The sequence below is a fragment of the Peromyscus leucopus genome, unplaced genomic scaffold (assembly GCF_004664715.2).
Source record: "Peromyscus leucopus breed LL Stock unplaced genomic scaffold, UCI_PerLeu_2.1 scaffold_132, whole genome shotgun sequence".
Classification (NCBI taxonomy): domain Eukaryota; kingdom Metazoa; phylum Chordata; class Mammalia; order Rodentia; family Cricetidae; genus Peromyscus; species Peromyscus leucopus.
In genome coordinates, this window is record NW_023504468.1 from 1 (window position 1) to 144,179 (window position 144,179).

Genomic DNA, 144,179 nt, shown 5'->3' on the forward strand with positions numbered 1-144,179 from the left:
CTCAGCATGTGGACACTTCTGTACTTTGGCCTTCACAGCTCTCATTCGAATGCTGTTACTATAACAACTGAGATCTGTCTCCACAGCTCCATCTGAGCCATGCCCTGAACTCAGGGTTTATTGCAGCCGCTGCAGGTGCCACACATGCTTTGAGAGCGGCCCCTCCTGCCAAGGTCTCCCTTCCTGCCAGGCTCTTTCGTGTGTTCACATCAAAAAGGTTGGAAATGAGTTTGAGACAAGCAGTATTATCCAACTTCAGGGCTACCTGCACCTATCGGTGAAGCTTCTGCCCTGTTCTTGCTAACAGCCAGCATCTTTTTACTACCACCACCCCCCCCTCTCTCTCTCTCTCTCTCTCTCTCTGTGTGTGTGTGTGTGTGTGTGTGTGTGTGTGTTTATACCCATGCACCACAGTGTTCACGTGGAAGTAGAGGACAACCAATGGGGTCTACATCCTTCAAACAGATGGGTCCCAGGAATCAAACTCAGATCATCAAGCTAGGCAGCAAGCATCTTTACCCACTGAGACATCTTACTGGCCCAGACAACCAACACCTTCCCTGGAGTTTGATGCACACTCAGCTCAGGCACCGCCACAGACATTTAGCTCCTGCACCACCACTTCTGGACAAGAGACCTGCTAGAAGTCCTCATTCTATACCCTGCTCTGTACCAGAAGTCTTTGCTAAGCCTAAAGAAAGGTAGAAATCATTGCCTCCCTAAGATGGTAAATGTTTTACCAAATAAAGCTCTGTATCTGGGAGAGGAGCAGCTATCCTGAAGAAAGTTGAGGAGGAACCAGCTACCAGATGGCTTGATTTGCCTTTTCTGCCTCTGTTGAATAATGCATCATCTCCCATCAGTTTGTGTTGGCTTAACATATATGTAACTCACATACATGGAATTGGATACAAACACAATGCATCACATGCTTGCACAGGGCTAAGTGTCCTCTCAGGCAACTTGTTTTTTAACCTAATTTTGCTCCAAACACTGTGGTGCCTAACAATAGCTCAAACTGCTTTTCAGTTTCTCTCACATCAGGTGCCTCTTCACTCTTTCTTTTCCAAGAAGTTTTTCGTCTTTTACTCTCATTTAGTTAGTCTTCAAGCTGAAATTTTTTAACCATTTGGTCATATTCCAAATAACATATCTGTGTCAAATGTATAAATAGACTTTGCAGGAAGATTTTCTTGAGGAAAAAAATGCAAATTAAAAAAAAAAAACAGAAAAAGAAAAAACTGTTTGAAAGACTCCTGGAAGAAAATGATCATTTTCTTTCTAACAAACCCTGTTATGGGCTATTTCTCCATCACAAAACTCCTTTCCTCATTATGTTAAGATAAAGTAGAAAGTTTTTGTCTGATCTGAAGAATGGTACCCCTCAAAACTTCTACTGAAACTTAGTCATCAATTCAACAGAACTAAGAGAGTGGCCTTGGGGGGAGAGGGGTTGACCAAAGGATGATTTGGTATGATGAGTACTTTTATAGACAGGCTCAACACTGAATGGGCGATGCTATGGCTCTGGCCATAGGAGGACACAGTGCTCCTTAGTCCCTTCAAAGAGATGCCTATCTTACTGAGGCCTCCATCTTAGACTTCCCAGTTTCCAGATCTGTGGGACATGTTTCTGTTTATCAATGACCTAGTCTATAGCATTTTGTTATAGCAGCACAAATTAACTAAGACAATTTTAAACAGTTTGATTACTATACAGTCGGTAAAAGCTCCATGAGAAAGGAACTCCTCTACATCAATAAAAGGAAACATGCCATGGGCACTATTGACACCATTTAACCAAGGTTGGGAGTGTAGCTCACTAGTTTAACATGCACTTTACCACAGGCAAGGTATGGGGTTTGATTCCTGCTGGGAAAGCAAAGGGAAATGGGTAATGGAGAGAAGTTTTCTAACGTTTAATCATTATTGCTGGGAATATATTTTTTTAAATCATAGATAGCTCAGTATGAATATACATGATGTTCAGTATTGTTTAAGTAAAAATAACTCAAATCTATGACAATCAGAAGGAAATTAGGATTTATTTAATATGACAAGTTATCCAGCTGGTGAAAGACAATGTGATCAAGACCTATAAACAACAGATAAAATGCTCCTTACAGTAAGGGGAAACAGTAAGATTTAAAATGTTCTATCTAGAGGCTAGAGAAGTTGGCTTAGTGGTTGATGCATGTACTGCTCTCCCAGAGAACCCAAGTTCATTTTCCAGCACCCAAGTTAGGTGGCTTAGAACAACCTGTATGTAATTCCAGCTCTGGGGACCTAACTTCCTCTTCTAGCCTCTGTGGACACCTGCACATACCCACACAGGGACATATAACTAAAAATAAAAAATTTAAAATATCCTATCCAATGTGATTGAAATGCAATATATAAAAACATATATGATTCATATATACCAGAGATACACATGCTGGTAAATAGGGTAGTTAAGGGCCGGGCGTTGGTGGCGCACGCCTTTAATCCCAGCACTCGGGAGGCAGAGCCAGGTGGATCGCTGTGAGTTCGAGGCCAGCCTGGGCTACCAAGTGAGCTCCAGGAAAGGCGCAAAGCTACACAGAGAAACCCTGTCTCGAAAAACCAAAAAAAAAAAAAAAAAAAAAAAAAAAAAAAAAAAAATAGGGTAGTTAAGATCATAGGCTTTGAGAACAAGCCAGCTGATTCAAATCCGCTCAGCCACTTCCCAGCTGTATAACCTTGAGTGAGACAGTTGCTATCTCTGTGCCTCAGAAAGTCACTTGGAAGACAGGGACACAGTACCTACCTTAAAGAGTTAAATGTTAATTAACACATTACTAATGACAAGATCCTGCATGGTGATGGAGCACTAGGTCTGGCACACTGCAAAGCTGGTGCCACAATCCCCATTAATGCCTATGATGAGTGCAAGGGCAGGGCCAAAATGCTAACAGGGATAACCTGGGGGAAGAATTCCAAGGTCAGTTTCCTTTCTCCTCTGCCCTGGTAGTCTTTCTCTAAATCTCCCATAGTCCTGCATAATACAGTCAGAGAGAAAATGCATCCTAAAAGAAACATCTGGTGACTTCTAGCATTGGCCACTCTTGAGGGTCGATAATGTAGTGAGAACAGTGTCAGCTAGAACATCCAGTGATGTCTTTCACTTTTTTTTTTTTTTTTTTTTTTGAGGGTGGTTTGTGTTTTTTGCTTCTGTTTTAACTCTGTGTATGTGTGTGTGTGTATATGTGTGTGTGTGTGTGTGGTGTGTGTGTGCATACATGCATACATGCACACACACACACACACAAGGTATTTGTACATGCTCATGGCACAGTGTGTGTGTGGAAACCAAGAGACAACTTTTAAGCGTCTGCTCTCTCCTCCCACTATAAGGGTTCTAGGTGGTGAAGACTCAGGTCACCACACTTGCCAGCAAGTACCTCTACCAACTGAGGAATTTCCCTTGCACTGCTTTTGTGTTCTTAACATGGGGTCTCATATAATTCGAGCTAGCCTAGACCTCACTATGTAGCTAACTTGAACTTCTGATCTTCCTGCCTCAGTCTCCAACTGCTGGTATTAGAGGCATGTGGTGGCAACACCTGGTTCTTTTCATCCCATTTCTACAGTGCCTCGATTCCCAGGACACTCACTGCCCTTCTCTAGAAAGAAGCCTGGCTTGTTGTGGAATATTAGTTTAAGATGTGTTACATTCATTTATGCTGTGGAATATCTGTTTAATGATGCGAAGATGTGTTTCATTCTTTTATGTTGCATTTGTTTAACTCTATGAAGCTGTGTTACTTTGCCTGCCTAAAACACCTGATTGGTCTAATAAAGAGTTGAACAGCCAACAGCTAGACAGGAGAGAGAAATAGGCATGGCAGCCTGTAGATTTTAGTTTATAATACAAATTTAAAGTTTATTTCATTATACTTTATATAGCTGCCAGGCACAGAGAATAAGTAGGAGGAGAAATCTAGGCTTGAGAAAGAGAGCGAGGAGCTAGAAAAGAAGGAAAAGGAGGATGCCAGGGCTAGCCACAGCACCAGCCACAGAGTAAGAAGGGAAGACAGTCATACAGAATAAGAAAGGTAAAAAGCCGAGAGGCAAAATGCAGTTAAAGAGAAATGGGGTAATTTAAGTAGGAAAGCTGGCTAGAAACAGCCAAGCTAAGGCCAGGCATTCAAAAGTAAGAATAACTCACCATGTATTTATTTGGGAGGTGTGTGGCAAGGCCCCCAAAGAGTTAAAAAAAAAAAAAACAAAAAAAAAACTACACTGGCTACTCACGGGCGCAGTTCCTTGAAGCCATCTCCCCGGTGTTGGTCACAGGAAACTCGCCCTGCAAAATGTTGGCATAGTGCTGGCCTTTGGGCTTCAGCTTTTGCCCCAGGGGAAAAGCTAGCAGGAGAGACACAGGCATCAACACGGTGCACAAGCTTCTGGACTGCAGTCAAGAGAAAGGATGCAATAGAGGAGAACAAACAATGCACATGTGTTCTGAGGAACTTTTCCTTTAGAAGACATACTCACACATACAGCTGCCAATCAGTTTTCTCAACATTTCCTTATAACAACTCACGTCAAGAACACAACAACTGCGGTCTCTCCTCACTAGTGAAAGGGCTGAGATTAAATGACCTGACTGAAAGAAGCCTTCTAGAAATCTGAGAAACGAGGCATCATTCTGGACTTATATGGTAGCATGAGCAGGCACAGCACACCACACTTTAAAAAAAAAATCTGTCTATTTTAAGGAGCTTTTCCTAGAAGATGTGACCCACACATGAGTTTTCTGTCTTATGGCTGTAGAAGCAGAGAAATAGCACTGCTTCAGAAGACAGCTAAAATAAGAAAATAATAAAAGCAGGGCGGCCTGCAAGCGGGCTCTGAAGAGGGATACACAAGAGGGGATGGGACGCCTAGAACTACTTGGGGCTGCAGAGAGCCCACGTGGCCCATACCTGGCTTTAGGGACTGTAAAGAGTTGTTGACTCACTCACTATGTCACCAAAAGGCCTCACAAGGAAGAAGAAAGCCAGCAAGAATAAGAGCTGTTATTAATCAACTTTCTGACCGCAGCAAGTTCCACAGAGCTGAAGAGAAGAGGAAAGAGGAGGGTGGGGAGGGAGAGGGGGTGGAAGAGAATGTCAGCATACTGCTGGACAATACAAGGCCTTCTGATATGAGTACCTGTTGTGCAGGCCTCCTCTACAGCTGTACTCCCACTCTGCCTCCGTGGGCAACCTCTTCCCTGCCCACGTGCAGTAGGCAATGGCATCATTCCAGGAGACATGGAGAACTGGTGATTTGGCCTAAGGAGGAGCAAGCACAGTTAAAAGAGACAGGGACCTGAACAGAAACAGGAACTAGATTCAGAAAGTGATCGTAGTCCCCTCCATCTGGTCATGACTTCAAAGCCTAGCCGTGACACAGCTGTACTGTCCACTGGGGACTTTTGAGGTCTTAGACCCCCTAATGGGTCACAGCTCGTCTTGACACTGCACTCAAGCATTTCTCAGCTCTGCAAGCCTTGGATGCTCACAGATTCCATGGGGATGGTGGACACAGGGAAGCTCCACCCCACTGGTTTAGCACTGGAAGTGCCATCTGAAGATGCTTCTGGCTCCCTTAGCATTCCGCAGAACAGTCAGGGGCATCTTAGGGGCATTCTCCCATCTCAATAGGGCCCACAGAGACTCAGCTCCATAGGCTGTACACACCTCAGCGCTCCATGAGAATTGGGCCAGAACTTTGTTGGATGTAGTTTTGGCATCCACTCCCTTGCTCAAGTGTGGGTTGCTAACAGACATTCTACATGACAAACTCTTACCTCAGCCTGTTTCCAGACACCTGACTTTAAACTTCGCATCTTTCTGCTATCCTACTAAGTAAGGATCAACCCAGCACGATTAGCCTCACTCTAACACAGTGGTTCTCAACCTGTGTGTCCCAACCCCTTGAGAGTCAAACAACCCTTTCACAGGGGTTGCATATCAGATATCTGGCATATCAGATATTTATACTTAAGTTCATAACAGTAACAAAATTACAATTATGAAGCATCAATGAAAATAATTTTATGGCTGGGGGTCATCAAAACATGAAGACTGTATATAGGGTCACAGCATTAGTAAGGTTGAGAACCACTGTTCTAGCAGATCCCAAGTCAGCCTTTCCTGAGAGGATAGGGGAAGTCAATGGAACTGAAATCACCGGTCACTTTTTTTTTCTTTCTTTTTTTTTTTTTTTTTTTTTGGTTTTTCTTGAGACAGGGTTTCTCTGTGTAGCTTTGCGCCTCTCCTGGAACTCACTTGGTAGCCCAGGTTGGCCTTGAACTCACAGAGATCCGCCTGGTTCTGCCTCCCAAGTGCTGGGATTAAAGGCGTGCGCCACCACCGCCGCCGGCCCGGTCACTTTTTTTTAAGTGAACTAGACTGGCCCACTCCACTCCTCATGAGTATCTGAATTCCTACCAGGACATTCATTAATTTTCTCAACAAATGTGCCTAAGTAGCTCAGCATCTAGTATATAAATTTAAAAATACATTCCAGTATGGGGGTGCAGCACAATAGTAGAACTCAAGGCCTTGGGTTCAATTCTCAGCACCACAACTGAAAATGCATCCTCCTTCAGGTTTTCTTCTATTAGCTTGATGATCAACTTTGGATTTGGGAAAGAAGATACAAATTGGGAGAAGTCCAGTTCTCCCCAGGTCCCAAGGATCCTACAGCTTTCTACCTCAGTGTCTATTTCTAGAGGAAGCCAGCTCAGACTGAAAAGTTTGCTATCTGTCAAGGGGCTGTCACTGAAGTTGAACTTCATATACTCCCCACCTCCTGACTATAAGGGCAAATAACCCGGAATGTGGTTGAAAATTAAGGCTAAAACGCCATGTGAAGAATGGGGTTAGGAGGGCACAGTTCCCGGGACTGTTGGGAAAGCTGAGACATAATCGAAACCCCTCTTCATCTCCAGGGTTTAACATGCGTTTCTATTTTTGCTTAAGAAATTACCTCCTTGTCACCCTAGAGACCTGCTGACCGACTTGCCACTCTGTTTTTTTTTTTTTTTAGTCAGATTGTGGCTTCTAAGTATGTCATTGCAGGACTAAAGAGCACACAGATCCTATACCCAAGGCCTCCTGGCAGGACACAACTACTTATCCATAAGACAGTTCTTCTCCCACATAAAGACTCATTCATGGATAGACTGTTTTGAGTAAACATGTCATGAGATTTGTGATGGCCTGTACAAAGGGAAGAAATCTGTGACAAGACACTCTGTCAAGACAAATGAAGCAAGAAAGAGGCCATTTATTCAAAGCCTTCTGTAACTAGACACAGCGGCCAGGTCTTTACATACAGTATCTCCTACCAACCACTTTTCCTCCCCAGGAGCGGTTGGCCACTCTTACATTCACTTACGTGTGAAGACAGCTGCTGAGTTTTGCAAGAGCACAAGGATTTTTTTTTTTTTTAAATGAACCACATCAACTGGGCATGACCAGACTCACCTGTGCAGAATACTGGAGTCTGGGCCCTCTGGGTGCCTCCAGTTAGCGCCTTTTGACAGGTAACCACCATGGAGCAGCTGCAACCTCAAAGCAACCGAGAACAGGCCCTGTCAGCTACTGTAACTCCAGAAAAACACTGAACTTACATACATAGCCTAAAAATCTCACTTAAAGTCATGATGTCTATTTGGGTTCAAAAACATAGCCTTTACAGAATATCAGGACAATAATCTTACATGTAAATACATCTTTAAAACAAAAAAAACTATTAATTCATACCATAAGGCACAAGTGACTCAACAGATGCATGTGTAGGTTAAGTGTTGCATAGCTCCAGGAATTTAAGGTTGCCCTGCCAATAATCCTCTATAATCTGTGACAAGTGGGAGATAGAAGCATGGTACATCTCCCTCTTAAAAGACGGGGAGGTTCTGGGCCACCACCTGGGGCTGTGTTGGTGTCTGAAGGCCACACTGTCACTGGAGCATACCAATCAGAGCGGTCTGGCCAAGGCAACATCCAAGCCCGGGAAGCTGATGAGGACCATGTCTGCGGTCCATGGTGCCACCAAAGGCCACACGGATGCCCAGAGTCTAGTTCACAACTTGTGGCCATGTTGGCACTGGAGGGCCCATGCTGGCACGAGGGCCACACCAATGAGTGATCCCTGCTGCCAACTGGGAACACAGGTGTCGTCTGGGCCATGGCTGCTGCCAAGGGCCATTTCTGGGTCCATGGACCTACCACAGCCCAGGGTCTCTGATGTTTTGCCCATGGTGCCACCAAGGCTGTCACATGGATGCCCAGGGTCTAGGCCACCTCCTGTGGCCATGTTGGTGTCTGGGGGCTGTGCTATAGCTGGGGCCTGGTGTCACCTGGGCCTGGGCTGCTGCCAAGGACCATGTCTGGGTCTGTAGCCTTACTGCAGCCGGGGTCTGTGTTGACGTCTGGGCTCCTGATACCATCGAAGGCAATGCCAATGCCAGGGTCTGGGCCACCATCTGGGCCATGTTGGTGTCTGAGGGCCTTGCTGCCACCAGGGCCATGCCAATCTGAGTAGCCTATGCTGCCACCTGGGGCCATGGTGACATCCAAGCCCAAGCAGCTGATAAGGACCATGTCTGGGTTTCTGGTCCTACCATATCCAGGATCTATGTTGATGTCCATGGCCCATGGCACCACCAAAGGCCACACGGATACCCTAGGATCTGAGCCACAACCTGTGGCTATGTTGCAGCCAGGACCATACCAATCTGAGTGGCCCCTGCTGCCACCTGGGCCATGGGTGTCACCATGGGGCTGGGCTTGGGCTACTGCCATGGGCCATGTCTAGGTCCATGGCCCAACAGCAGCCAGGGTCTGGGCTGATGTCCATAGCTCATGTTACCACAGGGGGTCATAGGAACCATGTGTGTTGAAATCCAAGGGCCTTGCTGAGCCCGCCCTGTCCCTCACGGGCCCTAAGACAGCTGACTCTGCCCTTGCTGGACACTGCAGCAGGAGAGCTGGTCCCTCCCCGCATGATAGAGTTGATGCCTGCACTCAGGAGAGATGACCCTACTCCTTACCCAGGCATAGGAGAGCTGGCCCTAATGGCATGGGCCTAGGAGAGCTAGCTCCGCCCCTCACCTGGGGGAGCAGTCCCAGTGGCCCAGACTGACCAGCTCAGCTCCACTCAGACCCACATCCTAGGTCTTGGGCTGACCTACCCTAAAAACTGTCCTATCTATGACCTGCTGGAGTGCACGAAGGGACTGGTCCTGCAGAAGGATAGCCTCCGGATCTCCATGTCTCAGGCAGGATACCCGAGAGGGTTTCAGTGAGGGCTCAGTGGTGTGCCAGAGGCCTTGAACAGACCAATGACTCATTGCAATGAACATTTCGCAGGTTGAGCTGATTGGATAAAAGGGTACTCTGAGTGACACACTGCAGCTCCCGATGCCACTAGGATGAATGAAGAGGTGTTGGAAAAGATGGAGGAATGAGGTGGGTTTTGTTTTGTTTTTAATTAACTTTGGGGGAGGCATGATACAGGGGTGCAGGGCAAATATGGAAAGGACTGAGAGGTGAGTGGGATTACAGTGCATGATGTTGAATTTCCAAAGAGTTCAAGAAAGATATCTTTATATATATATAAAGAAAGATGGGGAAAGAGTTAATCTTCACGTTAAACATGAGGTTGAAGGTAATCCAAAATGACCAAAAGATCAAGTGGAAACACACAGGGAAAAACAATGAAACTATGTTTAAAAGATCATGGTTCAACCTGCAGCCTGACATCAGCTGGGTAAGTTCATGATGATTCCTGACAGCCTTCATCTGTGAACCGGGATCAAGATCCAGCCTCAACTAATGCAGACAGCAAAGGAGGACAAATCAGGCAAGATTGCAAAGCACTGAGGAAATCGTTTACTAGAACCTTAACAACCTTTTTACTGTTCTATTAATCGTGTTCACCAGAGTAAATGAAAGTGAGGAGGGGTCCCCACTGAGTGACTAGTTAGGACCCAAAGCTTTAATGCCAATCAAAATTAGCTTTGGATTATGGCTCTGCTATTTACAGTATTTAACCTCTCCAGGCCCGCTTGCTTATTTGTAAATAGAGTCAGTATCTCTTTTTAGAGTAAAGAATTATGGCAAAATGGGCTTAAGGCTCTGCGCTTAGCAACTTAGGGTAATGAGTGAGCAAGCAGTGGGGAAAGGGATCCAGTCTCACTGGGCACAGCCCATGACAAGCAGTTACAAGGAGAGCCATATAAGTCAATCACTACTGCTAACAGTGAAGACCAGAAACTTAGGAATGATTCTTCTAACAAACTAGAGCAGACTCATGTTTAGCCCCATGACAATCCTATTCTCAACATCCTGCATCCCTGTGAGCTTGGTGCGGTGGAAGTGACAGGAACTGTGTCCCTGCTGACAGTGAAAGCTGTCACTGTGAACATCAAGATTACTCTCATTCATTTTTTTTTTCACATTAGCACAATCAAAACATTTACGGTATCTCCACAACAATCTGATGAAAAAAGACATTTACTTTAAACACTGTAAAAGAAAAGTTATTTTGTCCTTCAACATACTGCAAGGCATTCAATTTTGCAGCACGCAGGAGCTGAAAGCATGGCTTCCTTCTGCTTCATCTGCAGCTAACCTGGGATTGTTCTGTGTGGTGCCAGTGACAGGCAATTCACTTCGCATCAAGGGATGATGTGCACAGAAAGCTCAGGTCATCCCACTCTTGGATTTCAGGAAGATAATCACATGACTCAACCTGCCAACTCTACTCCGAGCACAAAGCTCTGCTAATAGAAGCCTCCAACCTTAAATTAGAAAAAGAAAAAAACAAAATATATCAAAATCTGGGTGGTGGATACTGGGACAACCTTTGTTTTTTCTCATGCCATTTTTATTTTGAAATATTTCTTCACCTTTAGCAATGAAAAAGAATACAGTATCTGTTTTTATCCATTCTGCCTACTAATGGGCATTTCGGCATTTCCAGTTTGGAGCTACAATAAACAATCATTGGAATATTCTTCAAAGAGCTTGTGCTTTGGGTAATACCCACTTCTGCGCACTGTACATTGTGGAAAGGGCTGCAGGTTACACATACCCCAGCTTTAGAAGAGACAGCAAATGCAATGTTAGGAGAAGAAGCTCCCCAAGGTCCCCAACCATTCTTCCAAGGAGACTATCCATGGAGTTGGGTTCTCCACAGGATTCTCAAGGGCTGCAGCAGCAGTGGCCTGCCTGTCCTTTCATTAGCCCTAGCTTTTCCTGGAATTCAACTGGCTACAGATACTTACAGAGGACCCACTAAGTGACAGGCACCAAGCCTAATTCCCAGAGAGGATCTCCAAGTTCCAGTGAGGCAAGACAGAACAACCGGAAAGAGTAAAAAGATGTGAGAAAGCAAAGAAGCCTCCTTGCCTTGGAATCGACTTTGCCTTCTTACTGAGTCAAAAACAAAAGACAAACAAAACAAAAAACCCACAACCGATATTGCCAAAACTGCCTCGAGGGCCAACGCAGGTTCTAAAGATATGGCAAAGATGCTAAAAGCTACCAATGAACCCTGCTTACCTAGGACCAGAACCATTGTAACCTTGAGTTATACCATATTAGCACTCCTTTCTCATGCCTGCATCTATGCTGTAAACCTGATAAAAACCACCCTACATTTTCAAAAGAAAAGTCTTTAAGAAAAAATGAGTAAACCAACTCATACGTTTTTATTTGGATTTTGAGTTTTGCTTAAACTTTGTTATAAATTACTTCTGCTGTGGAATGTAACTTAGAAAACACCTCAGGCTGGTGGCGGTGTTGGGACACTACTGTCACCAGGAATTTTCAGAGTACAGTTTAAGATAGTTGGTATATTGACAGGTTTTTTAAATTATTTATTTTAGCCAGGCAGTGGTGGCAGAAGCAGGCAGATCTCTGTGAGTTCAAGGCCAGCCTGGTCTACACAGTGAGACAGGCTCCAAAGCTACACAGAGAAACCCTGTCTTGAAAAACAAAAAGAAAAAAGAAAACAAAAACAAAAAATATTTATTTTATACATAATAATTATTTCATTAAAAAATGAGGGGCAAAGTACAAACTGAGTCACTCACCTTCTCTCCAGTATGCTTCTGAAACTCAAACTCACATCCAGATATACACACAATCAGTAGCACAGTTCCTGACTTCCCTTCCCATTCTCTTTCTCTGCTTTTGACTTTTTTCTTTTCTTCAGTTTCACAATACTCTAGCACACCACCCCAAATGAACAAGTTTCAAGGTCCTGGAGCTATACAATGATCAGCTTCACTGATGTCCACAGAGAAACAAAAGAACCTTATGCAGGGCGTAAGGAAGGGGACACTGTGACCACAAGTCTTTGATCAAAGACCACAGACTCCTGTTTAACCCAAAACCACAAGATCTGAATGCAAAGATATTTGCAGACTATACAGAACACAAGCAAAAAATGCACAGATACATGTGGACTCACAGAACCCTGCTTCTAAATAAAAAAACTACACAACTACCCAGCTGTCCTACACTTAGTTATCAAAACTTACCTAAACATGGAAATAGATTATGTATTGTTATAAAAGGAACCTATAGAGTGTAGGTCTGACTTTGTTTCCATAAAATATTTGCATAAAAATGTATGTTGGCATAGCTAGAAGTAATAAAAAAAAAAAAAAACTCCAGGAAAATATACATACACTTAACAGGGTGAAGGACTGGAAGAGTTGTACACTGTTTTAGAATGAGCATGCATTATAAAACATGCTTTATCAGCCTCGGCACTCTGGACATTCTCTAGGCCATATAATTAATTCCATCTTGGTTAGGGCCTCCTGTATGAGGTAGAATGTGTGGCAGCATATCTGTCCTCTACCTACTACACACCAGCTACATATCAACTGTAGCAAACAAAAAAAAAAAAAAAAAGAATCAAGACATTGCACATGTTCCCGCAAAGAGCAAACTGTCCACTGTAGCGACAATCAGGAAAAGCATTATTGAAGTGTTAATATATACTTCACACTGGCACAGTGATAGGAGCACCTGACTCTATCTAGCAGGAACAAGCTACCTGAGTTTGAAAACAGCACTACATACTATGAGACATAAGTGCTCAAACTCTCTACCTCTCTCTAGGCCCTGGTTTACTCATTTGTGAAGTGGAGATAAAAATCCCCTGTGTTCCCCACAGTTGGCAGAAGGATTATATAACAAAATACATAGACAAGCACTAGGATAAGGAGTAAAAAATCACCCACGTGTCAATTACTAGTCTTACTATTATTTATTCATGTTAATGCATGTTACAAAATCATCTTAAATCACCTTCCATAGAACACATATTCCAATTAGTAAAAACCTACTCTCCAGTCTGGGCCTCATCCACCTATCAGATCACCTCTCAGAATACTCACAGGCTGTGAGAAGTGCCCAAGGGCTATAAAGTCAAGGAACAGCATGTGTCGAATGGAAATATTCTCAAGAAGAGTATGTAATGACATTCTTTCATCACAGGCTTGCTTCGAGAACCATCTACACATAAGCCAGCCTGTTTCCTTTGCAGCAAGATGCACCATGGATGTGATAAACAGGAGGATGACCTCCAAACCAGACAAAGCCTCAGCACTGATAAGGACACTAATGGCATGCCAGCCTGTGAGACCGACTATGGTCACCACTGTGATCAGTCAGATGCAGAGTCAAAATCTCCAAATGACACAAGAAACTGAAGTCACCCCACGATAATTATGAAATCAGGTGTGGCCTTGTCATCCTGGCCAACTTGTTCTGGATGAGCCAAGATATTTTCTGACTAAACTCATGGCACACTCCACCCAATTTCATGGATACCTTCTTCTTGCAAATGACAGTATTTTTTTAAGATTTTTAAAATACATTTTTATATGTATGTTTTAAAAAAAATCACATCATGCACCCCAATCACACTTACCTCCCAGTCCTCCTAGGTCTGCCCCATTGCCCACCCCTTTGGCCGCCCCCCACAAGAAGAAGAGGAGAAGGAGAAGAAGAAACAAGTCCAATTTGTGTTGCCCACAGAACCACTAGAGCATGTTCAAACTCCCAGTGGCCAGTCCTTTAAAGAAAACTGAGTCCAGCCGGGCGGTGGTGGTGCACGCCTTTAATCCCAGCACTGGGGAGGCAGAGCCAGGCGGATCTCTGTGAGTTCAAGGCCAGCCTGGGCTACCAAGTGAGTTCCAGGAAAGGTGCAAAGCTACACAGAGAAACTCTGTCTTGAAAAAAAAAAAAAAGAAAGAAAGAAAGAAAAAAGAAAACTGAGTCCTTCCCCACCCCTATCTACCTCTCGATTTATTGTGGAGAACTACACTTCAGCATCCTTATCACAATTTTTAAAAGTTCTCTTCAATGGCTTCCTATCTAGGCTGTTTACTTTTTTGGAGATGGGGGAGGGGGGTTGTCACAGAATCCTTCTATGCCCCTCTTTCTCAACTGTGAGTCTGCAGTCATCCATACCACCGCAAAGGCAGCTTCCTTGCCCTTTACAGTCAGCAGGTATTGCACCAATCTTATAATAAAAACCCAGAGCCAGATACTGGGGTAAATGCTGAAAGATCAGAGGCAACAAGCCACAGCCACTTCTCACCCCATCAACTCCTCAGCCAAAAGGGGAAGAGCCTAGCTCCACAAATCCTCAGACTGAATGTCCCTGGGTCCTCAGTGGAAAGGGTGCCGAATTCCTGTCTCCTTCTACCTTAAATTCCTTTCTCTATCCAGCCATATCACTTCCTGTCTCAACCTTCCTAGTGCTGAGGTTAAAGGTATGTGACTCCCAAGCACTGGGATTAAAAAATGTGTGCCACCACTGCCTGACTCTTTCTCTTTTAGACTGAATTAATTTCCTGTAGTCTAGAGTGCTTTGAACTCCAGACGGATCTCTGCCTCCGAGTGCTAGGATTAAAGGTGTGTGCCATCATTGCCTGGCCTCTAAATTTAATCTAGTGGCTGGCTCAGTCCTCTGATCTGTAGGCAAATTTTATTTGTTAGAGTACAAACAAAATATCACCACAAGCAGAAGCATGGATCATGGACTTCCAGATAGTTTCTGGTGACAGAGTGGACCATGGACATCAATACAAGCCCTGCCTGCATTAGGACCATGGACCCAGACATGGCCTCAGTGGCAGCATGGGCCACGGACATCAACATAGCTTCAGGTGTCAGCCAAGACCATGCATCATGGCCTTTGGTGGTAACATGAGCCACGGACATCATCAACATGTCGATTTTTTTTTTTAATCTGTATGAGTGTGTTTCCTGCATGTATGTCTATACACATGTGTGTGTCTGGTACCTGAGGAGGCCAGAGTGAGTGAGCATCATATCCCTGAGACCGATGTTACAGATAGTTGTGAGCCCATGTGGGTGCTAGGAATCAAACGTGGGGCCTCTGGAAGAGAAACCAGTGCTCTTAAACACTAAGCCATCTCTTCAGTCCCAAACGTCAGGGTTACTAATTCAATGTTTTAAAAAAATTTGTCCTTGAACTTCTGGCTCTGCCTTGAAAATAAATGCTATTTATCACATCTAGGAGCCTTTATGAAATAAAAACAACACTTTTATGAACAAACACACTTGGGGAGTTATCCAGGATTATATGCAAATGATCCTACCTTAGCACAGTTCTTTACTGGGTGTTTTGTTTACTGAGTAAAAACAGCAATGTGGAGAGGCTGGCATAAAAAACATAAAAACCACCTCATCCTAAGACAAGAAAGTCTCAGTTGGATGTGGTTGTCCACCTACACATTCTCTGCTCAACCAAGACAACCTGAAGTTTTAGCACTGCTTTATATTCGAGAGAAAGGACTTTAAACATGACCTATTTCTACTCAGCCATCTCCATAGCAACTGCCTTGGGTTTAAGTTGAAACAGCTGTACCAGCCTGCCAGTGGCCAATGGCAATGTAAACAGAATCCATGTGAGTCTCATGTCCCCTTGAGAAATGGACTTCAGAAAGCAAAGACATGGTTTCCCACCTCTCCCGTGGGACATAGCCAGAACTGTAGTAAGAACTTGAAAAGAAAAGGAGGGGAAAACAGCAAAAGTGCCTTTCTTCTTGCCAGAGGTGGTAAATTATGCTTCTTATACACACACCGCAGCCCAGAATAAAACCCACACAGAAAAAGATGGAATACTGTGTAATTAAGCATATTCAAGTCTAAAGATGTCAAGTTCACAATTTTACAACTTCTCTCTCAAAAACTAAATGCATTTAGACAAGCAGATTAAAAAGACAGAGGTTTCTTGAGATGTAGTATAAACATGACAGCTATCCTTACAAAAACAGCCAGGGAGAATTTTTTCAACTGGCACCAGTGAACAATGAGAAATTGCAGCTCTATTCAAATTCACAAAGTATAAATAAAACTGAAAGAGAATCTAACAACTGGAAGAATCAAATGGAAGAGAGATCACGGTGACTGAAATGTCTCTAGATTCAGCAACATGTACAAATTCATCAGAACAGGCTCTAGTAATGGGTGGAAACAAAATCATCATCACAACAGAAAGGTAGTCAGGTCAGATGGATGACTTCTAATTAAATCCTGAGTCAGGTACCTTGATGACTTAATAGGCTGAATGCAAGAGAACAATGCTTGCTTTTTCAAACAGGACACAAATTTTTGAAACGTAGGGTGAAACTAAAAAATTTTCAAGACATTTTGCTTCAGTTCTTAGTGAAATTTCCTGTCCTGGAACATTATACTCACAATTAGCATACACAACATTTCAGGTCTTCCCAGAAGACTGGAAACAGTTGCAGGTTGGACATTCTAGGCAATCAGTAAGAATGGCCCAAGGGATACACACATCCAATGAAAGCTGAAACTTGATCAATTTTACTCATTTTCAGTTGAACATAGATAGACATAGGGAATGATACTGATTTGGGTATTTTCTTAAAAGGAATAAGAAAAAAGACATACTGTTAAAAAAAAACTTCAACTTTGACAGAGGGTGCAATATGTCCCATCTTTACATAATGTGATAGTACTCAGCAAAATCCTATATCACATTACACATACAGCAAGTAGATTTAATCACTTACTGTATGCCTACATATGGTAGTTTGAATGAGAATGACCCCACAAGCATATATATTTGAATTTCTGCTCCCCACTTGGTGGAACTATTTAGGAAGAATTGGGTGGTGTGGCCTGGTTGGAGGAAGTGTGTGTCACTGGGGGTGGGCTTTGAGGTTTCAAAAGTCAATGCCATTCACAGTTAGAGTTCCCCACCACCACCAACTCATTCTCTCGCTCTCTGCCTCCTACTTGCAAATGACAAGCTCTCAGCTACTGTTCCAGTGCCCTGCCTGCCTGCATTCCTGCCAGCTGCCATGCTCCCTACTATGATGATCATGAACTCACCCTCTGAAACTATAAGCCCCAATAAACTCTTTCTTCTCTAAGTAGCATCAGTCATTGGGTCTTACCACAGCAATAGACAAGTAATTAAGACATCGTATGACCATAACACAGAAATTAATTCTATTGGAGGGCTGTGGGTGCAGCTCCATGGTAGAGAACTTGTATAGTGTGTATATGACTCTGGCTTCAAACATCAACCCTGGAAAATAATCATCTTCAGAAAAGATGCTTGAAGGATATTTTGAAAATTCTATCTACTGAAATATCAGCTCTCACACTCTTGTAATTGCTTTTGTTCTTTTACAGTGCTGAGATCAAATTCAGTGACATATTGCACTACCACTGAGTTATATCTTCAACTCATGTTTTTAGATAGGGCCTTGCTATATAGCTCAGGCTGGCCTTGAACTTGTGATCCTTCCTCTGCCTCCTGAATGCTGACATTACAGGTGTGCAACAGCCCATTGTAATTTCTTATTTGTACATATTGATCTCTCTCTCTTTTTTTTTTTTCTGAGATAAGGTTTCTCTGTGTAGCCTTGGCTGTCCTGGAACTCGCTCTGTAGACCAGGCTGGTCTCAAACTCAGAGATCCACTCACCTCTGCCTCCCAAATATTGGGATTAAAGGCATGCACCACCACCACCTGGTACATATGGATTTCTTAAAGCTGGGTATCCCTGGGCATGAGTAATCTACTGTATGTAATCTACCTTGTTTCTATAAGGGGGTTGATGATATAAAGACCAACATTCAATTGGGGAAAGGAAGCTAGACTCATTCTTTTCCTTGATCCAAGTTGAACCTTAACAGACCCATGTCAGGGCTGGAGATGGCACAAGAGGACCCAGATTCAATTCCCAGAACACACATGGCAGTTCATAACTGCCTGTAACTACAGTGTCAGGGGATCTAACACCTTCACACATACATACATGCAGGCAAAACACAAATGCACATGAAATAAAAATAAACAAATTATTTTTTAAAAAGATCTATGCCTTGAAAGTAAATGGAAGTGCATGTTAACAGGATTGTGTGACCCCAGCTTACCTCATACATCCTCATACTGATCAAGTGTCTTGGAACAGGTTGGAGGAAAGCAACTGTGCCCTGTTATCCTATTATATTAAGTTCTCCCCTTCCAAGGTTATCACAGTTTACTTCCTGAGCCCACGCCACACACTGACTCCTAAGACAAGCAAACAACTCTTCTTTTCAATGAAAGCACAAACGACAGAAGCACTTTATCTTATCCAATCATCCAGCCCTAGACTGCCCTTTCCAAATAACTGCAGCTCTAAACTCACTTCAAACCTTAAGGACCAGGCCAGCATCTCTCACCAAGGAAGAGCTGCCTTTGCACCCAGAGAGAGAGGTCATACTAAGTCTGAACTCTGCTCTTTCAAAAACTAAGTGCTCCAACACAATACATAAATGATAAGCTTTCATTCTGCCAGATATGTATTAAGTACTTATTAAGTGACAGTCACTGAACTAGGAATACAGCAGTAAATACACAATGCAAAGCCAGGCATGGTGGTGCACACCTTTAACCCCAACACTCAGAAGGCAGAGCCAGGCAGATCTCTGAGTTTGAAGCTAGCCTGGCCTACAGAGTGAGTTCCCAGGAGAGTCGGGGATATACAGAGAGACCCTATCTCAAAAAAGGAGAAAACAAAACAAACAAAAGAAAAACCACAAGACATTTGACCCACCTTAAAATGAAATCTAGCAAAGGGAAACAATCCTGAAATACCTATACAATCATGATGATAAGTGAGGTGAACAGTTGTTGTGCAATATTATTTTCAGGTGTGTTACATTTGTTTCTGCTGTTTTAATGATGCAAAGATGTGTTGCATTCTTTTATGTTGCATTTGTTTAACTCTGTGAAGCTGTGTTACTTTGCCTGTCTAAAACACCCGATTGGTCTAACAAAGAGCTGAACGGCCAATAGCAAGGCAGAAGAAAGGATAGGTGGGCTGGCAGGCAGAGAATAAATAGGAGAAGTCTGGGAAGAAAGGACCAAGGAATGAGAGAAGGAGCAAGAAAAGAAGGGCCAGCCACCTAGCTACACAGTCAGACACGGAATAAGAAGGAAAGAAAAGATATACAGAAATATAGAAAGGTAAAAGCCCAGAGGCAAAAGATAGATAGGATAATTTAAGTTAAGAAGAGCTGGCTAGAAATAAACCAAGCTAAGGCCGGGCATTCATAAGTAAGAATAAGATTTCATGTGTGATTTTCTTTTGGGGGTGGGGAGCTGAGTGGTCAGCTGCCAAAAGAGCAAAGAGTAAAGAGTAAAAACAACCAACCACAAGCAGTACAGAGGAAGGGCACAAGAAGTCACAAGAACACCTAACAGACAGGGAGCACGTCAGCATGGAATGTGGATGAGAGAGGGTGGTGTCCAATGAACCTCCCAGAGGGAGCACTGCCGAGAGCTGACCACAGAGATGAAGGTGGGCAGTCAAAGCAGGTGGGCACAGCAGCCCCTCGCTAAGTGCACTGCCTGAGCTGTTCCCGAAATCAGTTCCCCTCAACCTGCAGGGGTCCCCTGAAACATTCTCTCACCCAGACTTTCCAGGATCAACAACTGTGGGGAAAATCCCTCAAAATCCGGCAGGCATTGCTGGAAAAGCACAGAAGGCAATCTGAGAAAAGCAGCCAGAACTGGAAGGAACTGTGCCCACTACAGCGACCTGTGAGTGTGAGCAACCCACAATCAGAGTGTGGACGGACTGGAACGCCTACCCACAAATGTGACACTGACACACCACGGTGCCCTTCCAGCACAGAATCTCTAAGGAGAACTCCTACAGGGCAAAAATCACCTGACCAAAACAAAATGACAAGAGGGAGAAAGGTCAAGAAGGATGTGAGCAAAGTCACAAACTACTCTAGACCAGTTGATAATGAACAACAAAATGACTCAAGTTCTAATCCAACCCAATGTTACTGTAAGGAAAAAGAAGAGATGAAGAAACAGGACAGAAATAAATGCAGCCTGGAAGACGTGTACAACCTTTTCCATGATTCTAACAAAATACTGGCTGCTGGGTAATGCTAAAGAAAACTAGTTTGGATTGGGAGTGTAGTTCAGCGTCCACAGTATAGAAAAGCTCACTCCCCATCCTCACAAAGGAGAAAGGGATGTTTACAGAGTGACGACTCCATTCATGCATGTAATCACACAGGCCAGGCCAGGGACTTTCCCACCTGCTCAACATCTTCTTTCGGATCAAGTTTCTCACTGGCTTACCAATTCAGCCAGACGGGCTGGCTAGCAAGCCCAAGAATCCTTCTGCCCGTTTCCCCAGTTCTGGAATTACAGGTATGTACCCCTGAAGCCAGCTTTTTCACATGGGGTCTGGGGACCGAACTCAGGCCTTTGTGCTCACAGGCAAACATTTTACTGACTGGGCCATCTCTCCAGCCCAGGCTTGCTCCTTTATAGCAACTCTTATAAGAAGTCCATCATTCCCTTTGGTAGGCAGTATCCACAGTGACCTAATTACCTCCTAATTTTAAAGGTTAAAGTTTACCTTAATAGTCTACTTAAATTCTACCACTTCTCCACACTACCACATTGCAACTAATCTTCTAGTACAACCACATCTAAACCATAGGAGAATAGCTCTCATGTGCACTCTGGCACATGCTCTAACGCTCTCGCTCTTGCTCTCAAAAAGTCCTAATTCATAAACACACACAAGTGCCAAAGTCAATAAAGCACTAGAAATTAAACAAAAAGTCATTTCACAAATATTACCTCAGAGACCCAACAGGCAAAATGAAGAAAATGTTTAACTTAAGGGAAAATAAGGACAAAGGCAATTCAAAAAATAAGTAATAAACATGGTCAGAAGGTATGGCTCAATAGTACAGTGCCTGCTTAACATGCATAAGAGACTAGGTTTGACCTCATTACCACCCCCAAAAAGTAAAATGATCTTACAAATAAAGGCTCCAAAAGTAGGGCGGGGTGAGTGAAAGCACAGAAAACACAGTAAAAATTTAAAAAAAAAAAGTTCTTATATTTAAACCCTAATCCTGAAAATACAAATTGAAAAGGCAAACTTGTACCTGACAATACTGACCCACAATGATTAGCACCACACATACTTTTAGAGCAAACACACACACACTAAAGAGGAAAAAACACTTGAACACTCAGGCAAAAACAATAAGCAGCTTTCAAGGAAAAAAACTTAAGACTTTCAACAGCAAGGCTTTATTCCAAAAGAAAACAAAATAAAGTGTGTAAGAAGACAGTCAAGAAAAACAAATGTGAACCAGCTCTTTCCTCTCCAGCAAAGCTGACCTGGGAGTTGAAAAGTGCCTTGACAAGAAGCTGCTGTCGACAAACAGATAGGAAGGAATACTGTTCCCACAGCCACTTCCTGAAGGACCTAGCAGGGACTGAGTCTCAGCACTCAGAAGACTGAACACAAACGTAGTTTCAGAACTCAGTCTAAGGAGTTGAAAAGTGGACCATGCTCCATGCAGTGGCTCTAGGCTTCGTAATAAAATGAAGTAGTCTGACTATCTGGGGGGGGGGGGCGCACAAGTGAGTGTCTTGCCCCTGTCCTGAGAAACAGGATTCCTGGTGTAGAAATAAAAGAATGTAAAATAGGACAGGCTAAGTTAGAAACCAGAAATGAAAATATCAACATGAAACTGGGGGTATCCTATTTAAGCCCTGCCCACTAAAGAGGTAGGTGATACAGTGGCACTGAACACACACAGAAAAAAAAAGAAGAAGAAGAAAACACAGCACTCATCTATTGAGATGCAGCTGTGATCTGAACAAAGAGCATTCTTCTAGCCTCAGAAGCACTGTTTGGGAAAGTTACTGAAGCTTCAGGAGGTGGAGGCCTGCTGGAGGACGTGCAGGATGGAGGGAGTGGGGGAGAGAGGGGCAGGCTTTGAGGTTTCTAGCCTGGTCCCACTTATTTTCTGTTTCCTGAGTGCGGATGCAGTGTGATCAGCCAGTTCCCTGCTCCCATCGCCATGCCACAATGGACTCCTCCCTCTGAAACTTTAAGCTAAAATAAAGTCTTTCTCCCCTAAGTTGCCTTTTGTTTGGGCATTCTATCTCAGCAACAAAAAAGAAACTAGAACAGAAACCAGGGCTTCTTCCAGCAAAACTAACACTGGACTGCAGTGGGACAGATACTATCATCAGAAAAAGCAAAGAAGCCATAAAGGACTCCTAGGCACAATTCAAAAGGATCCAGAACAAGATTCCTTTATGGGCCAATGAAAACAACTTAAAATTAGACTGTGGGGATGGTTGCACAATTCTAAAAATATACCAAACCAACACTGAATCGTACACTTAAAAAGGTGAATTGTACAATATATAAACTACATCTCAATGCAACTGTTTAAAGCAAGAGGAGGGGACAAAACAGGGCCTGCATAAACTTGAAAAGGCATCCTGTGCTCAAAAATAGCAAAGCGTGGCCTTCAAAAAAAGATCATGATTCCAAGTGAATGAAATACAGAGCATGTTTAAATCCATGAATTCTTCAAAATTTGTTTAAATAAAGTACTTACATATACCTATAGTTGCATCAAAATTATATAGAACTAAATACATATATACACAATGAATACACATTAAAACTGGTGCAATCAGCCAAGAGGGAGGTTGTATCACCTGTCATTTCTGGCTGAGAACGACAGTTAAACAAGATACTATTACCACAGGAAACTCAGTGAGGACACACCCTCTCATACAACTCCCTGGGAAAATATAACTATCTTTAAAGGAAATTTGGTTTGGGGAGTCTTCTGTTTATTTGTTTGAGGTGGAGTCTTAAGCAAAAAGGCTAGTCTTGAATTTACTACGTAGCCAAGATTAGCCCTGGTCTTCTAATGGTCCTGCCTCAACTTCCTAAGTGCAGAGACCACAAATGTGTGCTAACATGTCCAACTTAAAAATAAAATTTCTAGGATGGGTGGCAGTGGTGCACGCCTTTAATCCAGCACTTGGGAGGCAGAGCCAGGCAGATCTCTGAGAGTTCGAGGCCAGCCAAAAAGTGAAATGAAATAAAATTTCTAATTAACGAGAAAAGTACTTTTCTTTTTATCCTATACTAGGGGCAACAGAAGCTGGGAAATGACAACTGAATATGATAATTTGAACACCATGTGTAGTGAGGTGACTCTTGTAAAAAAGAAAGATAGACACTGAATAAATTAATTTGCATAGGATACTCCTGAAAACAGATACCCTGGAAAAAATAGTAAAATAAAATTAAAAGGAAGAAGTAAAATAAAACTTCTATTTTATTTTAGTAAAAAAAAAAAGAAATTCTTGTATTTAAACATGTTACGAATTTCATTCACTTGGAATCAGAAGACTGAAGGCCATACTTTGCTATTTTTGAGCACAGGGTGCCTTTTCAAGTTCATGATCTGGTGATATAGGTCAATAGTAGAGTGCTTATCCAGCATGCCTGAGGCCCTCAGTTCCATCCCAGGCACACAATCTCTCTCTCTCTCTCTCTCTCTCTCTCTCTTCTCTCTCTCTCTCTCTCTCACTCACCACAACACGCGCACAACCTGAGCACACACCTAATTGGTGGTATGTGGGAGGTAGATCTAGCTGGCTACCTTTGAAGAGTAAGAAGTAACCAGTTCACTTCTTTCCATGTTTAGTTTATGTGTATGAGTATTTTGCCTCCATGTATGTTCACTCACTGTGTGCATACAGTGCTCTACAGAAGCCAGAAGAAGGTATCAGATCCCCTTCAACTGGAGTTATAGACAAATATGCGGTGCTGAGAATTAATTAAACCTCGTTCCTCTGGAAGAGCAGCCAGTGTTCTTAACCACTGAGCCACTTCCAAAGTATGCTAATTCTTTGTTTTTGTTTTTTTATTTGTTGTTTTTTTGAGACAGAGTCTCTGTGTAGCCCTGGCTGTCCTGGAACTCTTGTAGACCAAGGTGGCCTCAAACTTATAGACATCTGCCTGCCTCCGCCTCCCAAGTGCTGGGATTAAAGGCATGCGCCACCATGTCTGGCTTTCTTTCTTTCTTTTTTAAGTGGTAAAGAACTGAGCATTTACCTACCATTCTAGTGTAACCTGTACCAATGGTTAAGAAAACAGTTAAGTGGAGGGAACTACTTTATGAAAGTATCTTCATCAATAAATTAAAAAGAATTAGGCTCCCATCATCTACAATCTCAATAAGTTCGTGGACATGGCTACTAAGCATCAGCTGGTATGACAAAAGGATGAAGCAGCAGACATTAGCTGCTTCATGCTAGAGCAGTGGTTCTCAACGTTGCTACTGCTGCAACCCTCTCAAACAGTCCCTCATGTTGTAACTCCCACCACAAAATTATTTCATTGCTACTCATAACTGAATTTTTCTATTGTTACAAATCATTATTATCTGATATGCAGGATATGGGATACATGACCCACAGGTTGAGAACCCCTGTGCTAGGGAAGATACCACCATGAGATTCATGACACAGGTACACAACCTGACCACACTTCAGAACGCAGCTACCGTCTGCAGGAAACACAGACCAGAGACAAGAGGTGAACTGTACTACAGCTGTCCATCAGCAAGATTCAGACTGGGAAAGTCACACGCTGAATGTTCTACGGTCTTCAGAGGGAAAAATTAAAGAGAAGACAAATGCAGGACATGATGGAAAGCATATTAGTAATGCCTTTGACAAACACGTCTGTAAATGAGCAAAATTCAACTTAAGGTATACCCCAGGTGATGCTGCTGGAATGAAAGGCAAGGGAGAACTCACTTTACAAGCAGACCAGGGGTTACTCTGGGAACAGAACGGGTGTGATTAGTGTGACACACAGGGGCTGCTGGGGCAGGTAGCATCGCTAATCCCTCAGCTGGGTGACGGGCAAGTGTGCTCCATCTTAGGATAATGTAGTAACACATTTGAATCAGGTGGCACCTGTATTTGTGTTTTATGGACACCAAAAAAGAATAGGAAAATTCATACCACTAGGGCAAACTGGAATAAACAGAATACACATCCTGAAAACAACCACATAAAAAAAACACAGTTACTCATTACCGGTTAATACAGCTTCGGCAAGCCCCCTACACCTGTTTTTTACACTAAAAGCAAACTACTGCCAGGTGTTAAGGACATTCCAGAACTCAAATGAGCCCTTCTTTTGACTGAACGCCTAAAGATGCATGAGAGGGGAGGGTACTGTGATTCCAGGTGACCTTCCACTGTCTCATCTACCTCCTAAAGTCAACCTAATTCATCTCATGGACATCCCACATCCTGCCTTATGGAAATGTGAGGTTACTAAAGGTCTAGTGAGTAGAGATAAGTCAGGCTAATAAAGGAGATGGGACAAAGCTCTCCCGGACCATCAACAAACTTACTTTACTCATTCAACCCTTTCAAAACAGCCTTAAAAGGTTTATTTTTCCATTATAAGCATTTAAGCAAGAGGCCAACCCCGTAGCCAGGTGAGAGGTGCTTGTCCTCATCCTGGCTACGAGCACGCACACTTCACTATCACTCAGGGCACCTCAGGAGCCTGGCAATGCTCCATGTCTGTCTTCACACCTAATACATTAGTAGCCCCTAAGAGACACGGGGCCCTGCATCGGAAAGGCAAATTACAGAAACAGCAGGTAGACAAACTCCTTCATCTGAACCCCGTATCTTAAAACAGGAGCAGGTGGACGGACTCCTTCATCTGAACCCCATGTCTTAAAATAGAAGCAGGTGCACTCCTTCATCTGAACTCCTATCTTAAAACAGGAGCTGCACCCTGAGCTGTTTGCTGGGTCATCACCACTGCCCTGAGCTGAACTCAATCCCTTTAAAACAAAACAAAACAAAGTAGAAGTGGGGGATCAGATTATATAAGAGACGATATTAACTGGCAATGAGCAAACTGGAATTCAAAAGGACAATCATATCTTTTAAACATTTACTAAAAACAAATATAAAAAAATGGCCTGACTCGCCAGAATACAATTTTACAATTTGAGACCAAGTCAACTTCATCTCCCCCTACTCCACACTGTTCTACATTGGTTGGAACAGAAAGAGAAAGCAAGAAACCAGAAGGGGTCCATTTCCTGATGCTGCTACTTCCAGGAAAGGACACAGTGATGCCAACACTTTAGGATGAAGTTCAGAAAGGACTTTTTAATTTTATTTTATGTGTGGGGATGTTAGCTTGCCTGCATGTCTGTGTACCATAAGCATACAGTGCTTGCGGAAGCCAGAAGAGGGCATCATATTCCCTAGAACTGAAGTTATGGATGGCTGTGAGCCCCCATGTGGGTATGGGAATAGAACATGGGTCCTCTCTAAGAGTAGCCAGTGCTCTTCACCACTGAGCTATCTCTCCGGTCCCCAGGCTCGAATTATTTAAGGGGAACTTGTAGAAAAGAAGAACGAGCTTCTTCATCTTCACCCTGAGCATCTGTCTTCCTTGATTGTGAGACCCCCCAGGCCCACTCCCTCTCATTACTCCTCCTCTTCAGTCTCTGCTCTCACTATGTCGTAAGAATTCTCAACTTCCCAGCTAACCTCACTCGCTCTCTTGTTTTTACATATTCATGAGACATACATACAAACAAATATTTCTAGACCTGCTGAACTGGTTGACACAGGAATCCCAAGCTCTTTCTGACACAGAGTACTTATAGAAGCCTAGCCAATAGTCTCCGTGTCTGAGAAAAACAGACTTAATTCACACCCCCTACATTCTCTCTGTACAAGATGGCATACCCCTTCTCCAGGAACTAGTTCCCAGCCCTGTTTTGTATGAAACATCCCCAGCAAGAGGACTCCTGCCATGGACGAGTTGGCCCAGGGGTTCATGAATGCTAACACCACTCCAGCTTCACACCAGCCACTGCTAAGATCAAGACTGTGAAAACAGTCTGTAACACTCATTTATCCTCCACTGTAAAAATGGCTACAAGTAAAACACATCCAAAGTACAGAACTGGGATTACACACGGTAGGAGCACAGTGCCACTCCAAGGCACAAGCAGAAACTCAAAGCAGGACCGGAAGTTTCAGCAGACGCCATCCTGGGCTTGTGTATTTTCAGCCAGACAAGGCATCCATGGGCCTGTGACTCAGGGCAAATATACAGCGGAGGATGGTTAGGCACCAGCAGGGAGAGGAAGGTGGTATTTGTAGTTTCTGATGAGTCCAAAGAAATAAAAGAGCCTGTTTAAGCACTACTTACTGCCTGGTGGATGTGCGCCTTCACTTGCTCACTCAACATGGCCTTCAAAGACAAAGGAGTCGCCAAACTTCTCTGCCTGAAGGAGAGTAACCAGAAAAGGTTAGAGTCACAGGTTTCAAGGGTGCCATTTTTTTTTTTTCCACAGTGCTACTATGGTGATTTTTCCATCCAAGTGGACTCAGGTTTTCCCTATTGACTTCGCCAACTACTCAGAAATGACTTGAAAGCATCCAATTTCCTCTTAAAACAGGTTCATTTCACTCATGAGATGCTTTCATATGAGACCTGATTTAGCAGATAAGACTGCAAGCTAGAAAGAGATTGGATTCTGAGAAAAATGATGCCCTGCGGAAGAAACACATTCTCCGGATATTTACATATGTGATATTGCATAAGCAAGCCGTTTGTCCTCTGCCTGCTCCTAGGATCTACCTAAAAGAACTAAATGGCACTGCTTGCTGATTCGCTGACACGGTCCATGAGTTTACAAGGGACCAAGCTAAGCATCAGATGGAAATCTGTATTTGGATCACTTTTTTGACAGTACTGTCACAAATCGTCATCAATATCTGCTCTGGAAGTGGGACCCTTTGACCTCTAGGACCTGTGGTTCCACTGCTCTAGTCTTCCTCCTACATTGCCAACTGCTCTGACACATCCATGAAACATGAGGACTCACTTTACTGGGGCTCCCCAGAGCTCTGTGCCTGCCTGTGTGAACAACTTCTACTAGGCCAGCAGCTCCCCAGCTTGTGCAGTGGGGCTCACACAGGCAGCTTGTTCAAACTCAGACTGCTGCTCTCCAGCCCAGAGACTCTAATGATGGGGCTGAAAGGAGGCCAGGAACAAGCTGCCCCTGTCAAATCTGGGGTTCTAGCACAGCGAGCTCAGGAGAAATGAAATGACTGAGTGTGGACAGCCCCCTAGTCTCCTCATTTTACATGACCAGTTTTGGAATACCCCTAGTCTTCCCCTCTAGGCCTGGCCTATCCTCACCAGGTGAGGTTAACTGAGTCCTAATCCTGTACATCAGGCCTTACAAGAGGCCCCAGCCTGTTTTTATTGACTAGACTTGAATGTTTTTCTTCACCTCTGACAGAATTCATAAGATCGTAGCAATACCACGATGCCTAACAACCCAGGCCACTCATTCATTCAACATATACACTACTGTCAATGCTGGTCTAGGGCTAAATCAGGGATTACCATTGTCAGTAGTTTCATAGGCATGGACTCTGTCCTTTTTGACATTTTTTACCAGCATATATTAATTATATGTAATAAAGGATTGATTTTATTATGACATTTTCATACAGGTAGAGAAAACACTTTGATTATATGCACTATTTATCCTCTCTTGGTCTTTTCCTACTTTCTATAACCATCCTCTTCTTCCAGTAGAGCCCTTTCTCCACTCCCTCCATGTGGTGGGGGGGAGGAGTATGTGTATTCTGATGAGTTTAATTATGGTTGCTTACAGGAACATGGGTAAAGGGTTATTTACAGGAGCATAGGCATTGTCCATGGCTATACCATTGAAGAAAATGGCTCTCCCTCCCCAGCAACATTAACTGACTATAAATCCCCAGGAAGGGATGGTCTCTGTTCTTAAGGGACTTCAATGTGAGGGCAGAGAGAAAAATCAAGCTGAAAAAATCATAAAAGTCATTACTACTTAATTTTGCTTTATAAAGTAAAACCCTAATAATGGCCTCCTGCAGAGTGAGTAGACGGCTCTGAAGAAAGGGACGATCCAGCCAAGCAGACTGACGCAGCAGGAAGCCATGCCGGAAGAGACAAGCAGGGCGCTCCAGTTCCAAGCAGAGGGAACTAAAGGCACTCAAAGGGGAGGGTGCACCATCCCTAGAACAGAAGCAGAGCCACTGGTAGACTGTGGTGACGAGTGGGGATACGTACAACCAAGTTAGAGACATTGGGGGAAGTGTGTGAAATGCCACGAGAACAGGAAACACTGTGTCCAAGGCAGGGATTCTTCAACTTTGTTGTGCCCTACACCTTCCTGGCAGCATGAAGCTGAGACCTCATCAGAATGAGAGGTTCATTAAACTATAAACCAATAGGATTACCAAGACAATTACTTTAAAATTAGTGCTGCAATGGTATGTGTTGCTTATATAATAAACATCAAGTCAGGTTCTTATAATTCTCATATTTCAAGGTGGAGATGAATGCAAACAGCATTTTCAACAGCAACAACGTGATAAACAAAGTCTGGCTGTGACTTTTCTTGGTGATAAAGTCCTCTGTGTGCTATTATCATGGCTTGCAGTCTATGTCTTCAGTGAAGTAAAGATTATAAGTATGGAGATGCAGTAATTTCTCATCCAGCCTGGCCAGGCCTGGTCTACAGAGAAAGACCAAAACTACACAGAGAAACCCTGTCTCAAAAAATAAAAATAAAAATAAAAATAAAAACAGTAATATAGAGAAGCCACTGAAGAAGATATCCCAATATTAACTTCTGGCTTCTGTACATACCCCCATGGGAGAATGCACCCACATCCTCATGTACAAACATACATATACACACACATGCACACACACAATTTTCTAATAGATTATGAATTGAGCTGAGAATATGAAACAAAAGGAATAAAAACTTTTGCTTGCTACAAATATCTATAAACAAGATTTACAACCACTTCGTATATTTTAGGAAATTCCAAAGACATGAGACAGTGCAGAACTGAACCCAAATGTTGTTTTGCTTTTGGCATTCATCCAAATGAATTTTTTTTAACTAAAAAAAAAAAAAAAAAGCTTAAAGTAGGGACTCCACAAACTGAATAAAAAGGCAAAGGTTTTTTTTTTTTTTATGAGATTTTAAAAAAGGACAGGATTAGGAAGATGTACATTGATATTCTCACCAAAACAGTCATAAACTAGAAGATCAACACCCCAGTTCCATTTGGGACAAACATTCTCTTGCCTTGCACTGTGATTCAGTGACCCCTGGAAAATGCCTAAAACCTGCCCCCAGAAAAGAGCTTTGAGTCACTGAGATACTAAAATAAAGCCATGACAATGAAAAGCTGCACTTAGACACTTGACCACTTATGAAATGTGTGTGCTTGTGGGACCGGCAGTCTGTGATGCATTGAGAAGAATTACAGGCCAGCTGTGTTCTCAGAAGGCCTAGTGAACAGCAGCTCTCCAGTGGATTAAAATGCTGTACCACAATACAGCATATTATACATACAGGGTTTAGCAACACAGGTTCTGTGGTCCACAATGCCACACCTGATTACAATCATTGACCAGGAGTGTTGATTAGGATGAATCAGTTTTGATTCTCAGCTTGTTACATCATGGAGCTGCTGTGAGAAATTAGATGAAAGACAGACAGGAAGTGTTCGTCACAGTGCCGGGCACAAAGGAAAAGCATTCAGAGTTCAGTTTTTGTTGTAGCTATAGAACCTTCTTGAATGTTCTGGATAACGGCAAGTTCTCCCTCACATCCTCAAGCCCATTCAATTACTCTGTCAAATAGCCAGTTGAGTTCACGAACTTCTCAAAATCAGCATTACTGACTTCATAGGCATCCATGTAAAAGGCATCAACAGTGACTCTCCTGGCAGGTGCTTCTCCATCCTGCTTGATCTGAGGATCATCGGTGCCCATTGTAAATACTCCAGCAGGGATGGGGACCATCTGCAGTCAAGGGGGAACACAGAGGCATCACGCATCAAAAGCAAAGTGTATCTGTGTAGACTGTAAAGTTCTCAGCACACATCAAGCCCCCAGTGCTTAAAACCCACCACAGAAATCTCTGCCAAACCAGTCAAATCAAGGGCTGGGGGAGATGGCTGGTGGGGGGGGGTGCCTGCTGCACAGACACAGGGACCTGAGTTCGGAAGCCCAGCAGCCCATCAAAGCTGGACATGGTGGCTCAGATCTGTAACCCAGTGGTGGCGGTAACAGGGTCAGAGACAGGAGGATCCCAGGGCTCAAGTCAGCAAGGCTGGCTGAATCAGCGATCTCCAGGTTCAGTGAAAGACTCTACCTCAAAAACAAAGTGAGAAGCAATTGAGAAAGACATCTAATGTCAACCTCTGGCCTCCACATGTGCATGTATTTATGAGTGTACACACACACACACACATACACACACACACACACACACACTACTCCATACATCAATGATAGTGAATTACAAGTCATAGAAAGGATGGAAATTTTTTTTTTTTTTTTTTTGGGAAAGTGATCTTTCTAGTTGAACCTCATAACAGATTTGTACATGCAAGGTAGACAGTTCTGGAAAAACTGAGGCTAACAATGAACTGGGGTAAGGGAAACACTGAACTTCTTTTTTTTTTTAGGTTTATGCCTTTTTAATGTATGTGTAGGTGTCTGTGTCTCTGTGCCTATGTGTGTATGTTTCTGTGTGGGGCACTTGTCAGGACCAGAAGAGGGTGCTGGATTCCCTGGAGCTGGAATTACAGGTCGTTGTGAGCAAAGCAGCCCACTGTCATTCCAGGCCCCAGAGAATGCTTGCTAGTAAGACTAGACATATCAGAGAGCTCTGAGTTTGACTAAGATGCTCGGCCAGCATCAATGAATGCAGTGGGAGAGCAATAATGTTGATTCTTAACATCAACCTCTGGCCTCCATACAACATGAACATGCACTCACACAACGTAAACATAAATACCTAGACACGCACAACACACACGTACATTAAAGTTTAAAAACAATAAAATATCCAAAACAGGACAATCCAAAGAAAGTAGGTCTATGGTAGCCAGAGGCTATGAGGTGGCAGGAATGGGGAATGAATGCTTAATGGATGTGTGTGTGTCCTCTGGAGATACTAAAGTACTCTGGACTAAGATAGAAATAATAGTTTGACTTCACTGAAAAACAAAATCACTGAGTTATATACTTCAAGAGAATGAATTATATATGAGTTATAGCTTAATTAAAAATAGGCCCTCAGCTGGGCAGTAGTGGCACAAGCCATTAATTCCAACACTCAGGAGGCAGAAACAGGAGGACTCTGAGTTCAAAGCCAGCCTAGTCCTACAGAGTGAGTTCCAGGACAGTCAGGGAGACAGAGAGAAACCCTGTCTTGAAATAAACAGATAAATAGATAAATAAATAAATAAATAAATAATAAATAAATAAATAATAAATAAGCTCTCAGCTAGACCATCTGTCAGAACACTCTCTATAGACATAAGGTATAGCTTTAAAATCATGAGAACAAAAAGTGAATTTACAGGCCTCCCAAATCTCATGAACTGTCAAGTATCTGTCTAGAAACAAGAGTTCAAGTCAAAGAGAAAATAAACTCAAAGAGGTTATTAGTTGGAGAGGGAGCACTTCACAATAAGCACAGAAGCATTGAAATAGAGGTTGAGAGTCAAGCATTACAGATTCGCTCAGCCACAGGTTACTTCAATCATATGCAGATATTTTCCAGTCACAATAGTGCTATTTTTTTTTTTAATTTATATGTACGAGTGTTTTGCCTGCATGTATGTCTGGGTACACACCACATGCACGAAGTGCCAGGGCCAGAAAAGGGTGTCAGGTCCTCTGTAACAGAGTTGTTCAGCAGGCATGTGGCTGCATGGAATTAAACCTGTGTTCTCTGCAAGAACAGCAAGTGCTCTTAACCATGAGCCTTCTCGAAATTCTGGTACTGTTTTCAGTGATTTGTATCAAATGTGATATTTATCTAGAGTATCAATCCTGTTCCAAGAAATAAACCTTGACTTCCTCTATTTCCAAATCCCAACATCCATAGGTCACCGTAGCCTGGCTGGTCCTCCTATACACCCATCTCTTCCAGTATCGCCCCTTCTCCATTGCCAGGCAACTTCAGTACCTTACTGGGGGCTCCTGGATCCAGTCTCACCCATTTTATCCCACCCAGCCATTCACTTATCAAGGATTTAGATCTCAGTTGAGCTTTTTCTGAAAATGCCAGTATTCTGTATCCAACACAGCACCACAGCTCAGTCACAGAGAAAAACAGGAAAACGAAAACAAAAAAACTAAATCATCAGCAGTGTGTTGTTGAAGCTTATGGTAGGCCATGCAGAAACAGAAAGCAAAGCAGACCTAAGAAGTAAAAGAGGAACGTTTAATATGGTGGCATGGAGCAGTCTCACCAGTACAGAAATAAGGGAGGAAGTCGTGGTGCACACAGAGGATGGGATGTTGCCCATGTGTGAGAGAGAGGACGTTAGGTACAGGTGACTTCAGGATTGTGGATTTCACTCTACACCCAATTCTTTTTAAAATTTTGGAACCATATAAACGTAGATCTATTAATAATTCACGGTGGCCCACGCTTTAATTCCAGCACTGAGGAGGCAGAGGCATATAGCTGTCTGTGAATCCAAGACCAGCTGGGTCTATACAGCAAGTTTCAGCAAGGCCAGAGCTACACAGTGAGACCTTGTCTCCAAATAAATACATAAAGAAACTAATTAATCACAAATTGAAGTGTCAGCCTGATCAAATCTACTTTCTATTTAAAACTGTGCAAGAAATTCCTATCACATTTTAGGATGCAATTTCAAAACATCAGAATCTAATATGTATCATCCTTACTTGTACTTGATGCACAAGTACCATGAGTCACCTTGTCTCTTTATTAATTATGTCACTGTTCAAGAACTGCCTCCTCTCAGGCCTCTCTTACCTCACATCCTCCTTAGCTGTGTTACAGCACGTCACTCTGCTTCCTCTCATGCATCTCTATCTATTGTAGCATCTCCTCTCTCTTCTCTCTGACTCACACAAATCATCTTAGGTCTTAATGTTTTCCTTTTTAATGTTTTATTTATGTGTATGATTGTGTGTAATTTGTGTGGGGATGTGTGTGTGTGTGTGTGTGTGTGTGTGTGTGTGTGTGTGCATAGGTGGGCACACACATGTAGATGTGCTTGTGGAAATCAAAGAACCACCTTGGGTGTTCATCTTTATTAACACAATTCAACTCCATTAAGAAAGGGCCTCTCATTACCTGGAGCTCACCAGTTTGGCTAGACCGGCAGTCAGCAAGCCTCTGGCCTCTTACTATCTGTCTCCCCGTGCTGGAACCAAAAACACATGTCACCACACCTGCTCTGTATGTGGGCAATGGGGATCAAACCATAGAACACGCTTGCAGGGCAAGTGCTTTACCAACTGAGCATCTTTACAGCCTCTTCAGTTACATAGTTTCTCCTTCCTGGTATCTTAGGCTTCTTATGAACCCAAACAAACTTCATCTCTAAACTCCAGCACATCACAGAGCACAAATCCACAGTCAAGGTGCAAATGATCTTCACAGACTGAACACGTAAGACCACGAATATGAGGAGTAAGTTACTATTTGAATTATTCATAGGCAAAATGACCAAAAGTCATGTTATTTATAAGACAGTTCTCAGCCATGAGCTACATGTGTGTGTGTCATAATGAAACCTGTAATAGCCTTGGCTCAGGGACTGAGCTGGATTTTCCATTATTCTTAATATTCTATAACACCTGGGCACAGACTCTACAGTCTTACGAGCAAAGTGGGATTTTTAAAAACACCTTGCAAAGAAGTAAAAAAAAAAAAAAAAAAAAAAAACAAGATTTGAACAAAAGTTTCAGGAGTAGTCTTAAAAGAGGAGCTGAAAACATGGCTTGCAGTTAAGAGCATACACTGCTCTCAGAGTTCAATTCCAGGCCCACCACATCAAGTGGCTCACACTGTAATCCAGCTCAGGGATCTAACACCCTCTTCCTGCTCCTGTTGTGTTGCGGTTTCCTCCTAGATTAAAACTTCCATCTTGAAGGAGGCTCCTTACAATAAGGATGCTTACAGAGAGGAGGTGAAGCATTCCTTCCTGCAAGGAAACTCATTAAGCCCAGGAAGCAAAAAAAAAAGTTGATGGAAGTCCCTGAAACTAACCAGATTCACAAGGTCCCTCTCTCCCTTGCATATTTAAGCAGGAAGAATCTCAAAGAAGATACTCTCAGACTAGCTGAACTGCTGGATGGGGCAGAGACCAGCCAACGCTCTCCAAGCTCTTGAGCTACCTGCAGGCTGTGCAGTGGGCTCCAGGTTTCCCAGCTTTTGGGAGCTGTTACCCATGCTGCGGTGGACTTTGGTGATGCAGCTGTCTGTGAGTCATTTCTGCTCCTGTAAATAACCCCTGACCCATGTTTCCTATGAATAAGCCTACGTTGGAATTTGGTGGCATCCTTGCTTTGGGGTGCATCAGTTCTCTATCTAGAGTGAGTAAACATTTGTTTATGTCCCCTGGGGACAGTGTCACACAGCACTTCCATGGGTAACTTGCGCTCACATGCACATAATTTAAAATAATGTCAAAATAGTCTTAAATAAGTCTTGTTTTTTTTTGTTTGTTTTTTTGGGTTTGTTTGTTTTTCCAAGACAGGGTTTCTATGTGTTGTTTTGGTGCCTGTCCTGGATCTCACTCTGTAGACCAAACTGGCCTTGAACTCACAGAGATCCACCTGGCTCTGCCTCTGAGTGCTGGATCAAAGATGTGCACCACACCACCGACTAAAATGAGTCTTAAGATCCATAAAGGTTTCATAAAAGAGCCATATTTGGTGCTGTTATCACAGCACTTGAAAAGGCAAAAGTATCATGAATTCAAGGCAAAGCCTAGGCTACACAGTCACCTTCCCCCCCCCCCCAACAAGAAAAGGTTTCATAAAGGAGTAACAGAAAGTGGGGAAAGGGGAAAAAAATCAAGTCCACAGAAGACAAGGTCTTACTATGAGGATTAGCTTCACGTCCTTCAGCTCAAAGCCACAGCCCAAGGAAGCTGTGCCGGCACACTGTACCCAACAGACTTCTGCAATTACTAATTATTTCTCAAAACTCTTCTCCCCCAAGGTGAATACCAGCAATGCTAACACCGTCACAGCTTGCACTGTGGACTCCTGGCCTAATTTCTTTTCCCTCTTTGATTAACCAACGAAGATAGCGAGTACTGAATAGGCCAGGTTTCCTTTCTGAAGAATACAGATAAAAATAGCTCTAGACTGCTCTAAGTGGATCATAATTTCTAACTTATACTAATCAGGCTTTTCGTCCTACAAATGTAAAATGCCCATTCTAGTGAAATTCCATACATCCAGGTATTTCACTCTTCAGGACCTGAGGACTAAATTAAAGAAGTCCAATAATCCATTCTTCCCATTCACCACATCTTCTGCCACTGCCACTCAAGACAGACCCATAGGGGCTAGTGCGACAGTTCAGAGTATGAGGCCACTTATTGTACAAGCCTGGAAACCTGAATACGATCCCCAGAACCCATGTAAAGGTAGATAGAGAGAGGTGACTCCTTAAAGTTGTCCCTTGACCTTCATGGGAGTGCATGCACAAACACACACACACACACACACACACACACACACACACACACAGAGTAAACATTTCCTTAAAGACTGAAGCATAAGGTAGTGAAGAATCACTCCATTATCACAGAACTATGCTTAGGCTGCACACCACTATGAAGGGCCGTGAGCAGCTGCTAGTGTGGCCTACCCAGCATCTATACCTCTACATGCAGAAGCATCTGAAGTCTCCTTTGAAAAATCCCTTCTCAAAACCTCACACATAAACATGTGTGCCCCAATGTGAATATGGGTGACTCAACTACACGCCCTGTGGCAAAGGCCTGTGTTTCTGCATGCATGATCTGTCGTGATCCATGACAGCCATGCTTTGGGTCTCTAATGGGTGAGTTTATTTAGGCAAACAGCAAGCTTGTAGAGCATCAGATCAGCAGAGACTGACTGGGATAGTCCAAGGCACCAAAGAGCCAGCTGAGCCTATGATCCCCAAAAAAGGGCCCAAGGCAGAACGACTTCTCCTGGGCGAGCCTTCCCATTAGCCATTCCCTCCACAGGCTTTGTTGTATCACGAGATAAGTAGTAGCTGAGTCTCCGTTTTGGAAAACAGACCGCAGGTGAGTTTCTCAGCAGTGTTCAAGGATACAATTTTCATCCATCCTGGGATAAAGGATCTTAAAGGACACTTTTGAGATAAGCAATTTAGTAATTGTATATATTACAACCTAGCCAATCCTGCCTTTATTCTGAGCACAGAGATTCAACTAGGAACAGGACCATGGCTCGAAGCTCACTTTTCCTGGACCTACCAAAAAAACGAACTTTTCCTCTTCCAACTGGTTTGGGAGACAGGATGTTATCTAGAAACAGAGCCTAACTAAAATAAGATAATCCAAGGGGCAGTCAGTGATGGTCCTGGAGATGCTGCCTGATGCCCTGGATCCAGCTGTGTACACAGCCACGTCCATTCTTGAACTTCCCCAGTATAGAAAATCCATAACTCTCTCCCTCCTCACTTTAAGCTACTGTAAGAATTGTTTTGTGCATAAAAATGAAATAAACTCATATACAACTCTTTTGGAAGGCTCTTTTTCCATTTCCTTCGTTCCACTTTTTAAACTTAACATAAAAGGCTCAGGCAAAAGAAATTGATATGTCAACAGCTATGTTGGCTACGTAAGAACTATGTAGCCATACCATATACACAGACATTACTCATAGGAGGAATGGCACCCTGATTTCGTCCAGCACTGAGATTTGATTTATGATGATTCAGTTGCCTCACCTATGAACTAGAAGACAATACACTGCACAGGATTCTTGGGAGGGTGGCTACAGTAGAAGTATATGTTTACAAAGGCTTCTTTGAAAAGTACCTGACAGCTTTTACCTCCCAAAGTAGCTTCTCAATATTGTACTACCAAAAAGACAAAACATCACTCAAGGGATTGTTACAAAATACCTAAAATAGGTTAGGCCTGGGGTAGGGTAGTCCATAGAGAATAAAACAGGTCTAAACCTGTTCCCATCATCAAGTAAGTAACGGGAAAACAACACTACAGTAAGTAAAACAGACAAGTCGCCATTGGGCACCACCACCCCAAAAAAATGATAGGAGCATTTATAGAACAGGAGAAAGTAGTCATAGGTCTAAGTGCACCATCCCAACAGCTTGGCTGGAACAGGAAATCTGCAGACAAGCATCTTTAGTCGTTGCAATGCCAACTACCACTGTGTCACTCTATGGAAATATTGAGGGCAGGGGAAGAAAGGGTCAGGCAAGACCCACATAGAATGTTATCCCCTCATCAAGTCCTGAACATTAGTGCCAATTAACATAGAGGAAAGAAAAGTGAGGAGGGAAACAAGGATAGACTGTATAGGAATACAGAAAAAAAGAGTGTTATTCTGAGGACCTGGGGTGAATTCCCTTAAGTTTATTCCACAAATGCACACATAGACAAGCAGCTAGCAGGAAGAATGAAGAACCATTTCTTTTATTCACTGTTTTCATCTGTATATGCCAACATCTAACACACCTAGGCACTGTGCAAAAGACATAAATAAAAGCAATAAAAGCAAGTACCCTTGGCCTGGTCCTTCCTTGGGCTCAAGTGTAAGCAACAGGATAACTTACACAAGCCTGCCTCATCAAGCATATGCCACCGAAGTAGACTGCAGGTGAGTTTAAGGCAGGGCTGGAGACTCAGTCTCCCCAGGAACTAAAACAAAACTCAACCAGAACCAACTGAGAACTTAAATCCGAATCCATCCAACTTTAAATTCTTAGCTCTTCACCAGGAGAGCAGGGTGGAGGAAGGGAGACGTGGGCAAGAAGACATAAAAAATAATGGACAACACTCTTCGAGCTAAACTCTTGAAAACTTCAGTAATAAACACTGCCACAAAACCAGCCCACTCCCGGTAGGGAGGAGCAGGAAGCGGGGAGGGGGGGGACCTCCTGTCAAATGGGATCATGAGCTGAGTGACTTGGGGTGTGGTTAGACCCTTACCAGGCCTCCCTGATCACCCTAGCCTGGCTCCTCCCGGCCTCGTGCCCGAGACCGGAGGCACCCACAAGCCCCGAAGAAAGAATGGAAGGCGCACCTTGGTGAGTGCGAGCGGTCGCGGGCCCGAGGCCAGGCCCGGGGCGTTCGACTCCCGGGAGTAGAGCTGCGCGGCCGCTGGGCTGCCGTGGGCCCCGGCCGCTGGGGCGATCCGCATCCGCACGAGCCCGCGAGGGACGCCGTGCCTTCCCCAGCCCGGCCTCTTCGCTCTCTGCGCCCCGAACGCCAGCACCAGCAGCCAGAAGACGCGAGGTAGCCCGGTGCAGCAAGCCGAGAGCGGGCCCTCGCGCGGGCGCAGCCATGTTGTTTCCGCGAGTCATGTGATCCCGTGGATCTCGTGACCTGCCCACTTCAAGAAGTGGATTTTGGCTGATTTAAGGAGCAGGCTGAGAATGCTCCCAGGTGAATCTGGGCTCTTCAGCTAATGTAAAAAGTATGCAAAACACAACAAAACCCGACGACATTCAAGGCCTTCCGCAGACAATGCAGCCCTCTCTAATTTCCTGGTGGAAAAATATTTAAATTTGTGCAATATTGTTAAGCACCAGCACTATATTAAATAAGCACTTCATTAAACAACAATTTTGTTAAGCACCAGTACTATATTAAATAAGCACTTCATTCAACAACAACAACAAAAGATTTATTTAATCCTCAGAGTGATTCTGCAATATTGTGTTGACAGAAAAATTAACTGACCTGCCCAATCATGTCAAAACTAAATTCTAAACCCAAAGAATGTAATCATAAATTCTGAATTTTAATTATTATAAGCAATTCATTAAATGGACCCAAAAAGGAAAATGAACATGGTGAAGGACACCACTTTTCAAAGTTTGGACCACACCAACAGCAAGAGCATCACCTGGTAATTTACTAGAAATGCAACACTTTTATCAGATCTATGGAAATAGGACACAGAAATCTGTATTCTCTCTTCTCTCTCTCTCTCTCCTCTCTCTCTCTCTCTCTCTCTCTCTCTCTCTCTCTCTCTCGGGGTGGGGGTGTTTCCAGGTGTATGCCAAGGCCAGAAGAGGACATCAAGTGTTCTGCCCTACCACTCTATGCCTTTGAGACAGCATCTTTACCAAACTTGGAGCTAAACTGGAAACCAGGACACCCAGATGATCCTCCAGTCTCTATTATCTCTTCTCAAAGCAATGGTATTTCAGGCTCAGGCAGGACCCAGATCTCTAGCACATGCAGGACATTGCCCAGCTCTCTCTTTTCACCCTTCTACTGCTTATTTTAAAGGCACTGTGTATGTCCTGACTAACCTGAAACTTACTGTGTAGACAAGCTGGACGCAAACTTCTGAAATCCTTATTCTGTTGCCACCCAAGTGATAGGATTACTACTCACCATGCCCAATTGAACCTTGTGGGCTTAACAGGTTCTTTAATATTTGAAGATGTCCATGAGGTTTTGTTGTTTGTTTTGACAAAGTCATGCTACATAGTCCAGGACGGCTTTGAACTCCTGATCCTGCTGCCTCAGCCTGCAGAGGGCTGGTATTACAAACCTGTGCAACCATACCTAGCTCATATTAAAGTTTAGTAATGATTATTCTATAGTTCCATCAGCAAATAGATTGTAAGACAAAAGCAAAAGTGAGATGAAAGGTGGAATCCTCAGATTCTTAGACTAGACACAACAATGGTCTGAGGTGATGGTAACTGCTCTTACTATAAGATATTCTACAGGTTGACGCCAGAGTTAGTGAAGCCTAAGAGCTTGATACCAACCTGGAAAAAAAAAGAGCCAGAGGTATAGTATTATACTAATAAAATCCAATACTTGAGCCTGCTGTGGATTATGCTCATTGTTAATAAAAAAAAAAAAAAACTGATTGACCAATAGCAGGGCAAGAAGAGATTGGGCGAGACAGCATGACTCAGAAAGAATGATGGGAAGATGAAGGGTGAAGTCAGGAGAGTCTGGAAGACATCAGCCAGCCGCCACTGGCAAGCAGGATGTGTAGAAAATGAGGTAACAAGCCGTAAGCCATGTGGCAGAGCATAAATAGAAGTATGGGTTAATTTAAGGGTAAGAGTTAGCTATCAGCCTGAACTATCAGAAAGCATTTATAATTCACATTCAGCCTTTGAGTGTGTTTATTTGGGAGCAGGCAGTAAGGACAGTAAAACTCTGCCTACATGATGAGCCTTATATAAACAACAATGAGATATATTTTTAATTATTTATTTACTTTTATGTGTCTGGGTGTTTTGCCTGAATGTATGATTGTGCACCATGTGTGGACAGGGCCTGTGGAAGCCAAAAGAAGAAATCATATCCCCTGGAACTGGAGTCACAGATAATTGTGAGCTACTATGTGGGTGCTGGGAATCAAACTTAGGTCCTCTAGAAGAGCAACAAGTGCTCTTAACCACCGAGACATCTCTCCAGACCCTGCTTCTGGTTGTTAGAAGTGATAATGGTATTTGTGACTGTTTGGGTTTTTACTGTCTTTTTTAAATGAATTAATTTATTTGAGAGCTAGAAAGATGGCACAGTTGTTCCGATCACTGTCTCCTCTTACAATGGATTAGGGTTCAGTTTCCTGCATACACATGTCAGCTTGCAACCATCCGTAACTCCAGTTACAAAGGACCTAGTGCCTCTGAGGGTACCAGCCATACACATGGAACAGACTTTACACTGAGGCAGATAAAACTCTCATGTATTAATGAGACAGTTGTGTAGCTTGATCTGCTTAAGGGAGCCTCTGGCAGTAGGATCAGAATCCATCCCCTGTGCATGAGCAGGCTTTTTGGAGCCCACTACCTATGATGGGACACCTCGCACAGCCTTGAGGCAGGGGGAGGGGGGTTGGACTTGCCTCTATTAAATGTTCCTCCCCATGGGAGGCCTTACCTTCTTGGAGGGAATGGGCAGGTGGGTTGGGAGGGGGAGGCTGGAGAGGCAAGAGGAGAGAAGAAGGGGCTCTTTGGTATGTAAAATGAATAAAAAAATTTCTTAATCAAAAAAACTCTCATGCAATATGAAATAAAAATTTATTTTAAAAAATGAATTCTTTTTCTGATTAATACATATTGAAACTATGTGTGTGTGTGTGAGATGTTGATGATTTGCTTCCTTAACCCCCCTCCAAAACAACAAGGGCCACATAGGACAAAATGTGTCAGTACTTGTGGTAACTAGTTGATAAGTATGTGAACACATACTGAGCTATTCTAATGTACTTTTAAATTTTTTTATTATAAAGCCCTTTCCTCCATGTTGGCTGTTTTTTACAGAAGTTTGTCAAAAGCTTTTACACATTTTTTTCTTTGATATAATGAACAGTTGGCAAGAAACCTATTACTATTCTCATTTTATGAATCAGTGAGGCTAAAAGGTCACCGCACAAACCAAAGCTATTTGTGTATACTCTACATTGTATATATTCCAGATCAAGGATAATCTTTGTTTTTTCCCTTTCAAAAGGTCAGTGCTGGCATGTGTTTGTGGCTCAAAGACCTCCTTTGATTCATGGCTTCGACTTCTAGTGCTGTGCTGAAACGTTATGACCAAAAGCATCTTGGGGAGGAAAGGGTTTATTTCAGTTTACAGTTAGTTCCACATCCCAGTCCATCTCTGAGGACACTTAAAGCAGGAACTCAAATAGGGTGTGCATTTAAAGGCAGGAACTGATGCAGAGGTCATAATGGAGTGCTGCTTACTGGCTTGCTCACTTATGATCTGCTAAGCCTGATTTCTTAGAACCCAGGACCACCAGCCCAGGGAGAAACTGCTTAAAGTGAGCTCCTCTCCCATCTTTCATCGATCAAGAAAAGTGCCCTACAGACTTGCCTACAAGCCAATCCTATGGAGGCATTTTTCTTCAGTAAGATTTCTTCTTCCCAGATGACCTGTATCAAGTTGATATAAAAACTAGCCAGTGCAATAGTCTTGTCACACCATTAAACTGTAAGCTCTGTGAAGGCTAAGAATCTTGCATGTTTGTTTTCTGGTTGTATCAGAAAAATCTATTAATGGATATATGAGTAAAACCATAATAAAAACATTGTTTAATAAAAAAAATAGCTGAATATTATTAGCTATGGTTATTACTATCATAAATTTATTTTATATCAAAAATAAGTATTTCAATTTACTTAAAACAAGCAAGACATTTTTCTCAATATCTTGAACAAAAGAAAGAGGAAGGAATACTTAAACTTAAAGGCAGGAAACTTAGGCCATGTGGTGGTGGTGCACTCCTTTAATCCCAGCACATGGGGGGAAGAGGCAGGAGAATCTCCGTGAGTTCGAGGCCAGTCCGGTCTACAGAGTGAGATCAGGACAGGCACCAAAGCTACACAGAGAAACCCTGTCTCAAGAAAAAACAAAACAAAAAAATTCTGCTATGCAGGTATCTGATCAGGTTCTCCTTAAAGTCTTATGTGGTTAGAAAAACCTATTAACAATTTAGGTCAGATTATGCTATTTGAGACACAGTCCCACTATGTTGTCTCAGATTTCTGGGCTCAAGCAAGGCTCTGCCTCAGCCTCCCAAAGTAGCTTGAATAATAAGAGTCCAGCATCATGCTTAGCATTAAGCTTTCTAGTTTTGCCAACTTGTGCTGTAGGTAATGTGAGAAAGTTGAGTGGAGAGCTTCATTTGTGTTCATCTGCTCTTATTCAAATACTTTAGGTCTTTTCTTCTTCCTTGAAAGTGAACACACACACACACACACACACACACACACACACACACACAGAGAGAGAGAGAGAGAGAGGAGAGAGAGAGAAGAGAGAGAGAGAGAGAGAGGCTTCTTTAAAATATAAAGAAAGATTAACTTCATTCTGTCTTTAAGACTCATTTAATTTTTATTTTTGTGTGTATGAGTGTTTTGCCTGCATGTATGTATGTGTACCATGTGTGTGCCTCATACTCTCAAAAGCTAGAACAGGGCATCAAATCCCCTGGAATTGGATTATAGATGTAGCTGCTCATGTGAGTGGAAGAAACTGAACCCAGGTCATCTGTGAGAGCAGTAAGTGCTCTGAACTGCAGAGCCATCTCTCTGGCCCTTACCCTTTTTGAGACAGTCTCGCCATGTAGCATGGCTGGACTAGAACTCCCTATATATACCAGGCTGGTCTTAAACTCAGAGATTCTCTTGCCTCTATTTCCCAAGTGCTTGGATTAAAGGTGCAGGACACCACACCTGTCTTCTTTTTTCTTTTCTTTTTTTTTTTTTTTTTTTTTGGTTTTTTCGAGACAGGGTTTCTCTGTGTAGCTTTGCGCCTTTCCTGAACTCACTTGGTAGCCCAGGCTGGCCTCGAACTCACAGAGATCCACCTGGCTCTGCCTCCAAGTGTTGGGATTAAAGGCGTGCGCCACCACCGCCCGGCTTCTTTTTTATTTTCTAATAATATTTTTATTAATTCTTTGAGAATTCCTTCCATACAACACATTTTTGATCATATTCACCCCTCCCCTGACTCTTCCTAGATCTACCCCACCTTTCTACCTGCCACCTAAATGTTCTCTTTCTCTCTCATTTTTGTTGTTGTATATTGTTTATTTTGTTTTGTGTGTAATCTATCAAGTCCAGTTTGTATTGCCCAACTACTCCTGGGATCCACACTGATGTGTGTTCACAAACTGGATGCCACACTACTAAATAAAATAGACTCCAGAAACCATCAAATGACTGTAGTGCCTCAGTTGAGGGGGACTTCCTGATCAACTTCCACCTTATGCTGGTACTTTGTCTGACTCGAGCTTGCACATGTCTTCTGCATGCTGTCACGGTTGCTGTGAGTTCATATTTGCACCCAGAAAGCACAGTTTTTCTTGAATTCACGCCCCACCTCTGGCTTTTATAATCTTTTCACCCCCTCTTCCATAAAGATCCCTCAGTGATTACGGGGGTCTGATATATAGACCTCCCATTTGGAGATGAGCATGTCAAGCTCTTTTACTCTCTGTACAATGATCAGTTGTGAGTCACTGTGTTAATTGGCATCTACCACAAGAAGCTTCTCTGGTCAGGGTTGGAAGATACATTGACCTACGGGGTATAACAATAATTCATTGGGGAATATTTTAATATTGGATCTATTTGGTAGAATAATAGTAGTAAGTTTTCCCTAGGGCCTATGACCTATCTAGCCACTGGTTCTTGGCCTGGTTAACAATGCCAGGTATGAATTTCATTTAATGGAACAGACCTTAAATCCAAACAGAAAGTGGTTGGTTATCCCCAAAACATTTATGTCACTGTTTCTTTGGAGGGCATATCTTACTGTGCAGATTGTTATTATAGCTCATAATGTTCAGAGTTTGGTGAGATTTTTCTCCCTACAGCAGTGTGCATAGTACTTTCCAATGCTATAAAACTGGACAGATAATATCTCTATGTTTATATCTCAGTAAATAAAAGATGTCTTCAGCAATATGGCCTTTGGCATTAATTTCTGGAGGGTAACCAAGATCAATGGCAATAGCTGGTGATCTTTGGAGATCTATGTGACCTCATTAGCCAACAACTCAGAGAGAGGTAACTCATTTCTGGTACTGGCAGTTTTATTTGATAGTGTGTGCTATCTGGGGTATTGTTCTTCCACTGTATGGTAACTCCATATAAACTCTTTTTATATACATATATATTTCAGGAAATGTCTTATAGTAGTAGGTTTCCACATGGGTTTTTCCAAAGGCCTTCAGTGTTAGGCCTTCCATAGTCTTTCTACCCTGTCCACAGATCCTATTCCATTTAATCCTTCCTGTTCCTTTGTTCCCCTCCCCCTTTATAATTCTATATCCTAAGGACTCTTTTTTAATTTTTGAAACTGTGTCTCTTAGACCCTACTATGTAGCCAAGGCTGGCCTGGAAATGTGTGGCATTGTGTTCCCCAAAATATTGTGTACCCTAATAAACTTATCTGGGGTCAGAGACAGAACAAGCCACTAGATACAAAGGCTAGAAAATGGTGGCACTCACACCTTTAATCCTAGCATTCCAGAGGCAGAAATCCATCTGGGATCTCTGTGAGTTCAAGGCCACATTGGAAACAGCCAAGTATGGTGACACAGGCCTTTAATCCAGAAAGCGGGCCTTTAATTCCAGGGAGTGATGATAGAAGGCAGAAAGATATATAAGGCGTGAAGACCAGGAACTAGAAGCATTTGGCTGGTTAAGCATTTGGCCTGGTTAAGCATTCAGGCTTTTGAGCAGCAGTTTAGCTGAGACCTCCTAACTCTTTCTGTCTCAATCTCCCAAATGCTGGCCAATGAGAGCAAATTCATAAGCGTAGATGAAGAGATAGAGATTCTGTTACTTGGAATGATTAGATTTCAGGGCAGACAGTATGATTGGTACTAGGATGCTCACCCAGCACATTTAGGATGCTCACCCAGCACGTTCAAGGCCCTGGGTTCAAGTCTCAACACCACAAGCAAACAAACCGAGAATGTTTTGCATAGGGCACTTAGCATACTGTAAAGAACAGAACTTTGAGCACGGGCTGGTTTAGTGTGTACCAGCTCCATAGATCTTCACAACAGGCGCTCTTCAGCTCCACATGGCTGCTTCCCTGCTTCACTCCCCATGTCACCAAGCTCTGCATCTCCCTGCACACTTGTTGTCTTCTTTTCCTGTTAGCTTGCCTTCTTCAACTTCCCCTTCTTTTGCATTAAAGATTTATTTATCTTTCATAGCTTTCTACTTGCAGTTCCTGTTTCTAACACGCTCATGACCTTTCTGCGGCCCCACGCAGCCTCTCCTCCTTTTAGTACAGTGACATTCAAGGTATCAGTTTCCCTATTTAAGCAGCTTGTTAAGGGGAAACCTGGTTTGGCTTCTCTTCCTCACACCACAGCACACCGAAAGCCCAAAGGGGAGCCTGTGGTTTGGCTGCACTTGAGTGGGGAAGCCATTCTCGGTCCAGTCTTCTGTAATTAGGTGAAGAGAATGTGTAGCTTGCATTAGAACCACTTAGAGATTGTTTTCAATCCTTGGTCTGTAAATCTGAAGTGGGTCCCAAGAAGCCACATTTTGTCACAAATTCTCCTGTATCACTGATGCTGCTGATTCAGATGTTTTATAAACACCTTTCATAGAATTGGTTCGTAGAGCTAGTCCCCAGAGCCTGTGCTGGAGAGGCATTTTTTTTTTCTTTTACAATGATTGGAGGCAATGGCAGGTGCATATGTGACAACTCCAGTGCAACCGAGAATTATCCTTGTCTGGAACTTTCCATCTTTTTATCTTCCGGTGTTTCTGGACAGTGGTGACTGAAGAGAAGAATGAGAAGCAGGATGGCACCAAAAGAAATGAAGAACAGGGAAAAGATGTTTTATGTGCCTTTGGAAAAGGAGAGAAGGGATAGCATCAGAAATCATCATAGTGGGTCTCTTTAAGGCCTTAGCTTTGATAAGAAAGGGGCCCAACTCTTTCAAGAGTGAGCGCTCAATAAGGAAGAGACAGATGGCTACCCCAGATGCTCCCACAACAGCAGTTTGACTTTTGGTACTCATTTATTTAGAAAATGAAATGTCAAGATACTGCTATGAAAGCTATGCATCAACCAAAGACATTTTCATGTGCACTATTAGAAGCATCTTTGAGAGTTGCTATTGCACATAACCTCCCCAAGCTTCAGCCAATGCCAAACATCAGTGAACTCCAAGCTCTTACAATCCTTTGATTTACTAGTGTGTGTGACCACAGCTTATAGGCTCACAGCTTTGCTTGAAGCTGTCTTACCTTGTGAAACAGAAAGCGATGGAGGCAAAGATGAGATTTAGATTTAAGTTAACTCATTAAACTTGTGTAGTCTGTTTCCTGTCTTTGCCTGCTTCCTTGCACTGCTTTATTGAGGTCAACTATGCAAGCATAAAAAGAGAAATAAACACTAGCTGAGCTAGGCTTAGGGTTGCAAACCCATAATCCCAGAGACCATGAGATGGAGGCTGTAATTCGGCATTGGGTTGTGGAAGCAGGAGGAGGATCAGAGTTCAAAGTCATCCTCAGTTATATAATAAACTTAAGTAGCCTGGGATACATGAGACCTGTCTTGGGTTTTTATTGCTGTAAAAATACACCATGACAAATGCAACTTGGGAAGGAAATGTTTTACATGACTTACACATCACACTCACAGTTCATCATGAGTGGAAGTAAGGGAAGAAATTCAAGACAAGAACCTGGAGGCAGGAATTGAAGAAGGAGGCCATTGAGAAATGTGGCTTACTGGCTTGCTCCCATGGTGTGCTCAGCCTCATCTGATGGAGACATTTTCCCAATGGAGGTCATTCTTCCCAGATGACTCTAGCCTGTGTCAAGTTGGCCAAAACAAAAACAAAACAAACTACCCAAGACAAGACCCTATACCAAATAAGTCAATGGGGGAGAGGCGGGGGCTAGTGAGATGGTTTCAGCAGTTTAAAAGCAAGTGCTCCTCTTCCAGGAGAACCAAGTTCAGTTTGCTAGACCCATTGGAGTGGCTCACAGTCACTGTAACTACAGTTCCTGGGAAATCTAGCACCCTCTTCTGGTCTTATCAGACACTACATTCACATTCACATTCCTGGATTTGTTTTGAGATATATTAGGATTTCTGTAATCTTTCAATATGGATACCTATGCTTTGCTAGCACTTCTTCTACTCTAAAAACTATTTTAAATATCGATATTGTGTTTTTTAAATAAAAATGGATCCCATAAGCTCATATATTTGAAATGCTTAGTCACCAGGGAGTGGCACTATTTGAAAGGATTATAGGGATTGGGAGGTGTGGTCTTGTTGAAGGAACTGTGTCATTAAGGGTGGGTTTTGAGGTTTCAGAGGACTATGGCAAGTCCAGAATCAATCAATATCTCTCTCTCTCTCTCTCTCTCTCTCCTTCTCTCTCTCTCTCTTCTCTCTCTCTCTTCTCTTCTCTCAGCCTGGAGATCAGGGTTGTAGTTTTCAACTGCTGTTTCACCACCATGTATGCTACCATGCTCCCCATCATAATGAAAATGGACTAAAACCTCTGAAGCTGTAATCAAACCCCCAATTAAGTGCTTTATTTCATAAGATTTGCCTTGGTCAGGGTGTCTCTTCACAGCACATACAAATATAGACATTTATTTTAGTAATTGATCTTTTTTTAAAGATTTTTATTTATTTATTAAGTATACAGTGTTCTGTCTGCACATATCCCTGCAGACCAGAAGAGGGCACCAGATCTCATTACAGATGGTTGTGAGCCACCATGTGTTGCTGGGAATTGAACCTTTTGGAAGAGCAAGCAGTGCTCTGAATCTCTGAGCCATCTCTCCAGCCCCCATAATTGATCTTATAAAAATGAAAAATGGCTTTCTAAATTTCTTTTGTTGACAAAGGTTATATGAACTCAGTTTTTTTCTTGCTATGATGCCTTATAATTTGTAAATATAGTTCCCCAAATAAAAAGTTGCCTATAGCTAAAGAAAAGATTCTGGTAAGCCGGGCAACATCCCTCTTTGGTGATGTCCACATTCTGTTCTCTAGAGCCTGTAAGTGCATGACTTTGACTGCAAAAGGAACTTTGCAGATGTGCTTAGGTTAAACATCTGAAACAAATTGGATTCTCAAATATTTGTCACAAGTGTCCAAGCTGTGTCCAGAGAGATTAATGACAATGGAAGAATAGTCAGCAACATTGTTGGTTTTTAAAAAGAGCCAAGAGCAAAGAATGTGGCTGTTATAAGCTGGAAATGGGAAAAAAACCAAACAAACAAAAAGCAGATTCTGCTCAAGAGCTGCAAAAAGAAAAACAGTCTTGCTAATGCTTTTGAATTTATCCTAATAAAACCCATGTTGGACTTCTGTCCCATGGAACTGTAAAATAGTACATTTTTTTAAATTGTGAATACTACTAGGTTTATGATCCCTTGTACAAGAAGAGGAAATTAGGCCAAATGTACATTTTAGTTCTAGCATTTTAGTTCTTATGAGGTAATGATTAAATTCACAGGCAAAGGGATCAGCAGGTGCACAGATCACCATTTTCACTAAATCCTTGGAAGAATGAGGCAACTTATATACATTGAGAGGGATTCTGGCTCCCATCCTCTCTCCCTACTCTCCTTGCCACCCCCCACCCCCCAAATGTGAGAGTGATATTGCATGGAGTGCTAGTGGTAACAATCATTTAGGAACCAGATAGAATCTGAGCTCAGATGCCAGCTATTTGGGGGAATTTAGAAGAACATCAGCTGCCCAGTTCCTGGAAACTTCAGGTGAGGATCTCATAAACCGTGGGATATTTCAGGTATCCTGCTGAGAAACAGAAAGCTGTTGGCAGAAGTTTTCTGTCCCACCAGCCATTCCCAAATACACACAGAGGCTTAATAGTAACTATAAATGTTCAACTGATAGCTCAGGCTTATTACTAGTTAGTTCTTACAACTTAAATTAACCCATTTCTATTCATCTACATTTTGCCATGTGGCTTTTACTTTTACCCCATTTTGTGTGTGTGACTCTTTCTGCGTCTGGCTGGCAATTCCTCTGACTCTGCCCTTCCTCATCCCAGCATCCTTAGTTTGGTTGTCCCATCTGTACTTCATGCCTGGCTACTGGCCAATCAGCTTTTTATTAAACCAATTTGAGTGACATATCTTTACAGTGTATAAGAGGATTGTTCCACAGCAGAAAGTCACAGGCTCCCCCCAGTTTCTGGCTAAGCAAATGAAACTTCTGGAGTCATTTCCCAGATGGTCTTCATAGTTTCCTAATTACAAATGTGATGCCTTTGTACATAGAAAGCAAAGCACAGCTGAGTCTTCAAATGTTAGCATCCATCAGAGGCACCTGTGGGGCTGGTTAAAATGCAGATTGCTTCCCACCTGCCACCCCTGACTTGGGACTTCTGATTCCATCCATCTGAAATGCAGTTGAGAATTTGCATTTCTAGCAATTTTCTGGGTAACAGGTAATGCTGATGCTGCTAATCTGAGGGCAACACTGTGAGAACCCCGGGTAGTCCTCGGAGTGAAGCAACCTTCACTACTTGCAATTGGATGAATCTAAAGCAATTGTCCTGAATTTTAGAATTTCAGTTCTTCATCTACCAAACAGGGTAATAAAACCCATCTCTGAGGATGATGATAAGATTCAGCAGGGTGATGTATGTGAAGTGCTGAGCGTAGTACAGTGAGACCTTAATAAATGGTTTCCATGGCTGGCAAGATGGCTCGGCAGGTTAAACGCACTTACTGTAAAAGCATGATGGTTTGAGTTAGATCTCTAGAACCCACATAATAGTGGACAACTCCACAAAGTTGTGCCTTCACTCACCTATTGTGGCATGTGCACACACACACCACACACACACACAGAGAGAGAGAGAGAGAGATGGAGAGAGAGAGAGAGAGAGAGAGAGAGAAAATATAAAATTTAAAATAAATGGTCTCTAGTGCAATGTGTAGATATGATGAGTGAAAGGTTAGTGTAAGAACCCTAACAGGCCTCAACTGCACTGCCATCAGGCATGCCAACGACATACAGTAAACGTGCCCTCCCCAGCCCTCTCCTCCCACAGGTCAGAAGGCTCTGCCAGGAATACATTGTCATTGACCTTCCTCAGGAAGGCTCCCAGAGGAAAGAGCCTGAAGAAAAATGCTCCACACAGGCCACTGAATGAAGAGGAAGCAGAAAGTTTCAACTATTTTGTGAAAACTTGTCGAACAATGGAAAGAGGAAACTCATTTGGGGTGTGATGCAATGGTTACAGCAATGAATAGAAGTCGGCTGGGCCAGGAGCAAATTAATTTGAACATAATTGCAAAGAAGAAAAGGGAACTATGCTATACTCCTTTGGGAAATTTACCAAAAAAGTCCAGGTTTGGGTTCTTTTTTTCTTCCTGTTCTGGAATAAATAATTGGTATCACCATCATGTGAACAAAAAAGAAGTCACCCCTGGGAAAGACTCCATTTTCTTGTGACTGTGAGGAATTCTTTGTCTGGGTCACAGCGACAGAGCAGATTAGGTCATTGGGAAAGGAGAATGTCCCCGTGATTCCTCATGGAAAGTTTTCATGGGGAGGACTGGCCCTATTGATGGACGAGCAAATAGCTTAGTGGGATAAAATGCTGCAATAATAAAAAGTAGATTTATTACAGTGTGATAATAGTGATGTGATGATACGCACAGCCTTGGAACATTAATCACATCTTATATTTCAGGGGAAAATAACCAAGAGCCGATTGACAGCACAGGAAGGCTTGGGGAGACAGTTTAGTAGTTTAGATTTCCAGTGATCTGAGAGCTGATGGACTGAGGGCAAGCTTGACTTCTCATTTCAAGTGTGTGTGTGTGTGTGTGTGTGTGTGTGTGTGTGTACGTGCACGCATATGTGTGTGACTGCATGTTCAAGTGTGCAGTTTTTATATGGATGGTTCCTGTGTGAAAGTAGTGGGGCAGGGCAGAGCATAACCTCAGGTGTCTTTCCTCAGGCTCTGTAACAGGGTGTGTCATTGTCCTGAAAAACCTAAACAGTTGACTATGCTGACTGGCCACCTGGCCCCAGGGATCCTCTTGACTTTACCTCCTTAAAACTGGTATTATGCATACATGCTACCTCAACTGGCTTTTTTAAAATGGGGATTCTGGGGATACAATTAAAATCTGAGCTTATCAGATCAGCACTTTACCCAATGAGCTACCTCTCCAGCCCCTTCCTACATGCTAGTTTTCTACATTTTTTGAAAAGGGGGGCTACAGTAGAATCACTGAAATTTCTAACATTTTTATTATTGGCTTTTTTTTTTTTTAAATTCTTTTGAGACAGTATTGTAGGGAAAACTGGCCTAATCCTCTTTGAGTTCTGGGATTAGAGCTACTTTCAAACCAGACCTGACTCAAATATCCATTTAATGAAAATTACTTTTCAGCCTGACATGGTGGGGTACACCTTTAGCTCCAGCACCTGGGAGGCAGAGGCAGGTAAATCTCTATGACTTTGAGGCCAGCCTGGTCTACAGAGTGATTTCCACTCCAGTCATGACTACACAGTCATACCCTGTCTGGAATAAGAAATTACTTTTCAATCACCGATCATCAAGGTAATCCAAATCTGAAGACTTGAGGGAGATGTCACTCATAGCAGTCAGATCAAATAACTGCTGTGGAAAGACAGGACGGTAACAAATGCTGGCCAGGCTGGGAAGAGAAAGGGACTCCTAGCCTCTGTTTTTGGCAATGTAACTTAGTACAGCTATATGGAAGCCATTAGAATTTTCTTCAAAAACAACTCTTGAAGTATTAACACAAACGTTTTATATATATATATATATGTATATAAATATAAATAACATATATATATAAATATATAAAGAACAAGGAGCTAAAAATGACTCAGGGTTTAGGAGTACTGGTTGCTTTTCCAGGGGGAAATACAACACCCTCTTCTCGCCTCTGTGGGCCCTGTATGCACACCATGTACAGACATACATGTAGAAAAACATCCATACACATAAAACAAAATTAAAAAACATTCAAAACCCAGACTACAATTATTATATAATTAAGCAATCTAAGAACCAGTCATATAGCCAAAAGAAATGAAATCAGTTTATTGAAAACAGACCTGCATGGGCCAGCGGGATGGCTGAGGAAATAAGCATGCTTGCTGCTGATGTGCCTAACAAACTAAATTTGATCCATAGGACTTATGCGGTAGAAGGAGAGAACCAACTACCGAAAGGTTGTCTTCTGATCTCTACATGTGCTCTGTGTCTGGAATGCAACAAACACACACACAAAAATGAAATGAAAAAAGTAAAAAGACGATATCTGCACCCTATGTTTATTGTAGCATTAATCACAATAGGCAAGATTTGGAATCATACTAAATACCCTACAATAGAAAAATGGAGAGAGAAAATGTGGTACATATTTGCAATGGAATATTACTTAGCCATTAAAAAGGATGCAATTGCTACATTGCAATGTAGCAATGCCAGTTGCTACAACATGACTAGATCAGGAAGACATTCTGTTAGGTAAAATAATCCAGACACAGAAAGACCAAATACCAAGTGATCTCACTCATATGCACTGTTTGTGGAAGGTGGCTGGGCAGAAGCAGTGTGTTGGATGATGACTGCCAGAGATTGGGAAGAAAAGGCAGGAATAGTTTAGTCAAAAGAGTGTAAGGTGGACATGTCTAGAACCTCAACCTCAAACCCATGGAGAAATGCAATGCCTTCTCCCTGGGGTGAGGCTCAGAGGCATGCATGGTAAAGCCTTCCTCTGGTCCAAGTGTGAATGTTGACAGTGTGCAGAAAATGTCCACCCTAGCTTTCTCCTTCTGGATGTTTATGGCCTTGAAGACTGTGTCTACTGAGATTAGCCAAGCCTGTCCTTTTGATCCAGCTGTTATGCCATAAACCTTCCTCCTCATTGACCTGTATGTAATAACCCCATATATTTGCTCAGCTGTATGCAATAACCCTACCAGTCTGTTCAACTCTATTAATAACCTGCTGACCTTCCAGAGTGCTGAGGCATCTCCAGCTGAGAGCCCAGAGCACACAATCCCAGGTTCCATATCTGTGTCTTCTGTCTGTTATTTCTTTATCCCCTTTACTATCCTAGTCAGGTGCATCCCTGGAGCCTTGCTAGATACAGCAAAGAGACGGGAAAGATAGAATACGTGGAGGAGAGATGTGGAGAAAAAGAGAAAAGGACAGTTTGTGTGCTGTAGAGAGAGGTAGAATGGGAGATGTGATGGCGGTGAAGAATCGGTCGATATGAGGAGTCTGCACTGCCACCTGAAGCCATGTTAATACCCTGGGTCATGTTGCCATGGGGGGGGAGAGCATACTAATCTGCATTGCCTGTGTGGCAGCCACCTGAGGCCATGGGGATTGTGTGGGCCCCCAGCTGCCACTGAGGGACATGACTGGTTCGCACGGCCGTGTCACATTTGGGATCTGTGTTGATGTCCATGGTCCATGTTGCCACCAAGGACCACTTGGATATCTGTTGTCAGGTATCTGTTTGGATACCTGAGGCCATGAGTATGTTGCCAGTATGCTGCCTACGTGAGCCAAACTGATCTGAGTATCCTGTGCTGCCACCTGGGGCCATGGTGATGTCCACGGTCCTACTGCAGCAGGAGTGTGTGTTGATATTCATGGGCCAGAGTTACCACCAGAGGCCAAGTAGATGTCTGTGGTCTGGGCTGCTGCCTGAAGCCATTTTCATGTCTGAGTGCCCTATTTAGTGGGCCTCCCCTTCATAGTGTGGGTGCAGGAGACCTGGTCCTGTCCCTCACCGGCTGCTGAACTTGGAGAGCAGCGCCTCACACCTCTCCTGGGCAATACAATAAACAGCTGCCCCTGGTGGTGTGGGTGTGGGAGAGCAACTCCAGAGGGCATGAACTCAGGAGAGCTGGCCCCATCCCTCGCCTGGGCACTGTGGGAGAGCTGGCCCAGGAGGCAGGAAAGCAGGAGGGCTGGCTCTGGTGATGTGGGGGAAGGAGAGCGGGAGGGCTGTCCAACTCAGGCCCAGATCCAGGCTTTTGAGTTGGCCCAACCAGCACCTACCCCATCTGCAAACTGCTGCAAGCTGCTGGAGCACAGGAAGGGACTGGTCCGGCCTAACCAAAGCTAACACATCTCCCATGACACAGGGCAACAACAGGATATCAGAGAGGAGTCCGGGCATGGATCCAGGATCGAGAGTGTTAGCAGAAGCCAGAGGCCTAGAACCAGTGCACTGACTCAATGCAATGAATATTTGCAAGTAAAGCTGTTTGGGCAACAAGGTAGACTGTGTGACACACTGTGACATACCACAGCTTCCATGGTGAGATTTTTGTTTGTTTGTTCTCTTTTGGGGGGAGGTTGCAAGGGTCGGGAGCAGATATGATAGGACGGGGAGATGAGTGGGATTGGGGTGCATGATGTGAAATTCACAAAGAAATCAATAAAAGTTTTTTAAAAAGAATAATTTTCAGTAAAAGGTTTATTAATCTGATTTGATTATTACATAATGTATAGTGTATATCGAACTATCACACTGTATTTCATAAATATAGATCTTTATGACATGCTAGTTATAAAATAAGACAATCTTTTAAAATTAATTTTAAACCTAAGGACTGCACAATGTGAATACATCCGTAGAATGAGCTACTTTTGTTAATTAAATGACTTTGCTTGAATGGAGTAAACTTAAGTTCACAAAAAGAGACTGCAGGGCTAGGGATGTAGTTCAGCTGGTTGTTGTGGGATAAACCTTTTGTACACTGTAAGATGTGTTTCTACTTACAGCACCTTCTGATTGGTTTAATAAAGAGCTGAATGGTCAATAACTAGGCAGGAGAGAATAGGCGGGACTTCCAGAGAGAGAGAGGAACTGGAGAAGAATCTGAGGAGCCCCGCGAAACATCATCAAGATGCAGAGCAAGTCGGACATGCAGAATGAAGGAGAGGTAAAAAAGCCATGTGACAGAATGTAGATTAATAGAAACAGGTTAATTTGAATTGTAAGAGCTAGTTGGAAAACAAGTCTAAGCCAAAGGCCAAACTTTCATAATTAATAATAAGTCTCCGTATTATTATTTGTGAGCAGGCAGCTGAAAAGAAAGTTCAACTGCAGTTGGTAGAGTGTTTGACCAGCATGGAAAAAAAAAGGCCAGGGGTTCTGTCCCCACCACTGCATAAAATGGCATGGTGGGCTTATCTGTAATTCCAGCACTTGAGAGATGGAGGCAGGAAGACCAAGAGTTCTAGGAAGGGAAATCTTATGACCCTGGGTGGATAGGTAAGGGATGCAGGCTGGTGGGAGAGGATGGAAGCAGGTAAGAATGCTTTACTGCTCTCAAAAAGGCCCTGAGTTCAGTTCCCAGCACCCACAAGATGGCTCACAAAGCCTGTAACTCCAGATTCAGGGGATTCAATGCCTCTTCTGGCTTTGTGTGCACATAAAATCATGCACATGCACACATACACATAAATTAAAAAATACGAGAGAGAGAGAGAGAGAGAGAGAGAGAGAGAGAGAGAGAGAGAGAGAGAGAGAATGAAGACTGAGATGGACATTGGGATTGTTCCCACTTTTTGCCTATTCTGACTACTGTTGCTGTGAACATTCATTTACAAGCTTTTATGAAGTTGCTATGCTGCTTTGCTTTCGTTTTTCTTGGGTAGACATCTAGAAAGACCCAGGCATTCCGGCTCCCTTTAATTCTGTGTGTGAGGCTTCTTAGTTCTGACCTGTCTAGGACACAAATGACTTAGTACTATAGACTGTATCTTAATTAAATAATTACTTGAAATGAATGAATTTGTCTTAACAAACAGTTCAGTGTTAAAGAACCATAACTAACTAGTTGATTTAAAATCCATCAGGAATCTACATTATCACCTTGTCTGACCTTTAGAGACACAGATATTCCATGCAGATAAATGGTGCTAAGAAATCTGTTGACTCTATGAGTTTAAAAAATACATATGCACCAAGGATCCCCTACATACCAGACAGTGTTAGGAACAAGGGACTTAAAGAGCAAAAAGATCTAGGATCAGAAATCATTTGAAGTTCTACTTGTCCATGCATTCTAAGCTCTACTTGCTCATGCATCCCAGGTTCTACTCAGATCTCTTTATTGTATACTTTGTGGGTGTTACTATTTGCCAAATAAAAGTGTATCCTATCCTATGAACATGAAGTTTTCAGTACCTCCCAAACAAGCTTCAGCTTTTCTGGAGAATTCTAGAAGACTATGAGCCTCTCCACCAATAATCCTTTAAAACACATTCTACTTTTGTCCCACCTCAAGATTTTTCTGCTTCTACTTCATTTATAAAAGAAATAAAACATAAAATGAGACTTGTTTTTTAATGACTGACGTTAATCAAATTTACTTGTGGATTGGGAATTTTCCATAAACATATGGAAAGTGTTTTATTTCCTTTACTTTATAGCATGGATTAACATGTCACCAGACTTATTATTGGTTCAAAACGTAGTTTGAAAATAGGTTAGCAGGCCCCAACCCCCTTTCCTTTCAATATTGGTGCCTCTTCCCTTGTGATATGCTCTGAAAATAAGTGAATCAGAGGAGAAATAAAGGCTAATTTAATGTGAGAACCTACTTTCTAATACTGATTTGGGGTCAGGTTGAGCACAGTCTAAAAAAATAAAAAGTCAGAAGCAAGGACAGACGGCTAATGGAAGAGCAAGATTTTTTTATTCTAACGAACCGTTCCTCCTTCTTCCTAAACCCAAACCAGATACACAAGGCCAAACAACCATTCAACAACACACGAGTTAAGAGTTAAAAATAATCAGAAACGTCTTTCCAAAATCGTTCTTCTCAAAGACCAAATACATTTACTTACTACTAAATGGAATCTTTTATTCTTTTCATTCTGTCATGTAATGTTTTCTCTCTCATGGACAAAAGAGAGAACTTTGGGGGAAAGGGTTTTGTTTTTTCTAGGAGTAGAATTCTTTTGAAAACGATCATTATTTTCTTATAAGTAGCCTTTTCGTGATAGAGTATCATAGGCTTGTTTAAAGCTTTTTTCTTTATAGAATGACTACTCCTTTGGTTAAGGATAGATGATATATTCTGGTCTTAAAGTTTACCAAATATTGAGTAAGGCTTAGACTGTCTTTAAAGAGATTCACTTTCCTCCTTGTCGTGTCTGCTTCCTCTTCTCCTGCCTCCTTTTTCTCTTCCTCCTCCTAAGAGGTAGCAAGCACCAGGTATCTATACACACACAAGAAGAAAGAAACGAGGGCTAGTTTTGAAGGAAAAATGGACTGAAACCACTCAGAACCACTCCTCCACTTGCCTGTATTAAAGTCAATATAAATGGTCCAGGGACTTAGGACCGTCTTGATAATATGTAAGATGTTAACGGAAAGACATTGTTGCATGAACTGAGAGTTGGCTCTTGGAGGTACGTAACTGAGGGCTTGCCAGCCTCTGGGCTGCTTTCAAGGCCACAGTTGCACACTCTACAGTCTACACCTGGAAGAAAACCCAGACGGGTATGGGGTGAAAGCCCAGCTGGCGACTAGTTTGTTACAAGCAGGCAGCCTTCCTGCTTGCTATCCTCCAAGCCTCATGAAGAAATTTCTCTGGAAGGAAGGTTGGGATAAACAAGAAGGCAGACAGCAACAGCTCTTCCCATTCCATTGTCTTCCATTGTTCCCAGTGCCCCACAGAGTACCTGGTAAAACAGGACTACTTATTCACTAGTAGTCTAACACTGATAGTCCAGCACTAATTAACCAAGTCCTACACCTTAGTCCTGCTTCTCTGGGCTGTTCCTACCTAAATGATCCTTATTGTGAAAGAAACATGGACCTCAAGTGCTCTGTGTTAAACTCAACATATAGGTTACCCACTATTAGAGGGTAATGGGACTTAAAATCTGGGAACATAATAAATTGGGAAGGAAAGCAAGTAGTTGATTCGCTTAAGTCTGGCTACACTAACATGGACAGGAAGTGAGAAAAGTTACAGGTTCCACTTGATTGGTGACTGAATTAAGTAAACTTTAAAACCTGGGTTAGTGATTATATTAACTGAGGTCTGCAAAAATTCTCAAGTCTCCTATCCTCTGTTTCTCTTCAGAAAAGGGCAGGCCTCAATTTAGAAAAAAAATCTCAAGAAGGCTATCCTGAAATACATAGAATTACTCATAGCTTGGAGATTATTTGCATGGAAATTGCTAGGTTGTTGCTAGTTTGAATGCCCAATGTAGATTTTTTTCAATAATCTATTGAAATGTAAACTTCTCCTGTGTAACTGTAAATATATCACAAAAGGGAATCAACTATCTGTGAATAGTTCACATAGGGTTTTCTTCATAGCCTTTAATAAGCCAGGTAAGTATGAATAAAGCAATGTGTTTGAAACATAACCTTCTCCAACATAACTGCAAAAGTATCACAAAAGAGCATCAACTAGTCTATAACTATTTCACGAGGATTTACTTCATAGCTTTTAATATGCTAGATAACTATAAAGAAATATGTAATATTTTTAGGCTACATAGTTGTGAAAGTTTTTGAGATTGAGTTTCAGATACTATGAGGCTTCTGTTTGTGAAATTCTAATCTAAATAAATAATTTCCCCAGAAGCTGCAAATAAACTGATTTTTTAAAAAAATATATATATGATTTTTGGGCTGGACAGATGGCTCAGCAGTAAAGAGCACTAGCTGTTCTTCCAGAGATCCTGAATTCAATTCCCAGCAACCACAGGATGGCTCACAACCATCTGTAATGAGATCTGGCACCCTCTTCTGACCTGCAGGCATACATGTAGACAGAACACTGTATACATAATTAAATCTTAAAAATAAAAATAAATCCCTTTCCTTCTAGCAGGCATTGTGGCACGTATCTTAAATATATATATTTTAAAACATGGATTCTTGAATCTTGTGTAAACTCGAGCTTCAGTGGTACAGGGGCATATGCTTGCGATCCCAGCACTGGGGACAGATGAAGGACCTTGAGTTCAGGTGAGTTTGGTTATATAGTGAGACACGCCCCCCCATCTCAAAACAACAACAAATAGCTTCACGTGTCTCCTTTGACGCGTGTATTAATTTTATGATATTAATAATAGAATAAGGCAGCAAAGCATTCAAGGGTCAGGTCCGATTTGTCAACCCTCGATGGTTAGGTAATAATCTTATAGATGGGAGGCAGGAAGTGCGTGTGGATGTCCTACTCTGTTGGTAACCCCCTGACTGCATGTTCACAGGAAAATAATGTGTAAGGAATGAATAGTCCTTATGTTTGTGGGAGTCAGATAATATTCACAACACTACATCAGAGATAGCACAGCCTCATTCCGTGTGGAATAAAGTAATAGTAACTGGTTTTGCCTTTTTTTTTTTTTTTTTTTTTTTTTTAACTTGAGCTAAGTTGAATACCACTGGGCTACTACCTAAGCCCAGGTTTTTGTTTGTTTGTTATTTTGTTTTCATTTGGGTTTTTGTTTTGTTGGTCTTGTTTTGCTGGGTTTTAGTAACTTACATTGCCTGCCTGGCAGGATCCCAGAGTCTAGACTCAGGAAGTGCCTTCCTTTTCTAAGCTCTATAACCAACTTACTCTCTTTCCTAGATTTTTTTTTTTTGTTTTGAATATCAGCTCTACTTTCCATCTCATGTAGGCTGTTGCATGTCTGCAGGTTATCATTTCTTCTGGCCATTCCTGGAGTCCCAAGAATTCATGATCCAGTAAGTGCTAAACCTGAATGCCTCCTCTTCATCCAGGGCAAGTTAGAGCTACAAAGGGTACACAAATACTCATCTTCAAAATCTTATTTTGTCTGTAAAATAAAAACCACACAGCGGGCTCCAAGATAATTTAGTCTTTGGATATGCCTATGAGTGGGTTTTGGACCACTCAGTGCAAAAACTCAAAGGACTGATACTACTTGTCTTATTGGGGTTTCTATTACTGTGAAGAGACATCATGATGATGGCAACTCTTATAAAAGAAGACATTTAATTGAGGTGGTGGCTTACAGGTTCAAGGATTAGTCGATTATTATGTGGGACATAGTGGTGGGCAGGCAGACATGGTGCTAGAGAGGTAGCTGAGAATTCTACATCTTGCAGGCAACAGGAAGTGAACTGAGACACTGGGTGTGGCTTAAGCATATATGAAGACCTCAAAACCCACCTCCACAGTGATACACTTTCTCCAAAAGGCCACATCCACCCCAACCAAAGCCACACCTTCTAATAGTGCCACCCCTTTGGAGGTCATTTTCTTTTAAGCCCCCACACTACCATTCGGAAATGTCTGTTGGTGTTTAGGAACTAGTATCATGGGTTTTATAAAAATCATCAAAATGACTACGTCTTTTTTCTTCTACTACACAAGGGTAACAAATGACTAGGAAAGATGATCTGGTATCTATATAGCAATATCAATTTCTCTTTACTGATATTTCTCATGGTCAAAGGTTGTCCATTACACCAGGTAAAAAGAAGTTAGCTCCAAGATAGAACACATTCTATAGCTTGAATATCAGCAGTGCTATCATGCCACTTAAGGTGATGTGGAGAAGCTATTAACAGAAACATTCAATGCTAACTGTGACGGTTATAGGTGATTGGAGATTATGCCTAGAAGATGACACTTGTTTTATGGCTAAGCATGGTATCAGGATGAACCAGTATTGTTTTTCTGGCCTTGGTGATGATGTTCTTGTCTTGATAAAGCTCGGGTGGGATTGAAAGCTCTTTCGTGTCCTGTAACTCAATGATGCGGTGCGTTGGCAAGTCGAGAATTAGTCACATCATCTCTCCACACCTTGGATATTAAGGGTGCAGCTGGATGTCAACCCTGCTTTTTCTGAATCCTGCTTTCCTTAGTACCTCCTGCTTTCTTTAGTAGGAGGGACCTGTGGGTGGGTTTCTCAGCAGATGAATTTAGTCCAAGTCTGCAGCCGTGTACTGCTGACAAAAATGGTTTCTATTTGTAGGGCTTCCCTGGAGTAAGCTGCTGTGCTCGTTTTGGACTTTCTTCAGAACTGGTCTATAATACTGTCCTGACCGGAAAGTCCTCTGGCTTCCCTGCATGGGCATTTCAAGGGTAAAGTCACACATAGCTACTTTCATGGCAGATTATTATTTATTTTTCCTGGGTGTGTGCATGCATGTAGTATGTGTATATGTATACATGTTTGCATATGTATAGGTACACTTGTTCATGGCACATATTCGTGCACATGCATGTCAAGGCTCAAAGGTGACATTGAGTATCTTCTGTCATGTTCCTCTTTATTTACTGGGCAGGGTTTCTCACTGTATCCAGAACTCACCAAGCCAGCTAGTCTAGCTAGTGAGCATGCCCTGGGGATCAGGTCTCTGTCTCTGGAATGCTGGAATTACAGGTTGTCACACCTGCTAGGCTTTTATGTGGGTTTTTGGGGATCAGAACTTGGGCTTCACGTTTTTTTTATAGTAAAGGTTTTAGCCACTGAACTATCTCCCCAGCCCTGGTCTTCATCATTTGGAGTTACTTTAGGAATCTGATTCTCAGTTTATTGGATTAGCATTGTCAGAGAGAATATAGCATGAGCTGCAGCCTTAATGTTTAGTCCATTTAAAAAGTAAAAATGGGGCGGGGGGGGGGGAGAAAGTCATCTCAATTGTGAAATCTAAGCTACTCATGGTATTGTAATTTCAGCATGCTATCAACATGAATTACTGATGATTTTTTGTTGTTGCTGTTTTGCTTTTAAACTAAGTGTTTGAAACTCACTGTGTATTTTACAACTACTTCACATCTTTGTTAGAATTATTCACATCTTAGGTGCCTAAATGACTGGTAGCTAATGGATCAGAGATGTAGGTCTAGGATTTTTTCCCCATGAAAACTATAACATATAAGGAGGAGCAGCAGCTCTCCTCCTGACCCCTGTTCATAAACGTGAACAAGTCACTCATTCTAGCATCCATCACTGTCAGCATCAATTGTACATCCTAAGGAATCTCTTTTATGTGATCTAGCATCTTCCAGAACTTGCTAAATGTTGAACAATACTAGATGCACACACTGTCATAGAAACCCGATCTGGGGTTGGAGAGATGGCTCAGAGGTTAAGAGCACAGACTGCTCTTCCAGAGGTCCCGAGTTCAATTTCCAGCAACCACATGGTGGCTCACAACCATCTGTAATGGATCTGGTGCCCTCTTCTGGTCTGCAGTCATACATGCTGTATACATAATAAATAAATGAGAAGAAGAAGAAGAAGAAGAAGAAGAAGAAGAAGAAGAAGAAGAAGAAGAAGAAGAAGAAGAAGAAGAAGAAGAAGAAGAAGAAAAAGAACCGACGATCTGGATAGCTAAAAGACTTGTATGCTCAGAAAATATGCTTATGTTGCCTTCCATATGCTCAACACACCTTCCATTAAAAGGTTTGAGAAACTTTTTTTCCAGATCTTCAAAAATGTGCATACAAAAGAGTAAGTCCTTTTGAGTAAAGAGAACTATAGTATATAAACATAAGTAAGGCATGGTCTCTCACTGAAACGTGTGGTTGGGAGGAAGACCATGGATAGAATAGGTAGGGGGCTTTTGTCTACTGTGTGATGAGTATGAAAATGAGCCATCTGTTCCTTTCAACTTTGACCAAGTATTCTTTTGGAAACCCATGTTACAACTCCATTGTTTCCTAGTCAGAAGCTCATGAAGTAATCCCTGCTCTTCCTTCACTAGTTATATTATCATGGACTCATTTGTTGAGATTGCTTGAAAGGTAGAGTCAAAGGTCCTTGGAAAATGGAACAAATTGTTTTTATGATGGGAAGGAGAAACAACTATGTAACAGTGTGGATTCTTCTGTTGTGGCAAGTTGGGAGGTTTTCCTGAGGAGGGAAAAAACCAGTATGAAGCATCAGGCACTAGAGTTCCAAGACCAGCCAATTGTGTGCCTTCTAGGAAGGAACTCAACCTGTATGCCTTTAGCTTCTTGTGGGTTAAAAAAAAGATTCCTTAATAGGAATTGATGAAATGATACACTTATCTTAGAAACAATGCCTGGAACACAACATGCAACCATGGGATGTCCATAATTATTAGTTAGTTTGCCCTCATTTGTTCTTAAAGTTTTACAAGGCATCGGACAAGACTGTTGAATCCAGCAATAGGGAAAGAGAGCAGGCAAGTACCAATGAGTATCTCTCTAATCCCTCTATGGCAAAGATGGCAAAACCGTGGTAAAGAAATGACAGTGATTTATTTGCCTTAGGGCTCAGAGGCTGCTTCTAAAATGGGGGTAGGGGTCTTTTAAGGAAATAGTGATGAGGTCCCGAAAGGCAAGTGCTTTGTATAGGTACTGGCTGGGGCTGTAATGCAGACTGAAGTTAACCTGGTTTCTCCTGGTCCTGAGTTGTGCACCTGCCAGGCAGAGAGAACAAACCCAGAGTTGGTAAAACTCAATAGCATGAAAATGCATGCAGGCTGAGCTCAGTAGAACCATTTGTTAACATTACAAGGATTACTGTTAGTAGCAGGTCTTTAGCGGGAGCAGACAGATCCTGCTTAGGATGTTATGATATATTTTGGCGCGCTCTCATATCCTGGCACAGTGCCTGGCCTGGCACCCAGATGACACTCGGGTAACGTTTGTGGAATGAATACGTGTAATCTGGTTTTGGGGTGTGGGCAGGGAAGAAGAGCTTAGGATGACTGCCTCGAATCCAAGCACTTCTTCCAAAAGCCAAACCCTGGAGCCCAGACACTACTTGGTGGTGGGTTGAAACCCACCCACTTCACCCCAGATGAAGGGGCTGACGTCTAGGAGCACGCCTGGACGAAAGCATCTCAGTGTGAGCAGCTCTCTCTGAAATCCTTATTTTTCTGGTTTGCGGTTTATTTACTTAAGCATTTACAGATTCCAGGAGCAAAGGGGCTGCTAGAAACCGGGTCAGGGCCGAAGTCGCAGTTTTCTGTTTCTTTTCTGTTTCGCGATCGCGGTATCGGCAAGTCACAACACGGTTCCTTTATTTGTTCAGTGGAGAGGGTTGAGTTGCTTTTAAACCCCCCCCCCCCCATCGTGCGAAGAAAGACAAGACACAGCTCGGATTCAGAAAAGGGCTCTCACACGATAAGCCCGCGTCCCCAATAGCAGGAACCACTCCATTCCCAGACTTAGTTTTTCATGCAGACACTAGAAGGATTTAATAAAGAACTAGAACAGATTTAATAAAGACAAACTCGCTTCTTTAATCCTTGACCGCTAACATTGCCGTTTTTGTGACTAGGATTTCTGAAATTCTTGGCTCCAGGACACAGGTCGCGCGGGGGTGGGTAATAGCTTGTAAAAACTTCCCAAAACAGTAATCAGAGCTCTTCCCCTCTCTCCGGCCCCTAGTGACACCTGGATTTTAGGAAAGGGAAGACACGACAGTCAAAAGAGAATGGTTCACAGGGTAGGGGATGAGCCTGGGGAGACGGTGGGTCGCGTTTTCCTAACCAGGCAAGTAGGATTTTCAGACTCAGGTTCGCAGCCCGGGAGGTCCTCTGGACGCCCCTCCCCTGTCTCCGCGCGCGCGTCTATTTAGAACCCAGCCCCAGAGCCTAGGGGATTCTGGGACTTGTAGTCTTTCCCCGCAGCCCCAGGCGCTGGCACGACCTGGGACTTGGACTACATTGCCCAGGGAGCTTCCCGGCCTATATAAGCGGCCAGGCGCTGCTTCAAAGTGCAGTAACCATGTGGATGTTCTGCTGAAGCGTTTCCTCAAGCCTGCTGGGGTGGAGGAGAGGAGGAGGTGGTGGTGGTGGAGGAGGAGGAGGCAGGGGGTGGAGAGAAAGAAAGCGCACGCCGAAAGGAGGTGTGGGTGTTTCTCTTCCATCCTAACGGAACGAACTCCCTCTTCGCGGACATGGGATTGCCCAGCGGCTGCTAACCCCTCTCCTGGTCCTGCTCCCCCAAACCGGCGTGGCTCCCCGGTCACCAAGGTAGCTGCTGGGCCGGGCAGAGGGCGCGGGAGTTGCACTGGCTCCCGTGCGCAGAAGTTTTTGCCCTGATCTCTGGAGTTCTTGGTGGCTTTGCATGCACTTGGCGAGTATTTTGGGGCTGCTTTCCCTGTGAGCAATTTCGGGAGGTCTGATTTTTTTTTTTTTAGGTCTAAGCAACACCCCAAATGTCCTCGACTCTAGTGACCAGCTTCAACCCCCTTCCCCGTACTGAAATGGCATTCCCCCAAGTTGGAAACTGTTGGAGTGGCTGCAGGAAATACTTTTTTTCCCTCCGGGGGGGGGGGAGTTGAGGGGGTGTCATATGAGTTTGCTCAAGGAAATAATCTTTCTAAAAATGTAGCTAGTCCTGTTGCGCCGCATGGCTGGTAGAATAATGCATGCGTGGGGGCCCCCGTGGGGAGGGTTAAAAAAAAAAAAACGGAAGAAAACCGGGGGAAGAGGGGAGTTGGTGAGAGAAGTGTGGATCTAGCTCGTGCCCATTGAGGGTGCGGGTTTCGCATACTTGGCCTCCACGCGGGGAAACAAGTGCTTTGGGATCGCCTCAACACTTGCCTTAGTTCCACCTCCGGCGTGTTCGGAGTGTCTGCGTGCCGGCTTGATCTTTCTGGTCAGCTATGTAAGGGAAATAACAACCAAGCTGAGTTTGCTGTTATCTGGGGGCAAGAGATCCCGCCAACTTGGCTGCAAAATTGGGAGGTGGGGAGTGGGATCTGCAGGAAACGGAGGCAAAAAAGTCGAAACTTGGATTTGGGAACATTTCTCGTGGGGTCCCCTACTCAGTCTTCTTTCTTTGTAAATACTTAGGAGCTGACTACAAGGGAGCACGATTCGCATCCTTGACTTGGCGTGCTTTGGCTGCAGAGTGCCTGACCTGGGTCAGGTGAGTGTGGAAGCCGAGTGCTGTAGTCAATAGGGGGTTTGTCCTAAACCTTTTTGCAAGTCCTCTTGGAGCAGCCATAGAGGTAGAGTAGGGAAGAGGAAGGAACTGTGGTCAAAATTGGTCATGGTCTTTGGTGAGTAAAGATCCAGTGACAGCCACTTTTGAAGGTGGCTCAGAATTGAAACAGCCCAATGTTTATTGGGGGCGTGTGTGTGTGTGTGTGTGTGTGTGTGTGTGTGTGTGTACCAAACAACAGATTTCAGTAAAATGGGACTGTGACCAGAGAGACATGCTCATTATTTAAATTCTAAACGATGCAGAACTTTTCATCTGCCAAAGTCTTTAAGCAAAGTGAAACACTCCTCCCTTTCACACACTGTCACTGTTGTGGACGCGCATGTACGTAATCAGTGGGCTGGACTGCAAGAAATGAAAGTGGCCAAGTGAAAGAATGAGAACTTCTTAAAGGGAAGTTAGAGCTTAAAGAATAACACAGTAGCTTCCAGGGTTTGACTGGAGCCATCTGAATGTCAAGGGACCTAGAGCGCTCCTCTTGTTTTGATCTTTGGTTTTGGAAGAGGAGCTGAAGGCAGCATTTCTCGGTCAATATAGTGGCTTGTATTTTTATTTTTATTTTTATTTTTATTTTTATTTTTTTACCCCCTAAAATGGCCACACTTCATTTCTAGAAAGTAGAGCCTCTGTAGGTGGACAGACAGCCACTATGGTTTGTCCATCAAGTTTTTTCCTTGTGAAATGTTTGTGAACTGAGTAAAACAACAGGTTAATAGGGGTGGGGAGCTGTGGGCAGCTAGTTCTTGGTAACTTCTTTAATGTCCTAAATATTTAGCTGTTCCCTGGGCTACAATCTTTGGGCTTTTCTAATTAGGGACTAAGAGCCAGATACTTCATTATGGTAGTATAATGCTTTTGTTTCCTGTTGATAAGATCCTCAGGAGTCCTGGTGGAGTGGAAAACTTTGGGATGGGAAGGTTAGTTCTTTTATGGACTGATGTTGACCAAAGATCGGGGTCAGTCCTCTCTTTGGGGTATGTTGCAGACAAGGGGCAACTGGTCCACAGAGTCTTCTGATGCCTAAAAATAATAAGACTGCCCCATTAAGTTGTAGTAAGCCCAGGGGCCGAGCTGTGTCTCATAGAAGACCTTAGATATGGGTAAAGAAACCGAGATACAGCCCAGGCAATAATGTGTACCAAGTATGCTTAAGTTTGCAGAGTGCTGGGGAGCGAGAAGCTGGGAGAATTAGTAAACACACTGCTCTTAATGTAATAATTCTTACTCATGTCCCACCAATGATGCACTAACCATACTTCCCTTGATGTGTGAAGGAGCTGATAATAAGCCGCTGGCAGGGATAAAAGAATGTAGCTATTTGTAGAAGGATTTAATGTCGGACTGAATTCATTTTGGAAAGCTTTATGCTGAAAGGTGGAGTCAGGACGGTAAAGGAAAACCAAACGAAACCCAGTGTCCACGTGAAGCACTAGGTCTTTCTCATATTTGAAGTATATCTTGATCTTTCACATCAAGGCATCCGAGCAGGTTGAAAGAGTCAGGTGTGTCTCTGCCGGAATAATTGGAGAGCTTAAACTGCTTCAGTTCGATCTGTGGAATGTTGGTAGCTTGTCCTGTGGCCTCTGATTTGCCTGGTAGCAGTGTTTTTCTTCTTCATTTCAATTCTCTTTCTTTCTTTCTTTTTTTCTTGAAACTATTTCTTCTTCATGTCTGTCAGTTGTGTTGATGTGTTCTTGTGAGCGTGTGCATTGAAAATACAATCTGCTCTTTGACTCAGTCAAATCAGAACAGAAAATCCCATCAAGATTTCCTTCTAACTCAAGCAGGGAAAGTTCTCTATGTTCCCAATGAATCACTCGGTCTCTGCATGAAAGCCACTGGGGTGTCACCATCCATTCAAACAAGGTGGTTCCTTTTGCCAGCCTTCCTTGAAGGATGTGAGGTGCAATGGTTGCTTAGAAGAGAAATAGGTTAACGCCACAAGAAAGATCTTTTGACTTTGCCCTCAAAGTGTTCTCAGCTGCAAAACACTAGACTCTGGAGGTGGGGGTGGGAGTGGGACACTCTGGGACTAATTCAGTGGTGTGCGAGGAACTGACTGGAGAAAAAATCCACATGGCTTTTTAGCTAATAATGATCTCATGGAATTTCTGTCTGACTTTTTTTTTTTATTTTTTTATTTTTTTATACAAGCAGCTCTTTAAAATCAAACCAAATGAAACAACAGATACCAAATATGAACAACAGAAAAAAAAATTCACCAAAAATAAAAGCAGGCCTGGAGTTAGGTTTCTAGGTCAAGCTGTCCTTGGATACTTCTAATTAAGGAATCTACACAAGGACAGTGTCCTGTCTTGCCTGCTATTGGTTTGATCTTTGAAAATAAAATGCATTGGATTTGCAGATTGCTGATAACTAGAATTGCAGGCAGTTGTACTAGCTCATTTTTTTTGCTGTTGAAGTTTGATAAATGCGATCAGGCTTGAAGTCAGTGGTATGAATGACATTACTTTTATGACTCTTTCTAGTTGTCATAGTGTCTGTGGTTCTGAGATGATTGTTAATGAGGAATGAGCTGAATAGACTCCTGAAGCCATCACCTGTTAAACCACGAGATTCTCCCTAGACTGATCATAGCTGGAAAGCAGTTGGTGTGCTACATGTACCTAACAGACTTTCACCCCTGTTAAAATTGTTATGATTCAAGTGTTTTATGTTGCGTAGTAAACAGATTTCTTGAGTACCTCCTAAGTATCAACTGTGTTGTAGGTGCTTGTGGTATAGCAATAAGCAATCACGTCTTTTCCTCAGAGGTTTACGTCCTAGCTGGTGGGAAGCAGTCAATGTGACCAAACAAGTAAGTGTTATAGTATGGCAGGTGCTAAGTGCTGTGGGGAGAAGTCAGGCAAGAGAGGATGAACGAAGAACAAGTGTGGGCAAGATTTGGAGACATTGGAACCCTTGTGTATCCTCGTGGGAATGCAAGAGGTAGCTCCTGAAAATGTGAAACAGACTTATCATATGATTTGACATTTCCAGTTTTCGGTATCTAAAGAATTCAAAGCACGGACTTATGCGTTTGTTTTGTGTTGAAAATCGCCTCACTGACGTTAGCCAGAGGCTGAAACAAAACCCCAGAGTATCTATTAATATATGAATGAAAAACAAAGTGCTGTTAATGCGTTCAGTGAACTATCATTCAGCCCAGAAAAGGAAGAAACTTTTCACGGTGTATTCCAACCAGGAAAACATTATGCTAACCGAAAGAAGCCAGCCTTCACCAGATATACATTGTATGATTCTCATAGTAGGCAGTCCCGTGTGAGTAGTCAGATTTCTAGGCCAGAATGTGTGTAGACTGGCAACATCTCGGGCTAAAGGAAGGGGAAGTTGCATTCATGCACACAGACTTTTTGTTTGTTTAAAATTAAAAAGTTCTGGTAATGGGATAATACTGGTAAATTTTAGTTATGTATTATCCAAATAAATAAAAAAACAAAAGTTCGAGGGTGTGAAGGGTGTGTTGGGGTTGGGAGTTAAGGCAGGCTCTTTATTGTGTGACATTTGAGCAGAGCTCTGGTGGAAGCTAGCCACATACCCATGTTGATATTCCTGAAGTCCAGAGTATGAAAGTGCGAAGGCCCTGATGTGTTGAGATAGTAGAGGATGGGGTCCGTGTTGGAGCAGGGCAAGGAGGCTGGAGCGGCTGCAGGTAGGGAGCAGGGGTAGGGCTGAAGGCGGGAGGGTAGTCAAGGTCCAATGGTGGAGCTAGATTTTGCACATCAGCAGTTCTGAGGATTTCTGACCCTGACAGGGTCCTCAGTGTGGTTTTCAGCATTGCTGAACTTGACTGTGCTTTCTAAAGAGACCGGCCGGGCTGGCAAGACCACATACCAGTGGAAACTTGATCCAGGGGGCATGAGGGAAACCTAGATTTCCAGACTGGTTTGTCATGTGCCCTTTCCTGCATTGAAGTTCGCTTAAGTAGGAAAGGAGTCTCTTTTGCTGAACAGTCAAACTCACCTTTGCTTTGCTCAGCAAATTCTGAGACCATCTGGTGGTCCTGGGCTTCCACCAGCCTTCTGCCCTGTCACCACCCTGCTGTCCATTCAGATTTCACTTAGGGGGATGCCCTGACACAGAGCACTGTTTTCATCATCTTTGGGGCAGGAGAAGCTTCATATTAGTGATCTCCTTGAAAACTCCAAAGGATGCCTTCACAGGGGCATCACAATCCCTAATTGTATTACTGCAGAGAATATATGTTCATTGTCAAACCTAAGAAGCAATGGGCAAGCCACACAGCAGAACAATAAACCTGCCTCAGCCATCCCAGAGTCAGAGCCCAGGCTGTCACCAAGTATAAAAATTAGTTGTGTATTTAAGACTCACAGTTACACCCTTCCATGAGTCTCTTGCTAGCAAGGAGATACCTGTATTCCCTTTTCCCATAGGTCTGTCCTTTTGATGGGATTTTATTTCATTAAAAAAATTGTTTTAATTTTATGTGTGTGAGCGTTTTGCCTGTATTTGTTTAAATGCACTGCCTGCCTGCCTGGTAACCTTGGAGTCAAGAACAGCACTGGATCCCTGAACTGAGTTCCAGGTGGCTGTGTGTCATCCTGTAGGAGCTGGGAACCAAACCTCAGTCCTCTGGAAAAAGGAGCAAGTGCTCTTAACTGTTGAGTCATCTCTCCAGCCTCGATGGGACTTCACTGAAGTAGTATGTATGGAATGAGTAGAGTACACAAATAGTCCGTCTCCAGAGTTCGTCATTACTGCACAGCCCAAAAGTTCTCAGCCAGTGTGCTTTGTCCTTTGAAGAAAATGGAATGACAGATGAAGCACTGTTCTCTTGTAAAGTATCCTATCAGAAGAGAAGAGCCTAGTAATCACATGTGAGTGGAGCGTTTGTCATTCGTTAGACTAACCTAACCCTGTGAAGTAGGTCCTCTCCTGTTTGGTTTGGTTTTTAATATGTGCGTTCTAGAGATTGAACTAAGTCATTCAAGCTTGCAAAACAAGTGTTTTTTTTTTTTTTTTTTCCTGTTTGTTTTTATTTTGTTTTGAGCTATCTTCTTAGCCCTGTTTGCTTGTAAGGAAAACTTCTACCATAGACGATTTCAAACGTAAGCCAGTTGTATGTGTTGTGGTTCTGCAAAGCCAGAAAAGGGCACTGAAGTTAATGAACTGGAGTTCCGAGCAGTTGTGAGCTGCGGCAAAGTGAGGTGCTGGAACCGAACTTGGGTCTTTTATAAGAGCAGCGAGTGCTCTCCAGCCCAACAGTAGTTTCTCAATACATGGAGCCCACTTTGTTCAGCACACTCTGCACGAAGCCACGGTTAACTCACTTGCTAATCTTGTTCCGCCTGCATCCTCACATGCTCCCCGCTTCAGTCTTGATTATGTGGAAGCTCATCCTAGACACACTAGTGCATCTATATTTCAGTGTGAATCCTGAGGATGTGAATTCCTTTTGTAGTACATAATGTCATACTTCCAAGTCCGCAGCCCTGGTGCTCTCCTGTGCAGGTGCTGGGGACGGAGTGCTGTCGGCATTCATCGCATAGAAGCTGTGACTGTTAACTCAGCAACCTACAACATATCATATTTTGGTAGTTAGATAGAGAGGCTCAGACCGTCAGATTCTTTTTTTTTTGTTTTTCGAGACAGGGTTTCTCTGTGTAGCTTTGCGCCTTTCCTGGGACTCACTTGGTAGCCCAGGCTGGCCTCGAACTCACAGAGATCCGCCTGGCTCTGCCTCCCGAGTGCTGGGATTAAAGCGTGTGCCACCACCTCCCGCCCGTCAGATTCTTTTTATTTATTTATTTTTTGCCAAATCTATTTTGTGCCCTTCAGGGCACAATGTTTTCATTTCAGAATATCTCCAGTGCCGCTCTTGGTATCTCTGCGTATGCAGGTATTCTTAAAAGTTAGTACATCGTGAACTCGCAGATTTAAGCATACTTTGTATGCTTTTCTTCATATAGTTACTTTTCTTTATCTCTCCCCCCTCTCCCCCTGCTCCCCGTTTTGTTCTTGTAATTTTGAGACAGGTTACTGTGTAGCCCTGGTGGGCCTCAACTTGGTGATCCTCCTGCCTCAGCCTCCTGAGCATAGGGATTATATATAGATGTGTGCCACTACCCCTAGCCTTGTAGTTATTGATGTCCGTGAGGGAGTTTCAAGTTGTTCCTGAGACTTTTGACAAAACCTTGAACGTTCTCATACTTTTCTTTCTGTGTGACAAGACGTTCCAGGCTTATCTTTTGTATTTTCTTGTCCCACACCACGAATCACCCTTTTCATCAGGAAAGCCCTTGTTCTTTTTGAAGGGAAATGACATGAGACACCTTTGCTTAGGACCGCATGAGCATTCTTACCCTCAACTTGTGGGTGATAAAACAGAAGTGAAAATATGATAGAACTTAGCACCCGAATCTCTCTCCCTGTTTTTGAGACAGGGTCTCATGTGTTAGCCGTGGCTGTCCGAGAACTCACTGTATGGACTAGCCTGGCTCGAACTCACAGAGAGTCTCCTGCCTCTGCTTCCCAAGAGCTGGGATTAAAGACTTGTCCACTCTGCCTGACGTACCTGAATGTTTCTTAGTGACATTTCCATTTTGATACGCTTTGATCTCAAAGGAGTCTGAAAGTCATCCAAACTTTAAAAAAATTTCTTTTTAGTTGTCTCACTGTATTTCTGGATAAACAAAAATGCTATTCACACCCCTTAGTGCAGACCGTTCTAGAGATGGGAAGTCAGATTGAGCACCTTGCTCAACGTTTGCAGTGAAGTAAGAGAATAGAAATCCTCCAAGTGTTTCTGCAGTGATGTAGACGGGAGCATCTTGGAATGGATCCTGAGTCTGAACACTGAGGCTCTCTTGCATTATATTCATGTTATACACATAGTCTGAAGATAATCTCAGTCAGTGGTTTTGCACATGGATGTAGTTTTATGCTGAAATTTTCTTTGTGGTGTCATGTCAGCATTCAAGAAGTTTGGAGCATTTTGAATTTTGGATTATCCTGGCTTCACCTGTGCTGAAACTGGCTGTGGGAATAGCTCAGAGCAGAGTATGTGCTTGTTGTGTGAGAAGCAGCCCAGTGCCAAAACAACAACGACAAAATTAACCCATGTGTTCTTTGCAACAACACACACAGAAAGAGGGAACATGCAAGAGAACACGTTGTGTTGTTGAGTTCGGTATTTCTCTTGCTGTTGGATTCGGTCAAAAGTTGAGAAACACTGTTTACATATTTCTGTGCATGTAGCCCATGGGTCAGCATTTGTGTCACCTGGGAACTTGTTGCTTGTACTCTCGGTCCCACCTAGACCTGCAGCAGCTGACATTTAGGAAGACCCTCAGGTGATGTGTACCCTTGCATGCTTGAGAAAGTCTGTTCCTAGAGGATGCCTGCCCAGTCTTTTTATGGTTCCTGTGTTTCATGGCTAGTTCTCACCTGTTGAAGCTCACCTTGTACATGGCCCTGGCAGTCTTCTTCTTTTCAGGTAAATGGAAAGGCAGGCTAGCTCACTAGCAGAATTCTGACGAAAAAAGACAGCTCTCTGTGTTTACATGAGCATGCTTTTATGGCTTTGAACCTAGATGTAGGAAGAGACCACAGGCTACCTGTGAGCCCTGGGTTGTCTAGTCACATGAAGAAACAAGTGCAGCTGCATTTTAACCTGCTGTCTGTCGACACTGAGGGAATCGATGTTGAGGACTTCTCTCATCATAGAACATCTGCACTACCGGGTATACTCAGAAAAACCTGACCGAAGGAAAAGAGCACCAGCCTCCAAGTATCCTGGTTCATTTGCATTGGGGGTGGGGCTTTAATCTGGGAGTGATTGTTGTTTTGTTAAGACAGCTTAAAAGCATTCCATATTTATTTCCGAATGGGGAAAGACTTAGGGATGTTCATTTATTTGCCTTATCTTGTGCGTCGCGTGCGTGCGTGTGTATTCGTGTATTCTTCCTGCTGTGTACTTCACCACCCTCTCCACATAGTCAAGTCCTTCTGTCCACTAGGGTCTTGCCAATTCTTCCTCCTCTGTGCAGCTTTTCCTTTTACTTGAGACTTCTGTTGTTTGAAACTCTCTGTCTCTTGATCTCTGTTTTCATGGGGGTTTTTGTTTGCTTAACCTCCAGAGTACTAGCACATTGGAAGAGCTAACAACATATTTGTTGAGTGAAGTAAATCCATACCCATGTTGTCTATGAAGGTTCCAGGCTCTTTCTCAGAAAGAAATTAATGCGTTGTACCTCTCTGCTGATGAAATCTTTTCTGAATTGCCTTCTTCCTTTGGAAAACCCTTTTGGTGTGCAGAGAGATGTGGAGAATATGTAGAAATGTATTAATCGGCTCTTTTGGTAGGTTTTGAGCTGTTGCTCACTACAGCTCTCTAGAGGACACACAGCTTGGGAATTGCTAGTGATGATCCGAGAGTGGAACTGAGAACAGGGTAGTGAAACAAGCTTGCTTTGTACTGTTGCACCCTGCCGTCCCACAGATGGGGCTCCTCACCACCCTCCTGTTCACTGCTTCTCAGATAGCAGCAAAACATGAACATCTGTGTGTCTGTTTCCTCTTCTGTAGATTAGGTATAAAATACCTGCTGGGCTGGGGGTTGGGAGATAGCTCAGTCAGTTAAGTGCTTGCTAGGCAAGCAGGAGACCTGAGTTCAATCCTCAGAGCCACATAAAAAGCCAGGTGTGGTGGTCCACGCTTGTAATCCCAAAGCTGGGAAGTGGAGACAGATAGATCCTTGCAGTTCACTGGCCAGTCAGCTTTTGAGCTTCTCTCAAAAACAAAAAACAAAAACAAACAACAAAAACCCAAAAAACAAGCCAGGCAGTGGTGGTGCACACCTTTAAATCTCAGCACTTGGGAGGCAGAGACAGGAGGATCTGTGAGTTCAAGGCCAGCCTGGTCTACAGAGTGAGTTCCAGGACAGCCAGGATTACACAGAGAAGTCATGTCTCAAAAAACCAGACTAAACCAAAACAAAAAATCAACAAGGTGAAGGGCTCCTCAGGAGCACCCACTTACGGTTGACTGCTGGCCTCTGCACATATATATGCACACACAGACCATTCTTCCCCACCCAAAATACCTGCTTTGATTATTGTCATCAAATTATGTAATCAGGTTGGAAAAAAAAAATACAGATGTATCCCTAGGGCCTGAATAGGTCTCCACTAGGTGGGTCATTTGGCTTTGTCAGAGACATTTTTGCTTGTCACACCTGTGGTCTTGGGATTCATAACCAATGTAGAGGCTGGAATGATGATCATTGTGCTATGGCAGTGGTTCTCAACTGTGGATCACAACTCTTTGGGGGGGGGTGTCGCATATCAGATATTCATATTATGATTCCTAACAGTAGCATAATTATAGTTATAAAGTAGCAACGAAATACTTATTGTTGGGGGGGTCGCCACAATATGAGGAATTTTATTAATGGATTACACAGCATTAGAAAGGTTGAAAACACTGTACTATGGTGCTGAGGAAAATGTGTCTGTCATGAAGAAGTCCAAATGTCAGTCATGCCAGGTTAGGAGCCCTGTGATAGAGCAGGTTTCCAGATCCATTGAAATTTTCCTCTCTGAGGAGACTGATTTAACTTGACTTGCTAGTTCAGGCTAGACAGACAGAGGGCTTTCCTCTGATGCTGGGCCAACTTCAATTTAAAAAAGTTTCAATCACCTGTATTTGTTTATTTCATATCTCCATGTGTGCACATGTGTATGTGTCCGTGCACGCCATGGAGCATGTGTGGAGGTCAAAGGACAACTTGGAGCAGTCAGTTCTCTCTCCCTGGGGATCTAACTCAGGTTGTCAGCCATGGCAGAGGCAGCACGCACTCGTGCTTACTAAACCATCCATCGGCTCAGCCTGAACTTCTTACCCAAATAAGCTCCCTCTCTCACCTCTCACAAGTGCTGGTCTCGGTATCCTAGCCCTGTGGTCTGTCATTGGCTTCTCATAGGCTCTGCGGCCTCCAGGAAATCGCCGGACAGTTAGTTGACTGCTTGGTTTCTTTTCCCACATATGAAATGAGACTGTTGGCTCGATGCTGTTAACCTCAATTCTCCGGCACTTTAGCTGACCAGTTCCAGGCTTGTGGCCGTCTTCTCTTACTGCAGTCTTGTGGGGACATAAGAACAGATATCAGCACTGGCATCTTTCCTGAGGAATAACTCTCTGTAGAAGGTGTACCTGTCTCCAGGGTAGACTACTTAGCAGTGTGTGTGTGGAAGGCTACGTTAGATTTTGTGTGAAATATGTGAGGGACAGCTTGCTGGAGATGGATGGACCTAGGACTTGTGCTTGCTAGGTAAGCTGCCTACCACTGAAATGCAACTCCAGCCCTAAGGACGTCATTAAACCAAACTGCTGCAGTGAACTTCAGATTTAGAGTAACGTTTCTGAGTTGTCTGTGAAAGGGCCTTGGATCTTCGAGATGATCATTTCCTTTGGGACGGGCTGAAAATGAAAGCATTTGAGCATGATTCCTATGTCCCGAGCAGCAGTTTTTTACAACGGAATTAATTACATGATGACAGGAATGTGGTGTATCGAGGATGGTTTCCAACAGGACAGGACAGCAAGGAGTGGCCTGTGTGGATGTTGGTGAGGCTGGGATGCATTGTGTCCAACACAAAATATTCAGAGCTCATACTATTTTCACAGTACAAATCTCATCCAGCATCTTTGCCCAGAGGAAGGTCAGAAATGAACCCACCCGAGGGAGCCCAGGAACAGAAACACAGTTGTAAAGAAACCTTTTGCTCTGTCTTGGGAGAACCAACTATAGAAGTGTTGGGCTTTCTCTAACCAGGGTTTACAGCCATATTACCATATATGTACCCGGGTGAGGACATGGCGAGGAGACTTCTGCTCCTCTGGACAGAGTTTCCTTGGCCTCTGGCCAGGAGATTGATCACATGCCAGCCACCCTTCCTTCTTGGGGCATTCCTTTCTCTTCCTTCTGAGAGACCTCATGGCTTGCCTGACTCTGCCCATTGTTAACCCTCCCAACTGGAGGCTGCTTGACCTGACAGTGATGTGGTGTCTTTTGAACTAACTGATCCTTGACCTCAGTTCTGAGAGACCTACTTGTATTCCAGAATCTTCTAAACACATCTTCATGCAGAAGCCCTCTTTACCTGTATAACTTTAGACAAATCTTTTTGATGTTATTATTTTTAAATGAGGCGACCTGGAATCAGCACTAGAGGACTTTGGCAAGACCTCTGTGTTTTTTTTTTTTTTTTGTGCTGCGTAAGAGCTATGCGAGCATCCTCACCCCTCCTCCATGCATGGTACCTTTGGTTTTATTAGGAATAGCACGGAGGATGTTCTACTGGAGTTGGTGCTGGCATGGTTATATATGTGTAACTTGTAACGTGGCCCTTTCCTAACCTCATCATTTGGAGTTGCTGGGTGGAAGGGATTATCCTCAACTAAGAAGTCTGTAAGCAAACAGCAGATTAGAAAGTACAGAAACGGGAGAGAGCAGGAATGTCTCCCCTGTTCTTTGCTCTGTGCTAAGCACACATGCTATGTTCCTCCTTTCATTTAATCCACAGCGTAGCTTTGTATACGGTACCTTACAGAAGAGGAGGCTGTGGTAGCTAAGGAACTCTTCAAGGTTCCTCTGAGTAGAGGCAGGAGTGGGGCTGGAGTGTGGACAGTGGAAAACATGCACCTGCCCCCCCCCCCAAAAGCACATGCCTTTCTCTGGTTTGTGTCCTCGCCTGGCTCCACTCCTCTGACTTTACCCTTTCCTCCATTACAGCTGTAGAGTTTATGGCCCAAGGTCTGGTTTTTGAACCTGCTGAGCTCTTTCCTGCCCTAAGGGCCTTTGTACCAGGACTTTCTCCTTCCACAGTGTTCTGCCTTATCCCCATTCCTTTCTCCATGATTGCCTCTCTCTTTACTTTCAGGTCTCGGTCTAAATGTGTCATCTGATTTTTCTGACCAGTCAAAATTAAGCTGCCACCCAAGTGTACGATCCAGTTTAAATTCCTCCCCTTTTTTAGGGATGCTGTTAATGGTGTAACCAAGATCTTATGAATACTAGGGAGGTGCTCTCCCACTGATATACACCCGTAGGCTGGTTTTAATTCTTTGCATGTACTTATAGTGACCCTATTCACCTTGTTTTCATGTTTGTTTACTGTCTGCCTAAACTTGAATGTGCATCTTTAGGAAAGGGTCCTAATGTGTGTTGACTGTTCGCTGTCAGGACAGGTTTTAATGTGTATTGGATATTGACGTCAGGACAGGGCCCTAGTATGTGCTGACTGTTGGCTATTTGTTCTAATGTGTGTGACGGTTGACTCTTAGGACAGGGTCCTGATGTCCTAATGTGTGCTGACTGTTGACTATTAGGAGAGTGTTCTAATGTGCTGACGGTTGACTCCTGATGTCCTAATGTGTGCTGTTGACTATTAGGAGAGTTCTAATGTGTGCTACGGTTGATCTTAGGAGGATGTGTGCTGACTGTTGAGTGTTCTAATGTGTGCTGACTTGACTCTTAGACAGGTCCTGATGTCCTAATGTGTGCTGACTGTTACTATTAGGAGAGTGTTCTAATGTGTGCTGACGTTGACTCTTAGACAGGGTCCTGATGTCCTAATGTGTGCTGACTGTTGACTATTAGGAGAGTGTTCTACTGACTAAGACAGATTTCCTAATGTTGCTGACTGTGACTATTCTAATGTGTGCTGACTTGAGTGTTTACTAATGTTGCTGAGTTTACTGTTAGGACAGGGTCCTGAAATGTCCTGAATCTAATGTGCTGACTATCAATGTGACAATCCTAATGTGTGCTGAATGTGTATGTCTTTAGGACAGAGTCCTTATCAAGTTTTTACCCATCTTTTAGTGTCTTTGTGGGTTGAGTCATGGCCAATGTTAGATTAAATCTCAAAGAGAAGTTTAACTTAGTATTGTTTTCAAATTCTTGGGTCCCAGTGAATCTTTACATGTGTAAAAACTGTTGAAAAATTCCAAAAACTCCCAATGATATCAGATGTTTGTCTATATTTATCATATTATAAACCTTTTTAGAAATTACATGTGAGCATAGTAAGTTTTTTTTTTTTCAAGTGAGAAAAAGATAATGTCCTCTAGAAGAAAACAAAGCAAAATTTAGCAAGATGGCTGGGTATAATGGAATATACCTTTAATCCCATCACTGCAGAAGCAGACAAGCAGATCTCTGTTGAGTTTGAGGCAAGCATGGCCTACATAGTGAGTTTGAGCCCAGCCAGGTTTGTGTACTGAGGCCTGTCTCAAAAACTACATACATATATATTTCAAAATGAGGAATGTATTGTTTGAGTATTTTGCAGATCATTTTAAGGCCTGGATGAATGGGAGATTTGCACACATCAGCACTGGCCACCAGTCTATTGTGATGTCATGTCTCGAAGCCTCTGGGTAATGGACACACAAGAGACAGATAAAGAGACAGAGCAGAGACAACAGATGCCCTCATGTGTTGTCAAGCTAATTTTGCCCCCGAATCTTGACTGAAAGGGTCTTGGAACTCCATTGAGCTACTGCCTCACAGACAGATGAGTCATTTGAGATGTTGGGTATGGCAGGGAGCTCCTGAAGTTGGAGGCAATGAAGGCCTTGGTGCAGGATGCAACTCAGCATCCCTAAGTTCGGGAAGAGATGCACAGCCATGCATTTCAAGCAGTCTTAGCAAAACAAAACTGCTCTGAGAATTTGGAAGTGCTTGTCTTCGTTCAGTTTCCAAGGAGCAACATAGCAAACAGCATAGATGCTGTGCTGTGGGAAGGGTCATTGGTGACTAGAGAATAGCAGCTTGAAGAAAAAAAAAAACAAAAACAAACAAAAAAAAATTGCATCTTCCTTGACAGCAGTACTCTGCAGTGTACTGGGCTCTTCTTGCCGCTTTGGCTACATAGTACTATACTATGTGGAAATACTAGATTTCTTGGCTGGGAGTGTAGCTCATTGTAGAGTTGCTTGGCCTGGCGTGCTGGCACAGAGTTCGGTCCCAGCACTGGGACAAGAAGTCCAGTGAAATTCTATTGACTTGAGGTTTATTGCTGTCAGCTCTGCTGTAATTGCAGGTTACAGGGTCAAGGTAGATGCTGTTGATAATGCACCTGCCTGCTGAGGTGTTTGAGAAGGTCACTAGTCCAGTTTAGACTTCTGGGAGTATTTTGAGTATCCCTGGTCAATGTATGCAAGTGTGTCACTGTGAAGGTAATGGGGTATTAAAGCATCTTTGGGGGCTTGTCACCAGGAGATGAATGGATGTGCTGAGGAGGCTTCTAAAGGCCCCACTGAAGGTCAGGTTGTCAATGGACTTTTGTGTCCTTCCAGTTACTGAAAGGCAACTGTTCAGCTCCAGTAGCAGTGCCTCATCTTAGCACAGAAATGCCCACTATTCTTGTCACAGATGTGCAAAATGTGGGTTTTTTTTTTTTTTTTTTTTCTTGTTTTGAAAGTAGCCTTGCTCTGTAGCCTCGGCAGACTAGAACTCACTATAGCCTAGCTGGCCTGACACTCATGCTGAAGCCTGGGTTTGAATCTGTGGTTTTTGAGGTCCACAGACTGTGCAGTCGGCATCTGTTTTCCTTGAGTGTCCTGTCCACTTGTAAGGATACTGTGACAGATGACAGCTGTGGTATTCTGGTGACTTCTCGGTTATTAAAAGTATTCTAATTTAGACTTAGTTTGAGGAGTTCCTAACTTTAAATTCTGAGTTGTGTGTGTAGGCGAAAGCTAAAGTAATGTTTTTTTTAAGAAGAGGAATATAAGTGCTATTATTTAGTGTGTGCAGGAGATATAATAGATGGGAAAATGATAATAATTAGTTTTTTTTTCCCCACATTCAGAGCTTTTAGAAAACGAAATGTAAAACCTAACTGGAGCTGCTTAAAATTAAATTAAATGAACATAGTTCTTTTTCAGTTAGCTGTGCTTCAGCCTGTTTTTATAGCAAAGTGGGAGAGGTTTTAAATAATTAAAATTATCAGCCCTTTGAAGAGATCTCTACCATCCCCCTTCCAGCAGGCCTCTGGTTTGATGTGGAAGAAGAGGAGAGAGGGAGTGTCATTGTGGGTTGGCTCTCTGGGTTGGCATGAATTCGGTACCTGGACATGCTGTACTGGCAACAGGCGCCCCATGGCTTGCAGAGGATTTAAATATCTCTGGGACTGTGTTTTTTCCAGCGTTTTTCTTAGCAGTATCCACCAAGTAAGAAATGTATTTCAAGTCGAGGAATTACAAGTCGAGGCAGAGGGGAATGAAAATGTTGAAGTAACTAGAGTCAGTGTTTCTGTTTCAGTCATGTTCAAAGATGCAAAAATGAGCACTTAGAGCCAGGTATTATGTTTGAGCCCTTTTGTGGCTTGTTTGGTTTTCTGCCTGTAATAATACTGAAAGATGCAAAAAATTGCTCCTCCTTCCACCTTCTTATACATACAAGGAGCTATGGTTCAGAGAAGCTAGGCTGGTTGTTTAAGGCACACAGGCAGAGTGCACACATAGGCAATGTGAGTCTTGTTTCTAAGCATATACTCTTGTCAGCGTTCATAAGCCATTTCTGACACGTTGGCGTGGAGGTCAACAGGGATGAGCTCAGAGCAGCTTTCTAGGAATAAAAAGAAGTTCTTGTCCTTTGATTTTTCATCGAAATCTAAAAAGGGCCACTAGGTCTAAGTTTCTAATATCATTGATCAAGAGTTTAGAAACTAGCTTTAATTAGCTTTAGAAAACCACCATCCCCAAATAGTATCAGGTAATTTTGGCCACAGAGAAGATGGCACTGTGGTGACATGGAATCCCAGTCTGGCTGTTTGTCCTGTCCCGGGTGCTGGTTTCCAATAAGCATCATTGTGAGACAGCCGTGGTCCTTCCCTCATGGGTTTGCAGTGTGGAGAAAACAAGTCAGAGAACAGACAGGTGATGGGTTGACATGGCAGCAGTCCAGGAGGGCGACGTTTGCACTGGAGGCCAGTGTAGACGCATGGAACTCCAGTTTGGGGAGCAGACAGGGCGCTTAGATGTGGTGGCAGGCTGTAAAGTGTGGGAGTTAGCCGGATAAGTAGTGTGGGAGAGGAAAGGAGTGTCACAGGCAGTAAGACTTATGGGAGCCGGGAAATGTTCACCGTGGCTGTGGTGTTGAGGGTGGAAGGGAGGGCAGGCCAGGCTGGAATCGATTTTGGGTAGGTGGGTTTTTGGTTGTTTTTGAAGTGGGGCTTCTGTTATACAGCTTGCCCTCAAAGGCCTGCGCTCAGCGACCCTCCTATTCAGCCTCATGAAGAGTTGGGACCACAGGTGTGTGCATTGCACCTCTACCTCTGATTTTGGGAAGTTGTAAGAACGACCTGTTTGATGTTTCTAAAAGATTATGCTGCCTGTGTTCAAACAGATTAAGGGGAACCCATGGCTTTAGAAAAATAAGACTTCCAGGTGAGCTGAACCCACACCCCACGAGTGCCTCAAGGTAGCTGTGAATTTGGCCCAACACAAAATTGTAAATTTACTTAAAACATGTTTTTTGTTTTGTTTTTGGTATAACTCAATTGTGCAGTTTTCAAGTGTGAAATTTAGAGGTGCCAACCATGCACTGAAATGTCAGAAGCCTAGACCCTTCAAGAGTCTAGTTAAGAAATGAAACTTGGGCTGGAGGATGGCTCTGTGGTTAGAGCACTTGTTACTCTTGTTTGTGGAAGACTCAGTTTCAGTCCCAGCACCTATAGGCAGCTTACAAACTAACAGTAAGTCAGTTCTAGAGGATTCCTTGCCCCTTTCTGGTGTCTGAGGGTACTACGTGCGTGCGTGTATTGCTCGGAGGATAAACATTCACACAAATACATACAAATAAAAAAATAAATTAAAAGGTGATATTTGGACTGGGAAGAGCTCAGTGGTTAAAGCTTACCATGCAGAGGTACGGACTGCAGTCTAGATTCCTGGAACCTATATAAATGCTGAACCCACATATCGATGTGCCTGGAGTTCCAGCCTTGAAAGACAGAGACAGCAGATCCTGGAGCAAGCTAGCCAGTGAGACTAGACATATTGAAGAGCTCTGAGTTTGAGTGAAAGACCCGGGATTGAGGATGATTCCTGACATCAACTTTGGCCCTAATGGATTGTGCACACGCATCGTATGTGCCCCCTACTTATGCAAACGTGTGTGCTCACATGCACATCACAGGCATACACACGGAGGAAATGGGAGGGGGGAAGAAATGATGCTGGCTGAGACCCTGGTGAAAGTGAGCTGAGGTAAAGGGTTTGGTGATGTTGAAAATCGAGACTTGATGTTCAATTCAACTCTTCTGTCTTTCATTGGTCGTACATTTTCTGAGCACCTCCTGTATGCCAGGCATTAGGTGTTGGAGAGCCCTAGAATTGCCTACCCCTCAAGGGTGTCAGACGAGCACCACACCGGTAGATGTGAGCTTGTAACCGAGATGGCAGGCTGAGAAGGAGAGATCTCACAGGCAGAGTCAGGACAAGTTACCAAAGCAGTCGTCCCCATCCTGTGATGGCCTGGTAGGAATAACAATTGGATTGAGATCTGAAGGGCTTGCTTTCACTAGAGCAGAGCTGCAGGGGTATGAGAGGAGAGAAGAGTCAAATGGTGTCACTAGGCTGGTGGTAATGCTCAGACGTGTGGAGGAGGAGGGGTGGGCTAGGCAGGCAACTTCGTAAGCCTTATAGCTTATGAAGATCTGTGAGCAGCCAGGAGCAGAACCCTAGAGGCTGTTGCCACTGATACAGATGTGGAAATTCCGGTTATGTGAAGGAGCCAGCAGAGCAAATGAGAAGACCCAGGGAACAATATGGACAGTGAGCGCCATCCCTCTGGCTTCTGCTCTCAGAACAGATCTCTGTGTTCATGTGTTTGTGCTTGCTCTTTCCTTAGCAGTGGAGTCAAAGGGACCCTTCTCTTTACCTATTGCTCAGTCAGTGAGAAACTCAATGAGTAGTGGGAGCTCCATCCAGCTGCTGTGGCCCTGTAGGCACACCTCCCAGGGTAGCCATCTACTCCCTCTGCTCTGACCCAGCTACTCGGGGAGAATCCTGTTCTGACAGGCACCTCAGGCAGCAGTCAGTCAGGGTGGTGGGTGGTGGCACTTGAAGGTCCTGGAGATGGCAAGATGGTTTATGCCAGGTGATTATCAAAGTCGTGTACCTGAGCTCCATGATGACCTAACATATACCAAGGGATAGTGTAGAAGTAACCAACCGTCTAATTAAATAAGAAACACAGAGCCAATACAGAGATGAAAGCCAAGAGGTCAGAGCAATAGCTAAGAGCTAAAACCTTACCCTTCACTGTTGCTGTTGCCCTGCCTCTCTGAAAGAGACCTAACTTCCTGTGTGTCTGTCTTTTTATAGTATTTCTGTTCTGCCTTCTCATTGGTTGTAAACCCAACCACATGACTGCCTCGTCACTGCCTGTCTGTACAGACCTCCAGGTCTTCTATAGTTGGTATTGAGATTAAAGGCATGTGTCTCCAATGCTGGCTGTATCCTTGACACACAGATCTACCTAGCTCTGCCTACCAAGTGCTGGGATTAAAGGTGTGCACCACTACCGCCCAGCTTTTGCTATGGCTTGCTAATAGCTCTGACCCTCTTTTGGGCAACTTTATTTATTAACAAACAAGTCACATTTCAGTACAAATAAAATATCACCATAGGACAGCAAAGCTCTGAATTCCTACACTGAGTAAATGGCAGAACCTGGGGTTCAGTGCAGGTGCTTTGGAGTCTGGAGCCTTCTACCTGTCTTCCAGTGAGGTGAGCTCTTGAGACCATACTGTGTCAGGGTGGAAAGAGAATGGTAGACCTTTGTGAAGGGGAAGTTACATTGCAGTCACAGATTTAGAGGCCACTGATACTTGAGAGGACAGGTGAGAAATACACGTTTTGTGAGGTGGCTGCTCCCTGTGAGGACGACAGTAATTTTTTCTGGCAGGGTTGTGTGTTTAAGCAGGAGCTGAGACCTTCCTGAAGAGCGTTTTGCTGGATTCCAGCAATGAACAAGAGATGGCATGCCATGCTTAGCCAATGGTTCGCGCCGTTGCGTATTCTGCAGTCCTGTGTTTTCAGAAAGACCTGCGTTGCTTCGTGATTAGGAGCTGAGTGTTGTTCTGTATTGCGGAGCTTCTTCCTGATAGGGGAATTAGGAAAGCTAATTATCTTCCCCTAAAGTCCATCATCCTGGGTCTTACAGGAGGTCATTTGTTGCAATGCCTAGCTGACTTTTTTATACAGAGGACCTTTTCCTTTATGGAGGCTGAAACTTTAGATTCTTTCAGAATTCTTCTTTATCTCTTAACTTGCAGAATGATAAAACCAGCTGGCTGAGCACTGAAAGCATGTCAGCTGCTGGTTCAGGCACTTTGCACGCACAATCCCATCCTTTCCCTGTGACATGTCTCTGAAGTAGATCCCCAGTGTCCAGATGTGCACAGAGGTCTGCGTAGAGTGAGAAGCAGTGGTGGGGTAACAGCTTATATGTAGAGAGCCAGGATGGAGTCTTAGGCTGACCAGTAAGCCTGTTTTGTAGAACTGTTGGCACGGAGCCCTGGGTGTCCTCGTGGGACTGGAAGTCGCACAGTTATTATGACGGAGTTCTATGGCAGGTTGGTACCTGCTCTGTTTTTCTCATCGTGACCCTGGTCATTGTGTATGAGGGATACCGGGAGCCCAGAGTGCAGCTGGTAGAAACCTGCAGGCACAAATGGCCCCCAATCAGATAAAGAAGTGGCCTCCCACCCTGTCTTAAACAACAGGAAGTCTTCCTGAAGATTGTTGCCAGGCCCACTTCCCACCTCTTCCCTCCAGCCCCAGCTGCCTGTTATTTTGACTCTGCTGGCCTGGGTTTTTCCTTTCAGGACACAACTGATAATTGCTTCAGGGTCTCTCCTCCTCTCTACTTTCCCTGTGCCATTAAAGGCAGACCGGGGAGACCCAGAGGTTTCCAGCCAGACCTGGAAGCTATTTGCCTGCTCAAATCTTGTCCAAAGAGGGAATCACTGCTGGTTCCCCTGGGGAAGAATCTGCCCTAAGGATCCGTACGTTCTTCTTTTTTTTTTTTAATTGGGACCTTTGGCAGACTGCCCCGTTGAGAGGATCATTAACGGTGGTGGTGTACTGGCCTCTGTTTTCCGGGAAAATGTTAAACCATGGCAAAAGGTTACTTGTTCAATTATCTTGTCTACTTAATAAGCATATGGGTAAGAAAGAAGACGCTTAACCTTTCTTCTGACTGAACAAAATGCTATATGGCTAAGGTAGAAAATGAGAAATTCTTCAGGAGGGAAAAGAATGAATAGAATTATCCATAAAGGGTTCGAGAAAAAACAGGTCTTCATTGTCACCTAGATAATGCGAACTGTAAACATTTTTGCCTGTGTGCCCTGGGATTACTGTTGATGGAAAGGTCCGCTTCAGAATTTGATGGACCTGGTATAACTGTGCCTCCTGCTTTGTTAATTATCTACGATGAACATGTGGATCTTTCTGTTCCTCAGCTTCCCCGCCACAAAGTAGAATTAACAGTGGCCCCTGCCTCATGCCATGCCCCATGGCTCAAGGATTCTGAAAGAGTAGTATTTATTAGGTTCTCAGCAGTGGTGGCATGATAGTCCTCCACAGGTGTTAGCTGTTTAGCTTAAGCTGTGGACTGAAGCAGTCTAGGGCCATACTACTCAGGAAGTGTCCATCTCCTCTAATCTCAGAAGCCACGCAGGTAAGGTCTGGTTAGAACCCGGATGGACAAGTAGGACTAACGTAGACTCTTAGTGTCAGAATGCATTCTGGGAACCTATTTGATTGTCAGGTTGCAGGCCCTTGCTGGTCTGGGCATGCTTTGCCATGGTAGAACACTGGGGTGTATCTAGCTGCTTTTCAGAAAGGAGAACCTTGCAGTAAGACACCCAGAAGATGATGCAGACTCGAAGGACAGTGTCACATGGCTGTCTTCTGTCCTGGTCTTCACTGGAGTCAAGTCCCCCTTAAGAAGGACAAGCCTGGGAGGAGAGCTTTAGTCACTTGGATAAATAAGGCCCTGGTTGTCTTGCCTAAGCACATTCCTGCCCTCCTGCATCCAGCAACTCCCCATTAGTCCTAAAGGCCAGTATGTACAGACACAAATTTGCCCGACTCAGAAGTCAAGCAGAAATGTTTTCTAATAATTAGTTCTACGACTGGGATCTAGCTACAACCACAGAACACTTACCTAGCATATCGAAACCCTGGGTTCAATCCCTTAGTGCCAAGGAAGCAAAGCAATTTTTTCTTGTGCTTTTATTATACATGGTCTCCTGCTTTTTTTTTTTTTTTTTTTTTCTTTTTTACTTAAAATATATCACAGTTTTGGGTGGAGGGTATGGCTCAGAAGTAGAGTACTTGCCCAGCATACATACAGCTCAGGGTTTGATCCCTAGCCATGAGCCAGGTGTGGTGTGCATGCTTTGATTTCAGCACTCAAGAGTCTGAGGCCAGGCCAGCAGGCTCTTGAGTTCAAGGCCAGCCTGGGCTACATCACACGATGTTATCTCAAAAACTCACTCTCTCTCTCTCTCTCTCTCTCTCTCTCTCTCTCTCTCTCTCTCTCTCTCTCTATAAAAGGAAAATACTGGTCCAGAAGTATACTAACTTTCTGGCCCTTTATGACAAAGCTTTTAAATACAAGGTCACAAAGCAATAGTGATTTTTTTGGGGCAGGGGGTTCCATTGATGTCTTCTGTGGGTGTGTTGTTCAAAACATGGATGTAGCTCTAGATATAACATCCTTAGGAAGAAATAGCAACACTATTGACATGATTCTAGAGAGCAGTAACCGGCTTATTGTCTCTGTGTGCTCTTTGGGTGTCCTTCCTCTAGCTCTAGAGATGAGGGCTGTTTGTCTGAGAGCTGATTATGTTCTTGGTTGCTGACTCTTCTATAAATAAGTCTCTGCCTGTCTCTCCTGAAGTGTCTGGGTTGTCGGAGCGGTGGGCAGCTTTCCCTGCCGCTCCTCAGAGGCAGGGGAGGCGCTTCTCTCAACAGTTTGCTTGCCGCATCTGGCATTCTTGCCGAGGGAGGAGAATGCCTCCAGAAGTTTGCAGAAGAAAACTTGGCACCCAGGGAACCGTTGGAAGAGAGGACTTTCTACCCCTCCACATTATTACAGCTTTTGTGACCTGTGGAGTAAATGATTTATTGGACTCGGTGGAGGGGGAGAGGTGATCAGAGGAATCTTGGCTTGAGGCAGACCCCACACTTCACGCGTCCGCACTCAAAGTGCTGAGGAAACATTGGGAAAGTCTGTGGTCCGCACCAGTTCCGCTGCTTCCCACATGGCTGAGTCTGTTTGCTGAATGTCAGTTTAACGTTTTGCAGTTGGCTCCCTGTTCCTCAATGTTCATGGCCCGGGTGAAAACTGTTGTTAGGAATCACTTCAGTGTGTGTGTGTTGTGTGTGTGTGTGTGTGTGTGTGTGTGTGTGTGTGTGTAATAGTTTCTGGGCTTTGTAGAGATTTCCTGAACAGAGGAGTATTTTTTCTTGAACTACTTATAACTAGCCGTGTAACCCAGCCAGGGACTCTTACTATTGATTAGTGCCTGAATGGGGAAGGGTTTGGGCCTGGGTCTGGGCCTGGGCCTGGGCTAGGGTCTTGCTACATCCAGGAGTATTTCTTGGTAAAGAAGGAAAGACACACAGCAGCATTTGTGTGGGACTGCACTGTTGTTGGCCTTTGAAAAGGCCTCTAAGGCATTGTAATGCTTGTTCCCAGGTTTCCTCTGATTAATGTCACTTGGTTGCTTTGATTCCTTAACCCAGGCCCCACGGCTTTGCCCGTCCTAAGCTTCCAGGTGCTTCCTTCTGACTTCATGTTCCCTGAGGCACACTGGAGATGTTAATGTGTCGTAAGTCAGACTTTCCAGACCTTAGTCCTGGAGTTCTTGGCTGGGCTCCCTGCTATCTGGGCAGTCAGTATTGCCTAGGGTCCTCCAAGCACCGAGCCCGACTCGGATGTGGCTTTGTTAGAATCAAATGGTACTGTGACTGGAATATCCAGAATTTAGTACATGGGACAGAATGTAGTTGCATATGTCCTCATTTGGCTTATGGAATCGCCTGCTTGTCAAACTCCTATTTAAATTTGAATTTTAAATAATGCACTCGGGGGAAACCAAGCTAAGCCAAATCTTTGTGACATTTTCCCCCTCCCTCATCACTTCTCTTCTGCTAACAATGTTGCATGTTTTACTTTGTCTAGGATTTTTCAACAAAGACATGTCTGACAAAATGTCTAGTTTCCTACATATTGGAGACATTTGTTCTCTGTATGCGGAGGGATCTACCAATGGATTTATCAGCACCTTGGGGTAAGAGTGTGAAAGTCCTTATGTGTGTGGGGTTGCTTAAGATATCATAACATCTGTTTAAAAACTGATTTTTTTCTAAGATAAGAATGTTATCACGTTACTCAGCTTTCCCAAGGGCTGCTTGAAATTAGCGAAGCCCATGTTAGTCACTTAACCTTTTACACAGAAACATTTCTGTCAGTTTCGAAAGAACAAACTCTTTTTAGTTAAGGCTCTATTAATTTCGAATTTGTTATAGTCTGCTCTTCTTATATAAGAGGGGATGGGCTAAGAATAGGGAATACAGTTTAAGGATTAAATATATACAGACCCAAAGAAGGGCTTTTGGGCTTGTCTTTTCACACAGTGGCTTGTGTGTCGTACGAGCAAAGACCATTACTGCCTGCATGCTTATCTTTCTTCTTCAAAGCAGAACCTTACCTACTTGAAATAACCATTTCATTTGAAAGTTTTAAATTGCACCAAGTTCTGTAAATCACTTTTGTTCATTTGTGCTTGCTTCAATCAGTCTTCACTCAACGTGGGAAGGATATAAATATCCCATCGTGGGCCTCTCGTTATTGTCTCCCTTCTCCTGCCTACTCCTGTTGCCTCAGGGAGGAAGTATAAAGTGTAGTCGCCCCTCAAGGCAGACAGAGGCAGAGTGGAGAATCAAGGTGGCTCATTCCAGAATAGCCAGGAATGGTCTGTAGTCTTTGTGTAGGAAGGAGTAGCTAGGTTTGGGTGGCATTGTTGATTTTGGCAAGACCTAGTCTCAAATAAATGGGAGCAAATGGCAGGCCAACAGATTTTCCAAAAAGCTCATTCTTTGGGCATCCAGAATGTCCATTGTAATTACAGCTATTACTGGAAGCGTGCTTATTTTCTGGTATTTGTGCAGGGTAAGTATTGTGAAGCGCTCATTCAGGTTACTCCACGCCCCCGTGAGGAAATTATTTCAGATAGCAGAATTATACCTCATTCAGATCTGTGTTCTCATTCTATAGAGAGTTATTTTCAGAACTCACCCATGGCTTCTTCCTATGCTTGGTCTCTCTGTGTAGTAGACCTACTCTTAATAGTTTATCTTCTGTGGCTTTGGGCAAACAGGCTTCCTGCTACTCAGGCCTTTCTGATGATGGCCATCTTGGCTCTCTCCTTCCTCCTTTTTTCCCCTGTGGTTACATTTTTCACCTTCTTATTTTTTCAGCATTGACTACAATACTGTTCAGCAGTGGTAAGCACTCTCTGAGCTCTGTGGGTGTTCACCGTGTGCCGGGTGCCATTATCCCCTTAACTCCTAAGCACCCTCTTCGTGGTGAGCACTGCCATCCTCACTGTGTATGGAAACTACACTGGTGTGCTTCAGGGAGGGGCACTCACCTGCCCACGTTTCATAGGTCAGAAGACTTGGGTCTCCAAGGCCAGGTGTCCTAACACAGAACCTTTGTAGGGCAGTTTCCTCTGGCTTCCCTGTCTGCTTACTGCCTGTCTGGGTGCCTGTAAGACCTCAGCCCCATCATACACCTGTTTTCCTCTGTGGCCTCTGACCTCATAAATACTGCCCCTAATATCTTAGCCACCTTTCATGTCTTCCCTTTTAGGAGGACATCCATCATCATCATCATCATCATCTCATTATTATTATTATTATTATTATTATTATTAATTTTTGAGACAGGGCTTCTCTGTGTACCCCTGGCTGTCCTGGAACTCACTCTGTAGACCAGGCTGGCCTCGAACTCACAAGAGATCCACCTGCCTCTGTCTCCAAAATCCTGGGATTAAAGGTGTGCGCCACCACCGCCCAGCATTATATTATTATCTTGAGCCTAGTCTGACCTTGAACTTGCAGTCCTCCTGCCTCAGCTGTCTAAGTGCACAATTACAGGTGTGCACTATTCTTAAAATTCTTAGGGGTGCCTATTCTTTGCTTTACTATTTTTCTCAAGTATTCTATGTTGAGTCCCTCATAAAGTTAAGAGGTATGTTTTTGAATGCTGGGTATTAATTCTTCCTTCAAATGAGTATTATTCACCTTCTCAATCACACATATTTGAGAACAGCTTGCATAAAAATTAATTTGGAAAGTTAAATTTGACCCCCTCTCCCCTTCTTGGAATGTGCTTAACATTTATGGAGTACCGATCATAGACACAATGAGTGACTGTCAGGCCTCCTCATGGGACTTGGTGCCTGGCCCCCAGCTCTGTCCTGTTTATATAGACTGTTGCTGGTTACTTCTCAGTGGCTTTAGGACTCAATGAACGTTAGAATTCCAGCAGGACCTTGGAGAGCCAGTGTGTGAGTGAATCTACACTAGTGGATGGCATACTGTTAAATCACCATCGGGGCTTGTTAAGAACAAAGTTCTTTGCTCCCTTCAGGAACAGTTTCAGTGTGCCTGATAGGAGGGATGGGATTGTGACAGGACTCAGGAATCGATACCTTTAGAAGCAGAAAGTATCAAACATTCCCCAAGTGGAGAATCTTGAAAGCAGTTCTTTGGTTTTTACGAATGAAGTACTGAGACAAGGGGCGAGTGAATGACATAATACCATGCCTTAGTTGGTACCTTAGTGTTATCTACAATCTATACTCAGTGAGACCCTCCCTCCTATCATTTGCTCTTCCTGGAACTTGACCATTAATCCAGCTCTGCATTGGGTATGTCCTGCTGGGGGACCAAATCCAGTGTCTTATACATTGTAAGTAAGTACTCTCCCACTGAACTGTGTTACCAGCCTTGCATTGGATTCTGAGCCACCCTTTTAAGTATAGATTAACTTTGGTGGCCTCACTAAACTTGTATTATTCATCATACAAGGGCCCAGGGTAAGGATTTTATATGTGTACATTATACTCTTGATTTTGTAGAAAACCCTCAGGCCACTGACTACACTGAACACTGTGCCTCTTATAGATGCCTAGAGAGGTCTTGAGAGGTCTTGTAGATGTCTAGAGAGGTCTGTGTATTGAGGGCAAAGGTGGATACCCTTCACACTTTGATTCACTTCACTTGACAGATACTGAGCTTTAGCTTGGGCATCTTATGAGCCACAAAGCAGGGAGCGCACTCCATTGCTTCCATAGAGTTCGGTTGGGAGAGCGGAGGAGGAGAGAGTTTCTAGGCAAGAAAGTCTTCCGTGGGGTATATAGTTTCGTTTAGGAAATGACACTTAGAATCAGGGCCCTGAAAACAGGGCAGGCTTTAGGAAGTAAAGGTCAGTTTTGGAGGAAAGAGCAGGAAAGGTCAAAGCTGAATATTTAGTGGTCCCTCGCATTTGGAATGTAAGAGGCAGCATAGGCTAATGGAAGAGGTTCTAAAATCCTAGCATGGTACCTGGGATCAGTTCCATGGTCATGCAGGAAATGAGCTGGCTCTCCTAGTTTTAGGAACTTGGATAAGTCATGTAATTTCATAGTATTTAGTGTCTTAGAAGTTCAAAAACATGTTTATATTTTCAATGATTCTCCTAAAATGAATTATGCAAGTTAAATTAAATTTTAATGAGGTCATTAAACTTGAGTTTATCATCCTCTGTGTAATCTGGACTATTACTCACTTGTAACTTCATTGTGCTTTTTAAAGGTCCAAGACCTTCCCATTTGTGTGCATTTGCACTGGTTCCCATGACCTGAGGCAACTCTGCTCCCCATTTTCCAACCTCATTTCAGCTCTTTCAACAGTTCTAAAACATCTTCCCCTGTCCGCAGCTTCAGAAGGCCTCTGGTACAGATGGCCCCTGACTCTTCTCTTTTCTTCCTTCTTAGGTTATTCCTTACTTGTTTATTAGTTTTTATGGCTTCGACACCTAAGCCTTGAGCTCTTTCAGGGATGGGCTTGGTTCACTTTAGCCCTCATGTCCTACGACTTGCTACAGTTCCTGGTGCAGGGTTGGCTCCTCACCTCCCAGTCATCAAATGCATTGACCCTTAGCTGTGTCTTCCAGACTTCAACAATATTGCATGTTGTGTGCAAATATGTCACAGATGTGGTTCTGGAAAAGGAGCTACAGAAAACAGTAATATGTCCACCATCACAGAAGCAGATTGCTGGGCTTGGAATTAGGTTTATTTCACTCCATGCATAGAATATTTTCACTCCTTGGCCAACAGCTCCCTGGCAGAGGAACACGGCATTCTAAATGTTACATAGGAAAAGCCCTGGACACTCCATTTTTGCGTAATGCTTATTAAGGGTTTATTTCCATAGGCTTGATGTGATGCAACATTGATTTGTTTGTCTTTTTGCAGCCTGGTTGATGATCGTTGTGTTGTGCAGCCAGAAGCCGGGGACCTTAACAACCCACCCAAGAAATTCAGAGGTAAAGTTGTGGCTTTGATGGAGTGGTCACTGGACTTCCTTGATAATTTATGAAGGGTGTTCTGTGACCGTGAGGGCAGCTGGCCCTCCCTCCCTCTTCCCTTCCTGCTTCCAGTCCTTTCTTCCTTCCTGTAGCAGCCTTAGATTGTTTACTCAAGTATATTTTTCAAAATCAGATTCAAGTCCTGGCATTAAAACTTCTTAAAAAAATGCGTAAATTAATTCTTAGTCAGGATTGGCATGGCTTTTATTAGGGCCTTGGTTTGTCTAGAGAATATGTGTTGCCAAGTGCTAATTCATCTGAAAGCTTTTCATTACATAGCTATTTGTCCAAACAAATGGGATTTAAGGATCCAGTCACAGGAGCATGGGCTATTTCAGCAGATCTCATGATCCTTCTTAGGGCCTTGATAATTCTTAGCTGCCTTACTGGAATGAGATATTCTTGATTATTGTACTTGTACTCGAGCTAAAAGATACACCAGGGCAACTTTCTTATTAATGTTGCCTTCTGTAGCCCTTGTTTTTAATTTTTCTCAAAAGGTAATTCAGCTTATTGCAGAGTGTTCAAACTGTGTTGGCGTCTTAGATGGCACTGTTTTGTTTCTGTCTTCCATTGCGATGGTGGTAGTGAGTGGTTCTCAGCTTGAGCCACATCTTAGAATTATCTAGAGAAGATTTTCAATTCCACAGTTGCTCTGGACCGATTAAATTAACCTAGAGGTTGGGCACTGTTTTCTGTTTATTGGTTGGTTGGTTGTTTTCGAAACAGAATCTCACTATGTAGGTCTGGCTGTCCTGGAACTCCCTATGTAGACCAGGCTAGCCTCAAATTTACAAAGATCCACCTCTTTGTCTGTCTCTGGTGCTGGGATTAAAGGTGTGCCCCATGGCACACATCTCCGAACTAGCCTTTTTTTAGGCTTCCAAGGTGGCTTACAAATTACTTTTATTATTTATTTGTTTATTAGTTTTCTGTGTGTACATGTGTGTGCCACCTTTGGGGAGGTCAGAGGACATCTTGCTGGAGTTGGTTTTTCTCCTTTCAGCATGTGAGTTTGAGGGATTGGACTCATAAATGGTCAGGGAGACCCCTGAGGCCTTTTTCTCCCTTACAACAAGGAGAAATGCATGCTTAATGAAGTCCTAGTGAGAGTGTGGCTCGGACCGCTGCAGACTTATGTCTGTTGGCTCTTGAGTCCAATGCCTTAACCACTTTGCCCTCCAAGTGACGTAAGTGATTCCTCTATGTAGTAGGATTGGGAACCCACTGGCTTAGGTATTTGACTCATGGTCTCACTCACAGAGCGTTTGTTCAGCATTTGCCATTTGCAGATGCTGTCATCTGAGTTCTAAATTCTTTGTGCTGAGTGATTCAGAAACTGTTTAACTCCCTTGGATGAAATCTAAAGAAATTAGGATGAACTAGAAGGCAGGCATTCAGATGGAAAGGAGCCATTTGGATGCAGCCTGGGGTTGAGCAGTATCCAGTTGGCACAAGGCTATCAGGAGAATGTTTTCACCTGAGGATGAGGGAAAACTATTTTTAAAAAAATGAGTCACATAAACTTGAAGCAGCTATTGCTTCTGCTGAATTTTTTCTTCCTAAGCCCTCCCCCCATGTCTTGTTCTAAAGCAAAATCTTGAGTGGAGCAGAAATGAAAGATTTTATCTAATGACCATAATGTCACGTAGAGAATTAATTCCTGACCCAACATTGACTGTGTTGGTCACTGTGCTGAGAGAGGATGCTATCTGTGTTAGCTCAGTTGGACAGGTACATCTCCTCTACACTGGGAAGGGATTGATCAGACTTAGGCCTAAATATCTCACCTGTGCTCACATAGCTAGAGGAGGAGGAGTTAAGATCGCAAGTTTGGTTGCACAAGGAAATCACCTGGAGAGCTATGAAAAATAGTAATAACTGTTCCCACCTGCAATATTCCTGATTTAATTGGGCATTGGAGTTTTCTGAAACTCCCTAGGTAATTCTCTCATGCAACCACAGTTAAGAATCATTGCTAGTAACTACAAGCTACCAATGTTCTTGCTGAGGGAAGGGCTAATCTAGGCTTGGCTTTTGCAGTTGGGACACAGAAAAGGGATGCTTGTCAGGAGCAGGTGCTGGGTCTTGGGTCCAGTAGGACCCCTTGTTCCATCTCATCCTTGGGGGTCACGACAAACCTGCAAGAGAATTTAATGCAATGAATAAAGTTAACCAATGGCTATTCATTATTTTAAAAAATATTGACAATTATTTTTCATTTTTAAGCTAACAAAATTGTACATATGTATGATTTGAAATTGGCAGACATTGTGGAATGCCTAAATTGGGCTAATGAACACAATTTCTTCACATTGCTTTTGTGATGTGAGTTTTCCAAATTTATTGTGAGATTCCCAAGTGTTGACTTTGTGGTTGTCATCATGATGTACAATAGGTCTGTTGAATCTGCTCCTCCCATCTAAGTAAGTGAGATCTTGTAGCTTTCGACCCTCTCCAACCTCCTGTCTTAACTAGTACCTGGTGACCTCTATTCTACTGTCTACCTCTCTGAGTTTAAGTTTTTAAGATTTCATGAAAAAGAGTGACCGTACAGTATTTATTTTTCTGTGCCTGCCTAATTTCATTTAACATTGAGTCTCCCAGATTTTTTTTTAATCACAAATGATCAAGTGGCTATTTTAGTACAGGGTTAGGACAGTAAGGTAAATAGGACCAGTGTAGAGGACCCAGAAGCCATGTGTGTTTCCCTAGCAGTAGGGTCAGAATGGCTCTTGCTTGGATGCGTCTCTGGTGGATGATTTGAAAAGACTGTTTTGAAATCAAAGCTACAATCTGGTAGAGGCCATTTGGAAATAATTAATCTTCTTTTATGTCCTGACTTAGTTCTACAGGTAGGAATGAGACAGTAACTGGTTCATTGATTTTTTTTTTTTTCTAGATAGTTTCTAGGTTGTGAACTGCTTTGTGCTAGTGGGAAATCTGGTTCAAAATAAGTTGTGCTTCAGGCTTTGTGAATATAGGTCAGAACTTCCTAACCTCTGTGTGCTGAGTCTGGCTCCCTGCACGCAGGTAAGAAGTCTGGCCAACCTGCCTCTGCAGGCTGCTGCAGAGCTGGAGAGGTTTCAATCTTGGGACTTGTGGGGGAAATACTTTAAATTTCTTTGAAAGCATCTCTTCAGCTGTGGTGTCGTTTACTTCAAGAATTTCCCCCAGAAGTGAGGAAAAGATCTCTCTTTTGGACGAGATTGTTGCCTCTTCAACTATAAGTTACATTTTGAAGTTGAGGGTCATTTTGGTGGTTTAGAAATTGTGCACGGGGCGGATGGACAGTTTTCAGGATTCCTGGTTCATTCTTCATGGATCCTTTGCGCCCTGCAGTTGAACAAACACATATGGAAAAAGAGAGATGCTGGCAAGCAGCCCAATGGAATGATGGGGCTTTATCCGAGCAATCAGCAGAGCTTCGTTGAGTCGCTTGGATTTGCTTTAGTTTCCATTGTTGGCTTGCCAACTGCTTTCCCATATCGAGAACATTATAAACTGTTCTTTGGTAGATGGAAATTGGAGGGAGCCTGTTGATGTTCTGCTCCCCATGACTTCTGACTTTGAGGTTTTAATTTTGGGACTTCCTTCTGAGATTTCTAACCCTGCTGTTTAAGATATGGAACCTTAGACCAGTGAGCTTTTCTGGGATCAAATCCTAAGTTTCACGGGTTTTGCCTATATGACCCTGGCCAAATTATTAACCTCTGTGAACCTGGCTATCTTGGCTTTAGTACAATTTTAATGTGTGTGAAGAATTTAGTACTCGGTGAAGTTCTGTCAGTTATGACAAGGTAGGTGGACCTGAAAGACATTGTGGCAGTGACACAGGACAGGGACAGTTGGAAAAAGACTGTGTTTTCACTCACGGTGAATTCTAAAAAATTATCTCATAAAAGTCGAGAATAAAGCAGTGGTTACCAGAGGTCATGGAGAGATAAGACTAGACAGCAGATAGAAGGTTAAGGGAAGTAAGTACTGGTGTAGTCCAGTGCAGAGTCAGGTAGCTATGGCTAATCCTGCAGGGAATGTTTGAAAAACACCTAGAAGAGGTGATTTTGAATATTTGTGCATTGAAGAAGTTATAAAGGGTAGGATGTGGCCCCATGTAGAAGTTTGCCTCACATGTGTGAGGACATGGATTTGACCTCTTAGTAGCCGTGCTCGCTCGCTCTCTCTCTCTCTCTCTCTCTCTCTCTCTCTCTCTCTCTCTCCTCACACACACACACACACATACACACACACACACACACACACACACACGAAACAAAATGGTAACTATTTAAAGTGATAGCGAATAGATTATAAGGTAATAAATGTGTAAGTTGAAACATCATATTGTACCTCTTCTATGTATCAAAAATAAAAACAGAAACACTAACTTGAAAAAAAGTTATTTAGTGCTTAGTAAGCCTTCATTATGCTTACCTTTTCAGTTCTTGTTATTAGCAGAAGACAGGGAGCTCTGTGAATCTTCCAGTGAAATGAACTTTGTCTACCACTACTCTTTCATCTGTTAGTGTTGTGGATATATGGGTGTACACATGGACTCCCATGCTTCGATTCGAGGTCCATTTGCTTTCCTGTGTAAGTTGAGTGTTCTTGAGAGACTGTGTAATCTTCTGAGCTTGCCCACCCATAGAATGGGGGCTTTTCGTCCTTACAAAGGTAATGGAATTGAAGATAATGCGGAGAAACAGTGAGTAGGGTGGGGGGCTCCTTAATAACACTAACTTTGCTTTTGTACAGTGGATGCAGAAGGGTGAAGTATTGAGTGCCCTTGATTTTCTCTGGTGCTTGCTAGTGCATTTCCAAAATGAATGTCTCTTTTCATGCATATCATTTCCTTGACCGTATCTCCCCCCCCCCCAAACTTTGTAGGGAGGAACAAACTTTTACATCTGGATGAATTTGAACTGTGTTGTTGCCCTCTGTGTAATGGCAAGAAATAGCTGAGATCTGGAGTCATTTAGGTCCCTTGGTTCTTTTGTCAATATGATACCATTAGAATGTGCTCGAGTCTGTGCACGGTGCGGCAGAATCACTGTGTTGTCTGATGGGTGTTAGCTTTGGCTTATCATATAGGAAGAATAAGGAAGACAAACATCAAATTGAAACCAGGAATAGAAACCTTGTGGTTAGTGAATTCCTTTCTCTGTATTATCTTTTGCTCTTCCCATCTCCCATGTTCTCTCCCCCTACAAGATACTAAATATAAAAAGCACTTTCTATAAAGGAGAGATGGAAACTGACAGCTAGTCCCCATTTTCATCTTGGGCCTCTGCTCCTTCACATTAATAACCTCCAGGGCTGCTGGAGTAGAAAGAAGGGAATCCAGGCTTTGAGGGACTCAAACAGGCTGTAGAGTTGATTACACCATCTATTGTGTAATTTCTTTCCCACACTGGGCAATGGTCAATTTTTGAACTTTCACTGTAAGAGAACAACCTTGGCCTCGGATTCTTAACCTTGGACCAGTGTTACCATATCAGTGCTATTAAACTGCAGCATTTAAATTTGTAGAAACCGTTGAGCTTCTGAAAAAATCTGTTAGAAGTTGACATTTAAGGGGGGACAGCCAGACATGGTGGTGCATAGCTGTAATCCCAGCACTTAGGAGACTGAGGGAGGAGGATTGTGAATTGAGGTCTGCCAGGATTAAAGTGGGAGAAAGAGAGAAGGATAGGAAGGGCAGAATGGGGAAGAAGGGATATGGTAGAGGAGAAATTGGACAGGGAAGACTTGAAGTGAAAGGAAACAAGATCCCATCATTTAAGTAGATACAGGAATTGGGGAGGGGCCTGCATCAGGCCACAGTGTGCTAGCATGTTCTGGGTGTCCTCACTGCCCTTGGGTTCCCCCCCTTTTTTGTCTTTATTTATTTATTTATTTATTTTAATTTTATTTACAATACAATTCAGTTCTACATAACAGCCACAGATTCCCTTGTTCTCTCTTTTCTTGTCCTCTCCCCTTCCCCGTCCCACCCCCCATTCCCACCTCCTCCAGATCAAGGTCTCCCCCGAGGACTGGGATTGACCTGATAGACTCAGTCCAGGCAGGTCCAATCCCTCCTCCCAGATTGAGCCAAGCGTCCCTGCATAAGTCACAGGTTTCAAACAGCTAACTCATGCAACGAGCCCAGGACCTGGTACCACTGCCTAGATGCCTCCCAAACAGATCAAGCCAATTGACTGTCTCACCTATTCAGAGGGCCTGATCCAGTTGGGGGCCCCTCAGCCTTTGGTTCATAGTTCATGTGTTTCCATTCGTTTGGTTATTTGTCCCTGTGCTTTATCCAACCTTGGTTTCAACAATTCTCCCTTATATAAACCCTCCTCTTTCTCACTAATTAGACACCCAGTGCTCCACCCGGGGCCTAGCCGTAGATGTCTGCATCCAGATTCCTCCGTCCTTGGATGGGGTTTCTGGCACAACTATTAGGGTCCAGTCATCCTTGTTCCACATCTAGCATCCTCCTATGAGTGAGTACATACCATATTTGTCTTTCTGAGTCTGGGTTACCTCACTCAGGGGTTCTCTTTCTTTTCCCATGGTGCGATGGATTTCAGCCACTGTTATCCCACCTCGGCTGGTGTATGACTGAGACAGCATTGTGTACCAGCTGCTGGCTCTGCTGCTGGCGGCAGATGGAGTAATGGACAGCAAGTTGAATTGAGCGTAGTTTCCTGTGCTTTTAAGCATCATAGGGTTTCCTGGAGAGACAGACCCATGTTATATTTAACAGCTGATCGCTTTGATTCTACTTCATGCAAAGCGTTGTCCTGATGAATGGCGACTTTTAATTGTGTGATCTACTTCCTTGGGGTGGATATTGATGTTTCCATTATGCAGTGGAGGAAACGGAGGCTCCCAGAAGTTGAGTAATTTGCTCATGGACAGTCAGATGCCCCTTCCTAGGCTGGTTATCATTCATTCAACAAACATTTATTGGTTACCTTCCATATGTCAGCCATTTATACTCCAGGGACAAAAGTTACCAGCATTCTCTGGGAAGCCATCTGTTCCCATACCACAGCAGTTATATGTGCAAGCAGAAGGGTAGTTGGCAAAGTACTTCCCTATGCCCTACTGGAGCAGAGTAGATAGTAACACTCTTCATATGTGGCTTCTCTTTGGCTCTGTGGCACCTCCCAGAGCAGGGCATGTCTGTTTTATACCTAATGCTATTCAGGCTAGCAGATGTTAGGAGCTGGTCCAGTGTCATGGAGGGCCTGAATGTCAGAGTCTGAGGGCTAGACTCTGTGCTTTTCCCCTCTTTCCCCTGTAGTTTTTCAACCCCTGGCACAAGGTTCTACAAGGGCATGACCTTGTCACTGGTATAGTTTCTAATTGAGAACAGACAAGATGTTATTTTTCTTTACTTACGTTCTTCCTAGCTTTATTTAGGATTATTTCAATGAAAAGGAATGCTAAGAAGGAAGGAGGGAAAGGCCTGGACCCTTTGCATAATGAATCTGTAGCTGTTCCCAACACAAGCTCAGGAATATACATAATCTCCATATGATTTGGGGCCTATTTGTAGTGCCACTAAGGTCCAGTCTAGCTCAGTGTAGCCAGTGTTTGAGCATTTCGTCTTGGGTGTTGGCTGGAAGTGTCTGGTCCCTCAGCCTGGGCCCTACCTGGGACAGGGACAGCCTGGGAGTCTAGCTCTTGGGATAATCTGGAGAAGAAACATGTTGTTTTCCACTGAGGCCCAGTGCATAGCCATGGATCTGAGGTGTAGGCTTGTGGCCTTTTTCTTTTGCTAGGTCCCCTTGTTCTCCATTTCTGGAGTACTTGCAGAGGCAGTCCTCTGTGAGGACTCTTGAGATTTAATAGGCTGCCTCAACGAGGAAGGAAGGAATGGGTTGTTTTATATCTGGCCCATGAACTTTGTAGTAGACCACTTTGGTAGGTATTTCTACAAGAATGGCATATGTCAAGGTCAGTGATACACATTGTTAAACCCTACTTACTGGATCGTAGACTTGCCTGCAGTTAAGGTGGGACATGGAAGAAAGGATACCATCTGAGGCCAAAGCTAGAAAAAGCTGCTGCATTATCTTGAGAGATCATTCTGTCTTTCGGTATCAGTTTCCCCATTTGTTAAGGGAGTTTAAGTGAGTATCACCTCAAATCCTTTCATCTACACACATCTCAGCCAGGATTGGAAACGGACAGGTTAACATTTCACAAGAAGTATTGGTATTCAGGAGGCCTTGTGCTGCTTAGAAGTAGATCCGCGATTTCCCTGGGATTACAAGTTGTCTCTGTCAAGATAAGAAGGAAACAGCCAGACTTCACCCTGGGGCCAGGAGGAGACACAGCCAGGATCTTGGGTCACAGAGGTCTTCCAGGGTGACTAAAGCAAGCTTGCTGGCTTAGCTTTCTGTCAACCCCTGCTCCTTTGCAGCACATTGTTTTTAATTGTTGCTAAGCAACCCCCACCCTTCTTTTGGCAAGGTGTCAAAGGAATGAACCCATATCTTATTTAGTTTTAAATACCTACATGCAAAGGGGAGGGCCAGACTTAAATTTTGTTTGTTCTTCTGATTCTAATCCATCATAGGAATACAGAACTTACTTTTTGCCTGTCTTGTTAAGTAAGAGAAAAGAATCAGTCTATTTAAGGTACGTGTCAAATTCATGCCACAGGGCATATTGAAGATACCGCGCATGCTCAAAGCTGCCTTGTAGGAGAGGCTCTTGCAACTTGTTCTTTATTCACAAGTCAATTCAAATTTAATAAAAAGATTAGTAGGTTTTTGTGATCTTCGTTTCAGATTTGCTAGCTTATTCAATCTTGCACCAACAGACTCCATTTAAAGGGAACAAAGCTGTAATTTAAATCAATTCTCTGGGCAACCTAGAATGCTTCCAGGGTGTTATACAATCAATGGGGCTGCTTCCTATCGCTTGATTATTGCAGGAGTCCCAACACTCCTGAGAGCAGCTCCTGTGTTTCTGCCTACTTTCTGGAAGATATGAGATGTATGTCTGAGGTCCACGGCATAATGAGTGAGCATGGGTATTCTCATGCTCTGGGTTCATTCATTTTTGAATATTTGAATCACCCTTGGAAAATAGATCTAAAATGTCTGTTTCGTATTCACTTACCCTAATAGTTAATTCACTTGCTAATGGAGAATAATTTTCAACGTGTATACTGAAAATGTTCCTGCAAAATAAATATGATTACCATGCCATCTAATTCAATCCACTGATGCGATGTGGCTTCCTTCATTCAAGAACAAATAGATTTTGAAATCAGCCAGTGTAATTGGGTCAAATTGTCATATCATTGTATAGTTCTTCTGACAGCAGTATGTAGTGGTTGATTAAGGACTTTTCTTTTGGCAGAGGGTTTTTATAATCCTGTCTTGAGGGCATCAGTGAAGACGAACATGAGGTGAATCACTTGAGCTTATGATAACTTTGTCCCTTCCTCATTTGACAAGTGAGGAAATTAGAGCTGTGTAACTAGTCTGCCGGGCAGAGAATGAAGCTGTGTCAAAATTGGGGTCAGAATGTATCCAGAGTTTTTCTCTTATTCTTTGGGATCATAGATTAAAACACACACACAAAAGTTGTGTCCATCTTCCTATGTGAGTAACCAACCTGCCTTCTATGAATACAAATAAATGGTTCTGAGTACCTTGTACAGTCTTTAATTAAATTAGTTAAATCAGTTTATTTAATTTGTACAGTTTCCTTTACATACATTGCTTTATTTAGTCTTAGAACAGTTTTAAAAGGAAGATCGTCTTTTATGGATGGGGAAGCTGACATACAAGATGTGGAATGTTTAGTCCAAGATATATAGCTAGAAATGACAGAGCCAGAATGGAGAACCAGGCAGTCTGGCCCCAACAAACTTTTGTCTTTTTTTTTTTTTTTGTCCTAGGAAACTCATTGCATTTCTCAGTTGCCTCTGCTGTGAGCTCCCAATGATGTCACTCTGAGCTCCATCTACAGACTAGAGATGCTTCTAACTATAACCTTGACCTTCCAGTGTAGTGTTTATTACAGCTGCCTTCTACTTTTGTCTTCCACCTAGACTTTGGAGCGTGTGGAAGTACCCAGATTGCCTGCCTGTCTGGCCAATACTTGTAATGTTGATCCTTAGTAAAAAGCCAGTTGAAGAGGAGTCAGTATTTTTCCTGGTATGACATTTCGTGGTTCCAGCCCAACTGTGTTTTCATTGATGACATTTCGAGTCAACTGGCTCTGATCTTTTCCGTGTGCTGTCTTATGCCGTAATCTCTTTCCAAAAGATATGAGTCTGGTAGTTCTATAAGGTTTGTCTTTTCCTGGAAAGTGGGCTGCGGTTGGTTTCATGTACATGTTAGATCTTGATTGTCCCCCAATGGCTCACATTTTAAAGACTTGGGCAACAAGGGTGTGGTGGTACTTTAAGAAGTATGGCTATGAGAAGACTTTAAGTCTTTTATAGCGTTGGGATGGGGTAGGAGATGTCCTGGACTCCCTGTTCTTTCTCTCTGTTGTTTCTTACTGAACTGACCGCTCCACCACAATGCTCTTACTGTATTGTGCTGCTTTCCTGCAGGGACAACAATTATGAGCTCCAAAACTGTTAGCCAAACAAACTTTTCTCTTTATAAATGATCATCTTAGGTGTTTGTGATCATGAGAGGAAGCTGATGCATCCTCAGAATTTTTTTTTTTTTTTTTTTTTTTTTGGTAAAAACATGTTGAATCTTTATTGCCCTTTGAAGTTTACAGTTTCAAGATTCTTGGCTGTCTTGTATCTGGCCTTCTGGTAGGGCCATATGTTCATGTGACTGGTAATGGTCAAAGCAACCTTGTGATGTAGGTGGTGTTTATTGTCTCTATTTGACATTTGGGTCCCTTCACTCTGGAGAGGATGGGGAACAGGCTGGACTTGGATTTGAACTATATCTGGAGAATTGCAGAGTGTCTATTTTGTAGAGTGAATTTGTAAATTTGTGCTGCTCAGAAGCCATCTGGGGCTCTTGATACAAACCAAATTGAACAGGCATGTTGTTCAATGGGATTAAGTGACCCAGGGTCGGCAAGAGGCTAGGCTCAAATCAACAGTGCAAGACCACATTGTAGACAAGCTGGAACAGCATTCTCATCACATGGGTGGCCACTCCACCTTGCATCTTTATGCATAGGTCTAGGGACTGTTTCATTGCTGTTTGCTTTTCGGGGACACAGAGGAGTCAGTATATGGCTGAGGATGTCACTTGGCTACTTGGAGCTGCTTAGTGACTTCCTAATTCTGCTTTGGGTAGACTTACTGTGTCCAGGGATAGAAGATCTGAGGTGAGAATTGGAACTTTGTGTTTTCTCACAGATCCTCTGGCTCCTGCAGGGTGCCCACAGAGACGATGATAGGTGCCTCTTCTAGTCAGGTCTGTGGGGCTTGACTAGGAGTGAGCAAGTGCTTTAGCTGTAAAGAGCTTGGTCCAGACTGTAAGTCCAGATTGGTGACTCCTGAAGACTCCCGCATCCAGTTGTTTCTTCTGGTTCAAAGGGACTGAGCATCTGTTGGAGACTCAGAGAGAAAAAAATTTCTGCTCTGGGACAGAGGTTAGGTAGATGTTCTCCTTTGGCAGTGTCTGCTTTTGCATCAAAGGACCCAGCTGTTCTTCTGTTTGGCTTCCTGTGGAAGCCCTATGGTTGGGACATGGATCTGCAAACAGCTGGAGAGAGTGTAGATTCAACGGTCATGCTGAGAGGTTCTTGGGAAACCAATGGGTTCAGTCTAGTTTGGTGAAACAAATGGCACAAACAACAGCTTCCAAGTGAAGGCCTGCTGGATGTGTTCATAGTGAGCAGGGAAGTTGCTGGGGGGAGTCAGCAGAGTGGCTAGGAGCCCTGGCTGTGGGCCAGGTGCGGATTCAAGCCTTTGCCTTGCCTTTCCCTAGGTAGGTGGCTATGGACAATCCTAACACATCTCCAAGCCTTAGTTTCCCCTCCTGATGACAATGATGATTCAGAACATAGTAGACATGTGGTACTGCTTCAGGATGACCTGGTGCACATGAAACACTGCAACATGTGTGGCCAAGCCTAAGTGCTCAATATCTAAAAGCCATAGAGACAAATATGTCATTAGCAGCTTTCAGGACCTCTCTTAGAAAGCCTTGCCATATTCTAAAACACTGATCTGTCTGTAGTTAACAACTACATCCATGTATCCATAGGCAGACCAATTTTAACCTTTCTGAGTTTTTGTGGATTTTATTGACTATGACAGTCATTAGGAAGACATTTCCACACAGACACTGGTCTTTAGAAAGGAAATCTCAGGTGTTTTCCTTTACAAGTCTTGGTCAGCCTCAGTACCTGATAGGCCATTTGCTGATGATGGTAGTCCTGTCTTCTGTTATACACTTACAAGCTTAGCAGGGAGAGAAGCGGAAGTTGTGTTTCTCTTATCTGAGCAGCAGCATGCTGAGACTATTGACACATGAAAGATAAAGCAGTCTGGCCTTTCTCCAAAGCCACCTCTCTGTCTCTACCCCAGGGGGTGCAAGTTTGGAGAGGCTTAGGCTTTTGGTTTGTGCTGTCTGGCTCCAAGGGCAATCACACTTCTAAAAGGGATGTTGATGGATTACTTCTTCTGTAGCATTGACCAGAGTTGACAACTCTCACTCAGAGGTGTGTATATACGAGGCCAAATTATGTTCCTCTCAATAGTATTGGTTTGGAAGTAGTTCAAGAGAGCATCCGTAGGTGTGGAGAACAAGACACACTCTTCAAAGAGCCATTCTTTTCTCTCCTCGTGAGACCAGCAGTTGCAGAACAGTATGAAAAAATTAATCTGAGTAGTTGCAGTAATTAAGAAGGTAAATTCAGGGTCTATATGAGGGAGAATTGTTGAAACCAAGGTTGGATAAAGCACAGGGACAAATAACCAAACGAATGGAAACACATGAACTATGAACAAAGGCTGAGGGCCCCAACTGGATCAGGCCCTCTGAATAGGTGAGACAGTCAATTGGCTTGATCTGTTTTGGGAGGCATCTAGGCAGTGGTACAGGTCCTGGGCTCGTTGCATGAGTTAGCTGTTTGAAACCTGTGACTTATGCAGGGACGCTTGCTCAATCTGGGAGGACAAGACTGGGCTGCCTGGACTGAGTCTATCAGGTCAATCCCAGTCTCGGGGGAGACTTGATCTGGAGGAGGTGGGATGGGGGGAAGGGGAGGGGGGCAGGAAGAGAGAGAACAAGGGAATATGTGGTATATGTAGAACTGAATAGTATTGTAAAATAAATAAAAAAATAAGTAAAGAAGGTAAATTGAGAATTATTTCCTTTACTGAATTGTCTAAATGTGTGTTGCCCCCCCTGCCCCAGTCTGGTATTTTTCAGGTACATTTATATTCCAATTCGGGTGGCTCTGAATGTCGTGGTGTTTTATGCTGCTAAAATTACATGTGTCTAAAAATGTTACTAGTGACGACACTTACATATAAGCTCACTTGGACTCATGCTAGCAAATTGCTGCAACTGAGGCCTCTTCCACCCTCTGCATCCACAGATGTGGGATTTGAGGCAAAGAGAAGAAAGAGAATAATTCATACAGGTTTCAGCCATCAAGCGGAAGACTTGTCTTGAGAATTTTGTTTTAGTCTTGTCGGCAAAAAAGTAGTGGAGTGTTGTTGCCATAGTTTCAGTGAAAAATTTGACCTTCGTTATAATAACATACAGTTAGAGAGAATAGCTAACTGGTTTTCTAAATTAGTATTCTCTAGTACATAAAGCAGTCAGAACAGAGTATTTAATTAAATATTATCCAAGGCTATAAAAGCCCAAAGGAATGCAGTACTCTGACCTGGGCAGAGGAGGAAGGAAAACCATAATCCTTCTTGATTGGAGAACTTGAGTAGTTTTTTTGTGTTGTTGATTTTGTTTTGTTTTAATATTAGCATTGATTTTACTTTCAGAACTGTCAAGGAATGAGTTTATACAGCTTTTCGAGAGAGTGAAACAGAACATCCTGATTATTTCTGGTTGTTTCCTACACGGTACAAAATAATAAGGCATGGTGTGAAAGTGATGCTGAGCAGGATGCTGACAAGGTCACTCATTGAGGTCTGGTACTGTGTTTGTGTGAAGGGCAGTTATTTCCTGAGTGAAGTCTTGGTGTTTTTGAGCAGTTCCAACTTGTTTCTAGACTCCTGTTACTTTGAATGCTTAACGTGTCATTAAATGGACCAGCATCTCCATGTTTAAGTACAGCTGTGTTCTCCCTCCCCCAGCCCTCCAGCTCTGTAGTCCATTAGTCACTGAGCAGGAATAGAGCCCAAACATGATCGGTATAGAGAGTCTATAAAATTTGGCATGCTCATTAACTGCCTATTAAGGACTACAGTTGGCTTATCTTTCTGAACTTGGTTGAAAATAATAAAATATAATTAATCTTATGTCAGCTTGGAAATGGTAAAGTCACTTTCAGGTTTCTAGTTAAGAATGAGATTTTCTGATCCTTCATTGACTTTTTTGTCCTTTTTTTTTTTTTTTTTTTTTTTTCCTTGACATGAACTTCCCAATGTAGCCCTAACTATCATGGAAGTCTGACCCTGAACTCAAAGGCCTGCCTTTGTCTCCTGAGTGCTGGGATTAGAGGCCTGTGCCAACAGGCCCAGACAAGGCTCAGTTGAGTTTTAATCACTAATCCCCATGTTTTGATAACTTTCCAGCATCAATAGTTCCATGTCAATAACGTCTTAGTAAGTTTTCTCTCATATAACTTTTATGATTTAGCTTTTGTAATTTTACCTTAAGATGTTTATTTAATAGAATTTGAAGTGTGGAGTATACTTGAGGGAAGATGAATTATTTGTTTGCCTTTCCTCCCTCTTGCCATTTTGCTTATTTCTGTACTGGAATCTTAACTCTTGCAATGGAAATGCGTCCTGGCAAGACTCTCAGAAAAGCAGCCCGGAAGGTAGTGGATTGTAAAAGCGTCTTGACTGCTTTCTGAGGTCATCTACCTGAATGGAGAGGAACGGCCCCTGCCCTTAAGGAATTTTACGGTCAAGTGAGAATTACTCTGTGGATTGTTCTTGGAGAATGTTGAATCTCAGATATGCGTTTATTCTGTTAAGATCATTGTGTCCAAATCATTTGAATCCATCCTAGTAATAATAGCTTAAGAAAAATGCAGTTAGAGCGCTCACTGGAAAGCTAGGCATGCATTCTAAAGCACTTTCTGGTTTTCATGATGCATACATCCTCAGACTCTGCTATTAATATGGATAGCGAAGTCGCTGTTTAGCAAGACATCTAAGAGGTGACTTGTAGCAGGCTGGCTGGTGGAATGGTCAACTAGAAAGGACTCTTGATTTGGGAGTGATAGGTCTGTCCCAAAGATCTTACTGGCACAGATAACCCAACCCAGTGACGTGAAGAACAGAAGAGAATGGTCTGGAGGCACACCCTTACTTTCTGTGGCCCATTTGGGTTTCTTTGTCCATCTTTTGCTTTGTTCTTTGTCCTGCTTTGTGTGTGTGCGCGCGTGCGCATGTGTGTGCATATGTGCATCAGTGCATGCACTTGTGGAAACCAGAGGTCAATGTTAGGGATCTTCCTGGATAGCTTTCTACCCTATTTTCTGTCAGGGTCTCTCACCCAACCTAGAGCTCACTGATGGGCTTTGTCTGGCTGGTCTGTGAGCTCCTGGGATACCCCATCTCTGCTGCTGTGGTCTAGGATTACAGGTGCAGGTACTATGCCAGCTTTCTGCATGGATCTTGAGAGACTAAGCCATCTCTCAGCCCCTCTTACTGCTCTCTTAAGTTTGAATAATTGATTTACAAATTAATTTACTTCTCAATTACATTAAGTATTGTAAGCTATAGATGCCCTTTAATATTGCTTTCCTTGTATCCTACCCATTTTATATAAAAGATTTTCTATTCTTACTCACTTTTAATTATTTTCATATCTCTATTATAATTTTTTATGCATGGTTTATTTAGAAGTGTTTGTGTATTCATTCATTTGTGTGTGGTTGTGTGTTTACGTGGATGTGTTTGTGTAGAGGCCAGAGAGTCAACCTAGATATTGTTTTTCAGAAGCCATCTACCTTGTTTTTTGAGATAGGGTCTCTCCTGGGACTTGGGCTCACCCATTCAGCTAGGCTGGCTGGCCAGTGAGCCTCAAGGATTTGCCTTTCTGCACTTTCTGACTGTTGGAGTTAGAAGGATGGCTACCAAGTCTGTCTTCTCGTGTGGGTGTTGGGAACCGAACTGAGGGCCTACCGTGTATACCATTTACGTCTTTATTGAGTCTATGCAGCCCCAGGTGTGTTTTTACATTCCAATTGCATAGAAAGTTTTTGGTTATTTTATTTTATTTTTATAATCTGACGGTGTCTGAGTTTCACTTTCTGTTTTTTGGATCTATAGTTGTTGAAAGATGTTTGTTAAGATTTTTCTGCTATTAGTGTTTTGGGTATATGCAACTGCTCAGCGTCCTGACTACAGTAGTGATGGTATGGATTTATGTATATGTTTAGGGTCACAGAACTGTGTTCCAAGCAAGAGGGTGAATTTTATTGTAAGTAAAATTCATAAAAAGTTAAATTTCAATAGTGGAATTTTGCCAGTTTGCCTTATAGTTTTTTCTTCTTTTATGTATAGTGAGATTATGCTAATAAGGGTGAGAATGATAAAACTGTTAGTTTACCAGTAAACTATTTTTCATTATGTAGGCCACATTCTTTTTGTTGTTAATATTTTATATATGGAAGCTTATTTTAGCTTCTGGTAATAAAGCATTGGTAACAGAATCATTTTTAACGTTTTTATGGGTATAACTTTAACTTATAAATTATTTGCCATATTTTAGAGATGTATCTCATAAGCTGTATCTAAGCAGATATTTTAAAAGCTTCCCTATCGTTGTCTACTAATTGAAATCTATAGTTCAATTAGAGTTGTTGAAAATATCTGTATATTTGGAGTTGATATTCTATATGTTCTTCTCTTGTTTGTTTTCTTGCCTTCTTTCACTGATGGAAGATTTTAAAAAATCGTTATTCTCTCTTTTCATTTGTTTAGCCTGTGCTGGGTGTGGTTACACTTCATGTGTTTGTTTTTAGTAATTGTCCCAGATGTCTTATTGTGTATGTTTAATCAAGTCTGAAATTGATGATTGTCATTCTTTCCTTAGAGTCAGGATATTAAAATGTTTAAAACTCCTGCTTTCCTCTCTCAGTACATGCTTTTATTGTCCTAATGGTAGGGTTCTTTCTGTTGTCTGTTTTAGCTTGCAAAGTAAGCATAAGTTTGTTTCATATTGCAATTTAAAAAAATTGGCCTGACTTTGTATTTACTAAATCTATATCTCGGATAATTTTTTTCTGCCTCAAGAAACTGCCTTAAATTTGGGGAATTCTGAAAATGTCTTCATTTCTTGTATCTTTTACTTTTATCCTTGATTGGTGGTTGGTTTGGTCTAGATTTGTAGATTATAGACACTTTCCCCTTAGTTTGGCCTCCTTTGTTTTTGTTCAGGTAAGAAGTAGAGAATGCCTGTGGCTTTTCTCTTGCTGACTTTTCAGGTCTCTCTGCTTTTGGTTTTTGCTGTCTTACTCCTGTGAATCCAAGTGTTTATTTCCCTCTATTAATTATGTACAATATTTGCCAGATTTCCAGATTTGAAGTTAGTTTTTGTAAAATAATCATGGAGAATTCAGAACTATGCAAATACTCCATGTATGCTACTTTCTGGAGCATTAGGGTATTTTATTTTTCTTTTACCTTTTCATTTGCATTTTTTTTTATTTAGCATGGACTGTCTTATTTCATATAATTTATTTATTTTATTTTGAGACAGGATTTCTCTGTGTAGTTTTGGTGCCTGTCCTGGAACTCAGACTGTAGACCAGGCTGGCCTTGAACTCAGATTATCTGCCTGCTTCTGCTTCCTGAGTGCTGGGATTGAAGGCCTGTGCCACCACTGCCTGGCCATATCATCTATTCTTGTTTACCAAGTCTATTCTGTGCTCACTAGAGAGAGTATTTTTATTTATATTTTTGTTGTAAAAAATCACATCTGCATCTTCTCCGCTCTTTTGGTCATTCTCATTCCTCTGTACTCTGAAGCCTCCATTTGATTTTCTTTCCAATAAGATATTTATTTCCATAAAGATATTTATTTCATAAGTAGTTGATCTGTAAAAAGCTCTAATAGTTACGATGTCTCCAGATCTTACTTTCTTTACTGGCTATTTGTAAATATAGTTCTCCATTGTGTGGAGTGATTTTGATCATGTGCTCTTGTGTATTTTTACGTGTCTTCTGTGGGGAGTCACTGAGGCCTGGCTTGAAGTCATCTGCCTTCTGAGGCAATGGTTGCCTTTTTCCTGTTGCCCAAAGTGCTGCCACCTCACGATTTCTTGAAATCAAATTCTTAGCAAGTTTTTTAATGTTTTTTTTTGTTTGTTTATTTTCTACATAAAAATCTATGGATTTCCAATTTAGCTTGAAATCACAGTGATAAGCCAATATGAAGGCCCACCCTGGTTCTGAATTATGATGTTTCCTCCTATAGACGGACTGAATTACAAAGTTACCTCATCCCCCCCCGTTTGTATAGGGTGGGCTTGTTTGGTATTTACTATTGCAATGATAGGGGGGTTTAGTAGTCTGAGCTGCATTCAGACTTTAACTTGAGTGGGCTGAAAGCCTTCTCTGGTTTGTGATATAAAGCCACAGATCCTGTGTTTTCTAGAATCCCCGAGGAGAATGCTTGCCTGAGGATGGACTGGAGCCTGCACTACTGATCCTTTTTTTTCACATTAATACTGGCCTCACTGACTCCACTACTGCTAGCAGCTTCATTGGATGCATTTAAAATGTGTTTGACTATTTCCTTAAGCTTTTTATCTTTTAGTTGAGAGGCTCATTTAGGGTATCCCATCTGTTACACTCTAAGGAAAAGAAATGGAAATGTGTCAAGTCTTTTGTTCCCAACAAATTCCTTATCTGTGTGATGGAAGACAGGGCTATCAGGAGCTCCTCGAATGCATTATTGTACCTATAGAACCATTGGAAAGAGACTTAGCTCTGGTTTTGAATATTCAAATGATAGGAAAAGGGACTCAAGTTAATCTTGCTTGGGTCAGATTTACTCCACTAAAGCAGTTACTTTAGGCTCAAGGATTAGGAATGTTCCTTGTTAGTATGGAAGCTCACATGGAAACATTTGGATTAGGATCAGTTTAATCTAAATCAAACAAGCAAACAAACAAACAAAGAGGTTCTAGGCTTACAAGAGGTGCAAAGCAGATAAAATGTCCCCTGCCATGGATGAGGGACTTAGAGGATTCTTATGTCTGCTGGGTGTGCTTTTGACTACCGTCAAGAAACAGTGGCTTAAAACATAAGGACTTAGGTTGTTTAACTCTCAGAAAGAAAGCGTTAGCTACAGCGATAGGCCCAATGTTATTCTTGTTACTTCTCATTTTCCTGGTATGAGTTCTTTTTATACTCCTTTCACTTCATTGCTTGCAGAATGCTGTGGTTGCTGCAGACATTGTATTTATTTCGTAGTAAGGAGTGAGAGGTGAGGGCAGTCCGCTGAGCTCTGGTCTCATTTCTATCTCTGTTCCAAGGTGCTCCCCCTAGCAGTCTCCTTTCGTTGGTCAGAGGTGTGTTTCCGTGTCACTCTAAGTTTCAAAGAGTTTGGGGGCAGTGAGCCTTTCTATCACACTGTGGTAAGAAGCAGTGACTCAGAAAGGTTTTGGAAGTTCTTGGCATAGACAACAGGGTACATCTTGTGGCATATTGATTGCACACTGACGAGCCACCCGAGTTTCTGTCCGTTAGTTTTTTAATGCTTTTTCAGTAGAAGAACAGTGACTTTTATCAGCAGCATCCATAAGAAACAAACAGATCTTTTTCTAGTTGAAATTGTCTGTGAAAAAGCATCTAAAATGTCTTCCCAAATGTTATCGTCTAGTTACTTTTCTATTGCCTTACCAACACAGGATAAGAAAGCTATCAAAACAAAACACAACAAAACACTTTATTTGGGACTCATTGTTCAAGAGGGTTAGAACAATGCCCAGCACATTGTAAATGTGTGGCCTCACTCATCAAATTACTACAATGATCATGGGGTTAATTCCTTCTTTTTTGGTTTTCCTCGAGTTGGAAGAAGGAACTGTTTGACAGGCAGAGGTAGCCAGCAAGAGTATCTTCTCTAGGCACTGTTAGGTGCTGTAGTTGTTTAATGCATTAGAGCAGGTGTGTACTGGAACTTCCACTTACCTCCTGTCTTCCATTGTTTTCTTGCCTTGGTGAAGTGGGTGGGTTTTTACCACTTCCTAGTTGAGGGATGATGGTGACCAACGGTTTGTGAAACTTGAGTCAGCTAAAAATGGTAAGCAAATTATAGAGCAGAGGCTTGCGTCCAAGAGGCCATTGCTGAATCTTTCCTCTTCTCCAAAATTTTCTTGCTTCAAAGCTTTTTGTGTTTGCCCGTATTCTGCTGCTCTGCCACTCAGTGGCAAATGTGTGCTCTGCATTTCCTCAGTACCAGAAACCTTCAAGCATTATTGTGTTTTTCTTGCTGTCTTGTTTAAAAAAACATCATGTAGTATGCTAAAAGGTGTGAGTCTTTCTAAAGAAAAAGCAAATAATTTAATGGCAAATGTGTAGGATGGTGTTTAAAAAACAATAAATAAAACTAGGCAAGGAGAGGACCATGCCTCTTCCATGTCTTAGCATTCCTGTGTGCTGCATTCTGATGTGAGTCTGGCATGACCACCCTGGAGGAAGTGCCATGTGAGGAAGTGTGAGCATGTAAGATAGGACAAGGGAACCCCGAAGACTGACTTCTGGTCTTCTGAAAACAGTTTGGCCTTAGGAGCTGGACGACTTGTCCATAGTTTGCTTTGTCTGTGAATACCAGCTTGACCTCCAGTAATGCCCTTGGCCTATCTGGACCCTTGCTTCTTCATACATGATGTGATAGTATATTGGACTTGATAATAAAGCATAACATCACTTCCTGCAAGTCTTTGCCATGCTAGGTAGACCTGGGCCAGGAATAATTTACATTGTGGTAGTATTTACAGCCATTCTTATCTCCTGGTGAATTTTAATCTCTGCACTATGAAAGATTAGGCCTGACATTTCGTTCTTGCTCCTCAGTTTTAAGAATCACAAAATCTTCAAATTAGACTAACCCATTTCTTTCCTTCATATTTACTTATATGAGTCACCAATATGTATGCATTATTAAAGTTGCATACTTAGCCAAGAAGATAAAACATTTTTCTATACTTACCCACAATGGGAAGCTCTAACATAAGCAACGAAAAGACTGAAGTCAATGCTCCCAGAACCCTACTTCGCTGTCCTCTAAGTAACATGGATTTGGCTTTCTTGGTTGTATGTCAGTATAACGTAGTGTCAAAGGACTTTGGCGTGTCGGGAGGCAAAATGGCACAGAGATAGTATCAGTGATTTCATAGTGAGACGTAGAGTCAAATACTAGTCACCATTTACTCTGAGTATTGTTGAAGTTTAGTTACTTACACTGTAAAATACCTTTTCCAGTAGAGATGGTCTTTTATGTATTTTATAGGCACACAGTAACTGTTCATTCTCATGCTCTTTCCCATCTGTTTATACCAGGAATATATTCATTTACCTGCCATAAGCGTTCGCCCTATCTCCCTAGAGTTTATGTAGTATTGTGATAGGCCTAAGGAAAGATACAAGCCCATTTAGTTTTTAAACATTAAGATTATGTTTTTAATTAATTAAATTTTCTGCATGAATTCATGCACACATGAGTGGGTATGCCTACCTGTGCACATGAGTGGTATGTGCACATGAGTGGTATGTGCACATGAGTGTATGTGTACATGAGTGTTGGGCACATGAGTGGTAGGGCACATGATGTATGGCACATGAGTGTATGTGCACATGAGTGGTAGGGGCCATGAATGTGCAGAGTGGTAGGGCACATGAGTGGTATGCACATGAGTGGTAGGGGCACATGATGGCATGACATGAGTGTAGGGCACATGAAGTGGTATGTGAGCACACATGAGTGGTATGGCACACACATGATGTATGGCACATGAATGGTATGTCACATGAATGGTATGTGCACATGAGTGGTATGTGCACATGAGTGCACATGAGTGGTATGTGCACATGAGTGGTATGGGCACATGAGTGGTATGTGCACATGAGTGGTATGTGCACATAGTGGTATGTGCACATGAGTGCACATGAGTGGTATGTGCACATGAGTGGTAGTGCACATGAATGCACATGAGTGGTATGTGCACATGCACATGAGTGGTAGGGGCACTGAGTGGCACATGAGTGGTAGGGGCACATGAGAGTGGTAGGGCACATGAGTGTATGTGCACATGAGTGGCATGTGCACATGAGTGTATGGGCACATGAGTGGTATGGGCACCTGTGCACATGTGGCAGCCAGAAAAGGGCATTGGCTCCTCCATGATGGAGTTAGAGAGTTGCAGGAAGCCTGGCTTGTATTCAGATTTGCACTTTGGTCCTCATAATTGTGTATCGAGTGTTCTTAACCATTTAACCATCTCCCTAGCCCTCTTGCCTTAGAAGTTCTTCTTTTTTTTAAGGTTGTATTTTATTTATTTGTGTGTATTGATGTATGTGTCTGCATGTGTGTTTATGTACATGTGACCAGCGCGTTTCTTTACCTCATTTTCTTTTCTGTGCTTGGCATTGAACCCCTGGCTTTTTATCTGCTAGGCAAGCACTCTATCACTGAGCCACTTTTTTTTTTTTTTTTGGACAGGGTTTCTCTGTGTAGTTTTTGCGCCTTTCCTGGAACTCACTTTGTAGACCAGGTTGGCCTTGAACTCACAGAGATCCACCTGCCTCTGCCTCCTGAGTGCTGGGATTAAAGGCGTGCGCCACCACCGCCCAGCTAACACAGAGCCAATTCTACAGTGCAGCTGTTTTGGGACAAGGGTGTCATTTAGATAATTTTGTTTCACTCTGCTATTTTAGATTGTTTTTTAAAAACCTACCTAGGAAGCATTGCTGTAGTCACCTCAGTATGGGTGTTTGACCTTCTGCCAAACCATCCTCTCGGTTATTTTTCACTTGAATTTAAAAATCAGACTGCCTCTCAACTCCAAGCGTGGGTCAGAACGTTGTAGGGTGACTGAGTAGGCACAGGCCAAGAGGGTTTAGACATTACCATTACTGCTTCTGAATGGAGTCTCTCCTTGGCTCAGCTCAGTTTTGTTTTCAGTAGTGGATAAAGTTAATAAGACTTTGATCTGACTGTAAGTGGAAAGACAACTGCCAAGATTAAATTGCAGTTGAATTCAAACCAGTGCAATTGAAGTTGTCTAATTAATGGGGAATTACGTGTTAGCCTGTGTTCATCTTCAGTGTTTCACCCTTGTGCCAGGCAAGCACCAAGTCTGGTTAGTTACACATCTGGAATATTTGTAACAGCATCATCCAAGAGCTTGTTGAGTATTAAGTCATATGTATGTGTACGAAAGGAGGATGTGCTTGTCTTTTTAGTAAATAATCAGCCCCACACCTCTCATTCTCTGGTGTTGAACTTACATCAGGCAAAAGCCGCAGATATTTAATTTCCCTCATGCAGTAAATAAAGTTCCCTGCAGCCCGTTTACCCTTTATGAAATGGACAAGCAGCGATGAATGAACTCTTTGTCCTGATTATTGTGGCTGTGCCAGTGACCACACTCCATGTCCTTTCAAGGTGACATGAAAGGCATTTTTATGGAGGGGGAAGTCTCACTTAGGTTATGAACTTCATTTTAGGGCTATAGCTTAGTGGACTTGCAGATTCGGTTCGGTTTTGGAACCCCATATTACCTCTATAAACCATAGAAACAGTTTCCAACTACAGACTTTGCACTTGACATTGGAGTGCAGCTGGTCCGATTCTCACCTCCCTTTAGAACATTTGGATTGTTACTTTCCCTCTCAGCAAAAAAGGACTCCTTGTTGCAGAAGCTGATGTGTGTTCTCATGTTACTCAGCAATCGCTTTCAAGAGAGGGGGCTGGGTTTTCTTTTCTATCACAGAGCTCAAATAAAACTCAGCAGTCTGGGCTGGCAAGGCAGTGTCGCGATCTTTTCAGAGGCCTTTGTTGTTTTGTTTGTTTGGGTTTTTGTTATTGTTGTTGTTTTGGGAACTAGGTTTTACTCTGCAGCCCTGGTAGGGCATAAACTCTCTAGGAACACCAGGCTGGCCTCAGACTCAGAGAGATCTGTCTGCCTCTGCCTCTCGACGGCTGGGAGTCAATCAATATATAGGCCATTGTGCCTGGCTGATTTAAACATTTATTTATTTATTTTCAGAAATTGTTGACTATGAAAAGAATTATAAACATTTTATAAAATCATTCCAAATACCAGTTTGCATAACTAGTTTAAATAAATACCTTGGGGGCTGATAAGATGGCTCAGTGGGTAAAGGTATTTCCTGCCAACCCTGACAGCCAGATCCCACATGTTGGAAGGAGCAAACAGATTATTGAAAATTGTCCTTTGACCTTCATATGTGTGCAGTGTATGCACCGGGGTGGGAGGCACACATACACACACATACAAAAATAAATAAATGTAAAAAAATGGAGTTTGCTTTTTGTATGAGTTAATATGTTGGTGTGTATGTACGTGTTTGGGGAAGGACAGTGTCTTCTCAGTTGCTCTCCGTTTTTGTTCTTGGAGACAGGTTTCTCGCTGAACCTGGAGCTCATGTTTTGGCCGGACTAGCTGAACAGTGAGTTTCAGGGATTCCCCCATCTCTGACTCCTCAGAGCTGAGTTTACAGATGCATGCTGCCACACTGTCTTCTTACATGAGTGCTGGGCATCTGAACTCAGGTCGTTCACTGCAGCCTCTTTACCGACAGAACCATCTCTCTAGCTCCTAGAACAAAATAGCCTAATGGCCTAATGCATTGACAGGAATGTTTAGGATCACATAGCTTTGTACAAGGAGATTGCAAAGCAAAGTCACAAGTGATCTTTAGAGTCATTACAGCTGTTTAAACAGAGGGGCTTTCTATTATTTTTTTCCTCTGGAAAACCAATTATTTTTTCCAGTGTCACATGCATAAACAAATAATAAAAGAACTAAAAGACCCTTCAAGCTTTTAAACTTTTAACAGTTCCATCATGAGTGAAGCATGGAAATGCTTTGTTCATTTCTTAGAAACCTTAGTCTGACTTTTGCCCTCCTCCCCTCCCTCCAGCTCCTACTGTGGCGCTCGGGACAGGCGGTTTTCTTAAGGGTCTTAGGTGCTGTCTTCCATGTCTCTATAAAGGAGGGTTCCTGGACTTCCCAGTGTCAAGGTTTGAAATCCTGCCTTTGAGACAGACCTGAAGTCTGGTTGTACCAAAGCATCATATCCCCTTCTTGGGTTTTCCTCAGTAGCTTCTGGCACTTTCTTCTCAAACTGTAACTTAGATTGCTGAGAAACAGCATATTTTTAACTCTCACTTTATTTCTCTCCATCATTTGTCTGTGTTTCCTCCTGGGAAGTAGGTGATTTTCTTTCAAAGGCCCCATACCATGATAGATAGCCCTTGGTAGAAGGAAATGCAAGGAAAGAAAGAGACCTGGATTGTTCTATTAATGGAAAGTCAAGGCTGAGTCTTTTTCCTCTTCCTCCAAGAAAACAAGTTTTCCCAGGAGACGACCATTCAGTGTCCTGGTTTTCCCTGGAGGACTGCTTCTACTCCTAGAATCAGCGTCTGAAGCATTTCCGGTGCTTTCAATCTCTTTATTGTTAGAGCAGTCACCTGCCAGTGATTCTGCAGACAGCTTGGCCCAGGCAGGTCTTGGTGGCCTTGATCACCTGTATAAGAGTTTGCTAAGACCCAGGCCCCTCCAAGCAGATACTGGAGACCTCCAGCATATGGAGCTATTTATTTTAACCAATTTATTTCTTATTACATTTTATCATACAATATATCTATATGGCCTATTTAAATAGGCCCAGAGGCTGTAGCAACTAGGTCCTCTCAGCAGGAGCACTGTAAGTGCATATGCCTCAGAACACATGGTAACCACCTCACTCACAGACATGCTGACATCTACCTTCTAGCATTGTGATAATGATGTTATTGGGGATCTGTGAAAGTTATGTAGTGCCTGGCACACAATTGCAAACGTAGGTTATCTTTGTGCTTTGGCACATGATACATGTTTTTAAAGCTTTGCTTGAAAAAAGTCACTTGGAATGTAATGAAACCAATTACCTTCCCGTTGAGAATTCACCCATGCTCCAAGTGACATGTTTTCCAGTACATGCTGGAAGGAGTTAACAGGAAACCCTGTTAGGCTTAAGAGGAAGATGACTCCACTGAGACCAAGTGACTGAAGAAGAGAACGATTGCCAGACATTGTGTTCACGTGGTCCGGAGCTGGAGCTGCTGTCTTCTACGCTAGCAGGCTTGGAAGTGCTAGCATGTGAACATGGATGGACCGCAGCACGGAGAGATTCCAGCTGGGCCTTCTCACAGTGGCTGTCTGGAGGCCAAGGACAGGGCTGCAGGGAAGGACCTTCTGTGCTGCATGTGTTTAGTTGGTCTCATTCTGATTTTGTTCTGCATGTAACAAAATCACAAAGACCATCTGGTGTCTAGAATGGAAAAATAATGAGAACAGAGAGTGTTAGGATCATGCCAGCATTGTTGAATTTATGGTGCACTCTATTACTTGCCCTTCATTTGGGAGCATTTGAGAGTTGAACAAACATGAACTCACAAAGGTTTTCTTGTGAACACAGTCTTCTGATAGCTTCTATGCATAGAACTTTTTGCAAAACAAAAACAAGGATGCATCTTGTTGCTCAGCTTTGCCAAGAAATGTCCATGCTTTTATCTAGAGGCAGAGTTTGTGTTTTAGTTACGAAGGGTTTAGTAGATGTCTCAGGGTTGGCACAAGTACTTACTCTTTAAACAAGATCATAACAGAGGTAGCCATGGTTTTGGTCAGTGACTTAATATTTCTTTAGCAAACATACTTCCAACATTTACCATATCTATAGACTGTGTTCTTTGTATGTAGTAGGGTAGATACAAAGATAATATCCCACCTATAGTGCTTTTGACAGTTCGTAAAGATCTTTTCTCTCTCTTTTTAGAAGTTAACAATTAATTAATTTTTTTTATATCCTGACCAATGTTCCCCTCCCTCCTCTTCTCTCAGCCCCTCCTCCCAAGGTCTATTCTCTTATTCCAGTTGTGGACTTGGAAAACTGGAAAGGTGAGGTCAAGGTTGTATGACTCCTAAGTCAAGAGCTGGTACTTCACTAACTCTTTGTTACTTGCTCTTTGGTCTCTGACACATGGTTGTACTTTCTGAAAGGTTTCCATACCCCAATATTAGGTTTCTCCATCGATGCAATAAATCAGATTGGGCTGAATTAAACATCCAGCTTTAGTGAGCAAAGCACCCTTGGGTGATTCTCAGGGGAAGAAAGCAGGAGAGAAGTCACAGGGCAGGTCTAGGTACCTTGTCTTAAATACACTGTAGGCGTGATCTTGAGCATCTCCAGGGGAGGAGCCGACCGAGGCTGGCTTTCTGAGGGGCAGGGTGTGGAATGGGAGCAGTAGGGCTGAAGCAGAGATTCCCGACACTCTCAAACAACTTTTAATGGAAAAGACAATTTGGTAGACTCAATTGAACTTTTTTGAGTAGATTTTGGAAGTACTATGTTGAAATAGATTTGCCTTTGTATTCCAAGATAGCTGGAATAATCCCATCTATCTTTTTTTTTTTTTTATAAATGTTTTATTTATTTTTACTTTATGTGCATTGTTTTTTTTGCCTGCATGTATGTCTGTGTGCAAGTGTTGGATCTTCTGGAGGTAGAGTTACAGGCAGTTGTAAGCTGCCATGTGGGTGCTGGGAATTGAACCCAGGTTTTCTGGAAGAACAGCCAGTGCTCTTAACTGCTCATCCATCTCTCCAGGTCCCCCCCCCCACCGTGTATCTTTTTTGAAAAAAGTTTTAAAATTCTTTTGTGTGTATAGGTGTTTTGCTTGCATGTATGTATGTGTACCACAAGTAGGCATTGCCTGTAAAAGCCAGAAGAGGACATCAGGACCCCTGGAACTGGAGTTTTAGATGGTTATAAGCCACCATGTATGTGCTGGGAATCAAACTGGTCTTCTGCAGGAGCAGCCAGTGCTCTTAACCACCAAGTCATCTAACCAGCCCCCTTTGTATCTTCTAAAATTTGTTGAAGTTGCTTGTCATAATCTTTAGGAAGACATTATTTGAGGGATGATTTATTTTGTGTGCCCTCCCTGGTAGACTGGCAGAGACTTTTTCTTGTTGACCTCAGCATCTCTGGTACAGAATAGAACATCTTTCAGAAAACTTGCTGTCAACCAAAGCCCGTTGAATGAGTGTGTTATAAAAGCAAAAGCCAGAACTATATTACTGATGTATGAGCTGCCTTAGAGCATGTCTGAAGTCTATTGGGAGATGGGCATCGTCATTATTAGGAAAACTTACAAAGAAGATTGAGTTGAGCCATGAAAGATGGGTAAGAGATAAAGGTGATTGGGACCAGTGAGTTGGGATTAAGGAAGGGCCATTCTAATACAGAAATCTTTTATTTTCCCCTAATATGGAAATCTTTTCCTTTTCTCCTCCCTTCCTCCCTTCCCTCCCTTCCTCTTTTTTGCCCAAGGTATGGGAGGTTGAACCTTCTAGGCAGGCATTCTGCACTGAGCTATAGCCTCAGCCCACTATAAGACTAAAGTCACAGATGGGCAAAGTCCAGAGGTACTATATTTTATGGGTAGACTGTGTGTAATGTTGAGGTTGGAGCAGTTGATGCTCTTGATGGACAAAGACATTTGGATTTTGTTCTCATTACTACTGTTGTTGATTTAAAAAATGGCATATCATGATAAGTTGCTATGGTGAATGGATTATATACATCAGTTTATTTAGCCAGCAGGGCAGTCCTGTTAGCTACAGTCAGAGTGTCCTATCTTAAAGGTTTGATGAGTTTAAGAAACATGTCCACCCTCACGGTCATCAGTGAATTCCATTCTCCTTGATAGGAACCAAGGCCCACGAATAACTGAGCCGAAGGTTTCTCTGTGACTATGGAAGTGGGATGCATCCCCTCCTTTTGCTTTCGTATGCATATCTCTGAGTGTGTGTGCTTGTATGTGTTTGCATGTTTGCATGTGTGTGCCTGGGTGCCTTTAAGTGTGTGTGTGCACTCCTGCACGTGGAAGCCTGAGACAGATGCCACGAGTCTTCCTCGATCGCTGTCTAACTTATTCATTGAGGCAGGATCTCTCAGTTGAACCCAGAGCTTGAAAATATAGCTAGTCTAGCTAACCAACTGGCCCTGGGGATCCCCTCTCCCTTCATTCCTAGAATTTCAGGTGGGCTGTTATGCCCACCTGGCAATTGCAAGGATGTTGGGGATCTGAAACCCAGGCCTCATGCTTGTGTAGCAAGAACTTTACCCACTGTGTCACGTGTGTCCTCAGCCCTGAACATTCTTCATGCTGAAATAAATGGGCATCACGCTTGCCACATTCGTTGTGCTCTATGGTTTGAGATAATGAGCTTTGTCCACTTACAGCCTGGTTACTATTTCTCTTTAGAAGATGAGCCTGGCAATCATAAGTATTAGCCCCACTGATCAATTTGTTGAGGCATGGATCAGTGGCTGTTTTGGGTGTCAGCTGAGGGTAGGTGCTATTCTCCAGTGATGTGATCAGCAGTAGATTGGGAGAGGGACAGAGGGAAAGAGGGAGGTGGTGTCTCTGAGAAGGTGATTAGAAGAACATGATGCCGATTTTAAACAGCAGTTTCTTGTCTTCCTGTTTGTGGGTTGCTGATTTGGGTTGCCATGTGTTGATGAATGATAGTATAAATATGTTTCTGATGACAATCCAGAGAAGGAGCAAGAATGGCAATAAAAACAAGGAACTGTTGCTCATGCATCAATTGATTAGCAGTTCTTTTCTGTAACAGCTCATGCAGTGTTGTGGGAGTTGGGAGTGAGGGAAGGAAGAGTCTGTTACTGGGAGCACGATCCGGGGATGGAACTATACCCACGCAGAGCGAGTTTCCATCTGGCTTGGGCTGTGCTTTTGAAACAATGCTCCTGATTTATAGAGTCTGATAAATTCTTAGCAGGATGGAGCATTGAGAGATTTAGTGTTTTTATTTATGGAATGCGTCGATCCTGTAATCAGATCCAGAGGATTTGGGAGAATGGTACCAGTTGGAGAAATTGCCAGATCCTAGTATCCCGAAGATGTGTAAGCTGCTGTAAGTGGATCCAAGTTAGGTGACTTAACCAAGACATACAGCTGGGTTAGTTAGTATGGAGACAGGACTAAAGCTTTGAGAGACATCTGATGATCATGCTTAGCAGTTTATTGTACATCTTCTCCGAACATCTCCTGCTCATTTGAAGGCAGATAGAAATGTATACAACAGCACAATTTTTTAGGAGTTTTCTTGCTCCCATAATGACTCTTCTGCATCTTGCTTTTTCTACTTCATAGTACTTCTTTGACATTTTTTTCCTTCTCTGGAGTCAGTGTCAGTGCCTACACATTTATTAACTAGTTCTTTCAGGTGTTGAGGATTATTCGTTTCATATTATAATTATGCCAGAGCAGAATTATCTACACTGAGTAGTATACATTTAAGTTGTTCATTTATTACTGTTGTGAGCAGTACTACCAGTTTACTAAGCAAAAATTGATACAGCTTTTACTTTGTGCCCTACTTGTTTCTAAAGGCTGTATAAATATTGAGTAACCTTTTTTTTTTTTTTTTGTAATTGCATAATGATGTTTGTCAGTCTTACAGACGAAGAAATTGAGTCAGGGGAGAAGTTAAGTAATTATTTGATGTCCCACAGCTTGTTGTCAGGCTTTCAAGCCAGGTTGTATTTCAGCACCATCACTGTGTTCTCAGCACTGTGCTGCTTTAAGTAATCATACCCTTTCTGTGGCTGTTTGTTCACACGTGTGAGTGTCTATAAGTATGACGAGTACAGTAGAATTATCAAAGACTTTGTTTCCTAATACAGTTTATTTTCCCCCTGAGACAAGGTTCTCTGTATATAGCTTTGGTGCCTGTCCTGGATCTCACTCTGTAGACTAGGCTGGTCTTGAACTCACAGAGATCCTCCTGGCTCGGCCTCCTGAGTGCTGGGATTAAAGCTGTGTGCCACCACTGCCGAGCTCCTAATACAGTTTTAAAAATAAACTCTGTTCTTTAGGTCAGTTTGAGGTTCCAGGAGAAAATTGAGAGGACGTTACAGAGATTTCCCATCAACTCTCTTTGCTGGTGTCACCCATCAGAGTGGTGTATCCCTTAGGATAGGTGAACCTACACTAACACCATTGTCACTCAAAGCCCATAGTGTGAGGGTTTCAACCTTGACATGAGGTATATTCAGTGGCTTTGGACACATTTATTATGCCATGTGTCCACTGTTGGAGCATCTTACAGAATAGTTTAACTGTTTTGACAATACCTCTGTTCTAGCTGTCTAGCCCCCCCCCTACCCCCAACTCTTGGGAACCATTGATCTTTGAACTGTTTCCATGTTGTTGTTATTTTCCCCCAGGAAGTCATGCAGTAGAATAAAATATTATGCTGTCTTTTCACATTAACTTTTTTTACTCACTAATATACCTTTAAATTTCCTCCATGTCTTCATGTCTTGATAGGTCCTTTCCTTTAGCACTGAGTAAGATTTAGTTTGGATATACCCAAATCTCTATCCATTCGCTCACTGAAAGACATATTGTCTGTATTCAAGTTTTGCCAATTTTATAAAGAAAGCCACTATAAAACACCCATGTGCGGGTTTTGTATGGACATGTTTCCAGCACCTAAGGACCATCGAATAAACTTACTTTTCAATACAAAAAAACCAGTAATTCAACACAAGATGACTTCTATTGAAAATATTGTCAGTGACTAGTCTTTGACAGTCTACTCCATGCTTAGTGCTTCCAGCCTCTTGTCAGATAGAAACCATGAACAGTTTAGTAATTTTTTTGTTCCCAGTTTACTCATTCAATGAGTGACAGTTGGTGACTTGAACCCAGAGCCTCAACTCTTAATCACCCTTCAGTTTCTTTTTGACTGGGTTCAGTTCCATCTCATTTCGATAAAGTATGATAGCAGATGGTTTGACCGATTTTAAAGAAGTAAGAGTGTTTGTGTGTGTGTGTGTGTGTGTGTGTGTGTGTGTGTGTGTGTGTGTGTATGTGTGTGTAGGTGTAGTTTGCAAACTGAAGTAATCCTGTTTGAGTGTGCTTTTTCCTTTGTATTACTTTTACTCATGACGTCCTTTTCTCTCCAACAGAGCAGTATAGGGCTATGACTCAAAGCCCAGGTGAGGTGGGATAGTCCCAGTTCTAAATGTAACTGTGAATTTGGGGTTTCATGTGGTGATTTCAGCTTCACTGTAAATTCAACAACAGTCATATTTTCATGGCATAAACTCACCTAAACATATCAGGGCTCTTTATTGTATAAACTCATGTTTTATTCTTTTCTTGTTTTTTTTTTCCTACAAGAATATTCTCCACTCCTGAATAAGTTCTCAATGGCATTGGACCATCTGCAAATTGGCCAGCTTTTGAATTCAGCTTGAAAGCTGGGAAAACATTTGGAATAGATATTCTGAATGAGAATTTTCTGTCATTTGTCAGGCAGAGTTGTGTAAAGTATAAAGACAGCTTACCGGAAGCAAGGGAATTCTGATAGAGTGGGTGACAGGATGAAGAGATTGAATGACGCTGAGGACGGACACACTAAAGGCAGATAGTGCAAGAGAAACTGAAAGCAGCGAGAAACTTGGGGCTGGGCCGGCAAAACTGAGCTCAAAAGGAAAGTAATTACTGAATTTATTTAATATTAGGATATGTATACATACTAATCAATTAAAACCTTACAATTTAAAAAAGAAATGTATCCGTTCATATTATAACGTTAAAGGAAACCAGCCAGATTCAGAAAGACAAATGCTACATTTTTTTCTTCTATACGGAATGTAGTTTAGCCAATTTAAAAAAAAAAGCAGGATGTAGAAGAGGAAATCATGTGGGATGGAGGAAGGGGATGAGTGAGAGGGAAGAGGAGAGGTGAGGGAGGGTAATGAGGGTTGGATCTGGGAGGAGTGCATGGTGCAGACATATGAAAGTGTCATAATAAGCCCATCATTTTGTCCAGTGAGTTTCGTTCATAAACAATATAAACAATAAAGAAAATGCTATTTGGAAAACAAGTGCAGCCATATTATATTACTTCATATGTGCTGAACAATACTTACATGGTGATAGTTATAGAAACTAACAGTCAGCAAAAAGCTCACGGTTAGACAGCCATGATTTCAGTCAACCTTGACTATGTAAAAGACAAACCCAGAGGAGTGGTAGTCCAGCATAGAAGACTGTGGAGAGGTGAACGGGCACACCAATAACTTGAAGGTTGAATGGCTAAGAGTTAATTTACTACAGGTTAAATCGTATAAATTACAAGGAATCATAAAAGGCTATCATGTTAAACTTTCCATGGAATTAAAGCTGGATTTGGACCTTTCTCTCAAAGAGAGGGCAGCAGAAACCCTTAGTGCTCTTACTGTGTTCAAAACTCTCAACAGTCTAGGTAAACAGAGTAGCTTTGCTGAGCAGGCTGGATAGTAAATCTCCTTTGCCTGTGTAACCTATCCCATGGTCTCTGCAGAGGACAGGTGACGGTGGATTGTGATAATGTGGCTGAGTAGTGGCTGGTGATGGCTCCAGAACTATCTTGGTCTGACTGTTGCTATTATAGTTGTTTGGCATTCAAGAGACCAGAGAGCTTGGAGACCTGTGTACTGATTCCAGGTTGGAGCTTGGCTACTTTGAGGATTCAAGGTATTGCCTTAGCTGTGGTATTCATTGATTCTTCTGGAAATGTTCATGGGGCGACATGGAGACTCTTGTTCCGAATGTGCATTTTCTGTACCTGACCTGGTTGGCCGTGATTTGCTGATTATCTCCTGTAGTGTAAATCTCAATTAGTTTTGGTTGAGATGTCTGGAAAGAACGGAGATGCTCTGCCTGGCTGGGTATGTGGTTTTTTTATAATGATAATGATGCCAGTGGAATTCTTTTTAGCAAAGAACTTCTCTAATTGAAAAGGAAGGACCATGTGGAACCTCCTGGAGTCTCTTAAAAACAACAACAACAACAACAACAACAAATTCAGCCAGTTCTAGCAACTGATAATGTTAATGGTGGCTCAAGGAATCTTGACAGAATTTTTTTTAATCTTGAAATTTGCAGATGAATGATTAGGTAGAATTTATGTACTTTTGTGAACCAGAAGTCATTATGTTTCTGGTTTTAAATGTGTTGATTTTGAGAGGTCCAGTGTGGTACACTGAGTGTAACAGAAGGAAAATAATTTATATTACCTACTTTTACCTCTGGCTTTTGAATGTGAAATGAATTGCCTAGGAATGGAGCATCCTTCCTTCCTCCTGCTCTCCCTCACCTCCTTCCCTTTTCTAACCCCCCTCCTCTTCTGTCACAGCATTAGAGTATAATGTTTATGATCTAGCCTGAATAACTTAAAGGCTTTAAAAAAATTGAATGTGGATTAAAAAACATGAGCAGTAGACCTGCCGATAAATATTTTAAAATATAAGCAGATAACTGTTTGTTTTGTTGTAAAGGTCACATTCAAAATTCAGTGCTCCTGACTCTTAGAATGGCCATTTTTCTTAGAGGAATAATTTAGACAAGTTGAACAGAATAGCTCCAGCGTCGCTGGCATTTATTCAACTGGGTCTTTAACTGTTGGTGTCTGAACCCCGTCAAAGACTGGAACTTAAACACACACCCTAGGATCTTGATAGCCTAAGAAATGATTCTGTCCATATTTTGTAAGACAACGTATGAGCCTGTAAAGTTAAGTTGCATTAAATAGGCTTGCATTTTGAATGATGATAATCCCCATTTGTCTTAAAATCTTGGCTTGTGATAACCATAGATTTTTAGTTTTCATTTTACTGATAGTATGTGGGGGAAACACTGAGTGGGCGAAACAGTTGGCCTAATTGTTTAAACTGAGATTACTTAGGGAAAGATATCTGACATGTTTACATTACATGGAGCAAATTGTTTACAGTAGAGATCATTTAAACGTGCATTACCAATATCTCAAGTTTTACATTTGCCAACCCTGTATGTTGAGATTTTCCAGAGTCTTACTGTGACAGCAGTTGCTTGTTCTTCCTCTAGTAGACAGTAGGACTTTGCACTCAGCTGAAAAGAGCTCACCTTTGGAGGTGGTACTGTTTCCAAAACATAAAGCGCCACAAATGTAGTGTGCTAAGCACCAGGGATGCGATGTTAAAGTCGTCTCTGCCCTTCTAGGGCTTGCACCCTAGTCAGGCGGGATGAGCCACACACAAGTAAACAGTCCCTTGTAAGATCACACCCGACAATGATAAATGCCTATGGAGCATGGAGATAGGATGCAGTAGGGCTGGAAGGAGTGTGCTGAGACCAGCACTAAATTTGCTGGTGTGGGAAGTCTTCTAGAGAGGTAACATGTAGACTTGCTGCTTCTCTCTTAGGGAGCTGACCCTGTGAGCTTATAGAAAAAGTGTGGGCAAGGCCCTGGGGACCACAAGCATAAAAGGCAGAACATTAACATATTAGTGTTGGAAAAAGGAGGAGGGCATCAGGAAACTGAACGGTGACTCCAATGTAGTTACAGCATGTGGAGTCCAGCAGTGTCCAGTTCTTTTTCTTCTCTATTCAGGGATCAGAATCGTGTGATGAATTGGAGTTTTCTAAAGCTATATAAAGTTAAGGTGATGAGAATCCAATTTCCTAGCAGATTTAAGCGTGTGTTCTTGGTCCCTGGAGTTGTACACATTTTCATTGCTCCCTGTCTTACCTTACTGACCTTTTGTCATTATATTCAGCATGTTTTAGGATCCTGTAAGTCAAAAAACCATATATAGATGTGTATGTGTGTATGTATGTATGTGTATGCATATATATCTGTGTATGTATATCTGTGTGTATGTAGCATTTGGTGGGTTCATGAGTATGAGTATTTATTAAATAAAAAGAATATTATTTAGATTTAGAAGTCATATTCATTTGCTTGGGCTGATGTAAGTGGTTTGAAAGATAGAAATTTAAAGTCTTCACAGGAAAGCTTCCACTTGAGGGCAGTGAGGGAGACGTCACATCCTGCTATGAGCTACCTTGTGGTAGTCTGGTGGCTGTTCTGTTGCTCATTGGCTTTGGATGCTTTTATCAACATCTACCTTGATATTCATGTAACACATAATTCACGATACAAAGTCCTTTACAATATAGAATTATAATTTTAAAACTTTATTCAACTTATTTTGTGTGTATATGCATATGTAAGCATAGGACACCTTGCTGGAGTCCGTTTTCTGATTCTGTCTTTACACTATCTGGGTCAGGGGTTTGAACTCAGGTTGTTGGGCTTGGCGGCAAGTGCCTTTACACACTGATCCATCTCAGTGGCCCTGTAACTGTTTTAAAAGATTTATTTTTACTTTTAATTGTGTATATGTGGATGCATATGAGGGTGCCCATGGAAGTGATGGCTTCCCTAGAGCTGAAGTTATAGCAATTGTGAGCTGTCCTGTGTGGATGCTAGGAATTAAACTCTGGTCCCTGTATAAGAGCAGTATAAGTTCTTAACCACTGATCTATCTCTCCTGCCACAATTATAGTTATTTTTAAAGCAGTTATATCAAGTAGGATCTACTCTGCATCATTTTGACCTAATTATAACTAACTAACCTACAATGACTGTATAGTATTACATTTTAATATACTATGTATAGTTTTGTATGAAATACGTCCTTTTTTGAAACCTAATAGCCATGGTAATGATATCAGGACGTGATACCTTTGGCAAGTGATTAGGTCATGAGGTTCTACTCTGTCATCGGTGAGACTGATACTCAGTTTTGTGACAGAATTCTTGTTTTGGTGTTCATTGGCTTTGGCTATGTTGTACCAGTATCTTCCTTGACATTTACGACATGTTACTCTCTAAATAGACCTCTTTTCAATATGGAATTATAGTTAAAAATGTATTACAACTTAAGGGACGAAGAGTTTATTTTGACCATTGGTTTCAAGGAATAGAGTCTGTCCTTGTGGGTAAGGCATGATGGAAGGATTGAGGTGATGGGAGCTAGCCACTCCTGCAAGTCACATCTTGGTGAATTAGGAAGCAAAAAGAGTCGTCAAGAACCAGAAAAGATATCCACTGAGGACTATGGGTTCAAACACACGAACTTATGGGGACATTTCACATTTATATCATAATATTCCCCTTATAAAAAGAGGCCCATGGGGTTGAGGCAGTGGCTCAGTGTTTCAGAGTACTGTCTCTTCTTCTAGACCTGAGTTCGATTTCCACACCCACATGGTAACTAACAACTGCTTATAGCTCCAGTTCCAGGGATCTGAGGTCCTCTTATGGCCTTTGTGGGTACTAGACATACATATGGTGTTACAGACATATATTCAGGGATGTGTGTGCATGTACGTACACACACACACACACACACACACACACACACACACACACACACACACACACTCGTCCACACCCATGTGACCCAAGAGAGAACTCTTGTGTTTTTTAGTTCCTACCATGCTTTGTGTACGTGAGGAGTTGGGCTCTCAGTAAACTAACTTTGCCAGCCATTTTATTGTGTACTTCTCATCCCTTAGACCTGTGAGAAATTCATACTTGGTTGTAAACCATCTTGTTTATGGTGTTTTGTTGCATGATTCAACCCACAACAAAAATATGTGTGATTTGGCCGAATTCATCGTCTCCTACAAATAGAGAGAGTACTTGCTAATTCCTTGGAGCCCTTAAACCTATTTTTCAGGGGAGGTATCTGGGAAGTGTACTCCTTTCTAATCAGTAGCAGCTAGTGTTTATGGAGCTGTGCTAAGCTCAAGACTCCTCAACTTATCCAAAGCCCCTTCTGGAGGTGGCATTATAACCCCTTTCCCTTTGCACTGGAGGGAACCCAGCCTCACTTCGGTGAGGAGCTTTGCCCTTACCATCATGTCGTTCTAGTCGCAACACTGTTCTTCATACTGAGTTTTAACTGGTAGGTGGACGAAGTACCCAGCACTACTAACGGGAGAGTCCTGTAGCTGCCAATCCACTAGTAAAAGGCATTTCTCATTGTTGGAGATGTTTCTTATTTGCTTGTTCCAGTCCCAGCTTCTTTGGTGACTCCCATGGCCTTTATCCCCGAAAGATCCTCTCATGTGATACATAGCAGCACTATATAACTTAACCTTCAGGTTAAGTCATTAATATTTGTGAAACGCTCTGAAGAGGAAATGCTCGTGATCATTTAAATTGAATTTTCTATCCTATTGCCAAGGCTCTCTCCATCCTTTTGGGGCGGAAGCTCCCTTGGCATGCAGGACAGAGTTCTCCCAAGGTGAAAGGCTGCATTACTCATCTTCCCGAGAGGATCTTCTGGATGGTAACTGAGGAACCTCTGAATGTAGAATTCTATAGACCATCAAACAGAGGATACCATAGAATAGAATTGTGATGTTGAGACAGGTTTTAAATTCGAACTTTTAGGAAATAAAGTTGAATGTAAAGAAATTTGATGATCAATGCCAAAGTCATTTGAAAAGTAATTTTTATATTTTGCTAGGTATATTACCTTGGAAATTGGCATGAGTGTTCAGGAATGTTTGGATGCCGTAATTTCCTCACTCTTCTCCTTTCTTACTGTTTTGTCTTACGGCTTGTACCAGGAAGTCCAGAGTTGCTCGTCATGAATCCAAACAGCATAATGACTGACTGTATCTTGCCCATTGCTCTTCCTGATAGCCAGATGCCTGCACAGTGAACTACGCATGTCCTCAAATGAACCTCTGGAAAGTGTGTTGGAGGTGAGAGAGGATAGCCATAAATTCACAGGATGAATAAATAAAAATGTCAATGACTTGTAAGAATTTGTAAGCCAAATTGGAAAGCGAATCTTGAATCTTTTAAAGCTGCGTTCTTTCAACTCAAGAGAGTTAGCAGTTGCTTTTCAAGTGGCCAGTTAAGGAACATTATGTGTGTATGAGTGTGTGTTTGTGGCACCGTAGTTGTTTTCTCCAGAACTCATTGACCTTTATTCTAGTCTCCTATGCAAGCAGGCTTGTGTCTATTGAATCAGCTTCTAGAATCTCAGCTCCAGATAAAGCCAGCTGAAAGGTGAGAAATAGATGGGTCAATTGAGGCAAGAATGAGGCTAGGTATTGTCATAGTTCAAGGCCATGTCCAAGTGGAAAGGGAGAGAAATAGTATTGTCTGGGCCAGGACAACACACACACACACACACACACACACAAAAAAAAAAAAAAAAAAAAAAACTTTAAAACTCACTGGAGAAGCAGAGTTGTTTCCTAAGTCCCTTATGTCCTAAATGTAGCATATATATCTTCTTTTCTTCTCCATCACTTTCCTGAGATGGTCCACCCTGTCAAACCCACATGACTTGGATCGGCAATAATTAGCCTGACCCCAGCCTTGACCAGTGCTGGGTACTCTTCTGTACCAGAGCAGTGGAGATGTTTTCCTTCTCTGCATTTCCTCTACTGTCAGGAGACCTGAGTATTTACTAGGTGACATCCTTCCCGTCTTCCCTTCCTCCTGGTTTAGGGACTCCTCATTTCCCCAACCCCTCTTCAGGGTTGTACATTTTGAGCAGCAAGGCAAGGTAGAGTAAAAAGTCTGCATGTGAATCCTGTGTCTGCCATTCATGACCCAAGAAGGTTTTTTTTTTAATGCTCCCATGTGTTGCTGTGAAGTATTGATACTAATAATACATATTTCTTTGAACTAGGAAGAGTGGATATTGATGAGAGTTTCACAATAAAATGGCCAGTGATGCTCTTCAGGGTAACTACCAAACACAAGTCAGTACTCTACCTGTAGTCATACTGTGCTGCTGGTATCCAGATTGTCTCTCAGGTGTGTGCACGCTTTTCCTCTTTTTCTGTTTCAACTTCTCATCCTTTCCACTTGCTGTTTCACAGAGCTCTGCTGTGACCTGTTAATCCTGTGGAGGAGAAGATCCCAGCATATATTAAGATGTTATTTCTGCCTTTCTTTCCCAGGCAGAGAGGTCTTGAGTGAACATTGGAGTTCATTGTTTAGGGCGGTGGTCATGTAGAGAATGGTGTATGGAGGGCTTGAGTGGGTCTCAGGCTGAGAAGAGGGGCTGGCTCCAAAGTGAGTGAAGTCTTACACATGGATAGGCGTTAGCCTGTTGGATAAGGTCACTTCAGCAAACACAGGAGCTTGCAAAATCTCAAGGAGATGTGAAAGGCCACAGCTGAAGTGATGAATGTTCTCTGTGTGGCTGGGGTGGAGTGGGACCCCAGCATCAGGTGTCACAGGTTCCAGATGAGGCTGGAAATGGTGATGAAGACTATAGAGAAAGATTTTTTTCCCTGCTCTGTTTAAATTATACAGGCCTTTTCCTGTATAATCCAAGGAAGTCATGAAAAATTTTAAGCCAGAAAACAACATCATAAATTCACTTTTTAAAAAGAAAGGTAATTCTGGTGATGATGTGAAAGATGTGTTTCCTTATACTCAGTCTTTCGTGCAAAATATCAAATTTTGTTTTTAACGTTTTTGTTAAAATTCTAATGTTATAATAGTATTTATGTGTATCTGTATTTCTAGGAGTACAACAAAAAAACTATCACATTGATTTTATAAATTAAAAAAAATCACCTTTTAGAGTCTTAAAAATGCATTTCTTTTTGTATCCACACTTCTCTCTGGGAATAAAGAATAATGACTGCCACAGAACAGAACTCAATGTGTGAGAAGTTATGCCTTGCTTGTCTTCTGTGTTGACCCCTCCAGAAGCCAGAGGGCTGTAATAGACCTCTTGGTGCCTTCTAAATGCACCTTTGAAGGCACACTTGTATATCAGTAGGATTCATGGACTCCAGAATTCTCAGACAGGGAAGCAGTGAATCCACATGTTTCCAGACCAGGGGAGCATGCACAGCTGTTTTACAGCCATCTTTCAGTGGGTACATGGATATTACGGTATTTGAGAATAGGTCTTAAAGCTTGGCACAGGAGTCGCAGTTTTAGAAATGAGTTTTTAATCTTGTTTCTGAAAATCAGCTGTTGAATGCATTTATACATATTTAATGAAGATTTTTATGAATGGCTATTAAAGAGCTGAAGGCAGTTATATTCAGGTTCAAGGGAAGGACTTCCTATGGGAATTTAATATTTTTAAGCTGTTGGCTAAACCACAAACTGATATTTACTGGCATTCCTATGTTCATGAGTCCAACATAATAGCTAAAGGTTCTATTGCTGTTCATTTCCTCTCTTCTCTCAACTCTACATTTGAGTTCTTCTTTAATTTGGCTGCAGGTTGGCCATGCCTATTGTTCATATTTTTGTGATATCAATTTCCTTAAGTTCATATGGGGAGAGGGGGTTGCCTAGTGGTGATAACCATGAATAGGAAAGGAACTGACCACATCTATTCACTATTATTATCTTTGCTACATGGTAGTCACAAAACCAATAGCATAGTGCTCATTGTTCATGTGTCTGGGGACGCAGAGGCTCTGCTCACATTGCAGAAGTCTGCCTGTGTAAGTGGGCTGACGGACTGCTTGATCAGGTGACCTATCCAACTGATCCAAAGCATGTCCCTTTGGGCAGAACCCACAGTCAAGGTAGACAAGGTCACTCCACCCATGTAGCTTGGCACAGAAAAGTTACAAGGCAAAGGGCATGGACACAGGAAGGAATGAGACCTGGGACCAAATGTTGCAATTCACCTCACAAGATGTCTTTTTAAGTTTTCATTTTGCAGTTCTGAGGGTTGGACACAAGGCTTTGCACATGTTAGGCAGCTTCTCTACCATTGAGTGATACCCCTGCTTACTTGTAAGATTGGCAGCTTTTATCCACAACAGCTGATTCACATCTGAGTATCATACAACATTTCTATTCCTTTGGTCTTTATCATGCATATTTGGTGATAAAGAACAGAAATCTACTCAAGTTGGCGTCAAGATTACTATACACATAACAGGCAAGGTCACAACTGTACGACAGTAGGAACCAAGAGAAGGCAGGCACTAGAACAGACACTGATGTGTTAGAGTCCAAGAGGTTGTCTTTGTGCATAGGTTCATGAACCTTCTTTCATTTCTGTTCTTGTTTCTTCTCTCTCAGTCTTCACTATATGTAGGACTCAATGTAGACTCAATTCTATGAGGATTTGGAGTTCAACCCTCATAGTTATCTCACTGTCTGGGTCAAAATTTATATTCCCAGCCCCTACCTAGTTCATAAGCTGTTTCTTCAGTAGAGCTGAGTTGTATCTTCATCTCTTGCTTTGCAGTTATTCATCACACAGTTGAAGACTCATGACTTTATATACCTTGATGCCAAAGACCCACAAGTTTCTGCCTCTAGCCTCGACCTTTCCCTTGAACCACAGACTCAGCGTACTATATTTGATTCCATATCTTGGGGCCATCTCAAACTTGTACCCTAATTGGACCACTTGAATTCCTCCTCATAAACCTGCACTTATCAGTCATCAATGTCAGTTTTTTCCTTGTGTAACTCTTGGGAGTCTTGGCTAAGTCTTTTTTTATGCTGGGTGGTTCTTGAGTCTTCCCCAATCAGTCTTTATTAATAGCAAATACAAATAGGAAGAGCAACAAAGTCCATTAATAGGAACGTACTGTGCCCCAATTTTGTTCATCCTTTTGGCCAGCTATGGATTAAGCAAAAGGGCATTTCATAGTGGGTAAGAAGATTACAGCTGGCTTTGGACAATTCACATGCCCAAGTGTTGGTAACTGGCAATTTCAAGGGACGTAAGAAGCTTATTGTGGTACTTCTTAAAGGCAACTTTAATGAACTTACAAAAAAAGTTAAGTCAGTAACTTCTATTTATTGGCTAAACATTTAAGTTATAAGCATACATTATAGAAAATATACTGTGTATATTATAAAGGAAAGCAAATCAGAAAATATAATCTAGTGCAGATGAGATAAAATAGAGCTTTAAAAATTTTTTATACCATGTTTTGTGTTTTCATTTACAAACATCTTAAACATAGGGATGTGCTTTCTCTCTTCTTTCTTCCTTCCTTCCTTCCTTCCTTCCTTCCTTCCTTCCTCTTCCTTTCCCTCCCTCCCTCCCTCCTCCCTCCCTCCTCCCTCCCTCCCTCCTCTCTTCTCTCTTTCCTTCTTTCTTTCTTTCTTTCTTTCTTTCTTTCTTTCTTCTTTCTTTCTTTCTTTCTTTCTTTCTTTCTTATGTATGTATGTATGTATGCATGTATGTATGTATGTATGTATGTATGTATGTGTGGTTTTAAAAAAGCATAAAATTCTCCAGCTCAAGAATTTTTAAGTGTATCATTTGGCACTGCTAAGTGTGTTCACACTGTTGAACTTTTTCAATTTGCATCCAAAACTATATCTAACAACTATTTTTTTTTTCTTTTATACTTTTTCCTTGTTGGAGTAACTACAATTCTACTTCTGTTTCTATTGAGTTTTCCTACTTTATTTTTAGAGACAGGATTTTGCTTTGTAGCCCAGGATGGTCTCTAAATTCACTGTGATGCTCCTGCCTCATCCTTCCGAGTGTGGGATTACAGTAGTATGCCACCATACTCAGCTACGTTAGATACATCATGTACATAGAATCATAAGATATTTTGTGTTTATGACGGGTTATTTCACATAATAGTCCTATGGAGCTTATCCGGTTTGTAGCCATAATAGTCAGGATTTCTTCCTTTTTGTGAGCAAGTTGATTTCATTATTTATTCATCTGTCAGTTACACCATTTGAATCATGTGAATATTGCTGCTGTGACTATGGATATGCAGATTTCTCATTGAATTTTGCTCTTAATTATTTTGATTATTTATCTAGAAGTGTGCTTGCTGGATCAGATGTTAACTCTAATTTTTATTTTTTTTAATAACCTTTATAGTCTTTTCCATAGTAGTCACCCTGTTTTAAAATCCCAGTAATAGTGTAAATAATTTAAACTTCCCACATCCAGTCAAGTCTTGAGATCTTATTTATTTACTATGGATTTATTTATTTATTTTGAGGTAGGATCTCGCGATAGAAAACAAGTCTTTTTTTTTCTTTTTCAACTGTCAGTGCCAAGGACTGAACTGAAGGCTTTGCACAGGATAGGCAGTGCAAGGCTGTATCCCCAGTTCCTTTTCTCCCCATCTCTCTCGTTTCCTAATCTAGTCCATAGCAAACCCACTTGATGTAGATGCACATTATATCCCACACCTTACTGTTTCTCGTCCCTGTCATTTCTCATCCCTGTCACCCTTTCCCTGTCATGACCCATTCTTGTTGGACCATCACCCTGGTCTAACTGGGACTCTTTGTCTGCAACTTTGCACAGTGATAAACTGAACTAATAGTCTGGTTTGCTCCCCTCCTCTTTTAAGTAAACACAGTTGACTAGCCATCACTCTGAGGAGACCTGAAATTGTTTTCCTGGGTTTGTAACATCCGAAGCAGCCATCTCTGTAATGGCTTGTCTTTAGTTACCTACCTTAAGTACAGCAAGGTTTTTCCTCCTTCAGGGTTTTTGTACTTCATGTGCCCTCAGCCTGATGGGCTGTGTTCATGGACATTGTTTGATTCATTCCTTCCTGTAAGTCAAATGCTACTGAGTTATAACCTCTTCAGAGTGCTTCCCAACCCCTTCTCTGAAAAGACAGTCCTTGTGAGCTGCCTCTAGATTCTCTGCTTTCTTTGTGTGTATTTGCTCCCTTTAAAGATATCAGACTGTCTTTATTTGTGACCTTACTGGCTGTCTCTCCTGAGCAAATGTAAGCCTCATGAATACAGAAATTCCATCTCAGCTTCTGAAATATGGCCTGAGTTTAAAGCTGCTCAATAGGCCCACTGGTGGTGGCCCACACCTTTAATCCCAGTACTTGGGAGGCAGAGTGGGCAGATCTCTGTGAGTTTGAGGCAGCCTGGTCTACAGAGTGAGTTCCAGGATAACCTGGGCTACACAGAGAAAACTGTCTTGAGAAAACACACACACACACACACACACACACACACACACACATCACACACACACACACACACACTCACTCACACTCTCACACACACATATGAGCGTGCTCAGAAAATGTTTGTGGGATAGGCAGATAAGAGAATATTATTATGTGTGCTCTTACATCTGAACAGCTTTTGGCATGGTGACAGTTACCTCATGCACATGTGGCTAGTAAGGGTGATTTTTCAAGGAAAACACCTTTAAACTGGACTCCACTTCTTGCTGATTTCTGCAGCTCTCCTTGAGAGCTTTGAGCAGGAAAGTAGAGATGCCTCCTCTAACTGAAAACAATTCGGGGATTGATGACAACTGTCTGCTTGGTCCTCTTGGCCTCTGATCATCTTTTCTAACTGAATCTTGGTTGCTTGTTATTACCTGCAGTCTCATTTCCTATTGTGATGTGAGAGCAGTGCCTCATTTGTCCAAAGACTGCTTGTTGGAAGTAAGCAACATAGCACAAAGCCAGAAAATTCCTCCTGCAGGGGAGATGGTCCATTGACAAGTCTGTGGATTATACAATGGAATTTCCTCTTACCCTCCTTGTCAAGACACCAAAATATAAAACCATAAACAATGGGCTTTTCTTCCCACTTGGCTTGGATGTCTCTAGTGTCCTCCCACCTGCTGTTCTGAACTTTGGGGGCTGTGGGATTAGCATCATGTATAATTGCATTGTTTTCTCATGGCCGGGGTTATGATGAAGTTATGATGGTGAAGACATTCATTTAACTATAAGGATTTTCACAGGGTTGTAAGCTCAGCTCTTCTACCCTTACATGGCCTTCCAGGCTGGGGAAGCACGCTGCTGATGCCTCCCTCACAGTGAACTTGACACAGGACTGGAACATAGTCTCTGCCTGTTAACGCCTCCTCTTCAGCCTGGAGCAATTTCACTCTTGCTACTCTGTTAGTCCTGGTGTTTAAAACAGAACTGCAGGTTGCTAGGGTCTTGATAGGTAACCAGGGCCCTATTGATTATAAAGACCCAAATGATGATTGGGCATAGGAGTTGGAGGGATACTCCTAGGGTCCCAGTGTCATTTAAGTTCTTGGTCTGGGGGCTACTCACATAAATGAGTTTCCTTTGAAAATCGATGTTCTTTACTAAACAGTTTGTATACTTTCTACATGTATGTTTTGCCTCAGTAAAAAAAACTCCCTTCTAATTAAAAAATATGGCATTATTATTATTTTTTGTGTGTCCCTGTGTGGTGTGTGTAGGAATGTGTGTGCCACAGTGCATGTATGGAGGTTAGAGACATGTGTATAAGTGTATGGGTTTGGTTCTTTCTTTCATCCTTATGTGGGTACTGGGGTTCAAACTCAGGTTGTCAGGCTTGCTTGCATGGCAGTGCTTTTACTCACTGAGCCATCTCACTGGCCTCTTCCCCCTTTTTGAGATGGGGGGGGGGTTCCTTACTATGTACCCCTGACTAGCCCTGAGCTTGAAAACCCCTTGGCTTATCCTTCTAAATCTTAGATCAGAGACTTGCACCACCGTACCTGATGAAATAAGTCTTCATAAGAAAACCCACTGACCATAGTACACACAGTACATGCATGCAGGCTTCTCCTTCTGCGGGCGAGAGTCAATGAGAAGTCCACAGGCTTAGGCTGCTGTTAGCATTAAGGACAACATTATAGCAAAGCAAATGGAATTAAACTCATCTTTTGAGGGAAAATTGAGAGAAGTCAGAGAAGATTTAAGCAAATTTCCAGAATAAACAGGTTAGATTCTAGACTTGTAATAGTATACTTGGAAGATAAAATATTACCTGAAAAGTACGTAAGGATATCATTGCCTTCAGGGAGTATGTTGGTTATCATCTCTCTAGACTTCACTGTTAGCATAGACGTCTTGGTGAATGCATGTATAATTGAAAGCAAGATTGGGTTTTAACCATTGGTGCATTTTGTTATTGTGATGTGTTTAAGATTGAACAGTGGGCTGCTAATGACTCAGCAAGTAAGAAGAGTGTTTGCTGCTCTTCCAGAGTACCCAAGTTCAATTCCCAGATCTATAGATCCATATCGAAGTTCACAACCATTGTAACTCAGTTCTGGGGATAAGATTTCCTCTTCTGGGCTCCATGGGCACCAGGACACACATGGTATACATAACACAACACACAAACCACACACACACCACACACACACACACGCACACACACACACGTTAGGCAAAATACTCATAAAATAAATCTAAAAAAAGAAAACAGTCCAAGATTGAACCCTATTGACCTTGTATTGGAGAAGCGTGTGTCGGTGTTTGTATGTATGTATATCAAGAAATGGTGGGAATGTCTAAGGACCCCGGGTGTTTCTTTTTTAAATGGTGCTGGTCACAGGCTGGAGAGAGAGCTTGTGGATAAAGTGCATGCTCTGCAAGCATGGAGACTTTAGTTCAGCTCTCTAGCACCTGTGTAAAAGCTTGGTGTGTTTATGTGTACCTGTAACCCAGTACTCGGGGGTGGGAAGAGACAGGTCCAACGGTCAGCTATGTAGCTGAAATGGCGATCTCCAGGTTCATTGAGAGACTGTCTTAGAAATGAAATGAATGTGCAACACGTTTTTTGTTACTGATTTATCAGTTGAGGGAAATGTAGGTTGTTTCCATTCCTAGCTATTGTGCATAGTGCTGCGATAAACATGGCTGAACAATTAACAATAAACATCCATGGAGTAGGATGTTCAGACCTTTGTGCATATGACAAGGGATGGTATAGCTGGGACATATGGTAGATTTATTTTTATATTGTTTAGGGCCCTCTATACGCTGATTGAATTTGAGAGGGAGGGAGGGAGAGAGAGAAGAGAGAGAGAGAACACAAGGGTGGGAGAATGGGAGGGGTTGGAGGGAGGAAAAGGAAAGGGGAAATGATGTAATTATATTTTAATTAAAAATTTTCAAAAAATAAATACAATCTATACAAAAAATAAATACAATAGCCCCAGAGTCTTAGTCATAAAAAAAAATCGATAAATGATTGAAGAAGACATCTCAGTGTCACCTCTGGCCTCAACATTCACCTGCATGGGTGAGCATACCTGCACACACTTGTACACACAACACACACACACACACACACAAACACAAGTGCTGGTTGGCTTTATAGTCTAATGAGTCACAGAATTATGTAAAATTATAATAGGTAGAAACTAGCAAGTGCAGATTGAAGTTCTTTGAACGCAAGGAGCAATTGTATTGACAAGGAGGAGGATGGATGAACACTCAGACGCGTCGCATCACTGAGGC

General features: G+C 42.6%; 1 pseudogene; it reads right to left on the bottom strand.

Annotated features, from left to right (window-relative positions):
- Positions 1-5,114: 5,114 nt before the first annotated feature.
- On the bottom strand, positions 5,115-39,868 carry LOC114689558 (annotated as a pseudogene).
- Between the last annotated feature and the right edge of the window lie 104,311 nt (positions 39,869-144,179).